The 141,038-nt window shown below is 38.8% G+C and overlaps 13 protein-coding genes and 1 pseudogene across 19 annotated transcripts in view; 10 read left to right on the top strand and 4 right to left on the bottom strand.

The window, feature by feature from the left end:
• The window catches only part of LOC111796813 (origin of replication complex subunit 1B-like), a 30,804-nt gene extending 15,042 nt beyond the window's left edge, over positions 1-15,762 (top strand). The window contains exons 13-17 of the mRNA XM_087124582.1: positions 6,611-6,681; positions 8,000-8,095; positions 13,339-13,415; positions 14,935-15,018; positions 15,433-15,762. Of these exons, the coding sequence (XP_086980708.1) occupies positions 6,611-6,681; positions 8,000-8,095; positions 13,339-13,415; positions 14,935-15,018; positions 15,433-15,496 (392 nt within the window). The 3' untranslated portion in view covers positions 15,497-15,762. The remainder of the gene's footprint in view (positions 1-6,610; positions 6,682-7,999; positions 8,096-13,338; positions 13,416-14,934; positions 15,019-15,432) is intronic.
• A 1,518-nt stretch (positions 15,763-17,280) lies between these two features.
• Positions 17,281-24,568, bottom strand: LOC111796812 (ATP-dependent protease La (LON) domain protein). 2 transcript variants are annotated; one of them, XM_023679577.2, is made up of 7 exons: positions 24,251-24,568; positions 23,730-23,798; positions 22,260-22,379; positions 22,101-22,175; positions 21,845-21,979; positions 17,708-17,849; positions 17,281-17,609 (listed from the first exon to the last, which is right to left on the bottom strand). In XM_023679577.2, exons 1-7 carry the CDS (start codon positions 24,521-24,523, stop codon positions 17,449-17,451), a joined length of 975 nt encoding a protein of 324 aa, XP_023535345.1. In that variant the 5' UTR covers positions 24,524-24,568; the 3' UTR covers positions 17,281-17,448. The 2 variants fall into 2 exon arrangements, with proteins under 2 accessions (XP_023535345.1, XP_086980957.1); XM_087124831.1 differs by lacking the exon at positions 22,101-22,175 and having other exon boundaries at positions 24,251-24,567.
• A 957-nt stretch (positions 24,569-25,525) lies between these two features.
• LOC111796677 (mitochondrial import inner membrane translocase subunit PAM16 like 2) lies at positions 25,526-28,398 on the bottom strand. 2 transcript variants are annotated; one of them, XM_087124832.1, is made up of 5 exons: positions 28,167-28,398; positions 28,018-28,072; positions 27,337-27,424; positions 25,918-26,051; positions 25,526-25,828 (listed from the first exon to the last, which is right to left on the bottom strand). In XM_087124832.1, the coding sequence occupies exons 2-5, from the start codon at positions 28,018-28,020 to the stop codon at positions 25,703-25,705; spliced, it is 351 nt and encodes a 116-aa protein (XP_086980958.1). In that variant the 5' UTR covers positions 28,021-28,072; positions 28,167-28,398; the 3' UTR covers positions 25,526-25,702. The 2 variants fall into 2 exon arrangements, with proteins under 2 accessions (XP_086980958.1, XP_023535168.1); XM_023679400.2 differs by having other exon boundaries at positions 28,171-28,398.
• A 1,203-nt stretch (positions 28,399-29,601) lies between these two features.
• LOC111797302 (alpha/beta-Hydrolases superfamily protein) lies at positions 29,602-31,228 on the top strand. The gene is made up of 2 exons (XM_023680281.2): positions 29,602-30,063; positions 30,550-31,228. Exons 1-2 carry the CDS (start codon positions 29,666-29,668, stop codon positions 31,043-31,045), a joined length of 894 nt encoding a protein of 297 aa, XP_023536049.2. The 5' UTR covers positions 29,602-29,665; the 3' UTR covers positions 31,046-31,228.
• A 579-nt stretch (positions 31,229-31,807) lies between these two features.
• Positions 31,808-36,384, bottom strand: LOC111797303 (MICOS complex subunit MIC10). The gene is made up of 3 exons (XM_023680282.2): positions 36,124-36,384; positions 35,348-35,490; positions 31,808-32,058 (listed from the first exon to the last, which is right to left on the bottom strand). Exons 1-3 carry the CDS (start codon positions 36,254-36,256, stop codon positions 32,044-32,046), a joined length of 291 nt encoding a protein of 96 aa, XP_023536050.1. The 5' UTR covers positions 36,257-36,384; the 3' UTR covers positions 31,808-32,043.
• Positions 36,385-40,737: 4,353 nt separating this feature from the next.
• Positions 40,738-43,344, bottom strand: LOC111796967 (patellin-3). The gene is made up of 4 exons (XM_023679797.2): positions 41,921-43,344; positions 41,714-41,838; positions 41,478-41,619; positions 40,738-41,385 (listed from the first exon to the last, which is right to left on the bottom strand). Exons 1-4 carry the CDS (start codon positions 43,208-43,210, stop codon positions 41,128-41,130), a joined length of 1,815 nt encoding a protein of 604 aa, XP_023535565.2. The 5' UTR covers positions 43,211-43,344; the 3' UTR covers positions 40,738-41,127.
• A 12,401-nt stretch (positions 43,345-55,745) lies between these two features.
• On the top strand, positions 55,746-59,433 carry LOC147792539 (protein NRT1/ PTR FAMILY 5.10-like). The gene is made up of 4 exons (XM_087124662.1): positions 55,746-55,933; positions 56,008-56,225; positions 56,993-57,540; positions 58,487-59,433. Exons 1-4 carry the CDS (start codon positions 55,825-55,827, stop codon positions 59,301-59,303), a joined length of 1,692 nt encoding a protein of 563 aa, XP_086980788.1. The 5' UTR covers positions 55,746-55,824; the 3' UTR covers positions 59,304-59,433.
• Positions 59,434-61,661: 2,228 nt separating this feature from the next.
• On the top strand, positions 61,662-68,068 carry LOC111797134 (protein NRT1/ PTR FAMILY 5.10). Of its 3 annotated transcripts, none has more exons than XM_023680045.2 (4): positions 61,662-61,881; positions 61,946-62,124; positions 65,995-66,542; positions 67,195-68,068. In XM_023680045.2, exons 1-4 carry the CDS (start codon positions 61,773-61,775, stop codon positions 68,009-68,011), a joined length of 1,653 nt encoding a protein of 550 aa, XP_023535813.2. In that variant the 5' UTR covers positions 61,662-61,772; the 3' UTR covers positions 68,012-68,068. The 3 variants fall into 3 exon arrangements, with proteins under 3 accessions (XP_023535813.2, XP_023535815.2, XP_023535811.2); XM_023680047.2 differs by lacking the exon at positions 61,946-62,124 and adding an exon at positions 64,166-64,383 and having other exon boundaries at positions 61,698-61,881; XM_023680043.2 differs by lacking the exons at positions 61,662-61,881; positions 61,946-62,124 and adding exons at positions 63,878-64,091; positions 64,166-64,383.
• A 1,798-nt stretch (positions 68,069-69,866) lies between these two features.
• On the top strand, positions 69,867-74,128 carry LOC111797360 (protein NRT1/ PTR FAMILY 5.10-like; annotated as a pseudogene). Its single transcript, XR_015421505.1, has 4 exons — positions 69,867-70,193; positions 70,258-70,475; positions 72,193-72,740; positions 73,185-74,128. The product of XR_015421505.1 is annotated as a protein NRT1/ PTR FAMILY 5.10-like (transcript).
• Positions 74,129-74,702: 574 nt separating this feature from the next.
• Positions 74,703-78,952, top strand: LOC111797137 (protein NRT1/ PTR FAMILY 5.10). Of its 2 annotated transcripts, none has more exons than XM_087124943.1 (4): positions 74,703-74,992; positions 75,132-75,283; positions 76,697-77,208; positions 78,012-78,952. In XM_087124943.1, exons 1-4 carry the CDS (start codon positions 74,878-74,880, stop codon positions 78,814-78,816), a joined length of 1,584 nt encoding a protein of 527 aa, XP_086981069.1. In that variant the 5' UTR covers positions 74,703-74,877; the 3' UTR covers positions 78,817-78,952. The 2 variants fall into 2 exon arrangements, with proteins under 2 accessions (XP_086981069.1, XP_023535819.2); XM_023680051.2 differs by having other exon boundaries at positions 75,066-75,283.
• Positions 78,953-83,882: 4,930 nt separating this feature from the next.
• FBH1 (basic helix-loop-helix (bHLH) DNA-binding superfamily protein) lies at positions 83,883-91,135 on the top strand. The gene is made up of 5 exons (XM_023679464.2): positions 83,883-84,635; positions 84,779-84,907; positions 85,690-85,755; positions 89,546-89,614; positions 90,707-91,135. Exons 1-5 carry the CDS (start codon positions 84,228-84,230, stop codon positions 90,752-90,754), a joined length of 720 nt encoding a protein of 239 aa, XP_023535232.2. The 5' UTR covers positions 83,883-84,227; the 3' UTR covers positions 90,755-91,135.
• A 7,485-nt stretch (positions 91,136-98,620) lies between these two features.
• On the top strand, positions 98,621-102,031 carry LOC111797020 (multiple C2 domain and transmembrane region protein 6-like). The gene has a single exon (XM_023679869.2). The coding sequence runs from the start codon at positions 98,946-98,948 to the stop codon at positions 101,934-101,936; it is 2,991 nt and encodes a 996-aa protein (XP_023535637.2). The 5' UTR covers positions 98,621-98,945; the 3' UTR covers positions 101,937-102,031.
• A 3,060-nt stretch (positions 102,032-105,091) lies between these two features.
• RANBPM (SPla/RYanodine receptor (SPRY) domain-containing protein) lies at positions 105,092-116,354 on the top strand. Its single transcript, XM_023679590.2, has 10 exons — positions 105,092-105,634; positions 107,083-107,229; positions 107,321-107,407; positions 108,806-108,851; positions 112,103-112,179; positions 112,810-112,972; positions 113,861-113,929; positions 114,990-115,049; positions 115,149-115,235; positions 115,727-116,354. Exons 1-10 carry the CDS (start codon positions 105,261-105,263, stop codon positions 115,997-115,999), a joined length of 1,383 nt encoding a protein of 460 aa, XP_023535358.2. The 5' UTR covers positions 105,092-105,260; the 3' UTR covers positions 116,000-116,354.
• A 3,287-nt stretch (positions 116,355-119,641) lies between these two features.
• Positions 119,642-132,532, top strand: LOC111796822 (O-fucosyltransferase family protein). Its single transcript, XM_087124544.1, has 10 exons — positions 119,642-120,461; positions 120,937-121,006; positions 122,918-122,985; positions 125,174-125,262; positions 126,956-127,153; positions 127,231-127,435; positions 127,535-127,702; positions 130,778-130,945; positions 131,022-131,212; positions 132,116-132,532. The coding sequence occupies exons 1-10, from the start codon at positions 120,021-120,023 to the stop codon at positions 132,261-132,263; spliced, it is 1,746 nt and encodes a 581-aa protein (XP_086980670.1). The 5' UTR covers positions 119,642-120,020; the 3' UTR covers positions 132,264-132,532.
• Positions 132,533-141,038: the final 8,506 nt, after the last annotated feature.

The raw sequence follows: 141,038 nt of genomic DNA, 5'->3' as shown, positions 1-141,038 counted from the left end.
CAAAAATCGAAGTTAACCAGTCCAACTGAATTGATCTGGACTGGTCACCTTCTTCCCTAGGCTTCCTGACCCACGTGCGTGTCACAACTTCACGGCTGCCAACTCCTTCGTCTAGTTCTCGTCGTACAAGCACTATCCGCACCTGATTTCTTCACTAATCCTTTATATCCTCAAATGTAATGTATCGGGACAAGAATCATGTTATTTGGTTGAGTTTTGAGAGAACACACTAGCTTCGAAAGTTTCGTTGAGACTCACAAACTCTTACCTCAACAATGTATTCGATCTCCTCCCACCAAGGCTCTTGGTTTTCCTCTCCTTCATTAATCACTTTCTTGAGTCTCCTTTGACAAGACCCCTACGCAACATGCTTGATTTCTTGATTAATCGTCATGGATTTGAACTCGAGCACTCCCTGGCGACTGGATTTTCTCCTTCGGTTTAGAGCTGGGTTCACTCTTCTTGCGATTTTCATCCTTTAGTCAACTCTGAAGGGAATGAAATCCCAACAAACCCTCCATCAGATTTATCCAACCCTCAGCCATCCAACCATGTGTTTTTCGGCTGATTTCGAGGTCCTTCACCCTTGATGCACGCCACCACCTCTTTTGTCCTCTCCCTCTGCCATCCCTGTGGACGCTGCTGGCCCAACAGGTCCGCACACAAATCTTCTCTCTTTTTTTATTGCCATTATTATTGTCCGCTGGATATTACACCATATGATAGAGAAACCAACCATAGTTTTACTAACAGGAAGTAGGAGCTACCCTTATAACTTTATCTAGTGTAGGGTCTCATTGTTGCATCTTCAACAATACCATCATGGAAGCTAGTCTTTGCTCCATTGCCGGAACGGAACTTTTCCGCTTGCCTAGATGGTTCTGAAATTGAATTAAAAAGAACTCTCAAAGGAAAAAGGAGAAAAAGAGGGGAAGAAAAGAGAGAGAAGTAAAAAGGATTCCTAGAAAATTTTCGTTCTGGGCCATTTTAGTTGACGACTAGCATATATAACCTTGGGTAGGGAGAAGTTGACGACTAGTCATATCCCCCTATAGTACATTCTGGGCCATTTTAGTTCTGGCAGGCCTAGACATGATTTTCTTGAGGTGTCATACGCTCTAGAATTACAAAAGGAAAAACACTAGAATGAAAAGACATGACAAGGGTTTGGCTTGTCATGGGCATGCGGCCATGGGCAACATGCCCTGGACAGGCATGACCGTGACATCCTCCCCCACCTAATTGGTTGATGTCCCTGTCAACCGACTACTTTCATACCTTGCGATGTGGGTGGCGGCGGAGTTCAGATCTTCGGCGCGTTCCCAACTTGTTTCCTTTGTAGGGAGATTCTTCCATTTGACAAGGAATTCACGAATCGTCCGTACAGGTCTTCCTATCTTCCTAACCCTGTCGGCTAGGATCTCTTCCACTTCCTTTGTTTCTTTTTGTTTCAGATCGATGTTCGGTCTTGTGGTTGCATTTCGATGGTCGTCGTCTGGATCAGGGTGATAGGGCTTCAAGTTGCTCACATGAATGACGGGGTGGATTTTCATCCATGCAGGTAGTGCAACTCGGTAGGAGGTAGCCCCAATCTTTTTAAGGACTTCAACCGGGCCTTCGTATTTACGAACTAGTCTCTGGTCCTTTCGGCTACGAAATCTGATCTGTTCTGGTCTCAGCTTGATAAGGACTTGATCTCCTGCACGGAAATGAAGGGGGCGACGCTTCTTGTCCGCCCATTTCTTCATATGCTTGGAAGCCTTCTCTAAATATGCCCGGGCTATATCTGTTGTCTGCTTCCATTCTCTTGTAAAGTTGTGAGCTTGAGGGTTTTTTCCTGCATAAGGATGATCAATAATGTGGGGTAAGGCCGGTTGTCGTCCACTTACAATTTCGAAGGGACTCTTCCCTGTAGACGAGCTTGTTTGACAATTGAAGCAAAATTGGGCGACATCTAACAATTGTATCCAGTTCTTTTGGCGAGCGTCGACGAAGTGACGTAAGTATTCTTCGAGCAAGCAGTTGAACCGTTCTGTCTGTCCATCGGTTTGAGGGTGATAACTCGAGGAGATGTTTAAGGTTGTTCCCAAGAAAGCGAATAACTCAGTCCAGAATGTCCCAATGAATCTGCCATCCCTATCACTGATGATGCTCGACGGAATGCCCCATAACTTTACAACGTGTTTGAAAAACAGTTGGGCTGTGAGTTCCGCCGAGCATAATTTGGGAGTGGGGATGAACGTCGCATATTTTGAGAACCGGTCCACAATAACCAAGATGGCGTCATATTCCCCGACTTTTGGGAGGTGTGTTATGAAGTCCAGAGATACACTTTCCCAGGGTCTTGTTGGTACAGGTAGAGGTTCCAAGAGTCCAGAGACTTTGGCTTTCTCGACCTTATCCTGTTGGCAGATGAGGCACGTCTTGGTGTATTGCATGATGTCGTCTCGCATGTTTGGCCAGAAGTACCCCTTCTTTATTAGGGCGTATGTTCTTTGCCACTCCGGGTGTCCGGCCCATAAGGTATCATGACATTCCTGAATGAGCTTCTTCCTCAGTTCCCCCGTTCTTGGGACGTACAATCTGTTTCCTTTGGTTATCAGGAGGTCCCCCTCAACCCAAAACTGTCGTGTCTTTCCAGCCTTAGCTAGTTCGACAACAGCTTTGGCCGATGGGTCTTTGTGTAAATGTTCCTTGATGATGTCGCGCATCGATCCATCGATCTTACTTGAATGAATATGGGCTAACATGCACAGGGCCGCATGTTCGCCCTTCCGACTCAGCGCGTCGGCTGCTTGATTACTCTTTCCCGCTTTGTGTTCGAACTTGAAGTCGAATTCAGCCAACGACTCCTGCCACCGGGCTTGTTTTGCTGTTAATTTTGGTTGATCAAAGAAGTGGCAAGTGGCGCTGTTATCCGTCTTCACTACGAACTGCGATCCTAAGAGATACTGTCTCCAGACTCGAAGGCAATGGACTACAGCCAGCATTTCTTTCTCGGAGACAGTGTATCTTCGTTCGGCATCGTTGAGCTTTCGACTTTCGTAAGCGATGGGGTGGCCTTCTTGAATAAGGACCCCACCGAGAGCAAAGTCAGAAGCATCGGTTTCTACTTCAAATGGCTTTGTGACGTCAACCAACCCGAGGACAGGACCCCTCGTCATGGTTGTTTTCAGATTTTCAAAGGCCATTTGACAATCATTCGACCACGACCAAGGGTGGTCTTTCTTCAACAGCTCTGTCAATGGGGCGGCTCGTCGTGAAAACCCTTCGACGAACCGCCTATAGTAGTTGGCTAGTCCTAAGAAGGACCTCAACTCAGATACGGAAGTAGGAACCTTCCATTCTTGGATAGCTTTTATCTTGTCGCTATCCATACTGATTTGTCCACATCTGACGACATGTCCAAGGAAGTTGATGCATGTTTGTGCGAATGCACATTTCTCCTTCACATACAGCTGGTTCTGCCGGAGCTTGTCAAACACTAACTTCAAGTGCACTTTGTGTTCCTCGAGGGTTGTGCTGTAAACAACAATGTCGTCGAGGTATACTATGACGAACTGATCCAGGTATTCGTAGAAAACCTGGTTCATCAACGTGCAGAACGTAGCTGGGGCGTTTGTCAAGCCAAAGGGCATTACTAGGAATTCGAAGGCCCCATATCTTGTTACGCACGTCGTCTTGGGTTCGTCCCCTTCGGCAATACGTACTTGATAATATCCTGATCATAAGTCCAACTTCGTGAAGTACTTGGCCCCGTGAAGTTGGTCGAACAAGTCGGATATTATCGGCAGAGGATATTTGTTGCGTACTGTCACCTTGTTTAAGGCTCTATAGTCTATGCACAGACGCAACGTCCCATGCTTCTTCTTCTGGAACAGTACGGGGGCTCCATAAGGGGCTTTTGCCGGGCGAATGAATCCCGCCTTCAGCAACTCGTCTAGTTGTTTCCTCAATTCGGCTAGCTCGGGCGGAGCCATCCGGTATGCGTTCTTCTCTGGCGGCTTAACCCCGGGGAGGAGTTCGATTTCGTGGTCAATGCCTCGACGAGGTGGTAGTGTTTGTGGTAGACTCTCTGGCATTATGTCGGTATAGCTGTCTAGTACTTCCTTGATTTCCTCTGGGACAGTCTCTTCGGTGGTTGCCTCTTCTATCAGTGGTATGGCCATAAATGTAGGTTCCTCTCGTGCGAGTCCCCTTTTTAGCTGCATGGCCGAGATCATTCGAAGATTACCTGGTTGCTTGATGCTTGCAGGTATTACTGTGGGGTTACGGTCGATGATCACCAAGCATTTTGCCAATGGCATTGGGATGACCTTGTGTTCTAGGAGGAACTCCATCCCAAGTACCACGTCGAAGTCGTCCATGCGAACCACGACAAGGTCTAGTTCTCCAGTCCAATCCCCTATTTTGAAGGGGACTCCTTTGGAAACTCCCACAATAGGCAAGGCCTCGGAGTTGACAACTTTCATTTTCCCCGGGTCTTTACCTATGGTGAGTCCCAATCTTCTGGCTTCTTGATCAGCAATGAAGTTGTGGGTTGCTCCAGAGTCTATCAGAGTGCTCTTGCTCAGTCGAGAGTTTATTGTGGCATCTACGAACATGAGCCCTTTCTCTATTATCTCCTTCGGTTCGACTTTCCGTTGGAGGGCTGACAAGAATTTGAGTGCGCCCATTCGGGGGTTGTCGTGATCTTCCTTCTTGTCTAGCAAGGTCTCGACCCTTGCTTCATTGCTCTCTTGAATGGACACTTGGAGTGTAGTGAGAGAGGCCCGATGAGGACAGTAGGATACCTTGTGGGGCCCTTTACACAGTATGCATTGCAAAGGCGTCGTCGGGTGGTTCTTTTGGTGGTAAGGCCCTCGAGATGTCCCCGCTTGATTGTTCTGAGGAGGTCTATCCGTCCATCCATTCGATCTGTTGGGGCTTCCATTTCGATGGCCTGGTGGTCTGTATGGTTTGCCCCCGTTGTTTGGGGCTGGTGTCGCTCTTCTTTGGGATCCTGCTTCGTTCCCACAGTCCACGAGTCTCTCGGCGCAGGCCATTGCGGCAGCTAGGGTTTGGACCCTATTATCATGTATCTTTGTTTTGGCCCACGGCTGTAGGCCATTTATAAAGAAGAACACCTTGTCCTTCTCTGTTGTGCCCCTGATATCCAGCATCAGGGTTGAGAACTGTCTGACGTAGTCCCGTATGTTTCCAGTGTGTTTCAGGGCTACTATTTTCTCCATTGCTATGTGTCCCGCGTTTTCGGGGAGGAATTGTTCCCTCAACTCTCTCTTGAGGTCCTCCCATGAGTCGATGGTGCACAATCCATCCTCGATGTCCTGCACCTTCGTACGCCACCACAGTTTGGCGTCGTCTACGAGATACATCGCGGCTACAGTCACCTTCTTGTCGTCGGTACAAGCCGTTGTGGCTTTGAAGTACTGTTCGACGTCAAAGATGAAGTTCTCCAACTCTTTGGCGTCCCGATTCCCTTTGAAGGCTCTAGGGTCTGGGAACCTTAGTTTGTTGGATTCTGCATTAGTTTGTCCAGCCGTGACACCTTCCACGGCTTTCATGGTAACTTCAATTCGAGTGCTCATGGCGGTCATCCTTTCTTGGAGGTCGTCGACTGTTGTTCTGAATTCATCAGCCAATCCATTGAACAAACTCATCATTGTGTTTTGTAGTACGTCGAACTCTTCGCCACGTCCCTCTTTGTGTGCGACAGAGCTATCCGGACTATCAGACGGTTTTGGGCTGCTCGTAGGAGCAACTCTTTCTTCGAGCGAGGTCACTCGAAACAACAGTTCTGCGATTGGCAACCCGTCCAGGCGGTTGCCCATTGCGTCGACTTGGACGACTTTCTCACTCAGTTCGGTCACCCGCGTTTCCAGGAAACGAAGGGTGTCAGGGACTTCTTTGAGGAACAGCATTTCCTCCTCTATTAGCATAAGCCGGTCGGCTTGTGCTTTGGGTGTCGACTTTGTCGTCGACATGATCTCAGTCTGTATGACGTTACGGAGCTAACAAAGCTCTGATACCACTTGACACAATCGCACTTTCGAAGGCAGCGGACTAGCGATTGTGCGGCACTCACTTTCCAGCGACAAGTGAGTTAAGCCAATTTGTTCTTGCGTCGCCTACGGCCAAGCGACGTACGGTCGAGCCTCTAGCCTCGGTTTTAAAAGAAGGTTTTAGAAAACGAGGAGAGAGAGAGATTTTGGAAAGAGAGATTTTTAGAAAGAGACGTTATATAAGCAAGCAAGAGAAAGATAACAACGGCTTAGCATATATAACCTTGGGTAGGGAGAAGTTGACGACTAGTCATATCCCCCTATAGTACATTCTGGGCCATTTTAGTTCTGGCAGGCCTAGACATGATTTTCTTGAGGTGTCATACGCTCTAGAATTACAAAAGGAAAAACACTAGAATGAAAAGACATGACAAGGGTTTGGCTTGTCATGGGCATGTGGCCATGGGCAACATGCCCTGGACAGGCATGACCGTGACACTAAGCTGCTTCAGTTTATTATTTATTTATTTTTTTTCAAAGAAATGTATTTGTGAAAGTTATTTAGGAGTTGGTTTTTGTGTATTTAAACTCATATTTCTACTTTTCAGCGAAAACACATGTAGGAATAGCTGAGGTGGAAGCAGCGATTCATGAAATGTTTCAAGCACCTCATATTCAAGTAAGTTAATGTACTTTCTCAAGTCTAGTTTATCAAAGCAGTATGCTAGAGTATGAATTTTTGGTGCATGGTTAAATAATAAGCGAAAAATTATGTAGAAATGGCAGCGTTGTTTATTTGCACTATGTATGGTGAGAATTGTATGGATTTTCTGCGAGGTGGGAGTTATGCAGAAATACTCAAATTTTTTGCTAATCTAAACATTGAAATTTGAGCACTATTTCCCTGAAAATTCAACATTTTAAAACCCAGATTTGGAAACAAAGTCTAGTTTCCCACCATGTAAAACAAGTCCCTAACTTTAGTTTCAAACGTTATTGAGCTACATTTGAGTTTACTGTTAAATAATAAAAATATTAAAAAGTTTACTTTTTAAATATATAAAATATAATGTATGAAAAATTACATATATTTTTGGATTGATCTAACAAATAGTTCATTGAACCGACCTGACGGGTTGGTCCAAATATGACCTAACTGATTGGCCCATAGCCCAACCTGATATTCTTCGTTCATTTGATTGCATGTCCCTTACATGTTGCATATATTTCTAAGTCCTTTAAGAACTATCAAAAGATAAAAAAGAATGGACTCTAAGTTGGGTATGAAATGCATGTCTGACCTAAACTAAAAAAAAATCATTTAAGGCAGTGAGAATCGATGTTGGTTTGGATTGAAACCAGTTTGGTTTGTAGATAAGAAAAACCAAATACTTTTGGTCGGTTTCAATTTTTTTCAAAAAGTAAACCGAATTTAGCTGAGCATAGTGTGTGCAGTTGTCCTTAGATCCTGACTAGTAAACTTGGGGGTGTGGGTTTGATCTAGAGTATTTCATTTTCTTGTATATATCTTTTGAATAATTTTGTCTAACACATTCAATGCTAACCTCAGTAGGTCCATATGTAACTTGCAGGCCTTAGGTCAACATATGTGTATGATTTACCTAAAACAGTGAACTGCCAGACAAAACTGACCAAACGGTCGACGAATTGATTCCGATCATTTTTCTATTTTACTAAATATAATGGCGGTTAGGCTGCGGTTCGACACCTAAACCAAGCCAAACCAAACCAATTACACCCCTACTAAAGTTTCCTCAAAATAGTGTCTATGCTTGCTTGATAATTATTTGTCTTAGCCAACATATTACTGCATAGATGAGGAGCTAGTCATTGACTTATTGTCTCAACAAAAGTGTTTTCAGTTTTAATTTGTAAGGAAGCTTCAATTCAATAAATATGATGAATTTGTACTAGCACGCCACTTGATTTGCACTTTTAAGTTGTCGGCTACAATTCACTTGCTCTCTCCTGTGTAGGTGATGAAGAGTTGTTCTAAGCAGAGTAAGATCTTTTTGACAGCTATGGTGCACGAACTTTATAAAACTGGAATGGGTGAAGCAACCTTTGAAAAGGTCCATAACTCAAGTTTTCAATTTTGCTTACTTGATTCTCTTCATCTGGTGAAAATCTAGGACAAAATATACGGTTGGTTCTTGAGGTTTGGGGTTAATGTCTAATTTGTTCTTTGAGATTTCCAAAGGGAGACAAGATACTTTTTAGTCCATGAGGTTTGAAAAATAATTTTAAACAGTCTCTAAGGTTAGTTGACCGATAGTTGACTTAATAGAAAGAAAACGTGATAGTTAAGTTGATGATTAGACTTTGCTAAAGTGACATTTTTCCATAAGTTGGTAAAACTATTAATTTTAAATGATTTTTAACACATTCTTTCTCCCCCTTCTCTCTATCTTTTTTTGTTTCATGATCTTCTCTCGTTTTTGTTTCTCATCCCTCTTTCATGGACCACTCTCCTCCCCATCTTCCGCTCTTCTTTTCTCCCATTTCATCTTCCCATTCCATCTAATCTTTACTTTCTCTCTCTGAAAAGTAGCTCAAAAACTAAATAAATAAATAAAAAGAGAATGTTGCAGAAACCAAAAAACTACCTTTACCTCCTCTCTCTTTAGAAATCTGCAGAAAAAAAAGAGGTTGCCTAAATGATAAATATCAACTTGGCTACCATGTCATCCTTCTATTAGGTCAACGGTCAACTGACCTTTAGGATACATTATATTCATTTTCCAAACCGCAGAAACTAAAAATGTCCTTTTTGAAACTTCATGGACCAAATAGATACCGACCCTAAACCTCAAGTACCAAAAGTGTATTTTACTCAAATCTTTATTAGCTAAAGCTTCGAATTCTGTATCTTTAATTAAGCATGCTATTGCATACAATTGGTGTACTATAAGGAATCTCTCGTACAATCAGTATATTAATATCACAAATGTTAGTTCAAAGCAACGTCACTCAGTCTTTTGATAGGATTGTACTTTCTTTCCTAAAACAAAAATGTTCGCAAGATAAAACTTAACTCCCACGCAAGAACAAACTAAACATATATTATCTGATATTATCAGCATAGTTTAATTAGAAAATTTCACGTAAAACCAAATAAAAGAAAGTCTAACAAACAATCCAGGGTGCAATTCCCTTACCCCTCCCAGCATACCTATTAATTGTAGGAGGTCTAACATTACCCCTTGATTAAGAGGAACCTTGTCCTCAAGGTTAAAATTTGGAAACGGTTGGCATATTTCTTCATGCAGTTCCCACGTGGTTTCATGTTTGGGTAAATCCTTCCCTTGGACAAGTAATTCCATAGCCCCATAATCAAAGTTAGGGTGACCGCCAAAAATGTCTTAATGGCTTAGTTATCCATTTGAATTTCAGTCTACATGAGTGGGTTCATATGGACCTCTTGGGTTGGGGCAAGGGCCTTTAGTTGGGACACGGGAAAAATGGGTTGAATGGTTGCTTTCTCTGGAAATTCTCACTTGTACGCTACTTGTCCAATAGGTTCAGTGACCCAATATGGCCCATAGTATTTGGGTCATAGTTTTTTCGTTTTGTCATTTTGCCATTTAGTTTTGACGGTAGGATCTCAAAACTGAGCTCAGTTTCGATCAACAAACTTTTTCATCCATTCTTAGGTTGAGTTCAAGTGAGCTTTTAGTCATAAGTGGGCCTTGTCTTGACCGGAAAACTGCTGGTCTAATGTAGCATTATCCATTTTCTAGGAACCATATAATAGCATGGGAATGAGGTGGTCGACCATAAAAGGCTTGGGAGGGTGTGATTCTGATGGAGGCATGATTTGTCGTGTTGTACCAATACCCTGCGCATGGCAACCATCCCACCCACTTTGGGTTTTTCGCTACATAAACAACGCAAATATGTTTCTAGGCATTTATTGAAAGTATTCGTTTTCCTGTTAAATCGTGGGTGGTAGGTTGTGCTAATGAAGTTGGGTGTCCTGTAATAAAAAATTATTCTGTCCAAAAGTGATTGAGGAAAATTTGATCCTTATTTGAGACAATATGCTAGGGAAAACCATGGAGGTGAACCACTTCACAAACGCATTCGCCATGACTTGACATTTGATGGGTGAGATGGGAACAAAAAGGGCATACTTGCTCAGTTGATCGACCACCCCAAAGATAACCTCCTGCCCATTCGACTTTAGGCAATCCTTCCACATCCATGCTGATGTCCTCCTAAATTTGATCAGGTGAGGGTAGAGGCCGAAGAAACTGGATCGGCAACGTTGTGGTGTTTTATTCCATTAGCCAATGCGACAACATTCCACATATTCCTTCACGTTTCCCTTCATTCTACCTCGGAAGCCACTTGTAAGTTTGCAAGAATCTTGAGTGGCCCCCCAAAATAGAGTCAATGGTATGTGTAGGGCCATCCTTAAAATCTTTGAATATTTTGATCGGACCAATCTTTCCTCATAGAGTAGTCTCTTTTAAGTCATTGGATAACCTTGACCAAGTATGAATCTCTGGATACCTCTTCCTTAACTGCCTTGTTGGGTCTGACATTTGTAACATTCGTGATGATAATTTCCCTCGTATGACATTCGTGATAAAGCAACAGCTGCCTTGTTGTTGGCTCTGGGCTGCTGCTGACTTTGATAGGCCTGAAATGATTACGTTTTTTTTACTCAAGTAAGCTATGGGTTCTTGTTGTTCAAAAGGATTGTCCCTAACTCTGTTTTGAACACGTCAGCTTCCACAACAAAAGGCAGTTCGAGATCAGGCGAAGCCGAAATTTGCATGATAACTAAGGCATGCCTCATCCGTTCAAAAACCTTGGTGGCTTTTTCTGTCCAAATATTCTTCTTGAGTAAATCAGATAGTGTAGTGATGATGACTTCATAATTTGCTATGAACGTTCTATAGTAACTAGTTAGTCCTAAGAACCCACACAACTCTATTAGATTTGTGGGCATAGACCACTTGAGCATTGCTAGTACTCTATGTTTTCTTTAATGCCCTATTTCAGCATCATTGATCGAGCTATTTTGTTTGCTCCTTGGGAAAATAACATTTCTTCATGTTGGTGTCAAAATAGTTCTCTCAAAACATTAAACACTATTGTCCGACGAGTCAAGTGAGTATCTAAATGAGGGCTATAGATCAAGATGCTGTCGAAGAATACCAATATGAACTTTTGTAGGACGGGCTAAAATATCAAATTCATGAGAGCTTGGAATGTGGCCGATGCATTTGTGAGCCCAAAAGGCGTCACTAGAAATTCATAATGGTTGTCGTGCGTGAGGAATGTTGTTTTGGGATATCTTCACAAACTTATATTTGGTTGGTACCTCGACTTCATGTCAATCTTCGGAGTACATGTGAGACTTGTAGAGTTTGTCGAGGAGTTCTTCCACCATGGAAATGGTGAACTTATTCAATACTGTGACCTGGTTAAATGCCCCAACTTCGATCTTTTTTTCTTTGAAGTAACACAAGGCTGACATAAGGATCCACTTGGGCAAATAATACCCGTGGCTAACATTTCAATTATCAAATGCTTTATCTTTGTTTTCTACGGGGCCTTGCCCCTTTAATAGTTGGATTTGATGATTGATGACTCTTTGGTGGGAGTCCCTGCGACATGTGAAAAACAGAATGATATTTATTAAGCAATTGATCTACTAACCTGGGATTGGGGCTCGGAAAGGTTGCCACTATTTGGATGATCTGAAATTGCGGATATAGCCTCATTTTCACCATATTGCCCCAATGTTGATTGTCCCATGATCAAGATAGGCTTTTGAGCGTAAGTGTTAAGGCCACTTTAGATGCTAAAGTCACTGTTTGTACACATTATCTCGATGGAGTGGTTAAGACTCTGGTTTTTGTTCTCTAGTGAGCTCCTTTGGTGGGCCATAACCCTAGGGCTGCATCTTTGAAGAGTTGAGCCGTGGACATCGTTTTTCTAAGCCCTCTGGTTCCAAGCACAGTACCTTCGCCCTAATGGTGGGGTTTAAACCATTTAGGAAAGTACTTTCAAGCACATATTTATTTAGGTTAGGTAACAGTGCTATTAATTCTTCAAACCGCCTTCTGTAATCAGCTACAGAGTCCTCCTAGGCTAGACATCGCAAGCTCAAAATCCCTTTTCACGAAGGACAAAATTCAATGATAACAAATCCATGGTCATTCCAATCCGTGCACTTCTGGCGATTGGTAAGCCAGCCAAACCAGGAGAGGGCCTCCCCTTTGAAACTTACCACGGATATGATGAACTTTTTTGATTCTACCAATCTACGAATCTCAAAGTATCTCCTGCGTGGAATAATCATGCGTCTAGCCCTTCACCTGAGAAGGCCAAATTTCCACTTTTTTGAACTTGGCTTTGTTGCTCGTGGCTAGTTCTTGGGAGCTTTGGGAGGAGTCTCTCCCTTTGTCTTCTGTTTTCTCTCTTTAAAGACAATGTTCCCTTGTCGTTTCTTCTACATTCTTCACCCAACTTTTTGCATTTTCTGACACTAAAATGTCTAACACCTTTCGAGAATATTTGCAGAAAAGACACAGACCTACACAACTTTTCGACAATGTTGTTTACCAAGCTATATCTTGGTGTAAATTGTTTAATATTTTTACTTCCTATAGTTATACCTCCCTTATTGCAAATTGGGAAGGTCTTTTGTAAACACCATGGATTATACCTCCGTTTTGTAAATTTCAATCATCAATGAAATTGTCTCTTATAAAAAAAAAAAAAAAAAAAAAAAAAAAAAAAAGTCTAAAGCCTTTTGCATTTCCCCCATTTGTTCTGCTATCTTTCCTAGACTTTCTTTGATACCCACTAGCTTGTGTTCGGTGTGCTCACAACGTTCCTTGATTTTATCCTGCATCATTCCCTGCATCTGCCTCAGATTCAAACAACTCTAATTCCTATTTGTAAGGAATCTCCCTTAGAATGAGTAAACTAATATCACAAAAGACAGCCCAAAAAAAAGCGATACAATGTCAGTCATCCTTTTGAGAGGGCTGTACTCTCCTTCCTATGACAAAAGTCTTCACTGGATAATTCTAACTCCCACAAAAAAAAAAACAGACTAAACATATAAAATCAGCAGCAGATTACATGGAAAACCGAACAAGAGAGAGTCTAACAAGCAACCTAGGGTGCAATTCCCATCCTGCCCCTCCTAGCATACATATTAATAGTAGGAGGTCTAATATGTAGATGAGAAGGTTTTTTGTCACAATTTTTTCTCGTTAATTAACTCATCATTTTAGAGAGCGAAATTTCATACTGTAAATATATTCATTACTGTTTTCTGTTTGTGCTACAGCTTGCCATGACTGTCTCGTATCTTTGTACAAGCAATGGAGAGGAATTTCCTGGATATGATGCTCTCTTGAAAGTTGGGTAAGTGATGCCATTGTATTCTATATTGTTATACGCTTCATAATTATTTTTGAACAAGAATTAGGCATTATTTTTTCTATAAGAAAGCAGCTTTTATTAAATAAAATGAATGAGAGATATGGGGCAAACAAATATTACAAAGAACCACAACAAGGTTGGTTACACGATTTGGAGGGCAGGGGAAGCGTGAAATTGTTTTCATTTGGCATAATTTCCAGCTTTCAATTTTCATCTGTTTGCTTGCCAAATTTACTAATACTTGCATGTCACGTATGTGTTTCATTTCCTATTTCATTACATTTGGCAAAGTAATTTATTTATTATTTTAGATAAATTACTCTTTTGGTTTCTGATGTTTAAATTAGTCCCTAGATTTCAAAACTAAACAATCAAATTCCAATGTTTATAAAATGTTTGATTTTGTTCCGTGAACTAATGAAATCTGTTAAGTTTTTCTTTCCTCCCACCCTTCCCTTTCCTTCTCCTTCCTTCAATAAATTCACCGTGGTTGATTCTGGTGCTGCAGTAGCTTTCTTCCTCTCTCATCTCTCTCTTTTTCTTTTCTTCTTTTCTTCTTTTCTTCTTTTTCATCTTTTCTTCATCAGTTTTTTTTTTTTTTTAATTGTTTTTCAAATCTAATATTTAAACCCAGATCTGAAAAAAAAATATCACCTTTGTAACGAATGTGGGGGTAACGGGGATGTGTGGTGGAATCATGTTCTGCCGCTGCCGAGATGTGGGGAGCTGTCTCAAATATGTGGATTCTTGGGTTCGCTGATTCATGGGTAGTTATCAAAAGAAATAATCCAAGCATTGATTGTTATTGTGACGTTTGTAAGCTCAGTTTTTCATAATTTATTTTACTAATTGTGTTTGGTATAATTTTCCTTGAAATCATTCTATTCTATACAGTTCCTTGTTATATGTTTGTGTACGTATGCTACCATGGTGTATCATTGGAGGTGGTCCGAAAATTTTTGGAGTCTTGTGCTAGAATTTTAGCCATACAGTGGCCAGTTTAGAAGACTACAGAATAACTCTTTATGAAATGAGGAAAGATTTACTGGCCATCATACTCTTTGGAGTATTAGTCACATTGATTGATATTACTTATTCAGGTTTACTTTAAGCATAACCAATGATATTCTTCGATCGATGGATTGATTCATATTTGACCGATTGAAGCAAGAAAGTTCTTTTAATGTTGTGGAAATCTAATAATTTCTTGCTATAGTCTGGATGCCTGAAGGCACAGGTAAGCTTCAAGTCTTTTGCCTGTCAGGCTGAGAATACTGGAAACGTTAAATAGTTGCTCATTTCTCAGGAGTTTTAGGCCTCATACTTATCTTGTCACGCCGTAGAAATAAATAGTTATTGTATGTTTTTGTTGTGTGAAGCTCTTGACCAGACTTCACATATGCCCCAGTGGTCTTACATTTTAGTATATGACATTTGCATTTGCTTTGTCATTCTATATTAGCTAACTATGTTTTTTTTTTCCTGATTCTTAACTTTGCAGCTGCAGGCTTGGTGAATGCAGAATTATTTTATGTGAATCAGGATCAAAACACCGATTGCAAAAGTTACAGCTTAATTTTCCAAAGTTAGTCTAGCTATATACTACCGTTAGCCAAACATAGCTGACCTTGTTGAGTATCTTAATCGCTAATAATAGATTTGATCTTTTAAAACAAATTCATTTTATGTACAGAGTTTTGAAGTAACTTAGATAGCAATATATATTTGTTAAGTTTACATCATCATTGACTAGGAAAACAAATAAATGCTATGAACCATGTCCATGCAATAATAGTCTTTTTTAAAGTACTAGAGATATCATTCATAATGGTATCAGCCGTTACCCTGATAATAGATTTGATCTTCTAAAACGAATTGTTTTTATATACATCCTTATTGGATAGGAAAGCTTTTCTTTTCTCACCAATATGTATGATTCTAGTTAATAGCTTGCTGTAGTAGTGTGATTTAACGTAATTTTGTTTTCACTCTGATGCAGTGATGACGTCTCCTTTGCATTGAAAGACAGTAAGGATCTACCTTGGTTGGCTAAGTATCTATGAGTCTATGTTAGTTGCTAATATCTGTAAGAAACAATTTTGATGTTATAGTATATCAGTTTCAATTTCTCCCATAAGAAACATTTGAACCCTCCTTTGGAAATGTGGGAAACGTGTCAGGTTTAAGCTACGTTTTTTCATCTCTTAATTTGTTCTCATGGGAGGCTTGTTTTTTATTCAAGTAAAGTTGTCTACTGAGAATCATGTTGTTACGAACAATGGTTTCCATTGTATACTATGAGTACTGTCTAACATGACGCTTTTTGAAAGCTCTTAGTCGACAGTGGCCAACTTCGAAAGCAATATGCCAATGACGATATTATTTACGTTCAATTCTCCTGGCAAACGAACTTTAGTTTACTCAATAAGTTATTGATGACTTGTCGTTGTATGCTGCCTCATGTTGAGTTTCATTTCTGGTAATTGAAGTAGGTAGCTAGACAGTCAAAGAACAAACTAGGAAGGTGTTAGAACAAGAATCTTGTTATTTAGAGCTAAGTCACACATGAAGTAAATATCAAGTTCCACATGTTTGGTTTTCTAATAAAGATGGGGTTTGCACTTAAGTGAACTGCATTAAATTATCACACCACAAAACTTAAGGCTTAGGTTAATGAATACTCAAATAATAAAACATGGGTCAAAGCCATCAATTCAACAGCGACCATAGCAAGACAATGATGTTTAGACTTTGTTCTTGAGGGCCTTGGTCCTTGATTTTGATTTCTTAAGCATGATTTATTTAACAACTTGGTTAGTTCTTAGTTTTGAAAACTTGAATCTTGATCTTGATCTTATTTGTGTTTCTTATCCATGTTTCTGGTTCTTGTCCTTTGTCCTTGATCCTTGTTCATGTTCTTATTATTGTCCTTAATTCTTGTCTTTGTCCCTAAGACACCCCCTAAAATTTACGGTACAAAACATGAACCTGACAACTTGTGTCCAAGGCTTCATGTGTTCTAGACGACAGTCTGAATACCTACGTCAAAGGCTTCATCCATTTCAAGAGACAGTTTAAACGTGCATCCATCATGTGTTCTCTATAATATAGTTTGGAACCTACATTTAGGGTACAATGTAGTTTGAAACCAGATTTCATTTGTTCCAAGTAATGCAGTCTAAATACCTATACTAGGACTTCATGCATTCCTTGCAACATAGTCTAAATTGCTATGCCCAAGGCTTCATGGGTTCCTAACAACATAGTTTGAAGCTGGCGCTTCATTCGTTCCCTGTGATACAGTTTGAGAACTTACATCCAAGACTTTTTACGTTTAAAGCGATATAGGCTTGTGTTGTGCATTTCTTTTGGTTCCTTTTTCTTAATCTCATAGATTCTTGGGTTCTTGCTCCAAAAATTATTATGAAGTCACAACCATGACATAAGTCTTAACATAAAATCTTAAGATCTAATTCAAGCTCATAAGTCACGAACATGTAAACATTTCATAATAACTTTGGTAATTGATTCAATAAGTCTACCAATTGAGAACATAAGTTTTACAAGTTGAAAATTTTCAATAAGCTTACCAATTGAGAACATAAGTTTTACCAGTTGAAATTCACTCATTTTCATTTAGGAAAAATAGATCTCTGGTTCCTTAAGCACTTATCTCAATATCTGAAAAATAGGATCATGCCGTTTATGATAGATCATAAATAAATTCTTTCGTTAAAGGATCAATAATACTTAAGTGGTTATATCTATAGACACAACTTATCTTACCATGCATATAAAAGTATCTAATGATATTTATAAACATGTTTCGTGATGAAATTATCTCACGTATTCCAATGTTTAGCCCGTATATATCACTTCTTTTTCATTAATTAAAATAGCATAACGTTTTATGGTAGCATGTACATGGCTGACATAATCAATGTACACGTTAACTTTACAACCTTTCATTATTGGGATGGTCATCAGAATGCCCAATTCATAGTTTTCACATCCCCTATTGAATTTCAACTGATTGTATAGCAAGTTTGGCGGCCACTGTAGAAATATTTGCTTTACTTAATTCCAGAGATCTATCCAGCCTTTCAAAAGTATTCTTGATATCCATTGCTTCGAGTTTTTTTAGCTGCAAACTTTGTAACTCAGATTTAGTTGATCCTGAAAAGTATATAAATTAATTTATTAAATAAATAAACTCTATTGATTTTTGGTCCTATCCGATACCCAAAGCCTAGTTTAGTTCAAAGAGAATTTACCTGAAATTGGTTGGAAGGCTGCGAAGGAAACTCTTTCAGCTAAGGATGGTACAAAATGTTCATCAATGTCCACATATATACCCTTTTCAGCCCAAGTAAGTGAGTTCAGAATATGAGTCTGCAATAATGCCTCCTTGGGAGCCTGGTGATAAAGAACATATATTTTGAACATTATCTAATATTATTAACAGTGAGTTTAGTATGATTTTTCAAAAAACAAAAACATGAAAAACCATATTTTTTATAGAGAAAATGAAATGATATACAAAGGGCATACAAAATAATAATAATAATAATAATAATAATAAATAATAAATCATAAATAAAACAGCCCAAAATAGGAGCCAAAAAAGAACCAAGTACAAGAAAATGCTCCTAAGTACTAAGAATAAGCCGCACAAGATAACTATCTGTTGAATGGTCACTTGTAGATACATGTATGAATAGATATCATGTGTTGAAGGGTCACTTGTAGATACATGTATGAATAGATACATGTGTTGAACGGTCACTTGTACATGTATAGATACATGTAGGTTCATTAGTTCCTAATTAAATAGGTGCATGACTTTTGGACAATGAATGGTAATGGGGAATGTCCCAATATATATGTATGTAGGTTCATTGATTTTCTACTTCTTCCACCAATGCCAATATAGTATCTTGACGTGCTACTGGTGCAAATACCTTCTTATAATCAACTCCATACTTCTGCTTGTATCAGTCGTGACTTGTACTTATCCACCTCACCATGTTCATTCAACTTGGTTTTGAAAACCCATTTTACTCCAATTGTTTTCTGCCCTTTAGGAAGATCAGTCAGCTCCTAAGTCTTATTCTTATCTATGGATTTGATTTCACAGTCCATGACTTCTCTCCATTTTTTCTCTTTTACAGCTTCTTCATAGACAATTGGATCACTATCCATAAAGAATGCAAAATAAGCACTATCACTCGAGCCATAGTCCATCTCATAATCAATTATCCAAGTTGGTCTCCTTCTGGTTCTTGGATTTCTTTGACCGTGATCATGATCTTCTTCTTCTACTGGATCTTCTGGTTGCGCTTGTGATGAGGGCTTCAGCTTGTTCTTCTTCAAGATCTACAGGAATCTACTGATTCATAGTGATCTTTTCTTCCCATGTCCAAGTCTTCTTTTCGTCAAAGATTACATCACGACTTACCACCACTTTTTTTGTCAAAGGATCATAGAGCTTGTACGCCTTAAAAGTCTCGCTTACTCCAAGGAACACACATTTCAAACTCTTGTCCTCAAGTTTCTTCCTTTTCTTGTCAGGAACGTGTGCATATGCTATGCACCCAAAGATTCTAAAGTGGTCTACCGTAGACTTCCTTCCGCTCCATGCTTCTTGTGGAGTTATATATCTAAAAGAGAAAGTATGGCTCCGGTTGAGAATGTGAACGGACCACACAACAGCTTCTAGCCAGAATTCCTTCAAAACTCCTTTATTTAGCGAACTTCGAACCATGTTGAGAATGGTCCTGTTCTTCCTTTCGGCCACACCATTTTGTTGTATATGCTGCTGTCAACTGCCTCCTTATACCTTTCTCTTCACAAAACTTAATAAACTCGTTCAAGTAGAATTCTCCACCTCTGTTAGTTCTTAAAGCCTTAACTCTTCTTCCAGTTTCCGTTTTCATCATAGCACAAAAATTCTTGAAGCAATCAAAGGCTTTTGATTTGGCGTGCAAGAAATAAGTCCATGTTTTTCTACTAAAATCATCCATGAGGGTCATAAAATATTTCTTGTTACCATTTGATACTAGAGAGATTGGACCACATATGTCTGAATGAATCAACTCCAAAATTGCTCGAGCTCTTCTTGATTTTTCGGATAGAAAAGAATTTCTTTCATGCTTTGCTACTACACAGCTCTCGCAAATTTCTGTTGGAGGAGTGATGTCTGGCAACCCAGTCACCATCTTCTTTGAAGACAACGTCTTTAACCCTTAAGTGTAGATGACCATACCTAAAGTGCCAAAGCCAATTGATATTTTGTTTCTTTACCATCAAACTTTTGGCAACGATATTTAACGTCAATAGATATAAGCGGTTGGTGGTCATCTGCATCTTAGCATTTGATCCTCTTCTGGAGTCATAAATCTCACATTCATTATTTTGGAATGTAATCACAGACCCCTTTTCTTGCAATTGACTGATACTAAACAAGTTGGCCTTCAAATCGGGAATGTAAAACACATTAGAAATCGACTCTACGGAGCGATTTCTAGTCTTAATATCTACTGTTCCTTTCCCCATCTCTTGGACTGTTGCATTGTTGCCAAGACAAACAGTAGTACGAAAATTTTCATCCCGGGTTGAGAAGAATTTCTTATAACTTGTCATATGGTTGCTGCATCCAGAGTCTACGACCCATACACCTTGATCTGCAACCTTTCTAGCATGGAATGACATTAACAATGTTTCTTCTTCTCTTTTCTCTGTTGAATTGATCTCTTTTCTCCTTTTGGAGCCGGGTATAACATTCATTCTTGTAATGTCCAAGGCATTCGCATCTGTAGCATTCTACCTTAAGACTTGTCAACATGCATCTTGCCTTTATTGTCATAATCGTCTCTGACAAGATCTGCTGACCTGCCAACATCTCCACTTCTTTCTCGACCGCTTCTCCCACGACCTCGGCCTCTTCTTTGCCCTCTACCTCTGGAGCTTGAAGTTTCACCTGGTGTGGATATCTTTAAGGCTGTCTTCTCCTCTATTGCACTTGTACGATTGAGCTTCTGCTCATGTACTAGCAAGGAGCTTTGGAGTTCATCTATTTGCATCTCTTCCACATTGTTTGCTTCTTCAATAGAACATACAATGTAATCGAACTTTGGAGTTAGAGATCACAAAATCTTTTTTACAACCGCAACATTCGTGATTGAATCACCATGCATCCTCTGATACTAGTTATTGGTGACAACAGAGAAATTTGGTAGACTTATTTGGGAGAAGAGAACTTTGTATAACTACGAAGGAATGCTGGATTGATTTTCTACTTCTTCCACCAATGCCAACATACATATATATAGGTAATTTGGGATATTCCCCATTACCATTCATTGTCCAGTCCAAAAGTTATGCACCTATTTAATTAGGAACTAATGAACCTACATGTATCTATTCATACATGTACTTATACATGTATCTATACATGTATCTACAAGTGACCCTTCAACACATGTATCTATTCATACATGTATCTACAAGTGACGCTTCAACACATGTATCTATTCATACATGTATCTACAAGCGATCCTTCAACACATGTATCTATTCATACATGTATCTACAAGCGACCCTTCAACACATGTATCTATTCATACATGTATCTACAAGCGACCCTTCAACACATGTATCTATTCATACATGTATCTACAAGCGACCCTTCAACACATGTATCTATTCATACATGTATCTACAAGTGATCCTTCAACACATGTATCAATTCATACATGTATCTACAAGTGACCCTTCAACACATGTATCTATTCATACATGTATCTACTAGTGACTCTTCAACACTATTAAACTCTTTCGTGACCGAAGAAGTCCTCTATGGCAAACGAAAAGTGTTAATCTTGTCATGCGTGATCTACCAGGCAAAGAAACTAACCCTTTTTGGGCCCTCACCTTCCACAACCAATAAAATAAAGAAGGAACAGGGTGAGGGAAGCACATAAAATATAAAAGAATGAACTAAAAGAAAACTTTTAAGACTGGGATTTCAAAGAGAATATTCTTTGAAGATGAAAGGTAAATCCCAATAACCCAAAAAAAAAAAAAAAAAGAAGGATAGTAAACATCAAAGCATTTCTAAAGACGTCAAATCCATTAAGAATGACCTAGGCTATAGGAATAAATTTCAAAGACACAAAATTGAAGGCATGTGAAACAAAGACAAAGGGGTGACGGTATTCGTGATTATGCTACCAAATATCACGAAGTTGAAATATCCAGACTTTTTTGAAAATTACTTTTAAATAGTTGAAAGCAAAAAATTTTAGCCTTCCAATACTATGAAAATCACCCAAAATATACTGCCTTACAAGTGGCTCTTCCAGTTCAGTTTCTTGGATATTACTGCTCTTTTGAGAGAGGGAAAACCGTACCTTCAATTTGATCTCCAAACTATTCAAATTACGAAGAACATCTTTGACGTCCATCACTTTTGTACTTAAACCGCTATCATTTTGAACAATATCGTCCCTCACGGGTGAAATTGTACCTCGCAAATAAGGATCAGTCTGGAAAAATGGCAGATCATACAATGGTTAAAATGACCACAAAATTAGCATTCTCGACTTAATGTATTCACTGGTAAGTAAAATGACTTGTTGAGTGTGAATCAATTCACTTATCACTTGCTTGCAGAAGCTCAATAATTTTGACGCGTCCGATTCCTCTGATGGTGACTAATGCCCCCACCTCTAGCCTCTCGACCTGCAATTTGCTGAAACTGCTCGTAGGACAAAGTATTTTCATGTGTTTACATTAACTAACAGTATTCTAAGTTTTGAAACTTACATTCTCAATTAAGATCAAACAAGCATGTCTGGCTGCAAATGATATTTCCCTTGATGAGTCACTGACAGCGACAGGATCCAACACAAAATGCACAAAAAGTTTATTCTTCCTAAATAAAGACTGCAACCAGAATATTGAAGTCAGGGCTGATTTGATAGATAGAGCAAACAAAAGAAAAATATTGATGTCATAACATACACCGACTAACTTTTTTGAACAAGAAATAAACTTTTCCTTGATATATGAAAATGAAGAAAATGCTCAAAGATATAACCTCCCTGAAATGATGAAAAAGAAAAAGAAGAACTAATGGCAGAGGAACCAAAGAGAAAAATACAAGAGCCAAAAATGCCGATGGGCAAAACCGAAATACAAAGGCTAAAGACCAACAAACCAATCAACCACAGTGAAAATTACAAGTACTGAAGCAAGCACCATCCACAAACTTAACTGATGAATATGATAACATGAATCAAGGAAAAGCAGGAGGTAGGAAGACCATCGGTGAAGGAAAGGATTAGCATGCATAGAAGAAGTTCCCTCCCTTCCAAACAAGGAGAAATCTTTTCTCTATCGCCCTATTTGCACAAACTCATTCCTTAGGTTTTCTTCGAAGAAAGCAAAAAAAAGATGTAATATATTACACGGTGAGGAATGCTAGTCCAGACTCAAAATCGTCCCATAGAACAAGGACAAAATTGGTTCCAGCAACAGAACATCTCAAGGAGTTCAGAATATGTGATTTCATGGAATTTGAAAGCAAATAGACCTATATACAGAATTTAAGGCACTGTTGAGTAGAAGACAAAATTATGTTGTTTCCATCTCACTTGACTAGAAACAGAACTTGAGTCATCAGATATATTGAAAATTATAATATGACAGAACATTCTCCTCTTATCTCTTTACCACTTAATTTTTTCTTTAGATAATCAGAAAACTGTCCAAAATAAAATCTGACTTCTGGTGAAAACAGATCGTCTATATCAATTGTAAAAATTGGGAATTAAGTTAGAATATGTTAACATCGTAGCATGGAACAAAATTACAAAAATAGTTGAAATAAGAAGGGATAAAGTGCTCTAAGATTATGAACTAACTAGCACAATAAGATTATGAATAAAAAACATTCTATTGCATAACCAAATGGCCTTACCATAATAAGTGACAAAAATTGGTATCTTTCTGTTTTAAATAGCTTTCATGGAGTAGCATCCACCGGGATGTTAGTGCATAAGAAAAGATTCAACAAGCAGTTGATTGACAACTTCACAAAACAAAATACGAAACGATACAATTAACCAATCTGAAAATGAAATGCAATAATCTTAAGCTTTCTTCAAAAAAACACAGTAATTTTAAAGCATATCCATAGGGAACAAAGCTGCACAATGTCTACATAAGATCAACCAGTCTTAATTCCACAAATATGACATTATATAAAATAAATTGTATACAAAAAGTAAGTACCTCGTCCAACAGAGTTAGGTACCTTGCTTCATACAGATGCAATGTTTTAGTCTCCGACGGAACAAGAACCTGAAAAAAGAAATGTAACTGAAGTTGAGAAGGAGAAATTGGAATACATTTTTTTCAATGGTGCGCCATACTGGATATGGACCTGATCAAAATTTATCACGAACAAGAAAGATAGTAAGTAATGAAACCTAGTGAAGATTTGATGGATGAAAAGATGATAGAAGAAAAATAGAAACAGAATCCACCATGAACGGAAAATAGAAAGCAAAAAATGTAAATAACTTGTTCTACATTATGCATTATTCAATTGGACCATCATTCCAATTGAATAGGGTAAAACAGCAAGATGGATAGATAGCATCGCGGATTGGTGGAAAAGAAGAGATATAATCTGTATGTTTATCACGTTGATTTTCGTTCCTCCTTCGAGGGTTGCGGATTGGTGCAAAGCTAATGTAGCAAAGAACAGGACTAATAAAAATTGAACTAAATGTAGAGAAGGAGTGGTTTACGTCATTGACGCCGAAGGGAAGCAGCGGGAGCTCCAGAGAGGCGGCATACGCAGAGAAATCCCGTTTTCTGTCGGCAGAAAGTAAAGGAGGCTGAGATTGCGAATCAAACATTGTGTTCCTGGCAACATGGAATCCATGGAAATGGTGTTGAGGAGAGAGGGAGAATGTAGTTCTACTTCTGGGAAGAAATGAAGAAACTCTCCGGGAATTGCAGACAAAAGTGGAAGAACCAGGGAGATGGAGAGAGATCCGTGTTTGGACGTTGCACGTCATGGCTTATCCTCATCCTGCTTACCAGTTTTCTCTTTATATATATATATAGACGGTGAGCCAATATCAGTTTCAGAGGTAAAAGTTCTGCGCCCCAAACAAAATGATTACATTTGCCTATATTCGTCTTTTTTTTTTTCTTTTTTTTCTTTTTTTTCTTTTTTTTTTCCTCAATATTAAATATAATTGAATCAACAAATTATTTTGTATTAAATTAACAAATTAACTTCTTCCATTAATCTTTAATAATAAATAATAATTGACAAATGTTAAATTTTTCATGGGCATATTTAAACATTTTATGTTATTTTCCCCCTACTAAATTACTTATATTTTTATAGTATATTATTCACATCATCATTATTATTATTATTATTATTTTATTTTATTTTTTGTGAAGAGGGTCAATTTTGATTATAAGTACAAATGTTATTTTCCCCTTACTAACTTACTTATATTTTTATAGTATATTATTCACCATCATTATTATTATTATTTATTTATTTATTTATTTATTTATTTTTGTGAAGAGGGTCAATTTTGATTATAAGTACTTGAGACTGAATCCTGGTAAGATTTGGAGAAGATATCTTACAAACCGCTCACATGTATTGGTTTGGAGAAGATATCTTACAAACCGCTCACATTTATTCTAAAACAAATTTCAGGATGTCATCAAATATAAAATTACTCTAAATTAAGCATGCTAAAATTTTTAATGATCCTAATATCATATCACTCTCATTTAAACATAATCTCGGTTCCTTTATATATACACTTTTTTACTAAGAATTAATTAGAGAAAGAAAATGACATGATAAGCTCGAAGATTGAATTAAAATCCTAAATCAGTAATATGAGAGGAAGGCTTTTGAAGTAATCGTTCTAAGTCTAGGTTTCTAACCCGAGCCTCGTATTAGCAATATTTCATCCGACAATATGACCGTGGTCTACTTCAGGCCTGTGCGTAACAAATAATTGTTTACAAATTATTAGAAGTAAACAAATTAAATTTAGGTGCTCTCAAGGCATCCTCATCTAAAATACTATTTTAAACGTCACTTTTTCCCACAAGAGGAAGAAAAGATTATACATCAATTTCATCAATCATGCCATGCTGCCGGCCATCACAAAATTAAGAATTATACAAGAACACTAAATGGGCAAAACACAACACATTCCTCAGCTAGGGGCATCCTCACCTTTGCTCTGATACAGAGTTTCTAATCGTTCCTTGGCTCTGTGAACTTTTGACTGAAGATAAAAGCTTCCAGTCTGAGCATTCTTTTCGAACAAAGCGTCATATTTCTGAAAAGATAAGGATTGTCAAACGCCTATTCATAATAATATATACCAGGTAAGGAACTTATTTTAGTGAAAAGCAATAGATATTTGACCTTCACAATTTCCTCCCAAGGCGTTTCCGGGGAGACGCCAAGAATCTGCCTGGCTTCTTGCTCTGTCATCACTTTGCTTGCTCTGCGAACGGTGTTTTGAATTGTTTCTTGAGCAACACCGGACTTCGAAGCATCTACACCGCACGAAAAAAGATTTGTTATTCAGCATAATCATCTTCAACTACAATATCAAACTCTCCCTCATTAAAAAGTACAAACTTTGTATAAACAACTACATTTATCCAAGTACATGTTCAATAGATTACAACACAACTACACCGAAACATCTCTAACCAAATTGTGGTCCGTAAATCACTTCTCACACCACATGCTCGAGAAATAAAAACATTTTTTCAAAAGATCGAGGAAGATAATATTTAGTCTTTCAAGCTTGACCATAAAGGTAAAGGATGGATGTAAGATCCCATGTTGGTTAGAGAGGAGAACGAAACATTCTTTGCAAGGGTGTGAAAACCTCTCCCTAGCATACACGTTTTAAAAACCTTGAGGAGAAGCCCGAAAGGGAAAGCCCAAAGAGGACAATATATGCTAGTGGTAGGCTTGGGCACTTACAAATGGTATCAGAGCCAAACATTGGGCGATGTGCCAGCGAGGAGGCTGAGCCCTAATGGGGGTAGACATGAGGCAGTGTGCCAACGAGAAGGCTGAGCCCTGAAGGGGGTAGACATGAGGGGCCCGAAGGGGGTGGATTGGGGGGGTCCCACATTGATTAGAGAATGGAACGAGTGTCAGCGTCCACTGGACCCCGAAGGAGGGTGGTTGTAAGATCCCACATCGTTTAGAGAGGAGAGCGAAACATTCTTTATAAGGGTGTAGAAACCTCTCCAACAAACATGTTTTAAAGTTTTAAAAACGTTGTGGGGAAGAACGAAAGGGAGCCCAAAGAAGACAATATTTGTAGGCTTAGGCTTAGGCTGTTACAATGTTACAATGGAACTACAAGATGCTATAATGCAGGCCATTAACACTCAACCCTTATACATATCACAGGCTAAAAAATAACAAATTCTCTTGACCAATTATAGAAAATCTAAGAAGGCATTATTCTCGCTTACAAAGACGGGAAGGATGTAAAAGATAGAACTTCAGGATGTTAACATCCCCCAAGCACATTTAAAGAAAAATGATGTCTATTCCAATATCACCTGAAGCAAAATTAACCTACGTGCACACAGAGCTTTGTTCTCATTGGCAAAATGCTTGTCCCCAAACTTACCCCATTTACATTAAAGCTTCTAATAGTTCAAAGACAAGGTGCAAGTTTCTTTTGTTCTACATGTCAAGTTTCAATCAAGCCATCCAAAAAAATTTACACCAATAACCATAATATTGAGGACAAATTGGCCAACTTCCAATAGAGATAAAAACCCAAGGGTGGAATAAAAAGAGTGTACTTACTCGTAAGGGCTTGACGGTAGGCTTGAACAAAGGCCCTAGCAAGTATCCCAGAGCCCATCACAATTAAATTGGCAAGAATTTTTGCAGCCTGTCCAAATACATACAAGCAAAGAGGCTCTCTTATAGGAAGTTGTCAAACTGAATAAGACGATTTTAAAATTATGCAATACAATATCTACTCCTCTCCTCTGTAAAAAATTGAAGTTATCGACAAAGCAGGAGTAAATACATGAGTTCTAATTAGAATAGCACTGATTTGATTGGTAAAAAGATCAATGTACACTCAAGAGAGAGATAATATGACACAAGATATACAAACACACTTCGAATATGCTTGATTTCAAATGGCTTTAAAAAGCGCAGAGGGCAAGAAACAAGCATCAAGAACCCAATATGTTCAGAATAAATATGAAGGAGACGGATACATAATATTCCCCTAGACGAAACTTCGGCCAGAGAAAATTTGGGAACGAAATGAAACTTTGAATTAAACCCATAATCCATAATCAATCTGGAATCAAATAACCAAACGGAGGAGACGGAAACATAATATTTCAGATAAAACTAGCAACATAAACTATGTTTATACATCCGCTCCTGATTCAATATTCATTTTCTCATTATCTTAGAAATCGATCCACCGTCAAATGAGAGGAGAAGAGAAAGAAAGTAGAGAGATACCATGATTAATTGGCTGGCCTCGATAACGGGTCCGAAATCGTTAAAGCCGCTAGAACTGCAAAATCAATTAGAAAGTGGTGGATGGTTTTATTTAGGGTTTGAAGGCTCAAATAAAATATTTGGATTAGAAACAAAAATATCATACAGACTTGCCTTGTGATATGGAGGTTGCCAAAACTGGAAACCGACCCAACGTTCACCCTACTAGCGTCCGGGTGTGAGCGGAGGAGGTTGATACGGAGAGGGTGGCGCCGATGCGGCAAATCGTTGAACAATAGGGAGTGAAGAGAGGGAGGGGCGGCGGCGGCAAAGAGAAATTGGAGACGACAAAGAGAAAGGGAGAAGAAAGGGAAGGGCGCCCTCTGCTTGCAGGGAAAGTTTTGATGAATGTATTGTTTTTATATAAAAGAAATACTAATTTACTTAAATATTTACTAATCCATTATTTTATATTGTTTAGTTATTCTTAAATAATAATAATAATAATAATAATAAAATAATAATAAAATAAAATAAATAATAATAATAATAATAAAATAAAATAAATATTTACTAATCCATTATTTTATATTGTATGCCTGTGTGGGCCTTGTGTAGTGAAGTATACACATCCAATCTTGTGGAAAGTTGTCTAAGGTCATACCCATGATATTTTTATAAGTACAGGTCCCATCATTTTGTATGCATTTGCATTTCTCGATCCCAACCGTGAGATTACTTAATGAATATTTCTTAAAATACTCAAGTCACGTGCTACTTTTATTTTTCATATAAAGACGAGATATCCATGTACGAATGACACCCAGGTCACGATAAAAGTTATGGAACTAGAATTAGGGTAGTCGCATTTATGTATATTTAGTAGTCTTTATGGTAGATTAGAGCCTTGTTTATTTTATTTAAATTATGATATTTACTTTCCGATTTGCTAGTTAAGACTACATTGGTTTAAGATATTTATTGTAGTTCATGACACTTTATTGAAAAAATTTTAATGCATGTTTTCTTCATGCATGTAGTGGCGATCCTATTTTTAATAGAAAAATAGGGTCGTTACAGATTTTAAAACGAATTCTTACCTATTCTCCTACATAGGTTTTAAGATGGATTCTCTGTGATTGAAATTCATTAATATAAACTCCTAGTCGTTATAGAATTTACCATTTTGGTGTTACCAACTCATCGAATACGACTTTCCATAGAATTCTATACATATCTATGAGATCGAATATGGAATTCCGTATATTTGTCCTTGCGTTTTCTCTTTATTTGTTCTTTATGTTCTTTCATCTAGATTGAATATATGAGTTGTGTGACCCTTGTTAGATTGAACATGACTCTCCGCAATGGTATGATATTGTCCACTTTGAGCATAAGCTCTCGTGACTTTACTTTGGGATTCTCCAAAAGGCTTCGGGATTCTCCAAAAGGCTTCATACTAATTGAGCCTTATTGGAGGAGGGAAGAAGATAAGCATGAAGATAAGAAATTGGTGGATTTGCATCCAAACTAATAGGCTGTGTTTGTGGGTTTTGGGTCCCAATGGGATATTTGTACTTTGTAGGGGCCGAAATGAAAGATATTTGTTTTGCACTGCAAATCTTCTCTTGGCTAGAGAGAGAGAGAGAGAGAGAGAGAGAGAGAGAGAATGGGATCGGCCACCGCCGGAGCTCAGTGGATTTCCGCCCCACCGACCGGGAGAAGTGGCCGACGAATGGGGATCCCATTTCAACCTTCCTTCCGATTTGCTTTTCCGATTAGCAATAATATTGGGCAATTGAAGGGCAAACGAGAGAAAAAGGGAGGCAAGGTGTGTTACAGCGCAGAGGGAGTGAAGGATGAGATAGACGAGGAGGAGGCTTGTGAGCTTGTGAATGGAATGGAGCTTTCCATTGGAGAAGAAGCTCACCATTCAATCACTGCATATCTCTTCAAGGCAGTCAAGAACAATAATGGAACAGCTATTCTGCTCTTGACAGATCTCTTTGCCTTTCAACACTCTTCTATTCGAGACTTCGCCTATCGTCTCGCTTGCAATGGCTTCAAGTATGATGTCTAACTTTATCTCCAGCTTTTTCATTATGATCCATATCTTTCTTAGGAATCACGAATCTCCACAATGATATGATATTGTCCATCTTTCTTAGGAATCACGAATCTCCACAATGATATGATATTGTCCATTGTGAGTATTGTTAGATGAACACGACTCTCCAAAATGGTATGATATTGTCCACTTTGAGCATAACCTCTCATGGCTTTGCTTTGGGCTTCCCAAAAGGCCTTATCCCAATGATAGTATTCTTTGATTATAAACCTATGATCATTCCCTAAATTAGCCGATGTGGGACTTTCATCCAACAAGTCTAAGCTCTCATGGTTTTGCTTTGAGCAAGCCATGAGAGCTTCCTAAAAGGACTTGTGCCAATGGAGATATATTTGTTGCTTATGAACCTATGATCAATCCCTAAATTAGCCAACAATCCTTTCCTCTTAATCAGGCTTCTAATGTTTACTCAACTTGAACTACAGTGTCTTGCTTCCAGATATATTTCACGGAGATTCAAGTGAGGAACAAAAGATTGTGGAAGACATAGGAGCAGCAACAAAATGGTTGGTTGATGAGTTTTCAGCAGCAGGGATCTCGAGGAAGCTTGGGATCGTGGGGTTTGGGTACGGGGGAGGCCGGGTAATCGACGTTCTAGCTCGAGACCAGGGTTCCTATTTTTCCATTGGCGCCTCGTTATATGGTACTGAGGTAGATCCATCTCTGGCTACCAAAGTCGAGGTTCCTGTATTGCTCATCTCAGGGGACAATGACACACTTTGTCCAGTGAGTGTCATGAAGGATTTGGAGAAAGGGATAGGAGACGGTTCTAAGTTAGTGATATTTGGGGGAAGAGGGCATGGCTTTGTTCACAAACCTGGATCTCCAGAAGAAGATGAAGATGCTGAGCAGGCTTTTCTTATGCTAAGAAATTGGCTGCATGATGGATTGGTTGCAACTAATATTGAGCCAAGTGCATAGGTAATTAGGTAATGAATGAAGTAGCTAATCTGGTGCTATTTGGTTCCCAAATGCCTAAACGGGGGTGGCTCACTTTCATGCATTTCAGCAATGGTGTAGCTAATCCTATGTACGTATTTTTCAGGCTAAAAATGGCTTTGCTCAGATTTTAATATTTATATCAGACAAACAACTGTTTAGGGACTGACAAGGTCTTTTCTACAAAATCCTTGATGGACATGAAAGAAAAAGTAGAAGCAATAAATCTCACGCTAGCAAAGACAAGTAGGGAAAGGACATCAACCTAAAGAAGTGAAGTTGTTCCTTTGGGAAATAGCACATAAAGCCCATTAGCACAAGTGAAAATCTTAAAAAAGAATATCTTACATAAAAGAATATCTTACATCACTCTTTCTCCCAATTGGTGTCCATTATGCAAGAAAGAAAAAGAATCTCAAAGCTACTCTGTACAACGATTCTCAATATATTCGGATGAAATTTCACATTTCCTAGGGAGGTAAAGACTTTTAGATATGGTCTTAACGTACCACCATTTCAAGAAGGCAAAAGCTCTACTATGAAAAAATCTCACCATGACTTACTTTTAGAATCTGTGGAAAGAATGAAATAAGAGAATATTCGCAAAAAGGACACAGACCTACACAAAACTTTTCGACAATGTTGATATATATCTCGGTGTAAATGGGATCAAATGGATCAAACTACCAAGAGTATGATAGAAAAGACGGTTGTCAAAGCATTAGTTAATAAACAACATGAGGGTTGCAAGAAGAGTACTTATTGATTTCCTTTTTTCCTCTCCTGCTTACGTAACTCGATATTAGCAACAGGAAAATCTGTAGCGTGCATGGAGATGAAATATAATGTCTACAACCAAAAACGTTTGTACTACACAATGAAATCCAAACATGAGAAACAGAAGTTTAAACAATCTCACGTAAAATTACGGTTTCACATCCATTCAACCTCAACACAGCTTGCTTCTCCATCAGTTGTAATTAATCTTGCCCCTCCTGGAGAAAACCAAGTGTCGGAACTTCAGAAAACGGCAAATGATTTATCCTTTCATAACAAAGATATGAAATACATGCAAGGCAAAACCATACGGAGATTAATTTGCTCATGGAAAGCAACCAAACTACATGTTAAAACAAACAAAACAAAGGTATCAGCTAAAAGACTTGCATATTCCTGCAAAGCATAGTTCATAAAATGTGGTGATTATCAGGTGCATAGCCACGACAAGCAACTTGATGTTTCAACTTTTCTTTCATAGTTGGTGGTTCTTTTTCTTTGATCATTACAATTCTAGTTAAGTCAGCTGGGTTTGGGTTTGTTTCTTCCTTCAACAAGTTTCTTTCGTTAAACATGTCCAGAAAGTATCTCTTTGTGTCCAAAACTAAAAAAGTTGAACACTCAATTTCAGTGTTTTAGACATGTTCATAAGAAATAAGGCTAAAATTATAACTATAACATATTAAAAAAGAAAAGAGATTGGCTAATATGGCCTTTTGAGAGGGCTATCTCTCTCACACAACACTAGCCCCAAAACCCCGCTTCCCTTCCAACCCCTGAACTCCTATTTATAACCCTCAACTCTTAAAAACTCGAGTATAAATATGCCTTGGCAATATCCTAATAATATTCTCAATATTACCCTACTAACACCTAACAAGGACATTTTTGGACTCCTATCACCACGTATAGTGCGAGTGATCAGTACTGCTAAAAAAATGTTATTTTGTTATGAAGACACCAAGAAAAGATCAAATCCACTGAAAAAGTAGTACCAAAACTTCTTGATGAACTAGCAAATAAAAGAAGTGTATCAGTTTTACCATGCTTTTTCACAAAGGCTGCATAAACAAGGGTAAAGATAAACATCGGATGTATTTTTTTAGACAACTAAACAATATAATAAGACCTAAGAAGAACGGACATGGGACACGGATATGACACAGATACAAACATGACAACATGTCCATTTCTGAAAAATGTAGGCCACGGACAGATTGGAGATGTGTTTTTTTTATTAAGAAAATGTGTGGACATACCAGCAGATTTGTTACTTCAAAATAGATAAGCTACATAAATTTAACATGAAAATTTTAAATGTGCTTATATCAATTAGTACCTTGGATCTACCCCATTCTTTCAAATGAGTTTTTAATGTTGGGTTATATTTTATGGCTGATCATAATAAGTAATGGGTAAGGCAATGGGCATGTAGCTAGGAAGCACAGACACAGACAACATGAACACGGCGACACAAATTTCAGACAATGTAGGACATGGACACGTTAGGATATGTTGTTTTCTTTTACTTTTTTTAGTTAATATTAAAACATCAAATCCAAAATACTTCATCTAAATGGTACAAAAATCCCAACAAATCATATGAGCCCACTAAAACCCAAAACTCCTACCTCCAATCAACATTGCTGCCACTTTGACCAACACCGCTGTTTTGTCGCCGATCCCCTCTCACTAACACTGTTACTGACTGCTTGAAAGGCTTGGGTTTTTTATGTACCATTTAAATGTTAATATGGCGTGTCAGACACATGTCCATTTTTTTTTTAAAGGGACACGACAAGCCTGACACAAACACTGTAAAAAACAAATTCATGAAAAACTTACAATTCTCAACTAAAACCTAGATGTGATAGGTTATCTAACAAATATTAGTGTTGCTGCATACTACAAATTGTCTCTGCATCCTGGGCATGCAGTAAGGAGCAGGGTTAAATGTCTTTTTCTAATGCAATTATCTGTTAATGTTTTTAGGTTGATGTGTCAGCATGACCCCTAAGTATTCGAACATGTCATTGACATGTCCAAATTTAAAAGAAATAAAAATAAAATAGGAAACCTTTTTTTTTTTTTTTTTTTTTTTTTTGCATGTCAAACACTGTCGAACAAAAAAGTTAACCAAAAAAGTTGGCATCTATAGAAATTTTGAACCTCCAATATATGAGTTGAGTATAGAATCTTAGTTACTAGGTAATGATGTAGAAGAAAGATTTGGTTGAAAATTCTCCTAACAGCTCTCCTTTTGAAATTACCAAATCTCCTTGGACAATGGATGAAATTAGCTCCACTACCAAATCTCCTTTTGTACCAATCTTTTCTCCAAGGATTTTTCTAACTTCACAGGGGTGCTCAAAAGAGATGGGCAATAAGTTTCCATTAATAGTTTACCTCCCTGGAAGATATAAGCATACGTTCTTCCATTTATCCAGTTTCCTCTCCAAATTTTCAATAATGGAAACCCAAGAGATTTTAGAAGAGAAATTACCCCCCAAAGGCATCCCTTGTAATAAATGACGGGAGGATTTCTTGCTATGCAACTAAATTTGACAGTTTCTCCAACCTCTACCCAACAGCCGAAATATTTATTCCTAGTATAATAGAATTGCAAATGCTGACCTTAGGACAACATTTGCTTGAAAAAGAAAAAGAAAAAAAAATGGAGTTAATTGAATCAAGCACATGCCTTCGACCATGGGAAAGGCGACGCCAAGCAACCAAAGGCAAAGTGGGGCAAACACCTGATTGAATTCACTCTCCCCAACTGTTGACCTCACCTCTTGCCATAGGCGAGCGTCTAGGTCGCATTAACAACACTATACGATCCAAAGTATTAACTCTATCATGAAGAATCTGCCACATAAAAAACTTGAAGGGAATATAACCTTCCAAATAAAGGAGAAGATTGGTGCGCTAGACTAAGAAGGGGACCACCAAACAACAAAAGAAGAAACAACAAGAAAACCCTTCCAAATGATTCATTAGGGCAAAGTCCCCTACAACCAGTGTTGTTGAGGCGACCCCAAGTGCACACCTAAGGTGAGGCGTGGCAACCTAGGGTCAACGTGCTTCTTATGATGCCTAAGTAAGCATCTTCAAGAAGTCACTCACCCAGTAGTGTCTTGCAGCGCCTTCGTTATTGACAAATGCGTGCACTTAACGAATATAAAATTTTGTTATTTTTTTTAACTAACATCATCTTACAAGATACTAATTTCAAGGCCACACAACTCCTAATAAGTATGATCTACTGTCTTGATTTTGATCATTTATAATAGAACAAGGTTAATACTTCTAGCCTATACAACACAATAAATTAATTCATTGTCCTTAAGATGGTCTATATCAACAAAAAAGAAATGAATATGAACACCTCAGAGAAAATCTCTCCTGAAAATTTAGTTCAGAATCTAAAGGTGATCGAACAATATCATATTAAACAGAAAAATTCAAGGTGATAATTTTATAATGAAAGAAAATGTGAAATTTCACCTGCGAAGGCTGAGGCCCTGTGATTTTTGGAGATGCGAATTTTGCGGTGGAACCTTCAAATAAAGAATTACAATCTGTGTACGCTGATCCAATGCCCAATCCAGCGCCAAAAGCAATAGATGCCCAACGAGTCACCGGACTCCCTAGTTGTTAATCAAGATACAGTGCTCATTAGTAAGTTTGTTAAAATCATACAACTGAAGTTCCAGAAAAATGATAAAACATCGGTATATCAACAACTGGAGAGGCCATTTATTTTGCAAAAACCTTGGATGTCCATGAAGTGGCTTCAAATTCACGAGTTTGTTTTACACGAATCTAGGAAATCCTGATATTCTAGGATGCAATGACCCTTATAAATGATACAAACTGAAAGTACACTCCGATATTTCTGCTAGCATCCATGCTATCTGTTCCCAATACTGAGAAATGGTTACACGAGTAGTGTAGAAAGACAAAAGTTCAAGACATTTGTGATTACCCATTTCACGCGAACCCCAATTTCTCAAGTCTACAGATTCGTCGCAGAATATAATCGTTACATCTCTTTCTTTTGCAGATATCAGACAGTCCAAATCGATGACGGAAAAATCTTAACATATGGTCGATCCAAAGAAATGACATGCAATTCCAGTTTTTAGTAAAGAACGGGCAGAGAAAATATACTTCGATGGAATTAAAACTCCAATGTTTCCCATCCGCCATACGAAGATTAGAAAAACATAATAAGGCGGAAACAAGAACAGAGACAAAGGGAGAGGAGGAATTATTATTACTGAAGAAAAGGAGGCCGCCAAATGCACCAGCCAACGAAGAGTAAACGAATCGGCGCAGCGTCAAATCAAGACAAGCGTCCCACTTCGCATTCAAATCATGCGGTGGAGGCACGACCTCTTTGTTCTCAGCCATATCCAGAAAGGAACCGTCGGACGCTATGAAGCGATAAAGTTGATTGCTATCCTCCCCCTGTTCTTCTTCTTCTTCTTCTTCCTCGTCTAGTTTTCCTGCAATTCCTCTGGCTGTGTGGAAATGGCCGTATTATGAGGGTTTCCTTCGATTCCTTGTTGTGCTTCGCTTCGATTCCTAGGCTCAGCAGGCTCAGCCCGGCCCCCTTTCAATTTGGGCCATTGATATTAGAATCACTATAAAATGGACTTCTCACTCCTCTCTCGCCCTGCCCCTATCACATTCATTCTCATCATCCAATATTTTTTCTTAAATCATCATATTTTCTCACACATAAATATACCCCATCATCAAATTAATACCCATTAACCAAGAATCAAAGTTCATAACAATGGATTCAAGTGATTGAAACCTTGATTTATGACATTTCATTAGGGTATTTTTCATTTCGGGGAGAACCAGCTAGCTTTGGATTTGAATGAGGACCCATGAGACAGAACACTGTTGGATGCATTCCTTCGATAGCAAGGCTTCCGCCCCATCTCAATTGATCAGTCTTCGGTCAGTAATCTCATACTCTCGACTGGCTCGAACGATGTTCCGACTCATTCGTATGCTCATCCTATTCATGTCATCAGAACCTGTAATAAACTATCATTTCAAATCATCCTGTGTTACAGGGAATCTTTGGATATCAGTTCGAATGGAGCGGAGCGTCGAACACTGAAATCCTCATACCCAAAAACCTTTCTTTTCCTATTGGGCTTTGTGCCACGCCACTTCGGAGAGTGAAACGAAGGAAAAATCTGACCTGACCTTATTGTTAGGTTATCTTATTTCGGTGCATGGTCAGGTTCTTAAGGTATGTGGCAGAACAGTCGTGGGTCTACCTTTTTCAAGAATTAGATGATCGTGGGTGAAATAGCGTATAGGTCTGGGTGGGATGATACCCCTAACCACAACTCATCCGCTGATTCTTCAACATCAGTCGGTTAGGACCTCCACTTAGTTTCCACCTGAATGAAGTCAGCAACTCATGTGCCATATTCGAACCCACCAATAAGTAGTGGGAGAGCACCACCACCGCTTAATCCACGAAACAGATAGGAATGAAGTATCAGATCAAAATCCAGTCGTTTAACCAAATAACAATTAGGTTTTAAGATTTTACATAATCGTTAATTATGATCATAAATTATGAACGTTACAACTCTTGGAATGCATCAGAGAACGTTAAGAGTTTCATTTTGAGGCTATATAAAGCCTTGTATATTATTTTTGTAAAATAGACTCTAAAAATGTCGTAAAAAACATGTTTGTGTTTTCTTTTAGACTAGAGGTAAAGTTTTTTTACAATTCTAGGTAGTTTAGGCGGTATGTTTTCTTGGCATAAGATATTTAATCAATAAGTTAATCCAAATCTTACTTTCTTTGGTTTGATTTCTTATCGTTCAGGTTCTTAAATATTTTAGATCTAAAAGTCTTGTTCTTCAATAAAGCTGTTAGATTAAATTCTCGAGAGTTCCATATCATTTAGAATGAAATCATCTTGATTTTGTGAATTTAAGCATTTGGGATCTAGGGGTTTGCATACCCATAAGAGTCCTTCGATCCAATTAAATAACGTTTTCATATCAGCATCTATGATTAGTTTACATTACTATGTCCCAATTGATGATGTGAACCATACATGATATATGAAAGGCACGAGAACGATTAAAGGTTCGCCAACTAGCTTCAAATCGTGAACGTGGCTCAATTGTTGAGGGTCTATTAGTATTTTCAGTAGCTCGCTATGATGACTTGTACTCCGTGGGGACTATTAGGGAGCTTGCGAGTTAACTTCTAGTAGTGAACCTATTCCAAATAGAAAAAGTCTGCATTAGTACCTATATGAGAATGTATTAATAGGGTCGGGCCTCGAAATGAATGAACTTTCAAGGCCATACGAGTATTGTGTGTGGTCAACTAGGAAATCTCCAACTATTCCGAAATCGAGATCTTGTTCAGATGAGAGAAAGTGACCAGATGAGTGTTGGCAGGCATGAGGGTCGTCCTCTCCTTGATGATAGAGGCGTTATGGGGGGGGGGGGGGGGGCCTATTAGGGAGACGCCAACTAAACCCTCCTGGAAAAGTTTTCTCGATCGACAATGTCCATGGCAGTACAATGAGAATCATGAGTTGGAACAATGACAAGGTTGCATCTCGAGCACCTATGATACTTAGGTTGATGATGAAACAGACTAATTCCTAATCAAGATACTTTAAAACTTTAAGATAAGTCTTATAAGATAATAAGCTCTGAGAGTCAATGAATCGGGGAGTGCCTTGACAATGCTAAAGGATGAAAATTTTGAAGATTTTTGCACTCAGATTAAGTTAAGTTCAAATGATTCTAACTGACCTAGGAGATAGCCTATGAGAGTCTATGACCTAGAAATAAAGCATCTAGGTACGAATAAGATATATATAAACTGATGTTGCAGGTGAGTCACCACTTCAACAGGAGATCGAACAGGGTTTTATTTCAGTAGCTGAGGGTCGTTTTGTGCCTGACTCCACTCTACCTTTTAGCGTGAATGGATAAAGAAAGGCCCTCAAAGAGCTCGGTACCAAACAGGCACAACATTCCTTCTCGAGCGGGGAGCGAGTTCAAGACGAAAGAAAGCCAGAGCATCTCTTCCTCTTCACCTGGGCATGAACCGTAACCAAACAAAGAAAAGTCAGCCAACCACAAATTCTTGAACCATAAAGGGAACCACCCTGTAAAGTCAAGAGCCTCACCTAAAGGACCAAACTCGGAGCTGAGAACAAGATCGAAAGCACAACTTCTCATTCGAAACATAAAAGTGGTCAGGTCACAACAAGCCGGAAGAGAGAAGAGTGGCCTTCTCAAAGGATGGGGGTTGCTCGTAATCTGTCAAAGAAAGAGTATTACTATTTATTTTTGTCATCTCTTTTGATAGTGATGCTATACATATCTTCAGATAAATTCAACCATTTTTATGTCATAATCGGGAGGTCCACTTCGTGTGGGTCATTTTTAAGTTTCAAATTTAAATTTTAAGAGATTGATACGTTTCTTAATATATATTATATGAAGCAATGATGAAAGCAAAAGAATGGTGGCCTAAATGATTGCATACCAAACATGGAACATGGATTCATTCTTCCTTCTCATCCAATTCATTATCTAATTACCCTTTTAAACACAACTCAATAGTTAAATCATTCTTAAAGTCGATGGTCCTTTCTTTGGATCCTATAGGCCTCTTTAGAGTATCTCGACTTATATGGGGTATTACAAAATCTCCTCTTATTAAGAACTTGTGTCCCTAAAAGCTCGTTGTTCTTGATTTCTTATATCCTTATTCTTGGGGGTCTTTTAGTTACTTACAGGGTCCCTCTATAGATTTGTCCTTCTTATGTTTCGCGTAATTGTCATACTCTTGTCTTGAGTTATGCTACTTAGTATTGTCAAGGTTCCCGCTTGTCTTAAGTTTTGAAGAGACTTTCTTGTCTTGGGTCTTAAGGCAATGGCGAGGTGGAACATATAACGAAGAAGTTAAGGTTAGAGAAGTACCTGTGTTGACCTAGTCGAGGTTATCAACGTCCCTCGGTCCCACTGATTCTGCCCTTGGTTTGAGTCTGTCCTTGTGTTTTCGTACTTGTCTTCATAAAAGATTGCAATGCCTCTAGAGAAAACGTGATGGTGGGGTGTTTAGGGGGCGTGGTTTCACTTGGGTTAGGTCCTTATTGAGTTTTTGACGCGTACTTACCTGGTCACAGTGAGGGCGTCCCTTGAGCGGGGCAATAGACCACGACTTCTTATGTCCTTAGGCCACAACTTCTTCATGAAGATCATCCAAATTAGACCTCTGAAACTTAAAGAATCATCAATTTGAGACGAGAGGGGTTGTAGAAATGAATTTTAAACTTACCCTAATTTCATACCCAATAACATGTTTCTTCAATTTGACAAGATCTTGAGCTCCAATGACTTCGAGGTCTTCTGCAAAAATGATCCTTAAAGAATACAGAAACCGAATGGGATAGGCCTCACACGACATACTGCAATCATCTTTCATTGATGTCAGACCAAACTGGAGAACTGTGTTTGGGGCACTTTCAACACTCGTAATGACATAAATTTAACGTCTTAATTATAAATAAATGATAACCAAATAATGGTAAAGTTTGAACATCAATTGAAAATAAATAAAGTCCCAAGTCTATCAAAATTAAAAGAAAAACCTTTTTAGATTATGATTTGTTGTTTGGGCATTTCTTTCTCTTTCCACAATTATTTTGGGTCATTATCCTATAATAAAAATAGAGTCATTATCCCAAAACAACAAAATGACCCATTTTTCCATAATAAAAAAAGGGTCATTTTCCCAAATTTCAAATCTCCATTATCAAAAGGAAGACAGCCTGGAGTTGTTTGAAACTTGTCACTCAAGTCATTACAGCCAGAAAAGCAAATGCAAAAATAAACAAATTTCTTAAATTGAAGCAAAGACAATAATAGCAATAAATAATACAAACAAATTTACACAAATTTTACAGACTACTAACAACAGAACCAACAAACCGGTCTCTCTGTCCTGTTCCTCGGCGTCCAGACAATTTCAGACAGCTCCCACTGCCAATTTAGCAGCATCCTTAAAGAACACAACGTCCCAAGAAACACAAGGAAAGAAAAAACGGCATACCAAACAAATATCCAACTCCCACCCACCAATCCTGTTTATGACACTATCCAAATTGGAGAAATTAAGATTTTAAAATGTTCATCAAATGGAACCACAAAAAGAACATCATCCATAAATCAAAGAGCCCTGCTTATTATGTCGGATCTTTTGGTCTTTGATCAATCAGAGATGGGTTTGGTCTTTGATCTGTACAACAGGATCTTCTTCTTTTTTGAGCTTAAATTGTCGATGGTCAGCACGATCTTTCCAGCTTCACCCACTCTGTAGCTGTTGGAGATCACTGGTTCATCAGCTGGTCCGAGCTTGGCTGTCTTTTGAACAATCACAGTGTAGCCGCCTTCAGCACTGGGCAAGAACTCTGCTCCATAGCTCACATCCCATCCTACCACTCTCAATTCCCAAACCAGAAGGCTTGGCTACAAGAACAGATGGATCGGACATCTTTTAGCATCAAATCAGACAAGACAAGAACAAACTCAGAGAAACATAATTCAAGTCATCCTCGTACCTCAGAAATTGGGAATTCAACAGTGTGTTTGGTTGCTGCCTTTATGGAAACCTCAGTAACAGGGTCATCAATGGAGAATTCTTGCTCCCCTTCCCTGCTTAATCCACCATACTGAACTGGTACTTGTTCAGGAGTAACATATCTGAGATTGAGACATTTTTTGCAGTGGAAAATAAGCTTGAATGGGTCATTAATGGCGGAAAATTGAAAAGGAAGAAGAGAAAACAAAAACCCACTTGAATAGAGTCTCTGCAGTCTTGGATGGTCCGGCGAACACAAACTTGCTCTTTGTTCTCTGAGTGAAAAAGGGGCTGATCATTCTGTTCACGGCCAAGTACCACCATGGCACGTTGATGAACACCTTCAGAGGAATTAAATTCAATTTCATAAGATCAAACAATTTCTCAATATGTTTTGTAATTGATTGAAGACGATGATGATACCTGTTTGGCAGCGAATTCAGGATAATTGTCTTGGAATAGTTGCAGAGCTCGCTTGGTGGCGTTTCTGAGCTCCCACTTGGTGAGTCCAGGCGAGTTTTTGAGGTCGTTGACTTGAACAATGGTGGAGATGCCATTGGGGCTGAAATCGAGCTTTCTGATACTCTTCTCCAGAAATTGAACCCTCCATCGGAGAAATTTGAGGCTCTTTTCGTCGTCGGAGAAGGTGATTTGATATAAATCCTTGTTTTCGAATTCACCAAACACGTTGTAGCAGACTGGATGGCCTTCCCTGTCGACGCCATGGGAGAACACCACTTTGTCCCATTGGTTCCCCAAATCCTCGTCCAGAAGAGCCTCGATATCGAATTGCTTTCGCCAACGAACAGTGTTCTTGATCATCGTGAAAGCATCTTTCACCTTGAAGTCTCTGGCTCGGAGGAATTTCAACAGGATAACATCGCTCCGTTCATCGCCGAGCAGAGGAATTCCCCAGATGAACACCTCCTCTGGTGGAGGTGGCGGCACAGCCTCCGCCGCTTCCACTTCCACCTCTGCCTCTTCCTTCGACGGGGCTGATTCCTCCGGCGGTGGGGTCGAAACAGCAACTACAGATTCCTCGATCGCTTCCACCGTCTTAGCGCCATCCTCGTCGATAACAGCCACTTTCTCCACCACCGTCGATGGCTCTGCCGCTTTCTCGTCGGCTTCTGGAGCAAGAGAAGTCTCCGGCGCAGGATGCGGAGTGATTGTTTCTTCAACCTTCACCGTCACGGTCTCCGTTACTAGTTCCGGTTCCGCCTCTGTTTTGGGAGGCTCTTCGATCACAGGTTCCTTTGCAGGTTCATCGATTTGAGGCTGTTCAGCAGGTTTCTCAGTGTCTTCCTTCTTCTCCTCGGCCGGCTTCTCCTCTTCCTTAGGCGGCAGGGGCGCCGGAGGAGCAGTAAACTCGTGCTTATTGAGAGCCTCCTGAATAAGAACCTTAAGATCAGCCAGCGCCTTCCTTTGCGACTCCGGAAGCTCACCAACAACGTTGCTCTCCTCCTTGAAAGAAACCGACTGAGAGATCTTTTCAAACCCCTCGGACGCCTTCGGCTTCTCGTCCTCCGCAACTTCCGCCACCGAATCCGGCTTCGCAGGAGAAGCCTCCGGCTGAGGCGGAGCAGGTGCAGAATCTGGTAGTTGTATCTCAGCCGCAGGAACAGGAGGCGGCACAACAGCTGGCTCCTCCGGTACAGGCTGAGTAGAAGTCGGCGCTTCAGCAGCAGCAGGCTTCTGAGTTTCCTCGGCCATGGACGAAACTAGGGAAGAGAGAGAGAGAGAGAGGGCGGAGAGAAAGAGAGAGAGAGGGCGGAGAGAAAGAGAGAGAGAGGGCGGAGTATAGGGAGCAGAGAGAAGAGAGCGGGGCTTAATAGGAGAGAAAACTGGCGAGAAGGGTTAGAAGAAGAAGAAAAAGCAGGCGAGAGGTATGTGTGTAGTTTGTCGTTGGAGTGATAAGAAAGAACAGACTGTCAGAGCCGTTCGCCAGCTGTCAAACCACTTTGTTTGTGGGCCCCACACTTCCCTTCTCTCTCCCCCTTCTTTTCACAACGTTATTCTCCATTCCTCCAACTTCAATCATAAATTCCTTTCTAAATTTTAATTTCTATTTAATTTTTTAATTAAATTACATGTTTATCACAAAAATTAAATTTTTTCAATACATAATTAATTTTTTATTTTTTAAAATACTCAAGTCACGTATTATCAAGTTAAACATGAATATTTATTTACGTTATTAATCGATTAATAGTCAAAATTATTTATTTTTTTTTTAAAATGAGGCGAAGTTTCAATCATTGTTTGAATAATAAATAATTTATTTAAATTAAAATTTACACGCCAAACACATTAAATAAACAGACATCATGATGATGAGAGGAAAGCTTATTATTCAAGAATAGGTTTCATGGAATAAGTCCCACTACTTGTATTAAATAATTAAATAATCATAATTAAATAATCAAATAATCAATTTTATTTGTATTATTACTCTTACCTTTTGAAGTCATCCAATAGTCTTTTCCTTACACATACTTATTTAAAAAGTCAAGAAAAATTGAATTTCCTCCATTTTAGAAAATTATATATTAAGATCATTTTTATTAAATGGTAATATATGGTATCTCGTATTATATTTAGTCTTCCATTACTGTCTACATCATATTTGACCATTTATTGAAGGTAAATATCTAGATATTTTCTTTTTAGTACGGCTTAGATATCATATGTGTCATTTTATTATAGACAAATATCTGTATTCATATATTGCTCTTTTCATATCCTTTGTAATTTATTTGATTCGGTAAATGATTATAAATAGAGAACTTTCACCACCATTTAGGTGTGGTGGTTTAACAAATATTATCATAGTATCATAGCCTCGTTCTTTATGGCTTCTGAATCTTCTCCTCGTCTTCTTCCTTTCAACCCTCTAATCCATATGATCACCATCAAACTTTCTTCCTCCAATTATCTTTTATGGAAAAGTTAACTTCTCTCTCCCCTAGATGGTGTTGGATATGTTGATGGAACTATGGCTTCACCACCTTGTTTTAAACTAGAAACCTCCTCAACACTCAGCACCAAATACTTGGCCTGGAAAGTAGTCGATCAATGACTTCTCTGTCTCTTACTCTACTCTCTCATTGAGGAAGTCATTGTCTTCGTCGTTGGTCTCTCCATTACACATGAGTTTAGCTCGCTGTGGAGACTACGTTCAACCATCATTTGAAAGCTCGTGAACTAAGACTGAAGGATGACTTGCAGCTAATAAAACACGGCACCAAACTTGTTGCTGAGTATGCGGGTACCTTCAAAACAATCTGTAACCAACTTCATGCCATTGGCAGAGCCGTCGAGGACATTGATAAAGTGCATTGGTTCCTTTGTGAAATTGGCACCGATTTTTCAACTTTTTCTACTGCTTAGATGGCTCTCACCTCTCTTCTTTGTTTGCAAATTTAGTCTCTAAAACTAAAAGTTTTGAGTTGTTCTAGTGCTCCCTTGAGCCTTCTAACTCTACTTCTACGACATTTCACAACCACTAATTGTGGTCGCACGCATGAAAGTCACCCTGCTTCCTTTTGCAACCAAAAAGGTCATTCTCATTCCCACAACAAATCTTCCAACCGAGGAAGAAGCCACTCGGATGAGGGTCGTCGACCACCTCGCTGCCAAATATGCCGCATTGAGGGCCATTATGTTGACCGCTGCAACCAACGGTACGTTCGGCCTGATTCTACTCATGCTCACCTTGTTGAAGCCTTTGACACGTCTTGTTCTATTGTTGGACCAAACGCTACTGATTGGTTTTTGGACACTGGGCTTCGACCCATATGACCGCCGACTCATCTATTTTGGAATAATCTAAAAATGGTAAGACCTCTATGATTACAAGAAACGGTGTATCCCCACCCATTACCCACAATGGTACTCTCACTCCTCTTCCAAATATTCATTTATTTGATGTCTTTGTTGTTGCTCATCTCACTACAAATCTTCTTTCGATAAGAAATTAACGTCTGATTTTCCTCTCTCTGTTACATTTACTAATAATCTTCTTCCTATCTAGAATCGTCAAATAGAAAGGTTGATGACAACTAGTAAAAGAGATGGAGGGCTATATGTGCTGGAGCGCGACAACTCTATCTTTATTTTTGTCCTTAGAAACAAATATCTATGTGCTTCATATGATTTATGGCATGCTCGCTTGGGTCATTGAATCATTCTGTTATTTCTTTTTTAAATAAAAAATGTCATCATTCTCTTACGTCTTTATTACCTTCTCCATCACTATGTAGTACCTGTCAGCTTGCAAAAAGTCATCGATTGCCTTATTCTCGTAGTGAACGTAGGTCGTCTCATGTGTTAGATCTTATTCATTGTGATTTTTGGGGTTCTTCCCCCATCAAATATAATTCGGGTTTTCTTTACTATGTTATTGTTATTGATGATTATTCCCGATTCACTTGGCTTTACCCTTTAAAATATAAATATGATTTATTTGATATTTTTCTTCAATTTCAAAATTTTGTGAAAAATCAACATTCCGCTCGTATCAAGGTTTTTCAAAGCGATGGAGGTGCCGAATTTACTAGCACTTATTTTAAAACTCACTTACGTACTTTTGGCATCCACCATCAACTATCTTTATCCATATACACCCGCTCAAAAGAAAACATGGTCATGTGACTGTTGGCTTAACCCTCTCTTTCACTCTCATCTTTCTCCTCATTTTTGGGTTGACGCCTTCAACACTGCCGCTTTTATTATCAATTAGTTGCCTACTCCACTTCTTGGAGGCAAGTCACCCTTGGTTTTTCTTCTACCTAGTTACATGTAACTAGCAAGCTCCTCGTGTTTGGTTCAGAGTTTTAGTTCATTTCTTCTCACACTTGGTTTTTCTTGCAATCGCTCTGACACATCTCTTTCTGTCTTTCATCAACAATCTAACCTTATCTATCTGCTTGTCACGACCCAATATTTTACTATGAGCTGATATGAACCAAGAGACATCACTCATACAATATACTTCAATGAATATGTGAAGAAAATGTTGTTGAAATTATCAGAAGACATTTCAATTCATGCCACATTGAAGAAGAATGAAGTTTCATTGTTATAAGTTTTGGGTGGATTACCATTTAAAGTAATTTAGAGTTATTGTATTTCATTAATATATTTTAAGATTTTTTATTTACTTTAGGTTACATTTACATAATGGTTAATTAAGGCCATAAAGTATGAATGTTACCAAGGAATGCCTTTAATAGTTTCATTTTCAAGCTATATAAAGCTATGCATGTTGTATTTGTAAGAACTCGGAAAATGTAGTAAAAAAAGCATTTATGTTTTCCTTTAACCAATGGGTAACTTTCTTTACAATTCTATGTAGTTTAGGTTGCATGTAGAATCATTCAAGCTCGACATGATCAATCTTGCTTGTGGAGTGGTTCGAATCTCAAACAAGTGTTCTTGCCTTGAGATATTTGTTCAACAAGAATCATTCAAGCTAGACATGATCGATCTTGCTTGTGGAGTAGTTCGAATCTCAAACAAGTGTTCTTGGCTTGAGATATTCGGTCAACAAGGTAATCTGAATCTTACTTCTCTTGTCGTGATTTCATATCAAACAAGAATCAACACGTGTGTTCCCTCGTAAATGTAGTTCACTCATGTTTAGCACTCAACACTCAAATCAATGTATCACTCCCTTACAAACTCTAAACCCTAAACCTCTTTAAAACACCACAGCGTGACAAATCTAAGGATATATGTTAAAACATAACCAAACCTCTTTAAAGCACAAGCGCAATATTCTGTTAGGATCACTCGATCTAGATGAACACAAAGAACATGATAGAGAAAATGCAAGGATAATATTGGCTAAAAGATTTGTATTGACGACTTCAAATATGTACGATAAGAGAGAATATAAATACTATAGACGGTACATTTTTAAAGCTATATATAGTTCAACTTACTATATATAACTTCACCAGATATAACCTTATACTATATATATAACTATCTCTTTTTACTGTACATACTTATTTATAGCTTACTATATAACGTTTTAACCGATATAACCATCTATCATACATAACTATCTAACATTTTAACCGATGCCTTTTACTATACATAGTTATTTACTATTTATAACGATTTACGGTATGTATCAGTTAAAGACATGTTGTTGTGAGTTTGATTCCTATTACGCAAATGTTTGAAAATAAGGGAATTGAAGTTAATATACGAAAAATCTTATCCCATTTTAGACGGCAAACAAATCTGTTTGACGAAAAAAAAACAATTAAAAAAAAAACATGCAATCTTAGACATCCAATAAGGATTTGTCGTGTGTTGTGTTGTGTAATGTAATCCTGTTTTTGCATTTTTTTTAATAATAAAATAAATATAAATATAACGTGGATACGATATTTCCAGCCCCTGGTTTTGATAAATGCTGCGTACAGTTGGGAGGGAAGGAGATCATTCCAAAGCTGTCGTAGGCAATAAAATCTCGGATGCCATTCGTGGTGGGACCCACTCCCAATGCTGCCACGTTTCTCCACCTCATCTTCCGACACGTGTCCGCTTCTCTCATTCCCCCACAGCCTGTCACTCTGCCACGCTTTATCATCATTATTTGCCCGCCGGCAGTATATATATATATAAAATCCCTTTTTTTTAAAAAAAAATTAATGTCAATATTCTTTAACCAATTAAAATAAACTCGTATCAAATTTCTAATCATTAATTTCCTTGCAAACTTATATTATATTCTAAATAAAATTTATAAATTGTTTTTATTAATCATTAGAAAAAAAAATAGCATTAGAATTTTCCTCTATCATCGAGAAAATAACTTCGTTTATGATGTCATGTCGACTTTAAATAATATATATAATAATCGAATTTTTGGATTTTATTAGTATTAAAAAAGTGTATTCGTATTGGTTCAACAGATATGCAGTTTCAAGACGCGTATCATTTTGGGATGTTCAAGTTTTCCACAAGGATGGGTCTCGTGGCTCGTAGTGGGTTCCGGATTAAGTGGAAATGGTAGACCTTATTTTCCTTCTCAATCCCAATAAAAAAATCACTCTACAAATAAGACAGATCATGTCAAGCTTTGAATGATTCTAAATATATAACCCAGACTACATAGAATTGCAAAAAAAACTCTCTAAATTAGGCCTTCCCTTTAATCGAGGCTCGACTCCTTTTCTTTTGGAGTCTTAGTCATTTTTGCCTTCGAGGAGCCTCGACTCATTTTCTTTTTGGAGTCCTTTGTTCAACATTTGAGGATCCTATTGACATGACTAAGTTTAGGGCATGACTATGATACCATGGCCTTCGAGGAGCCTCGACTCCTTTTTCTTTTTGGAGTCCTTTGTTCGACATTTGAGAATCCTATTGACATGACTAGGTTTAGGGCATGACTCTGATACCATGTTAGATGTTCGACATTTGAGGATCTTATTGACATGACTAAGTTTAGGGCATGACTCTGATACCATGTTAGGTGAACACGACCCTCCACAATGGTATGATATTGTCCACTTTAAGCATAAGCTCTCGTGACTTTGCTTTGGGCTTCTCAAAAGACCTCATACCAACGGAGACAGTATTACTGGATTATAAATCCAGGATCGTTCCCTAAATTAGTTGACGTGAGACTTTCATCCAACATTTATAACCTCAAATTTGGATAGGACGAGAATTTGAAGAAAATTATATTTTGGGGGGAAAGAAATAATTGGATTTAATAAAAAAAAAATAGTTGATATGTTTGTGGGGTTCCAAAATTAAAGGGAAGCGTAGAGTGTAGAAATGTATATGCCACTGGCCACCCCAAGCTGTACTTTGTTGTTTCTCTGCTGTCCCTCTCTTTATTTTTAATTTCCCAAATAATATTTTAAAACTCAGATTACGTGCTGGAATGAGTTTGAAGGGCTGAGAAGAACAAATTCTTATGATACCAAATTTTTAAAATGCATTTGGTATTGTTTAATCATTCATCGACTTTACCCGTCTTTTTAAATCATTCATTCGGGTTTGATTCGAGATTTCAAATTCAATAATTTTGTTTTTAAAATTGCATTGGATAGTCATACAAGTCATTTTGCTCGTTCTTCTTAAACTTGTATACCATACTTCACAATTTTCGATAAATTAATCTTTGTTGGATGATGAAAGTCACACATCGGCTAATTTAGGGAATGATCATGAGTTTATAATCAAGGAATACTCCCTCCATTGGTATGAGGCTTTTTAGGGAAGCCCAAAGCAGAGCTATCAGAGCTTATGCTCAAAGTGGACAAATATCATAGAGTCGTGTTCGTCTAATGCGGTTCGGAAAATGACCATTTTGCCCCTATGTTTCACTTGACCATTTTTGTTTCCTTGTTTACTGACTCGAGTCTCAATCTCCTTCACCTCCTAAGCTCGGGTGTTACACCATTACATAATAAATATTGTATTGAAGCTTTAGGTATTTAGTGGGTCAACCAAGAAAGAAATGAAACCTATCAAGAATGTTTTTTCCCCCTCTCTAACGAATACGGATAGGCTCTTGAATGACAATATGTGAAAAAGCTTATTCTACTGTAGACTCTTTAGGTTATTACTTAAGCATGATTCTCTCGTCAATCACATGCTATTCTAATAACATTAAATTTTTTTAAATTATAAATAAAATAATCAAATTATTATTAAATTTTCATTTGGGCCTAAATTGAAATAAGTGAAAAAAAAAAAAAAAAAAAAGCTCATTAAGCGATCATTTAGCCCAAATCCAAAGGGCGGAGCCCAAGACCAATTTGTTATTTAATGTCGTCGTCTGTACATAGGTGTCTTATCTTTATTCAAAAACATGTAAAACGTGCTTTCAGTATTTAAAAATACTCGTATGTATCCTACTATTAGAGTCGAAAAATACAATCAAACACAATCATAGTTTATGATGGGACATATTTTTCATGACTACTCCTTAATCTTTACTTTCTTTTTTGGATAGGTTTGGATGCATAATACTTCTCTACACACGGTTCGCACATGTGCGCATAACCCACTAGGCGGGCTTGTATATGTACTTCTTTGGTTTGACTACGGGCTAACACATGCTCATGCTTGTCAGATACCAATGGAAAGAAAGGAGTGCGTATTATATCATTGTTATGCAACTATATACGTAACATATTAGGGAATCAACCTGTATTTGTGACATACAACATGCATGAGGGTTGCATATCTTAAGTTGTGATGTACATCATACTTCCATACTTTTCAGGGCATGAATTCCCTTATGAGACATACATAAAAATGTGTTAGATGTCACAATCGCACTCTTGATGGCAGCGGATTTGCGATTGTGCGGCACTCACTTTCCAACGACAAGTGTGCTAAGCCAATTTGTTCTTACGTCGCCTACGGCCAAGTGCGTATGCTCAAGCCTCTGGCCTCGGTTTAAGAAGAAGGTTTTAGAAAACGAGGGCAGAGAGAGATTTTCGAAAGAGAAATTTTGAAAGAGACGTTATATAAGCAAGCAAGAGAGTAACAACAACGGCTCACAGTATATAACCTTTGGTAGGGAGAAGTTGACAACTAGTCATATCCCCCTATAGTACATTCTGAGGTATTTCATGTCTGGCGGACCTAGACATGATTTTTTCAAAACGCCATACTTCCTAGAAATACAAAAGTAAAACATTAGAACATGGAAAGACATAAAGGGTTTGACTTGTCATGGGCATGCGGCCATGGGCAACACGCCTTGGGTGAGCATGACCATGACACCGGACATATCATTCATATTTATCATACATGGTTCATCAAGTGTCTCATAGGACATAACCTGATCATAGTATCATAACATATATGAATCAATACACTGGTAGTACACGGGTGGTATATGCATCACAACATATCATTAGCATATCATATGACAAGTAATAACACAAAAAGAAACCATAAATTGAGTGTTTGTCATACATCATACAATTAGTTCAACCTAGCCGGAATGAATTATATTTTTATTATATCTTAGAAAAATTTAAAAAAATTAAACAAAGTATCATCTAAATACTACTAATCTATTATTTTAATTTAAATATGATTTTTACGCGTAAATACTTTAATAAATATTTATGAACATGAACATAAACCTTCCCATTTTAAAACCTTACTTATTACACAAAAGTGTATTGTCAGCTAAAATGACAATTTAACCCATAAAATTGGATGATATTGGTGTTAGGTTATGGAGTCTGCGGCTTATTTATAGCTTAGTGTTATACTATTAAAACTATATTTAGTAAATGACATCAAGTAAAATGTCATAAATAGTAAATAGCTATGCATAATAAAAAACTATATCTGGTAAAACTATAGTAGATAGTTATATATAGTAGATGGTTATATCCGGTAAAGGTTATATATAATAAGCTAAACTATATATATCCCTTGCATAGTTTTGAAAATGTACTTTCCATATTATCTGCATTCTCTCTTACTGTACATATTTGTAATCATCAATACAAATCGTTTAGCCAATATTCTCCTTGCATTTTCTCTATCTTGTTCTTTGTGTTCATGTAGATCGATTGTGTGCGTTGTTGTGCGATCCTAACAACTGGTATCAGAGCTAGGCGGAAGTCACCACGATCTGTGAAGATGGAAAGTTCAAAGATTGGAATTGAGAAGTTCGATGGATCTGATTTCGGTTTCTGGAAGATGCAGATTGAATATTATTTGTATCAGAAAGGTCTTCACGAACCACTGTTAGGGGTGAAGCTGGGTACCATGACCACGGAGCAGTGGAAGCTCAAGGATCGACAAGCCTTAAGGCTGATCCGGTTGACGCTATCCAGAAACTTGACGTTCAACATCATCAAGGGGAAAACAACGTCAGATCTGTTGAAGGCGCTATCAAATATGTACGAAAAACCGTCTGCTATGAACAAGGTGTATTTGATGCGGAGATTGTTCAATCTAGAGATGTTTGAAGGTGGATATGTTGCTGATCATATAAATGAATTCAATATGATCATGAGTCAACTAAGTTCAGTGGAAATTAATTTCGAGGATGGAATTAAAGTGTTGATTTTGATGTCATTTTTACTCGAGTCATGGGATACTGTTGTTGCCGCAATTAGTAGTTCCCGAGAATCTGATAAACTGAAGTTTGATGAAATTCGAGATGTAGTTCTCAACGAAAGTATTCGCAAACGAGAAACTGGAAATTCATCTGGTAGTGCTCTCAGTGTTGACCAACGGAGAAGAAGTAAATTGAAGGGCCCAAACAAAGGGCGATCAAAATCAAAGAACCGAGAAAAAATTCCAAATAGACCAAACGTATTGTGTTGGAATTGTGGAGAAAAATGTCACTTTTGGACAGGATGTACAAGACCAAAGAGGAAGCAGAATCACAAATTTGGAGATGATAATGATTCTATAAATTCAGTAGAAGACATTGGGGATGCGTTAATCCTCAGTGTGGACAGTTCTATTGAATTCTGGATTTTGGATTCAGGTGCATCTTTAAATTCGTCTCCAAATAATGAGTTGTTCCGAAATTTCAAGTCTGGAAATTTCGAGAAGGTGTATCTTGCCGACAACAAAGATTTGGAGATTAAAGGAAAAGGGGATGTCTGCATAAAAAGTCCGGCAGGAAATTAGTGAGCACTAAAGGATGTCAGATATATTCCTAGTCTCAAGAAGAACCTGATCTTTGTTGGTCAGTTGGACAGCAGATGTTATGCAACAAAGTTAGGGAAGAGTTCGTGGAAGATTATGAAGGGTGCTATGGTGGTAGCACGTGACATAAAATCTGGAACTTTATACACCACTGCAGGGTGTATGAACATAGCTACTGTTGCTGAGAGTGCTTCAAATTCAAGTCTATGGCACAATAGACTTGACATATTGATAAGATAAGAAAATCAACTACAAGGGGGGTAAGATTCGGATTACCTTGTTGATCGAATATCTCAAGCCAAGAACACTTTGTTTGAGATTCGAATCACTCTAGAAGCAAGATCGATCATGTCTAGCTTCAATGATTCTTGTTGATCAAATATCTCAAGACAAGAACACTTGATTGAGATTCGAATCACTCCACAAGCAAGAATGATCATGTCGAGCTTGAATGATTCTACATGCAACCTAAACTACATAGAGTTGCAAAGAAACTTAGCCGTGGCTAAAGAAAAGCACAAATGCTTCTTTTACTATATTTTTCAAGTCTACCTTACAAATACAACATACATGGCTTTATATAGCCTCAAAATGAAACTATTGTTAGGATCGCACAACAACGCACACGCTCGATCTAGATGATCACAAAGAGAAGGATAGAGAGAATTGCAAGGAGAACTCTGGCTAAAAGGATTTTTTATTGATGACTTCAGGCATGTACAACAAGAGAGTACAGAAAATAGAAAAGTACATTTCAAAGTTTTACTGGATATATATATGGTTCAGTCTACTAAATATAGCTTTACCAGATTTAACCATCTACTATATATAGCTATGTACCATATATAGCTTTACCGGATATAGCTTCACCATATATGGCTTTACCAAATATAGCTTTACCGGATATAGCCATTGACCAAGCTATAAATACAGGGAGCAGACTCCATAACTCAACAACTATTAAAGGCATTCCAAAAGTTGTAACATTCATACTTAATGGTCATAATTAGCCATTATGTAAATGTAACCTAAAGTAAATAAAATGTCTTAAAATACAATAACTCTAAATTACTCTAAATTGTAACCCACCCAAAATTTATAACCATCAAACTTCATTCCTCTTCAATGTGACATGAATTGCAACCTCTTTTGATAATTTTGACAACATTTTCTTCACATCTTCATTGAAGTATATTGTATGAATGATGTCTCTTGGTTCATATCACATATGAGCGTGAAAGGAATGAAGATGCTGGCTGCGTAAGGAGTTTTAGAAGGTCTGAAATCTGTTGATGTGGTTCGTTGTGAGAACTACGTTATGAGTAAGCAAAAACGAGTTAGCTTCACAAGGACTGCCAGATAATTGAAGAAAGTCGGAGTTGAGCTTGATTTGCGGGGAAACTCACCTAGTGATGTTGTAGCAGATACTCATGAAACTCCTGAGACTACTGTTGAGGAACCAAATGTGGAGCAAGGTTCCAAGACCACGAAGCAAGTGGGAATTGAGCTTGAGTTGCAAGGAAATTCACCTAGTTATGTTGTAGCAGATACTCATGAAACTCCTAAGACTACTACTAAGGAACCAGATGTGGAACAAGGTTCCAAGACCACGAAGCTAGTGGGAGTTGAGCTTGAGTTGCAGGAAAACTCACCTAGTGATGTTGTAGCAGATACTTATGAAACTCCTGAGACTACTGCTAAGGAACTAGATATGGATCAAGGTTCCAAGACAATGAAGCAAGTGGGAGTTGAGGTTGAGTTGCGGAAAAAATCACCTAGTGATGTTGTAGCAGATACTCAAGAAACTCTTGAAATTGTTGCAAAGGAACCAGCGGTAGAGCAAGTGACACCTGAACCAGTGTCAAGAAGATCATCCAGTACTATCAGAGTACCAGATATGTATGTACCTTCATTACACTATCTGTTGCTGATGAAAGGGAACCAGAGCCCTTTGATGAGGCCCTACAGTTGGAGGATACAACCAAGTGGAAGCAAGCCATGGATGATGGAATCTCTAGGTTTCAAAAATGCGTTGTATTGAGGCTGAGTACGTGACGATGTGGATGATTGACTATCTGGAAGAATTGGGCATGAAGTAGCACGAAAATATTCTTTATAGAGATAGTCAGAGTGTCATATAGTTGGTGAGGAACCCGGTCTATCATTTAAAGACAAAACACAGCAGGCAATACCATTTCACTTGCAGGTTAAGTGGAAGATGGTGATGTGTTTGGAGAAGATAGAGGGTGCAAAATATCGAGCAAACATGTTGACAAAATGTGTTGATGTTGGAATATTGAGGTTGTGCAAAGCCTCAATTGGTATAGTGCAGTGAAGATGCTCATATGATCGTTTGAGAATGAAATTATTGGTTGACTAGATCAGTCTCCAAGGAAGAGAATTGTTAGATTATGGAACATGCTGCTGATTATTTATAGCTATATTTGGTAGATGACATATACAATAAATATCATTTACATAACGATGTAAAGTTATATATGGTTATATTATACTTTTTATATTCTCTCCATTATCTCATTGTACATATATGTAGTCATTAATCCCATTAAGATCAGGTCTGAGTTGTAGAATCCTAATAATTGGAAAGTGGAATCCGGAGTGAGTGATTGGGATTAGAGGCGGCTCCCCCCGCACGAAACGCTAAGATGGAGGCTCCTCTCTTGGAAGACACGGTGGAGGGTGCGGTTGATTACAATGGCCGCCCAGTCCGGAGATCCGATTCCGGCGGCTGGAGATCCGCCGCCCTCATTATAGGTAAATCATCGTTCGCCTCTTCTTTTTCTTCTCTTTTCCGATCCAATTTCTGTATCCTCTCCAATTCTTGTTAGGAGTGGAGGTTGCCGAGAGATTCGCCTACTACGGAGTTTCCTCCAACTTAATTAGCTTCTTGACCGACCAGCTTGGCCAGTCGACGGCCACAGCGGCGGAGAATGTCAATGCTTGGTCGGGTGCCGCCTCCTTGCTGCCTCTACTTGGCGCCTTTCTGGCTGATTCCTTCCTCGGACTATACCGTACCATTGCTCTTTCCACTGTCCTTTACATCCTGGTTCCTCCTCTGCTTTATTCTCTTCTTTTACTGCCTTTTCTTTTTCCTATAAAGTTTAGAAGACTATGCAAGTTACTGGCTAGGGCTCTGGTAGTTTGGATTGTTTACTTCCTGTAAAGCCATTGATCTTTCAAGTAATATTTTATAGCCCAAACAAACTCTAAATTCATGTGCTTCAAGACCACGCAGTTCGTTAGGAATCACAAATCTTGATATTGAGCTTTGCTTTTGGTTTCTCCGAAAGGCCTCATATCAACGATCATTTCCTTAATTAGCCAATGTGAGACTCCCTCCCAACCATCCTCAACAATCCTCCCCTCGAACAAAGTACACCATGAAGCCTCCCCTGAGGCTATGGAGTCCTCGAATAGCCTCCCCTTAATTGAGGCACGACTCCTTCCTCTGGAGCCCTCGAACAAAGTACATACTTTGTTCGACACTTTCTTCGACACTCGAGTCACTTTTAACTACACTTTTGAGGGTCCCAACTTCTTTGTTCGACATTTGAGGATTCTATTGGCATGATTAAGTTAAGGGTATGACTCATCATGTTAGAATCACGAATCTCTACAATTGTACGATATTGTCCACTTTGAGCATAAGCTCTCATGGTTTTGCTTTTGGCTTCCCCACGAATCTCGACAATCGTACCAATCAATATGTATTCCTTGATCATTCCCTTAATTAGCTAACGTGGGACTCCCTCCCAACAAGGATTAACTTTTTTCGTTTTGTTCGTTTTTTCTTTTGTTGATTCTGGAACTCAGGGACTTGGATTGTTGACTGTGTCTGCAACGCTTCATTCTCCAAGCATTTCTGGCTGCCAACAGACCGAAAAATCCCTACCATGTTCCCCCGGCCTTTTCCAAGTAATTCTATTTTTCTCCTCCTTATATGTTGTGGCATTTGCTCAAGGTGGACACAAGCCTTGCGTCCAGGCTTTCGGAGCTGACCAATTTGATGGACAACATCCAGAAGAGAGCAAAGCTAAAAGCTCTTTCTTCAATTGGTGGTATTTCTGTATCTCTTTGGCCACTTTTGCAACTGTTAATATCTTGAACTATGTGCAAGATAACCTCAGCTGGAGTCTTGGGTTTGGAATTCCTTGTATTTCAATGGTTTTGGCACTCGTAGTCTTCTTGCTTGGAACTAGGACGTACAGGTTCATTAACAGAGGAGATGAGGAAAACCCATTTGTAAGAATTGGACGAGTGTTTATCACAGCAGTAAGAAATTGGCGAGTAAATTCTTCTGAAATAGCTCATGAAGAGGAAACCCGTGGCCTGTTACCACACCATAGCTCTCAACAGTTCAGGTAAATATGGAGACTAAAAGAAGGGTAAAATGTACTAGATTATTTCTGTTCTCGTCAGAAATTTAGTCCTTATGTAACAGCCTAAGCCCAAGTCCAAGTCCACCGCTAGCAGATATTGTCTTCTTTGGACTTTTCATTCCGGGCTTCCCTTCAAAGTTTTAAAACGCGTCTTCTTGGGAGAGGTTTTCACACCCTTATGAAGAATGCATCGTTCTCCACTCCAACCAAGCATCCTTGCTGGCACTCGTTCCCTTCTTCAATTGATGTGAGACCCCAATCCACCCCTCTTCGAGGCCCAACGTCCTTGCTGGCACACCACCTCGTGTCCACCCCCTTCAGGGCTTAGCCTCCTTGCTGACACATCACCGAGTGTATGGCTCTGATACCATCTGTAATGGCCCAAGCCCACCACTAGCAGATATTGTCTTATTTGGTCTTTCCTCAAGGTTTTAAAATGTTTTTTCTAGGGAGAGGTTTTCACACCCTTGTAAAGTATGCTTTGTTCTCCTCTCCAACCGATATGGGATCTCACCTCCACCTCCCTTTAGGGCCAACGTCCTCGTTGGCACTCGTTCCCTTCTTCAATCGATGAGGGACTCCCCACCCCAATCCGCCCCCCTTCGAGGCTCAGCGTCCTTGTTGGCACACTGCCTCGTGTCCACCCCCTTTGGGACTCAGCTTCCTCACTAGCACATCGCCCGATGTCTAAGTTTGATACCATTTGTAACCATCCAAGCCCACCGCTAGCAAATATTGTCATGTTTGGGTTTTTCGTTCCAGACTTTCCTTCAAGGTTTTAAAAGGCCTCTTTTAGGGAGAGGTTTTCACACACTTGTAAAGAATGCTCGTTCTCCTCCCCAATAGACGTGGGATCATAATGGATTAACAAACCATTTTAGTTTATATGTATTATTGTAACCCTTTTCTGGATTCTATACTTTGGTAGGTTCCTCAACAAAGTATTGATTGTACCTAATAGTTCGAAGGGAGGCGGTCATACATGTACCATCAGTGAAGTTGAGGAAGCAAAAGCAGTACTTAGGCTTGTTCCCATCTGGGTTACATGCTTAGCATATGCTATTGTATTCTCCCAGTCATCAACTTTCTTTACTAAACAAGGAGTCACGATGAACAGATCAATAGTTCCTGGATTCGACGTTCCTGCTGCTTCACTTCAATCCTTTATCAGTCTGTCCATTGTCGTTTCCCTCCCGATATATGATCGCATACTCATTCCGATCGCCAGAAATTTCACTGGGAAACCTTCTGGAATTACAATGCTACAGAGAATTGGATTTGGGATGCTATTATCTGCTCTTTCCATGGTCATTGCTGCATTAGTTGAGATAAAAAGGCTCGAAACAGCTCAAGAATATGGTTTGGTTGATCTGCCAAAGGCGACTGTTCCTTTGAGTATATGGTGGCTGGTTCCTCAATATGTACTATTTGGAGTTGCCGATGCTTTCACCATGGTTGGGTTGCAGGAGTTTTTCTATGACCAGGCTCCGAGCGGATTAAGAAGCATCGGTCTGTCGCTGTACCTGAGTATTTTTGGCGTTGGCAACTTTTTAAGCAGCTTTCTCATCTCTGCCATTGAAAAACTAAGCAGTGGGGATGGCAAAGAAAGCTGGTTCAATAATAATCTGAACAAAGCTCATCTTGATTACTTCTACTGGTTGCTTGCTGGGCTTAGTGCTATTGGGTTGGCTGCTTTCCTATGTTTTGCAAGAACTTACATCTATAGTAAGAAGAATACCACATGAACAAGACTATTTTGGAGCATTGTAATTTAAAAGCTATGTATTGAAACTGAGTGATTGGAATATGCTTCCATTGTTTAGAATGGTCTTCTTCAGATTTTCAGGACTTTTACGTGTTTATAAGTCTTTCCTATGGTTTGTGTCTCAATCTCCCTTCTATGGTTTGTGTCTCAATCTCTCTTTTCTTGACAGCGAATTTGGCGATTGTGCAGCACTTACTCTCAGCACTGAGTGAGTCAAGCCAACTTCGGATCACGTTGCCTACGATCGGACAACGTATGCTTAAGCTTCTAGCCTGAATGTGAGAAGAAGGTTTTAGAAAGCGGAGACAGAGAGATTTCGAAAAGGAGTTTGAAAACAAGGTTGAGAGATTGAAATGGAGTTATATGACATACAAGCAAAAGATAACAATGGCTGAAACAGCATATAACTTTTCGGGTAGGGAGAATTTGTCGACTAGTTGTATCCCCTATAGTACATTTGTTGACTAGTTGTATCTCCTATAGTACATTTGTCGACTAGTTGTATCCCCTATAGTACATTTGTTGACTAGTTGTATCTCCTATAGTACATTTGTCGACTAGTTGTATCCCCTATAGTACATTTGTCGACTAGTTGTATCCCCTATAGTACATTCTGCGGCATTTCATGTCTACCATGCGTATACATGATTTTGTCGAAATGTTATACTCTTAGCAAAAGCAAGAAAGAAATTACACAACATGAAAGCGGTAAAGGAAAGTGATAAAGTGATATAACGTAAGGATTTCAACATGTAATGGGTGTCACAATCGCACTTTTAACGGCAGCACATTTGCGATTGTGTGACACTCACTTCCCAGCAACAAGTGAGTTATGCTAATTCGTTTTGCGTCGCCTACGACCATGCAACGTATGCTCGAGCCTCTGACCCCGGTTCAAGAAGAAAGTTTTAGAAAACAGGGGCAGAGAGATTTCAAAAGAGAGTTTTAAAACAAGATTGAGTGAGAGATTGAAATTGGTGTTATATAGTATGCAAGCAAAAAGGCAACAACAACGGGTTACTGTGTATAACTATTCGGGTAGAGAGTAGGGAGAAGTTGACAACTAGTTATATCCCCTAAAGTACATTTTGAGGCGATAGTCATATCCCCTATAGAAGTTGACAACTAGTCATATCCCCTAAAGTACATTTTGAGGCGATAACTATTCGGGTAGGAGGAAGTTGACAACTAGTCATATCCCCTATAGTACATTTTGAGGCGATTCAGGTCTGGTAGACATAGACATGATTTCGCCGAAACGTCATACTCCCTAGAAATACAAAAACAAAGAATTACAACATGGAGAAACATAAAGGGTTTGGCTTGACATGGGCATGCAGCCATGGACACGCCCTAGACGAGTCTGATCGTGACAACAGGTATGCGCAAGCACGAAAACTTGCATCCACAATAAGAGGAACTCACAGGCTGAAAACTTGCATCCACAATAAGAGGAACACAACATGTAAATCATTAACAACTCTTTAGTAAACTAAAATTACACTGTCAACGTATTTAAACTATATAAAAGTCTCTTGCCTCCCCTATAAAATTTAGCTCTCCATACAAAATGAATTAAATAGACGAACCCACATCTCAATAATATAGAATTGATAGAATAAGAAAATAGAGTAAGGAATTGGAGAGTTATCAAGTTTGGTTCCCTTTCTTTGAACTCTCACATCCACCTCTTTGCCCTAATCAATCATTCTTAGTCTTCGTTTTCTTCTGTTGTCATAGTTGTTGGATTAAGGTTATTCTTCTTCTCTGGTTTCACATCAATTCATAGCAGTTGAGACCGCTGCTGTCTATCCGATTTTTTAGCCATTTAGGGGTGGACAAAATTAATAAATTGTCCACTTAGATGTTCCTAATTGGGTAGTCATTGACCCACTTGGATTGCTGATATGGATTAAAATTTCCATGTTATCCCCAAAAATCTGTATTCCAAATTGTTTCAGCATCATCAGAGTCAACAATTTGTTCTAGATTTGTGAGTAGTATTGGTTCCTAGATTTTGTTACAATATCATGGCTAAACATAAATGTTCTAAAATTTTGCTAAATAACTCAATTAAAAATATAATTAGGCTCTATTCATGCAAATTGATATTTTTTTTTGACGGTGAACCACAATTAACTATTTTATTAGTTTATGCTTACTAATTAGAACAAACGGAGCAAATAATGAGAAAATGGTTTGTGAGAGTGAAGAAGGTATTATGTTATTGGTCAGGTTTGGCATAAAAAAAGTAGCAAGCAACCTCGTTTAATTTGTTTAATCCGGCTACTCACATTAATTAATCACACGCTAACATCGTGGCCGATACAATAATTTCATACGGATCATGATGCAGTGAAATAGTAATACAACTTCTTCATACGGATTCAGAAATGGAGTGATCAGTCCAATTTCTCGATCGGCTCTGCCTCCACACTCCGACGCCAAAATGGAGGCTCCTTTGTTGGATGAGACGGTGGAGGGTGCTGTCGATTACAATGGCCGCCCAGTCCTCAGATCCCAATTCGGCGGCTGGAGATCCGCCTCCTTCATCATAGGTTCGCCTCTTCTCTTTCTTTTCTTTTCCGATCCAATTTCTTTATCCTCTCCCGTTCTGATTAGGAGTGGAGGTTGCCGAGAGATTCGCCTATTACGGAATCGCCTCCAACCTGATTAACTTCTTAACGGAGGAGCTCCGCCTGTCCACGGCCGCAGTAGCGCAGAATGTTAATGTCTGGTCCGGAGTCGCCATGATGCTACCTCTACTCAGAGCTTTTTTTGGCCGATTCCTTCCTCGGACGGTACCGCACTATCGCTCCTCTGCTCTCTACACTCTGGTTCCTCCACTACTTTATTCTCTCTTCTTCTTTTACTTTACTTTACCTTTTTTACTAAATTATGCAAGTTATTGGCTACAGCTCTAGTAATTTAGAATTGTTTTCTTACATGAACACGACTCTCTACAATAATATGATATTATACACTTTATCCAAGACCTCTCCTCAAACAAAGTACGTCTCTCCTTAATCGAGGCTCGACTCCTTTTCTTTTAGAGTCGTAGTCATTTTTTTAGTATGCCTTCTAGGAGCTTTGACTCCTTTTTCTTTTGGAGTCGTTTGTTCGCCGTTTGAGGATTCTATTGACATGACTAAGTTTAGAGCATGACTCTGATACTCTACTAGATGAACACGACTCTCTATAATGGTACGATATTGTCTAGTTTGAGCATAAGCTTTCATGACTTTCCTTTGGGTTTCCCCAAAAGGCCTCGTACCAATGGAAATAGTATTATTTGATTATAAACTCATGGTCATTCCCTAAATTATCCGATATGAGACTTTCGTTCAACATTCTACTTATCCTGCCTCTTGACGGAAGGGCCAACCCACCTCACACTCCCCCCTTCTCTAATGCGCATATTGAGACTGAGCTTGCTTGCATCTGATCTAAGCCTATCGCTCGCCTGCCTCCAACTTTCTATTGCGCCTGCCGTTAACTCCTGTTTACCTTCCTTAAGTCTTGTGCCTGACTCTGAAGTAATATTAGATTCAAAAAGTACGATTAAAGGGAGGAGATATCTGCCCTAAGAAGCAAGTCCCACTCCGTCCAAAGCTTCAACTAGCTCTTTGGTACCGTGGAGGGAAGTTGTTCGAAATAGAAAAGAAGAACGAGGTCATGATCGTAAGCGAATGTGGTCCCCACTTTTTGAATAGTGTCCTGTGGAAGGTCTTCCCAATCCGAGTCGATTAGGAAAAGATCCAGTCTGCATCATCTTCTCTTTGTTTCTCGAGCCTATAGTGACAAAACCATGCCTGTCTCTTAGAGCGAATAGGATGATCGGGCCGAGGGCAGCCCCCTCTTCCCCTTTAAATTCTTCATTTCTTGAAAATTCGATTGCTTTTTTAGTTTCTTGGTTGTCATGGAAACTACTAAGAACCACGAATCTCACAATGGTATGATATTGTCCACTTTAAGTACAAGCACTCTGCTTTACTTTTGGTTTCACCAAAAGACCTATACCAATGAAGATAGTGTTCCTTATTATAAACTCATGATCGTCCTCTTAATTAGCCAATGAGCCAATATAGGACTACTTTAATCCTCAACAGAAACCATCATGGACCTAACTCAATCTAGGTCGGATTCCTTTGCGATTAAGGCACAACTGAATCCCTTTATGGTACATCATTCCGTCGACCCAACTACATTATATCTAGGCCGTCTTTACTTAGAGCTATCAACTATATCTTTTCTACTCGCTGGACTAAATTTGATCCAAGGGCTCCACCATGTGTATTTGTTTGGATATCCTCCCGGCATTAAACGCTACAATTCATGCTCAGGTTAACGTCAACTTAATATCAACTAAATACTAAATATCAAGTAAATACTAGTAATATATTAATTTAATTTAAATATGATTTTTTATACGTAAATATTATAATAAATATGCATGAACATGAAGATTGAACATTTGGATTAAATTGGAACCTTCCCATTTGAACGGAGGAGGATATTTAAAACCTTATTTATTACATAAATGTGTATTTTCAGCCTAAAATGACAATTTAACCCATAAAATTGGATTATATTGGAAACTGGAATCCGGAGTGAATGATTGGGATTTGAGGCGGCTCTCCCTCCGCACTAAACGCTAAAATGGAGGCTCCTCTCTTGGAAGACACGGTGGAGGGTGCGGTTGATTACAATGGCCGCCCAGTCCGGAGATCCGGTTCCGGCGGCTGGAGATCCGCCGCGCTCATCATAGGTAAATCATCATTCGCCTCTTCTTTTTCTTCTCTTTCCCGATCCAATTTCTGTATCCTCTCTAATTCTGGTTAGGAGTGGAGGTTGCCGAGAGATTCGCCTACTACGGAGTTTCCTCCAACTTAATTAACTTCTTGACCGACCAGCTTGGCCAGTCGACGGCCACAGCGGCGGAGAATGTCAATGTCTGGTCGGGTGTCGCCTCCTTGCTGCCTCTACTCGGCGCCTTTCTGGCTGATTCCTTCATCGGACGATACCGTACCATCGCTCTTTCCTCTGTCCTTTACATCCTGGTTCCTCCTCTGCTTTATTCTCTTCTTTTACTGCCTTTTCTTTTTCCTATCAAGTTTAGAAGGCTATGCAAGTTATTGGCTAGGGCTCTGGTAGTTTGGATTGTTTTGTTCCTGTAAAGCGATTGATCTTTCACGTAATATTTTGTTGCCGAAACAAACTCTAAATTCATGTGCTCCAAGATCAGGCATAAGGTTTGCTAGGAATCATGAATTTCACAATGATTGAGCTTTGCTTTTGGTTTCTCCGAAAGGCCTCATAAGATTATTCGTTACTTATCACTCCCTTAATTTGCTAATGTAGGGCTCCCTCCCAACAATCCTTAACAATCCTTCCTTCGGACAAAGTACACCATAGATCCTCTCTTGAGGCCTATGGAGCCTTCGAATAGCCTCCCCTGAATTGAGGCTCGACTCCCTTCTCTAGAGCCCTCGAACAAAGTATACCATTTGTTCAACACTTGAGTCACTTTTAACTACACTTTCGAGGGTCCCAACTTCGACATTTGAGGATTCTATTGACATGGCTAAGTTAAGGGCATGACTCTGATACCATGTTAGGAACCACGAATCTTCACAATTGTACGATATTGTCCACTTTGAGCATAAGCTCTCATGGTTTTGCTTTTGGTTTCCCCAGAAGGCCTCATACCAATGAAAATGTATTCCTTACTTATATACATCATTCCCTTAATTAGCCAACGTGGGACTCCCTCCCAACAATTCTCAACAATCCTCCCCTCGAACAAAGTACACCATAGAGCCTTTTCTGAGGCCTATGGAGCTCTCGAATAGCCTCCTCTTAATTGAGGCTCAACTCCTTTCTCTGGAGCCCTTGAACAAAGTACACTCTTTGTTCGACACTTGAGTCACTTTTGACTACACTTTCGAGGGTTCCAACTTCTTTGTTCGACATTTGAGGATTCTATTGACATGACTAAGTTAAGGGCATGACTTTGATACCATGTTAGAAACCACAAATCTCTACAATGGGATGATATTGTTCACTTTGAGCATAAGCTCTCATGACTTTGCATTTGTTTCCCCAAAAGGCCTCATACCAATAAAGATATATTCCTTACTTATAAACCCATGATCATTTCCTTAATTAGCCAACATGGGACTCCCTCCCAACAATCCTCAACAATCCTCCCCTCGAACAAAGTACACCATAGAGCCTCTCCTGAGGCCTATGGAGCCCTTGAATAGCCTCCCCTTAATTGAGGCTCGACTCCTTTCTCTGGAGCCCTCAAACAAATTACACCCTTTGTTCGCACGTGAGTCACTTTTGACTTCACTTTCGAGGGTCCCAACTTTTTTGCTCGATATTTGAGGATTTTGTTGACATAGCTAAGTTAAGGGCATGACTCTGATACCATGTTAGGAATCACGAATCTCCACAATGGTATGATATTGTTCACTTTGAGAATAAGCTCTCATGACTTTGTTTTTGGTTTCTCCAAAAGGCCTCACGCCAATAAAGATGTATTTTTTACTTATAAACCCATGATCATTCCCTTAATTAGCCAACGTGGGACTACAATCTCAACAAGGTTACCGTGTTTAACCTTTTTCGTTTTGTTCATTTTTTATTTTGTTGATTCTGGAATTCAGGGACTTGGATTGTTGACTGTGTCTGCAACGCTTCATTCTCCCAGTATTTCTGGCTGTCAACAGACCGAAAAATCCCTACCATGTTCCCCCGGCCTTTTCCAAGTAATTCTATTTTTCTCCTCCTTATATGTTGTGGCATTTGCTCAAGGTGGACACAAGCCTTGCGTCCAAGCTTTTGGAGCTGACCAATTTGATGGACAACATCCAGAAGAGAGCAAAGCTAAAAGCTCTTTCTTCAATTGGTGGTATTTCTGTATCTCTTTGGCCACTTTTGCAACTGTTAATATCTTAAACTATGTGCAAGATAACCTCAGCTGGAGTCTTGGGTTTGGAATTCCTTGTATTTCAATGGTTTTGGCACTCGTAGTCTTCTTGCTTGGAACTAGGACGTACAGGTTCATTAACAGAGGAGATGAGGAAAACCCATTTGTAAGAATTGGACGAGTGTTTATCACAGCAGTAAGAAATTGGCGAGTAAATTCTTCTGAAATAGCTCATGAAGAGGAAACCCGTGGCCTTTTACCACACCATAGCTCTCAACAGTTCAGGTAAATAAGGGGACTAAAAGAAGGGTAAAATGTACAAGATTATTTCTGTTCTCGTCTAAATTGTGGATATATTATGTGTAACAGCCCAAGCCAAGCCCAAGCCCAAGCCCAAGCCCAAGTCCACCACTAGCAGATAGTGTCCTTTTCGGGCTTTTCATTCCGGGCTTCCCTTCAAAGTTTTAAAACGCGTCTTCTAGGTTGAGGTTTCCACACCCTTATGAAGAATGCATTGTTCTCCACCCCAACCGATGTGGGATCTCACAATCCACCCCCTTCTTGACCCAGCATCCTCGCTGGCACTCGTTCCCTTCTTCAATCATTGTGGGACCCCCAATCCACCCCCTTCGAGGCCCAGCATCCTTGCTGGCACACCATCTCGTGTCCACCCCCTTCGGAGCTCAGCCTCCTCGCTGGCACATCGCCCGGTGTCTGGCTCTAATATCATCTGTAACGGTCCAAGCCCACCACCAGCAGATATTGTCCTCTTTGGGCTTTCCCTTTTGGGCTTCCCCTCAAGCTTTTGAGAGGTTTCCACATCCTTGTAAAGAATGTTCGTTCTCCTCCCCAACTGACGTGGGATCGTAATTGATTTACATGCCAGTTTATATGCATTATTGTAACCCTTTTCTTTCTGGATTCTATACTTTGGTAGGTTCCTCAACAAAGCATTGATTGTACCCAATAGTTCGAAGGAAGGCGGTCATACATGTACCATCAGTGAAGTTGAGGAAGCAAAAGCAGTACTTAGGCTTGTTCCCATCTGGGTTACATGCTTAGCATATGCTGTTGTATTCTCCCAGTCATCAACTTTCTTTACTAAACAAGGAGTCACGATGAACAGATCAATTGTTCCTGGATTCGAAGTACCCGCTGCTTCACTTCAATCCGTTATCGGTCTGTCCATTGTCGTTTCCCTCCCGATATATGATCGCATACTCATTCCGATTGCAAGAAATTTCACTGGGAAACCTTCTGGAATTACAATGCTACAGAGAATTGGATTTGGGATGCTATTATCTGCTCTTTCCATGGTCATTGCTGCATTAGTCGAGATAAAAAGGCTCGAAACAGCTCAAGAATATGGTTTGGTTGATCTGCCAAAGGCGACTGTTCCTTTGAGTATATGGTGGCTGGTTCCTCAGTATGTACTGTTTGGAGTTGCCGATGTCTTCACCATGGTTGGGTTGCAGGAGTTTTTCTATGACCAGGCTCCGAGCGGATTAAGAAGCATCGGTTTGTCGCTGTACCTGAGTATTTTTGGCGTTGGCAACTTTTTAAGCAGCTTTCTCATCTCTGCCATTGAAAAACTAAGCAGTGGGGATGGCAAAGAAAGCTGGTTCAATAATAATCTGAACAAAGCTCATCTTGATTACTTCTACTGGTTGCTTGCTGGGCTTAGTGCTATTGGGTTGGCTGCTTTCCTATGTTTTGCAAGAACTTACATCTACAGTAAGGGGAATACCACGTGAACAAGACTCTCTATGTATTGAAACTGAGCGATTGGAATATGATTCCATAGTTTAGTATGGTGTTTAGATTTTCGGGACTTGTACCTGTTTACAAGTCTTTCCTATGGTTTGTGTCACAATGGCCCTTTTCTTGACAACGGATTTGGCGATTGTGCGACACTTACTCTCTGCACTGAGTGAGTCAAGTCAACTTCAGATCACGTTGCCTACGACCAGACAACATATACTCAAGCCTCTGACCCGAATTTGAGAAGAAGGTTTTAGAAAGCGAGGCAGAAAGATTTCGAACGAGAGTTTGAAAACAAGGTTGAGAGAGATTGAAATGGTGTTATATGACATACAAGTAAAAAATAACAACGGCTTAAATAGCATATAACTTTTCGGGTAGGGAGAGTTTGACAACTAGTTGCATCTCCACGACAACGAGTTTGAAATGTCGTACTCTTAGAAAAAGCAAGAAATAAATTATATAACATGAAAGCAGCAAAGGAAAGCAAAAAAGTGATATAAGGTAAAGATTTCCAAGCATGAGAACTTGCATCCACAATAAGAGGAACACCACATGAAGTCCATTGTGTAGTGTTTTTGTGAATATGACTGATTTGAGCAAATATGAACGGAAGAGTTTTTACAATCTCCTGAAGACATTTATATAGTCGAAAGTATACCAAAGAAATTTTAGAAAAGTTTAGGATGGAGAAGAGTATTAGTGTTAAGAATCTTATTGTTCCAGGATTAGACTGATAGAGGAGGAAGAAGGCAGGTACAAACAAATGATGTAAAACACTATAAGGTTCAATTTTATGATTTTTGTTGCTAGAAATTAAGTGAGTTTTTGTTTTTGGGTATCATTCAAACGAGTGTTGATGATTTTAAATTAATTAGACAAAATTATGCAGAGTGTCATTGCTATCGAAAAATAGAGAGGAATGAGAAAATCAATAATAATGAGAAAAGTTCGACTAAAAAAGATTAAACAGATAAGTTGTTGAGTTTTGTGGTGGATTTTAGCTCCATAATCCTAAGCCCACACAGTGATTACTTATATAATCGTTTTTGTAATTTTTATTAACAAAGCTCCCAGACAAGAATTCTCTTCTATTACCTTCAACTATCTTTGCAATGAAACTAGAGTATTAAAGAGAATTTCATTGCTCCCTCCTTCTTCCAAATAAGAGAACAACTATGTAGGTAAAGTGGCTAAATCATTAACAATTCTTTAATAAACTAAAATCACTCCGTCAACATACTTAAACTACATAAAACTCTCTCGCCTCCCATACAAAATTTAGCTCTCCATACAAACTGAATTAAACAGAGGAATCCACATCTCAACCGTATAGAATTGATAAAATAAGAAAATAGAACACGGAATTAGAGAGTTATCAACCGTATAGCAATTTATTCCAGATTTGCGAGCAGTTTGTTCCTAGGTATCATGGTTCAACATAAATGGTATGTACAATTAGAAATAAGTATAACATTTCTCTCTATTATCTCTTGCTTCCCATTCTTAATATTTGCTCACGGCTCTTATTCTCAAGTATCAATCTTGATCCTTGCTCTCGGTACTCACTCTCTACTTTTGCTCAACCATCTGACTCATGCTATGAACACTCACTTCTGCTATTGGCTTGCACTCCATGAATAATTACTCTCGATCTTGACTCTGTTTAAGTTGTTGAAAATTATTGAGAGGAGTAGTCCACGTTCACTGATTAAGAGGAGAATCATGAGGTTATAAATAAGGAACATCATCATTATTTGTACGAGATCGTTTGAGAAAATAAGATGAGACCTCTAAAACTATCTTAAAATTAAATTGGTTTAAAAGATTGGCGGGAGATTGTGTTATTGGTCAGTTTTGGCATAAAAAACGTAGCAAGCAACCTCCTTCAATTTGTTTAATCCTGCTACTCACATTAACTAATCACACGCTAACATCGTGGCCGATACAATAATTTCATACGGATCATGATGCAATGAACTGGTAATAAAACTTCTTCCGGATTCAGAAATGGAGTCATCAGTCCAATTTTGCGATCGGTTCTGCCTCCACACTCCGACGCCAAAATGGAGGCTCCTTTGTTGGATGAGACGGTGGAGGGTGCTGTCGATTACAATGGCTGCCCAGTCCGCAGATCCCAATTCGGCGGCTGGAGATCCGCCTCCTTCATCATAGGTTCGCCTCTTCTCTTTCCTCTCTTTTCCGATCCAATTTCTTTATCCTCTCCCGTTCTGATTAGGAGTGGAGGTTGCCGAGAGATTCGCCTATTACGGAATCGCCTCCAACCTGATTAACTTCTTAACGGACGAGCTCCGCCTGTCCACGGCCGCAGCAGCGCAGAATGTCAATGTCTGGTCCGGAGTCGCCATGATGCTACCTCTACTCGGAGCTTTTCTGGCCGATTCCTTCCTCGGACGATACCGCACTATCGCTCTTTCCTCGGCCCTTTACATTCTGGTTCCTCCACTACTTTATTCTCCCTTCTTCTTTTACTTTACTTTACCATTTTTACTAAATTATGCAAGTTATTGGCTAGAGCTCTGGTAATTCAGGATTGTTTTAGTTCCTGCAAGGCAAGGCGATTTTGATTTCACACAAAATTGTATAGCCGAAACAAACTTGAAATTGACGAATAGTTTTCCTTCACTCCATATTCTTCAGAAATTCTTCTTAACTGTGTGCATGTGGTTGGTCTTGAGTGAATCATTCCCTCCAAGGGTCCAATCCATTCCAGTCGAGTTGAAATTTTGATACATCTTTCACGGCTTTGGTGTTGTCTGCGGATAATTTCTGATATAGCTTTAGAAAAGGCTGAATTCTGAGATCTGTTAGTTTGTATATCTATATATTTATATATATATACACACATACGGCTGAGGGATTAGCACTTTTAATGTTTTTGTCTTGTTTCCACATAATAAAACCCTATTTCCTCATATTATCTAGTCTTTTACGCGTATTCTGGTATAAGGGCACCTTCTCTATATCCGACTCATATTCAGTTGAGGTTTTCAGTTTCTTACTAAAACTTTTTTTTTTCTCCTTTCTATCTAGAACTAAGTTTTGTTGAATAGAGTGATTTTTCTTGGAGATTCTTACTTTTCTTTAGTTCAAGATCACCCAGTTCCTTCTACTTTCCTTCCTTTCTTGGAAATTCGATTGCTTTTTTGGTTTCTTTGTTGTCATGGAAACTATTTGGAACCACGAATCTCACAATGGTACGATGTTGTCCACTTTGAGGATAGGCTCTCATGGCTTTGCTTTTTGGTTTCCCAAAAGACTTCATACGAATGAAGATAGCGTTACTTACTTATAAACCCATGGTCGTCCTTATAAACCCATGGTCGTCCTTATAAACCCATGGTCGTCCTTATAAACCCATGGTCGTCCTTATAAACCCATGGTCGTCCTTATAAACCCATGGTCGTCCTTATAAACCCATGGTCGTCCTTATAAACCCATGGTCGTCCTTATAAACCCATGGTCGTCCTTATAAACCCATGGTCGTCCTTATAAACCCATGGTCGTCCTTATAAACCCATGGTCGTCCTTATAAACCCATGGTCGTCCTTATAAACCCATGGTCGTCCTTATAAACCCATGGTCGTCCTTATAAACCCATGGTCGTCCTTATAAACCCATGGTCGTCCTTATAAACCCATGGTCGTCCTTATAAACCCATGGTCGTCCTTATAAACCCATGGTCGTCCTTATAAACCCATGGTCGTCCTTATAAACCCATGGTCGTCCTTATAAACCCATGGTCGTCCTTATAAACCCATGGTCGTCCTTATAAACCCATGATCGTCCTCTTAATTAGTTAGTGTAGGACTACTTTTCTCAATAATGCTCAACTGAATCTGGTATGACATAGTTAAGGTACCTTGAAGATCATCTAGATCACGGTTTCCACCGAATTACCCAAGTGACTCTCACTGTAATCTGTTGGCTCAATCCCTTATGAATTCATCCTCTGAACCATTTTACTTGAGCAAATACATTTCCTTTGCTGCATATTCGCCTTTCATAAGCATTGTTGTTGAATTTTCCTCTGAATATTAGCCATAAAATTGAATTTCACATTTGGTTTAAGCTGGTAGAGCACTTATTCATGTAGACCAGGCTTAAAAGTAATGTGATGTCTGTTTCTTTTATTTTTTTGCGTGGAATTCAGGGACTTGGATTGTTGACTGTGTCTGCAACATTACCTTATTCCAGCACTTCTGCCTGCCAACAGACAGAAAACCGTGTACCATGTTCCCCCAGTCTCGTCCACGTAGTTTTATTTTTCTTCTCCTTATATATTGTGGCATTTGCTCAAGGGGGACATAAGCCTTGCGTCCAAGCTTTCGGAGCCGATCAATTTGATGGACAACATCCAGAAGAGAGCAAAGCTAAAAGCTCTTTCTTTAATTGGTGGTACTTTGGTATCGCTGTGGCCACTTTTGCAACATTTATTACAGTGAGCTATGTGCAAGATAACCTTAGCTGGAGTCTTGGGTTTGGAATTCCTTGTATTGCTATGGTTTTTGCACTGCTAGTCTTCTTGCTTGGAACTAAGACATACAGGTACAGTAGCGAAGGAGATGTGGAAAACCCATTTGTGAGGATTGGACGTGTGTTTGTCATGGCAGTACGAAATTGGCGAGTAATATCTTCAGAAATAGCTCATGAAGAGGAAATCCTTGGCCTTTTACCGCACCATAGCTCTCAACAGTTCAGGTAAATCAGAGGACTAAAAGAAGGGTAAACACTATTCATAGTAAAAAGCTAGTTGAGGAATATAGGGTAGGTATTTATAGTAAGTGGTTATATGTTAAAGCTATATATATTTATTTAGTGAATGTTTTCTCTCTGGTTTTTCGTATTTTCTGTACATATATATACCCCTTAGTAAGTGGTTTGAAGATCTACTTTTGTTTATCTAGACATTTTCTCTCTATACTAAACATTTTCTCTCTATCCCTTAGTAAGTGGTTTGAAGATGTAATTTTGTTCATCTAGGCATTTTCTCTCTGTTCTTTGTGTTCATCTAGATTGAGCGTGTGCATTGTTGTTCTTTGTGTTAATCTAGATCGAGTGTGTGTTATTGTGCAGTCCTAACATCATTTTATATTGTATGCATTATCGTAACCCTTTTCTTTACTGGATTCTATAATTTGGTAGGTTCCTAGACAAAGCTTTGATTGTACCTAATAGTTTGAAGGAAGACGGTCATGCTTGTACTATCAGTGAAGTTGAGGAAGCAAAATCATTAGTAGGGCTTGCCCCCATATGGGTTACATGCTTAGCATATGGTATTGTATTCTCTCAGTCATCAACTTTCTTCACAAAACAAGGAGTCACAATGGACAGATCAATAGTTCCTGGATTTGAAGTACCTGCTGCTTCACTTCAATCCTTTATCAGTCTGTCCATTGGCATTTCCATCCTAATATACGATCGCATAATCATTCCGATTGCGAGACGTTTCACCGGGAAACCTTCTGGAATTACAATGCTACAGAGAATCGGATTTGGGATGATATTATCTGCTCTTTCCATGGTCATTGCTGCATTAGTCGAGGTGAAAAGGCTCAAAACAGCTCAAGAATATGGTTTAGTTGATATGCCAAAGGCGACTATTCCTCTGAGTATATGGTGGCTGGTTCCTCAATATCTACTTTTTGGAATTTCTGATGCTTTCACAATGGTTGGGTTGCAAGAGTTTTTCTATGACCAGGTTCCAAGTGGATTGAGAAGCATCGGTCTTTCTATTAAGCAGTGGGGATGGCAAAGAAAGCTGGTTTGATAATAATCTGAACAAAGCTCATCTTGATTACTTCTACTGGTTGCTTGTTGGGCTTAGTGCTATTGGGTTTTCTGCTTTCTCATGTTTTGCAAGAACATACATCTACACTAAGGGGAATACCACTTGAACACAACTGTTTCGCTAGAATTGTAATTTAAAAGCTGTTTATTGAAATCGTCTATCGAGTAAGATAACCTGGCTTAGGTTGCCTGTTTATACGTGTTTTCCATCCTTTGCAAGAACAGGAGGAATACTGTTTATACCTGGCTTAGCTTACATTTAGAATAGGAGGAATACTGTTTTTACGTGTTGGAGCATTGTAATTTAAAGCATTGTAATTTAAAGCTCGGAGATTGGATAGGCATTATTGTAATATAGCTAACTAGATCAATCATGAACTTTCACAACTCACTCAAGCTGATATGATATCGTCTATGTTGAGCATATGAAGTTTATTGTCTATCTTGAGCATATGAACTTTCACACTGATATGATATTGTTTACTTTCACACTGATATGATATGGTCTATCTTGAGCATAAGCTCTAGTGACTTTGATTTTGGTTACCCAAATGATCTCGTACTAATGAAGATTATTTCTCCTTTATAATCAAAAGGGCTTGGTACCAAAAGGCCTTATACCAATGGAGATTATCCGTCTCGTACCAATGAAGATTATTCGTCCTTTATAATCGATGTATTCCTTACTTATAAACACATGTTCTTCCTCTTAATTAGTCAACGTGGAACTCCCTCTCAATAATCCAACACCCTCTCCCATACTTCTCTCCCCGACCTCTTACAAAAAGTAAATCTTGAAATGTCAGTTGTAATCTCATTTTATCTTGAGATCTCTTTTCCACCTGTGAGCATGAGCCTAATATCTTCTTAGAAATCCCACCCCCAACACTTTTGTGGTGAATCAAAGTCTTAGTCGTTCAATTCCAACACAAATGGAGGGTTTGGAGAAGGCGACAATACAAATAGTTGGTAACCCTTTTCAAGTCCGACGGCTCTCCAATCGAATTCATACTGTTACTGTGGCTGCTGTTCTTCTGTTCTTCCAACCATGGACCACACAGCTCCGCTGCTCAGCCACACCGTCGACGGCGCCGTCGATTATAAAGGTCGCCCACTTCTCAGATCCTCCTCCGGCACATGGAGCTCCGCCTCTTTCATTATAGGTAAACCAAATCCCTAATTATCTCATCTCCTCCACCTCCTTCATCGATTCATTCTCCTTGTTGACCATTTCAGGGATGGAGGTTGCCGAGAGATTTGCTTTCTATGGAATCGGCGCCAACCTCATAACTTACTTGACAGGACCGCTCCACATTTCCATGGTGGCGGCGGCCGAGATTGTCAATGTCTGGTCTGGTACCTCCATGCTCCTCACTCTCTTTGGAGCCTTTATTGCTGATTCCTTCTTTGGACGATACCGTACCATTGTTTTTGCATCTGCTTCTTACCTTTTGGTATCTCTCTTTTTCTCTGATCATCCGTTCTCTTTTTGATTTGCTAATGTTTGTGAAATTGAAATTGAGTAGCTGAGGGCAATGTTTTCTTTGTTCTTGGTTGGCTTCTGATTGGATGTTCTGTTCTGATCCAATTGTTGTTTGGATATGCCACTCGTGGTTTGGGTATGGAGGTGCTGCTTATTTATAGGTTATTCGATTGTTATAGATAGTAAAACTATAGATGAAAAATGGTCATATCCGGTAGATATTTATATATATTAGATGGTTATATATGGTAAAGTTATACGTAGTAAACTGAAACCATATATATATATTCCATGAGACAGTTCATGTTCTTTTTGCATTCTCTTTATTCTTTGTAGTTGGAGAGGAAACGAAACACTTTTATAAGGGCGTGGAAACCTCTCCCTAATAGACGCATTGAAAACCCAAAAGGGAAAACCCAAATAGGACAATATCTACTGACGGTGAACCTCTCTCTAATAGACGCATTGAAAACTCAAAAGGGAAAACCCAAATAGGACAATATCTACTGACGGTGGACTTAGGCTGTTACAAATGGTACCAGAGCTAGTCACCAAACAGTGCTAGACACTAGTTGGAGTAGGGCTAGACCCTCTCCATAGTAAACGGTGGGCTTGGGCTAGACCCTCTCCATAGTAAACGGTGGGCTTGGGCTGTTACAAATGGTATCAGAGCCAGTCACCAAACGGTGCGAGGCATTGGTATCAGAGCCAGTCACCAAACGGTGCGAGTCATTGGTATCAGAGCCAGTCACCAAACGGTGCGAGTCATTGGTATCAGAGCCAGTCACCAAACGGTGCGAGTCATTGGTATCAGAGCCAGTCACCAAACGGTGCGAGTCATTGGTATCAGAGCCAGTCACCAAACGGTGCGAGTCATTGGTATCAGAGCCAGTCACCAAATGGTGCGAGTCATTGGTATCAGAGCCAGTCACCAAATGGTGCGAGTCATTGGTATCAGAGCCAGTCACCAAATGGTGCGAGGCATTGGTATCAAAGCTAGTCACCAAACGATGTGAGGCATTAGTATCAGAGCTAGTCACGAAATGGTGCGAGGCACTTATTGGAGTAGTGAACGGTGGGCTTGAGCTGTTACAAATAGTATTTGTAATAGTATTTTTATACGTACCTGAAGTCATCAATATAAATTTTAGTCAATATTCCAACTTACATTTTCTCTCCTGTTCTTTGTATGCATCTAGGTTGAGTGTGTGTGTTGTTATGCGATCCTAACACTTGTTCCCTTAAACTTGGAAGAGTGTGTTCGTTGTTGTGCGATCCTAACACTTGTTTTGCATTTTCTCTCTCCTGTTCTTTATGTTCATCTAGATTGAGTGTGTGCGTTGTTGTGCGAACTTAACACTTGTTCCGTGGAAATTTTGAACAGGGACTGGGGTTGTTGGTTCTGTCTACGGCAAACTCCTCGATCTGCGCTGTCCCTGACAAATCCACGACCTGTTCAGCTCCCAAGCTTCAGCTCGTTTTATTCTTCGCATCTCTGTGTCTAATTGGGATAGCACAGGGTGGGCACAGGCCCTGCGTGCAGGCTTTTGGGGCCGATCAGTTCGATGACCAAAATCCTCAAGAGGCCAAATTCAAGAGCTCCTTCTTTAATTGGTGGTATTTTGGTGCCTGCTCAGGAATCGTAGTAGCCATTCCAACTATAGCATATGCACAAGAGAATCTTAGTTGGAGTGTTGGATTTGGAATTCCTTCTGCTGCAATGCTCACTGGTTTCATTGTTTTCCTTCTTGGTACCAAGACGTATCGGTTTACCGTCAAGCAATCAGATAAGAGCCCGTTTATGAGAGTTGTTCGAGTGTTCGTGGCTTCTATTAGGAATTGGAGAGCTTCTCCCTCAACGATCGGCAAAGATTTGTCACATTCTCAACAATTCAAGTAAGAATGCTGCAATATCCATTGTTTTCTCCTTCTTATTGACACTTATAAGTTCCGGTTGAGGATTGTTGGGAGGGAGTCCCACGTTGGTGAGGGGAAGATCATGAGTTTATAAGTAAGGAATACTATCTCCATTGGTGTGAAGGGGGAAACCGAGAGCTTATGCTCAAAGTGGACAATATGATACCATTGTGGAGGTTTGTGATTCTTAACATGGTATCAGAGTTATACCCTTAACTTAGTCATGTCAATAGAATCCTCAAATGTCGAACAAAGAAGTTGTGAGCCTCAAAGGTGTAGTCAAAAGTGACTCAAGTATCGAACAAATGGTGTACTTTGTTTGAGGGCTCTAGAGGAGTCGAGCCTCGATTAAGGGGAGGATGTTCGAGGGCTCAATAGACCTTAGGGGAGGCTCTATGTTGTACTTTGTTTGAGAGAAGACTCTAGAGAAGGAGTCGAGCCTCAATTAAGGAGAGGATGTTTGAGGGCTTCATAGGCCTCAGGGGAGGCTCTATGGTGTACTTTGTTTGGGAGAAGACCCCAAAGAAGGAGTCGAGCCTTAATTAAGGAGAGGATGTTCGAGGGCTTCATAGACCTCAGGGGAGGCTATATCGTGTACTTTGTTCGACGGGAGGATTGTTGAGGATTGTTGGGAGGGAGTCTCACATTGGTTAATTAAGGGAGAAATCATGGGTTTATAAATAAGGAATACTATCTCTATTGCTACGAGGCTTTTTGGGAAACCAAAGCAAAGCCATTGTGGAGGTTTGTGATTCCTAACCGTTCCTTCTTTGGTGTGACAGATATCTCAACAAAGCTTGCATCGTTCCCATCGATTCAAACCAAAATGCAACGGCGTGTAGCATAAGCGAGGTTGAAGAAGCAAAGGCAATTCTCCGAATTCTTCTAATATGGCCTACACTTATCATGTTCACCATTGTGTTCTCACAAGATGCCACCTTCTTCACCAAACAAGCAGCAACATTAGACCGAACAATTTCATCAGGTTTCACCGTTCCCGCCGCGTCACTCGAGGCGATCATTTCCTTTACAATCGTCATCTTCATCGTGGTCTATGATCTCGTCTTCGTTCCCATTGCCAAAACAGTAACAGGAAACTCATCTGGCATAACAACATTACAAAGAATCGGATCCGGGATGATCATATCAACTATCTCTATGGTGGTTGCATCCCTGGTCGAGAAAAAACGTTTGAAAACCACCCTCGAACACGGTCTGATCGATAGACCGGACATGACAATTCCAATGAAGTTCTGGTGGTTGGTTCCTCAATATGTGTTGAATGGTTTGGCTGATGTGTTTACAGTGGTCGGGCTTCAAGAGTTTTGCTATGATCAAGTGGCTAGGGATTTGAAAAGTGTTGGACCTGCCATTTTCATCAGTATCCTTGGAATGGGTAGCATTTTAAGTAGCCTTTTGATATCAATTATTGATTCAGCTACTAAAGGCAATGGGCATCTGAGCTGGTTTCCCGACAACCTTAATAAGGCTCATCTTGATTACTTTTACCTGCTACTGGCTGCCCTTAGTGTTCTTAGCTTCATTGCCTTCCTTTTTGTTGCCAAATCCCACGTTTATAACAGGTGACCCTGACTTCCCATCTTTTTGGAGCTAAATTATTCCAAATTTTAAGGTTGTAAATATGAAAAGTTTGTACTTGAAAAGCAACATATAGATGATATACTTTAGGCTAGGTCGGTCGGTTGAATGATTGTTGGATGTCGGTTGAATGATTGTTGGATATAAATTGTGTTCTTTTTTAAAAAATTAGCCGTGCATATTATTCTTATACATCTTAACAAAACCTAAGAATGTTTTTCTCTTCAATTAATGTGGTATCTCACAATTCACCTGCCTTCGATGCTCAGTGTCACGGTCATGCTCGTTCAAGGCGTGTTGCTCATGGCCGCATGCCCATGACAAGCCAACCCCTTTTATGTCTTTCCGTTCTAGTGTTTTCCTTTTGTATTTCTAGGGAGTATGACGTTTCAAAAAAATCATGTCTAGGCCTGCCAGACATAAAATGCTTCAGAATGTACTAGGGGATGTGACTAGTTGTCAACTTCTCCCTGCTCAAGGTTACATACTGTGAGCCATTGTTGTTACTCTTTTGCTTGCTTATATAACGTCTCTTTCAAAAATCTCTCTGCCCTTGTTTTCTAAAACTTTCTTTTAAACCGAGTCCAGAGGCTTGAGCGTACGTCGCTTGACCGTAGGCAACGTAAGAACCAATTGGCTTAGCTCACTTTTCGTTGGAAAGTGAGTGTCGCACAATCGTAAGTCCGCTGCCATCAAGAGTGCGAGTGTGACACTCAACGTCCTTGCTGACTCACTGCCTAGTGTTTAGCTCTGATACCATTTGTAATAGTCCACAGATGTCCTCCTCTTCGGGCTTTCCCTTTCGGGCTTTCCCCCAAGATTTTTTAAACGCATTTTCTAGGGATTTTAGACCCATCTTCTTTATAAAGAATGTTTTATTCTCCTCTTCAACAGATATGAGATCTCACAAGGAGACTCTCACAAGCCTTGGTTTGTGTTCGAGTCATAGCTAGGAAGATTTTGTGAAAAAATAGGAGATTCAATCGAAGTAAATGAAACGTTCATCCCCAACGTATGAAATTGATGCTTGCCTAGTGAGTTCTATGTGCACAAAAGTGATGCACATCCCAAGCATTAGAAGTCAGGTCGTCCCATTTTCGTAGAACAAAGATTTCTTAAACACAAAATTAATAAAATTTATAGTTGAATTAACTTTATAATATAAAAAAAATTAATTTTTAAAATGGATTACCATATACTTTTGTTACTTCAACTAATTTGAAAATAATTTCATTTTTTATTTTAATATGCTAACTTAAACTTAAAATAAACTAGCATTCAAACTTAAGGTGGGCGGGTTATAGACTAAGTTGAGAACGCTTAAAGATAATCTGGCGTAAGCTGCACTATTTGGACTAGTTTTCTGTGTTCTCGACTCTCTTGAAACTGTTTTTGACCTTATTGGAGGAATTTAAGGTCAGTGTGATCCCTAATTGCTCAACTTAAATTAGGAAGTAGTTGATAATTTAGGTAAACTAAATTCGTTAATATGTTCGGATACGGTATCGTGGGTTATATAGGTTGAATTGTTTTATAAGGAGTGTCTCAAACCAACTTGGGATTATTAAGTAACTCTAGCTCATGCCAACCAAGTAAGTGGCTCCATTATTGGCTTGGTTGGATGAACTGTATTATGTATGATGACATGTGTCCTGTGGCCCTTGCACGTGTCATATGTATGATTGATATGTTATGCAATTGTATGTTATGCTATGTTATGCCATGTAAACATAATTCATAGACTTGTTATGTTATAGATAAATAGAGGTTTGTCTTACATCATACATTATGTCATGATTATAAGTTATGGAAATCTCATGCATATTTGTGTGTCATGTGTATCAAGATACTTCCCCAATATGATGAGTACGGACACATACGTTACGATTTATGATTTTCGACATTTATATTTGCCATAACGTTATGCAGGCCCTTTACCTTTGTGATGTTCGACAAGAATCCATTAGCAAATCTCGAACGCCTAGGCCATGTACAAAAAAGTACTACACATTCAACATCGCTCGGACCGGAAAGCTCCCTAAGTCCATGATATGATATGGTAAAAGGATAGGTTCATCCATCTTGCATGTGTGTGCATTTTTTGACTCTAATAGTGAGGTTACTTACTGAATATTTTAAGCGTAGGCCATGCATAGAGAAGTACTACACATTCAGCATCCCTCGGATCGGAAAGCTCCCTAAGTCCGTGATATGATATGTTAAAAGGATAGATCCATCCATGTTGCATGCGTGTGCATTTTTTTACTCTAATAGTGGGGTTCCTTACTGAGTATTTTAAGTGTACCATGTATAGAGAAGTACTACACATTCAACATCGCTCGGACTGGAAAGCTCCTTAAGTCCATGATATGATATGTTAAAAGAATAGGTCCATCCATGTTGCATGTGTGTGCATTTTTTAACTCTAATAGTGGGGTTACTTACTGAGTATTTCTTAAAATACTCAAGTCACGTGTTACTCTTACCGTTCAAATAAAGGTAAGACACCCTTATACGAATGACAACGACATCACGATGAATGCCATGGAACCAGTGTTAGGCTAATGAATATTTTATTTATTTGTAGCCTTTAAGTTACGGGCATTATTTTTATTCTTCAAATGATGGTAAAACCATCACATCATTTATTTTACTTCGAACGTTTAAGTCATGACATCGTTTATAAACTATTTTAAATAAATGTTTCCGAACTTAACAGTCATGTCATGCATGTAGTAGCAACTTTATTGCAGTAGAAAAACAGGGTCGGGAATGAAAAAGAATAGACTTAGATGGGGGAAGGGATAGGAGGCACTAAAAGGGAATGAAAGTGGAGACCCAAATTAAAAGCAAAAGGTTGTTGTGAACATGAATGTTAATGCTTTACTTCTTTCTTTCTTTGTTTCCTTAATTTTACCCTAAATAATACAAACATTTCTATGTTCTTTACAAATACTATAAAGCTTACTCAATCTTAACCCTCTTAACTTCTCCACGCGCCCTTCTTCGCGACTGTACTACACCCCCATTTTCCTCATTAATTATTTTATTCAATTTTAAAAAGCTCATTTTTAATATTTTTACTTTTATATTTAGGTTTAATAAATCATGATCATTATTATTATTTCATTCTTTTTTATTTTAATTTGAAATTTTCCACGTGGAAACTATGTATTTTTTATTTTTGGAGAAAATTAATTTATAAGAGAAGAAAATGGAAATTTTAATGTGACTGATTTGAAGGGAAATTATCTGAAATTTTTAAATATTAATTTGACGGTTAAATATGAATTTAATTTATATTTTTATAAACTTTTTATTGTTTTTTTTTGTAGACCTATTAATTTTAAAAATTAAATTATTAGGACTAAAATTTGTAATTTAATATTTTAAAAAATTATTGAATGGGTAAAAACAAACGTGTTAGATACAAAATTAAAAATTTAGGTATATATTAACGTAAAATTGACATCTGAGACTTATCACAGTCAATCGCACTTTTGATGGTAGTGGACTTGCAATTATGCAACACTCACTTTCCAGCAACAAGTGAGTTAATTCGTTCTTGCGTCACCTACGGCCAAGCGACGTATTGTAACGACCCAGATCCACCGCTAGCAGATATTGTCCTCTTTGGGCTTTCCCTTTCGGGCTTCCCCTCAAGGCTTTAAAACGAGTCTCGGAGCCCAAAAAGAAATCGAACGATGTGTCAGCCTTCTCGCTGTTCCCCGAAGGGGGGTAGACACGAGACGGTGTGCCAGTAAGGACGCTGGGCCACAAAGGGTGGTGGATTTTGGGGCGGCCCCACATCGATTGGAGGAAGAAAAGAGTGGCAGCGAGGACGCTGGGCCCCGAAGGGGGGGTGGATTGTGATGTCCCACATTGATTGGGGAGGAGAACTAATCACCATTTATAATGGTGTGGAAACCTTCCCCTAGCAGACGCGTTTTAAAGCCTTGAGGGGAAGCCCGAAAGGGAAAGCCCAAAGAGAACAATATCTGCTAGTGGTAGATCTGGGGCGCTACACGTATGCTTGAGTCTCGGGCTCGGCTTTTCTCGTATTTGAAAGATTGAAATTGGTATTATAGGTGATGCAAGCAAAAGGACAACAACGACGCCTTACGGCATATAACTATCGAGTAGACATAATTTAAACCTAATTTATAATTTAGATAAAAATATTAATTATAGTCATGAATAAAATTAATAGTTAACTAAATAAATTGTAAATTGAACCTATAAGCTATCATTGTTTATGAATCTAGTGAGCCTATAACCTAATAAGCTACATTTAAATAAATAATAATGGAAATGGTTAAAATTACATATAAATGCACTCTTAATATTTCAGTTTAGTCAACCATCTCCCCTAATTTTACATAAAAGTTTAAACCATTAAACTTTTTAATCATCGGTTGTTATTTTTTTAGTCGGGTCAACTCAGCTAACTCGAAAATAGGGTTACAAACCAATCCAACTTTATATTATATATATATATATGTATATATGTGTGTGTATATATATATATATATGTGTGTGTCTATATATGTATATATAACTGATGTTAGTGATGCGTTGTGACTTGTAAATTTTTTATATTTGAACTCTATAAAATTTTAATCATTAATGTAAACATGTACGGTGGATAAGGATGATTTTAAAAAATATCGAAAAAAACAGAACAACTCAACCCTGAGTCGGAAATTCTATTTAAGTCGATCAAGTCACCCATCTAACAAGTTCGGAATGGACCATTTCTGGCTTAGGATTTGAAATTCAATTTTAATAGTGGGAGCCGTGCATTTCTTAGGTCTCGAGCAACTTAACCACGTTATTTATTTGGAGCTATTATGAGAGTTAATAATTTTTAAAAAAATTGAAAAAATAAAATTTGTTAATATAAATAATAGAAAATAAGGGAATAAGTTTGCTGAGAATGGAGAGTCACGCGCTAAGAATCGCGTGGGAGAAGCGTTTATTGAATCAAGGCAGTTTGATCAAATCCAGAAAAATTAATGACGTAACACTTTAACACTTAACCCTTAACCTTTCCATTTTATTTTCTTGTTACACGGAATTCCCGTGAACACGTCATCCACAACTGCAACATCACCGTTGATCGCGGGTAGTGAGGAACGGATGAGATGATGGCAGTGTGATCGAACGGTGGAGAATGGGGGTTATCGTACACCTGAGGAGCAGAGGATGAGGGATTGGCTTCCACTGTCGAAAAGAGCCGAGAGGAGGAACAATCTGGTCCCTGTGAGTGAGTGACCCTTTCCAAAGATAGAATTTCTCCACCAAAAGCAGCGGCGGAGTTTTCCTTTTCTTCTCTTCCAGAAATAACGAAAAACAACAAAATTCAGCAGAAATCTCCTGAGCCAGTCACTGTGAAGCAGATGCAATCCACAACTGGTGGTGCTACTGGCAGTCGTAGCGGCGGCGGCGGTAGCGGCGGCGGACTTGCTCGCTTCCGCTCTGCTCCGGCTGCCTGGTTGGAAGCGCTTTTGGAGGACGAGGAGGAGGACCTACTCAGGCCTAATCAGTGCTTGACTCAGCTTCTCGCTGGCAACTCCTCCGACCTAGACTCCCCCGCGGATCAGGCCTTGTTCGAGACCAATCCCTCCGCTGGTTTCCAGAGGCAAAATAGCTCTTCGGCTGAGTTTCTCGGCGCCTCCGGAATCGGGGAAGGATTTTACTCTTCCTATGCTATCAATTCCTCGGCCGCTCTCGAGATCTCTCCCACTTCCAAGCGGGGGAGAGAAGTCGACGCGCAGAACTTCCCGCCTAAATTTTCACCGCAGCTGGTAATCATTTTATTTCGAACCTCTGTTTTGCGATTCCCTGTTTTGAGGATTTGAAACGATTTGATTTCGGATTACTTTTCTCTTGATTGTGGTCTCCCGATTAGAAGTCGTTTTTGAAATTGATGAAGTGAAATTTTTGGCAGAAAAGGGAAGGAAGTGGAGTTTCGAGTTTGATAGACATGGAAATGGAGAAGTTATTGGAGGACTCTGTGCCCTGCCGTGTGAGGGCCAAGCGTGGCTGTGCAACGCATCCTCGGAGCATTGCTGAGAGGGTTAGTTCCTTTTCGCCTAAATCTTCGTTGACTCATTGCTTCTTTCAACTTCCACTTTTCAATGCCCAATCTCACCTGTTCATAGCTTCTGTGACATTCTTTACTGTAATAATTCGACATGGATTCCTTGCCTCTTCTGATCATTCATCATCTCATCTCTGCCTTTGTGTCTATTTGACATTCTTCACTGTAATAATTCGAGATGGATTCCTTGGCTCTTCTGATCATTCATCATCTCAGCTCTGCCTTTGTGTTTTCTGTCTTCCTACGATACCCACAGCTAGGAGATATTGTCCTCTTTGGGCTTTCTCTCAATGTTTTCAAAACGCATTTCCTAGAGAGAGGTTTTCTTTGGGCCTAGCATCATCGCTGACACTCGTTTCCTCTGTGGGACCCCCCAATCCCCACTCCCTTCGTGGTCAACGTCCTTGTTGGCACATAGTCTCGTATAGTCTTGTGTCCACTCCCCCTCGAGGCTCAGCCTCCTTGCTAGCACATCACCCGGTGTCTGGCTCTGATACAATTTGTAATGATCCAAGCCCACCACAAGTAGATATTGTCCTTTTCCTTTCAGGCTTCCCCGGAAGGTTGTTAAAACGTGTCTGCTAGTGAGAGGTTTCCACACCCTTATAAAGAATGTTTCGTTCTCCTCTCCAACGGGATCTTGTTGGCCTTTCTTTGTGTTAAACTATTACTCATTAGACTAAGCAGTATGTCTTGTGAACAAAACACACACAACAAAAGGTATTTCGATTACTTATTGTTTGTTTTCTTGATGGTAGGTTCGTAGGACTAGAATTAGTGACAGAATAAGGAAGCTTCAGGAGGTTGTCCCCAACATGGATAAGGTAAATTATATCATGATTGATCATTAGGGATGAATTTAGATTTATCTTATGTGATATATATTGATAAATGACTGTATTTTGGACTGCCATGTGTTTCTTCTTGAAGTTTCTGCCCTGAATTCCATTCTTAGCTTCTGTTTTGACTAGAACTTTACTTTATGCTAATTAAGTCTAACATGTATACAATTAGTCAGAGTAATGGGGACAATATTGTGTGGGTTGAACTGTAGGTCATCTCTTTCATTCATATTAATTTTAAAGTTTACCAAATTTGTAACGGCCCAACCCCCAGATATTGTCCTCTTTGGGTCCATACCCTTATAGGATGTTTCGTTCTCCTCCCCCATCAATGTGGGATCTCACAATCCATCCCCTTCGGGCCCAGCGTCTTCGCTAGCACTCGTTCCCTTCTCCAATTGATGAGGGACCCCCAATCCACCTCCCTTTGGGGCCAGCGTCCTTGTTGGCACACTGCCTCGTGTCCACCTCCTTCGAGGCTCAGCCTCTTCACTAGCACACCGCCTCGTGTCCACTTCCTTCGGGGCTCAACGTCCTCCTCACTGGCACACCGCCTCATGTCCACTTCCTTCGGGGCTCAGCCTCCTCCTCACTGGCATACCGCCTCGTGTCCACTTCCTTCGGGGCTCAGCCTCCTCCTCACTGACACACCGCCTCGTGTCCACTTCCTTCGGGGCTCAGCCTCCTCGCTGGCACACGTCTGGTGTCTGGGTCTGATACCATCTGTAAGGGCCAGAACCCACTTCTAGTAGATCCTGTCCTTTTTGGGTTTTCCTTTTCAGGCTTCCCTTCAAGGTTTTTAAAATGGATCTTTTAGGGAGAGGTTTCTACACCCTTAATAAGGGTATTTCATTCTACTCTTCAACGGACGTGGGATCTCACAAAATTTTATTGGAATTAGTTTTAAGTGGAGTGGCATGTATGTTAGCTTAAGATTGGACGTGTGAGGGCGAGGCTGGGCTTATTTACATTGAATTTATGCATCTGTTTGTCTATACGTACACACACATGCATACATATGAGTATGAATGGAAGTAAGCATTTATATGAGGCCGTCATGGCATGCTAATGTGATTTTGAAAGCCTACCATCCATAACTTAGATCAAGGATGGAATCCTGGAAGAACTGATTTTGAGTTGAGAGCTTTTGAATATTTATAGGCCAAAATACACCTTTGGCTTCTAAGGTTCGAGTTTGATCTTGTAACAACCCAAATTCACTACTAGCAGATGTTGTCCTTTTTGGATTTTCTCTTTCGAGTTTTCTCTCAAGGATTTTAAAACGCGTCTGCCAAGGAGAAGTTTTCACACCCTTAAAGAACTTCGTTCCCTCTATAACCAATATAGGATCTCGCATATCTTTCATTTGTTCGATGGAAAATGGTTTGAGTGGTTCATGAGTTCATTTGACCATTAGTTGACTAATGAAAAAATTGTGTGATTGTGTTTTACTAACTTGGTGAGGGACTTATGTGGCTAGAGATAGTCCATTTAATTTACCTCAAACCGGATGGGGAATCCTTGTTTAAATGGGAGGGAATGAGGAGGAAGTAGGAAAAGATTTTTTTCTCGTTAGCTAAAAGGGTGGGGTATAGGGATTATATTCCCCATCCTTGCCAAATCCCCGCCCCGCTCAATATGGAATAATATGTGTAATATTAAAATTTGTGTTTTTAAAAATTATGTTGGAACTAGGTATTTTTGCTTACGAAATTTTATTAGAATATTTTGATATATATATATCAAAACTAAGGCTGAAAACTAACTTAATATATATGGAATATTAAATGTAATATTGAATTTTGAATTTTTAGAAATGAGGTTGAACATTATATTATATTATATTTATTATATTATATCTTTTTGCTTATGAAGTTTTGTTGGGATGTTTTACATATTTTTAACATAAATTGTATTGGAAAATGAAAATTATCAATTAAAAAAATTATTGTAATTAATATATATATATATATTTTATAAAAATGTATAAAAAGATGGGGGAAATTCCAATCCTCGAAAATAACTTATGGGGAACTCCTAACCCGATTTCTTCAAAAATAAATAAAGAATTTCGTATGAATGAGAATTGAAATAGGAGGATGGGCCGCCCATAGATAAACCCTAAACACTTCTCCATAGGGATGGGGGAGGCTTCTTCATCTCTATCTTCGCCACCTATTTCAATCTCGATCTCCATGAAATTCTCTCATTTATTTTTGTAGGTTCTTTTTTTTATATATTTTCTATAAAAAAAAATCATTTTACATGACGTGTTTAATAGATATTTCGCATTTTTCAATATAATTTCTATTAAAAAATGCAAAATATCCTAATAATTTCATTAAAAAAAAATCTTCAACATGTATATATATATATATGCATATAGATATATATTATGTATACGTGTATGTATGTATGTATATATATATATATGTATGTATCTATGAATGTATACATGTATCTATATATACATGTATATGTATGTATATGTATGTATGTATCTATATCTATCTATATATATAGAGGTTAGTTTTGTGCTTCAGTTTATATATATATAAATTGGGGCAAGAAATTTAGATATTCCTCATCCCGACCCAATTTTGCTTATAAGGATAAATCTCTCACCGCTTCCTCTTTATTCTTTGTTTAAATGGGTATTCTTTACGGAATACTCTTCACGTAGTTCGTGGCTCGGATGGGTTAAATGGACATCTCTACTTTTCCATTCTCCTCTCTCCTTTTCTCCTTTCTCTCTTTGGATTTTCAACGCTCACTATCTTCAACCACCTTCCTCATCTGTGGACCTTTGTTACCGTCTCTCCCTTGCTGTCTTGTTGGTCCCTAATTAACGATCTCCTTTGTGCTTCCCTTCCCACATACCTAAAACAGAAGATTGGTCTTAGCGATGAACTTCACATTCCCAAGTTGAGAAAGAAACCGTGGAGTTTATTGCTGAGGGAAATCCATGTGTGTTACTCGAAGGGTGTCATGAGTTAATGCATATAATAAGCCTTTTGTAACCGCTCAAGTCCACCGCCAAGAGATATTGTCCTCTTTGGACTTTCACTCAAGGTTTTTAAAACGTTGTTAGGTAAAAGTTTCCACACCCTTATAAAAAATGATTCGTTCTCCCCCTCAACGATGTGAGATCTCACAATTCACCCCTAGCCCAGCGTGTTCTCTGGCACTCGTTCCTCTCTCCAATTAATGTGGGACTCTCCCAATCCACCCCCTTCGTGGCCTAGCGTCCTTGTTGGCACACTGCCTCGTGTCCACTCCCTTTGAGGCACAGCCTTCTTGCCGGCACATCGCCTATTGTCTAGCTCTGATACTATTTGTTACAACCCAAGTCCACCGCTAGCCGATATTATTCTCTTTGGCCTTTCCCTTTCGAGCTTCCTCTCAAGGTTTTTTAAAACGCTTATGCTAGGGAGTGGTTTCCACATCCTTATAAATAATGTTTCGTTCTCCTCCCCAACCGACATGGGATCTCACAATTATTGTCTATTTTGAACCCACTTGATTTTAGTATTGAATACTATTGAAAAGGCCTTTTATTAAGATAGATATATTATCCTTATATAAGAACCTTCTTGAGACTATATCTGCATTCTGTTGATATTGAAAAAGAAATTATTATGTCAATTAACTTATAAACCCGAAACCAAGATTTGCTTTATCGAATATGTGAAACTTATATTTGACATCAGCTATATTTTCTAGCCGAAGCCGAAATATAATTATCGTTCTGTGGTTTCCGATCTTCTTGCAGCAAACAAACACTGCAGATATGTTGGAAGAAGCAGTAGAGTATGTCAAATTCCTTCAAAAGCAGATTCAGGTATTGAACTGAACTAGATTCTGTCCGAGATTGTTCAATAGGTTATACGAAAACTGCTAATACTTCAAATGTCATCGATTCAAACACCTAATTGTTGAGTATTGTTAGGAGGGAGTCTTGCATTGGCTAATTTAGAGAATGATCATGGGTTTATAAGTAAGAAATACATCTCACATTGGTATGAGACCTTTTGGGGAAGCCCAAAGTAAAGCCACGAGAGTTTATGCTCAAAGTGGACAATATCATACCATTGTGGAGAGACGTGATTCCTAATATGGTATTAGAGTCATGCCCTTAACTTAGCCATGTCAATAGAATCCTCAAATGTCGAACAAAGAAATTGTGAGCCTCAAAAGTGTAGTCAAAAGTGACTCAAGTGTTGAACAAATGATGTACTTTGTTCGAGGACTCCAGAGAAGGAGTTGAGTGTCGATTAAGAGGAGGTTGTTCAAGGGCTCCATAGGCCTCAGGGGAGGCTCTATCGTGTACTTTGGTAGGGAGTCCCACATTGGCTATTTAGGGAATGATCATGAGTTTATAAGTAAGGAATACATGACTATTGGTACGAGGCCTTTTGGGGAAGCCTTAAAGTGGACAATATCATACCATTGTGGAGAGTCGTGATTCCTAACATGGTATTAGAGTCATGCCCTTAATTTAGCCATATCAATAGAATCCTTAAGGGTCGAACAAAGAAATTGTGAGTCTCGAAAGTGTAGTCAAAAGTGACTCAAGTGTCGAACAAATGATGTACTTTGTTCGAGGACTTCAGAGATGGAGTCAAGCCTTGATTAATAGGAGGCTGTTCGAGGGCTCCATAGGCCTCAAGAGAGGCTCTATAGTGTACGAAGGAGTCCCACATTGGCTAATTTAGGAATACAGTTTCATTGGTATGAGGTCTTTTGGGGAAGCCCAAAGCAAAGTCACGAGAGCTTATACTCAAAGTGGACAATATCATACCATTGTACAGAGTCGTGACTCCTAATACTAATCTGTAGCGGAATTATATCACTTTGCCTCGATTAGAGCTATAAAGTTACAACTCAAATACCTCGAAATTTCAACTAACTGAAATCCCCTGAAACCCGACAGGAACTCACTGAGCATCAGCGCAGGTGCACGTGCACGGTTAAGGAATAATGGCACGAAGGAAAACGCTACAACAGCCTGCAGAAATCGCCTTTCCACGATTAGTGTAAATTAGTAGATTTCTGAGGACTTGAAAAGTAGTATAAAGTAAATTAAAGTGTTCTAGCTATAATATTGTATTCTCTTTGGTCCTAAAGAAAATATCAACCTTGTAATGCATGCATTCAAATATATTGCATTCGTACGCAATAAGCAGGTGTAACAAAATATTGGGTAGTCTGCTTTTTTTACCCCTTTTTTTTGGGTATTTTTTGTTTTGTTTCAAAAAGTTATTGAATAGAACATTAGATCATTAGGCCTCTAATTATTGTATTTTCAACATCCATCCAATATTATCAGGAGAAAGCAATGGAATCGAAATTGCAGGATCAATATTTTTTTTCGTTCTCTCTTTTTCTAACGAATTCATTACATTTTTGTTTTCATTTCGTGGTTACGAACGATTATTATGTTAAGAGTGCATACCATATCAACAGGCACACAGAGGTACTATAAAATGTAATGACCCAGAATTTATACATATTCAGAGTCCTACTAACGTCTCATGCTTATTTCTAACGTGGAAATATAACTCTTATGAATCTTCGTTCTTGAGATCTCTTTTTTTATACACATTTATATTGAGTTGGGCTGTCTTCTCAACGAAAGCTTCTACTTCTTTCTATGCAGATAGATCAAGTTAATGTTTTATTTGAACGTGAAAAGCTAAAATCAGAAAAGAAATTTCTCTATCGTAAAATTGAATAAGAAGTTGAACTCAACCTGAAATCTAAACTTTTTTGTCTATATATATATATATAGACTGTCTGTAGCATCATTTAGTTCATAGTATATAAAAACGCTCTCTATGTCTTTCTCATCTTTAGTCTCGGTAAAAAGACGAAGCATTAGACGAATATGTTATATTTGGTAGTATGGAAAGCCCTTGTAAGTGGCTATTGGAGACAAACTAGTTCAATGTTGTGATCTTGAGTTTGAAGACTACCTAGATCTTCTTGGGGTTAGCCGTTACATTCTTTTAATGTACCATGAAGTCGAGGTCACCAAAGGCCTCGTTTGTGATAATCGATGAACTGAACTAAATTAGAAGTAACGACCTAGGCTCAGGATTCAAATCAGAACTTAGAATCGAGATTCAGTACATGATGGCTCCGATATTTTCTTACGTCCCCTGTGACATTATCATGTTGTTCTGAGAGTGAAGACTATCCCAACAAACCAATAAGAGTCTTTTCAGCATGTTTTGTCCTCACTCACATGCATATTAGGAAAATTTTGAAAATGTCACCCAATATAGAATTGATTCAAGAAAAACAGACTTAAATATGGAGTTCCTTGAGCAATTGAAAAGGAAGGTGCATCTCGTTTGTATACGCAGTAACTTTTAATTCTTTTAAACTTTTCTTAGTTATTCTATCCCTAGGATCGCTCTCATTCGGATGAGGTCATGGTTCATTCATGTACCCCTCATTTACTCGGGTATCACATGGGTATGATATTGTCCACTTTGAGCATAAACTCTCATCGCTTTGCTTTTGGTTTCAAAATATTTCATAAACGATGTCATGAATTTAAACGTTCGCGATAAAATATTTAAAAACAATAATGTGAAAAAACATATAACTTGAAACTTTAAATAAAATAAGAAAAATAATAAATAATGTATTGATCTAACCCGAGGGTTATAAACAACATGACTGCATCTACCCTAATTTTAGTTCTATGACCGTCACCGCGACATCATCATCCGTACATAAGTGCCTTACCTTTACTTGAAAAATAAAAGTAGCATGTGACTTAATTACTTTAAGAAATACTTAGTGAGTAATCTCACTGTTGGGGTTAGAAAATGCAATCACATCCAATCATATTTGAGATTTATCATTTCATAAAAATATTTCACACCCTTGACTCTGCTTTTCAATCCGGACTAAAAGTGGATCTATAGTACTTCTCTACACATGGCTCATGTACGCGCACATAGACCCACCATGCAGGCACATACGTACTCCCGTGAGCCTGCTCTTTAGCTAACGCATGCTCATGCTGCTAGAGTCACTGAGGGAAAGAAGCCTACATAATATCATAGCGTACATAGATATCGTAATGCACGCGCTTGTACTCATCATAGCGGAGAAGTATCTCAATGCATGTGACATACAAAAATACATGAGATCTTTTGGAAAAACAAAAAACAAAGCCACGAGAGCTTATACTTAAAGTAGACAATATCATACCCATGTGATACTCGAGTAAATGAGGGATACATAGAGTGAACCATGACAAATTCGAATGAAAGTGAACCGGAAGATAGAATAGCTAAAAAATGCTTAAAATAATTGAATAGCTAAAAAATGCTTAAAATAATTGAAAGTTACTGCCTATACAAACAAGTGCACCTTCCTTTTTAGTGGTTTAATCATCGGAACTCCGCAGTTAAGTATGTATTGCTCGGAGTAATTCTATGATGGGTGACCTCAAAATTTTTCTAAGATGCATGTGAGCGAGGGACAAAACATGTTGGAAAAACGCACATAGGGACAATCTGCACTCCTAGAAGCAATGAATAAGTAACGTGACCATGTCATGGAAGATGCAGGGGAGTGTCGGAACCATCAGGTGTCGAATCTGGATTTCGAATCCTAGTTTAAATCATGGACATGAATTGTTACACTTCTATACTACATCTAATACGGTGGATGAAGAGCTTGTTCACTATACCGTGGTAGGCCACCCAACGTTCTTCAACTTGAATGACACGCCCCTATGATGTAGGAGGTGTGCTCCTAGCTTGGGGCGTGCATCTTGATTTATTTATTACAAGTAGGCATCCATGAAAGTGAGATGCTCGCGCCTAGTTTTCGTTGGCCTTATTCACTAGGATGACGCCTATTATGAAGTCATCTCGAAGGAGTTGATCCATCTCGACGACTATAGTCGCACTCGTCATAGGGTTGGTGTCCCTCTTTTTTTTCCCAGACTTGGATCGACATTGAGGCACGTACCATCACTTAGGGGTCGATTCCCAGTATGTCTTCATACAACCAAACAAAAACGTCAATATTTCTTCTGAGGTATCAAACAATAATGCAAAGATGTAAACAATATGAAATAACGATTCAACTATGTTTCTACCCTAAAGATGTTGTTAATGAATTGAGTTTATGTCCTATTCAACCTTCATTGTAAAGCGATCGAGCAATTTGATCTTATATTTCTCTAACGAATTTCTACTTCATCCTACAGACGTTCTCTATATATGTGTAGCGTTTATAACGAAGTTACATGTCGAGACTCTTCTTCCCTGTTTCTTCGATGGTTTGCCTCGGCACGGAAAGACCTCGGCGTCGTTTTTTCAAAAGAAAAAGGGGGAAATTGATGCCTTAAAATTTGTTTTTGGGGAATTGGGAATATTCAAAGAGAGAAACGAAAGAAAGGGGAAAAGATGCAAAAGAGAAGAATAATATTAAAGAAGAAAGAAGCAAAAGAAAGGATATGGATATGCTCTTCCAACTCTCTATAATCTAATTCATTCAATAAAAAATATGAATTTATAATTATAAAAATACTATTTTATTTAAAAAATATATTTATTTATTTTCAAAAGTTTTCAATAATACGTTTAAACTTTAAAAAATGTACCGTTAATTTTGGATGAAAACCGTGACTACTTTGTTTTAAAAATACCCTTCAAATTTTAAAACTGCATTACCACAAAATTCTTACTGTCAATATATAGACAAAAACCATCTACTACCACCTCGTAGATTATCTACGAATGTTTTAATGTTACTTTGGAAAGTTCATGAGTATTTTTGAAACATGGTACTGTGGATGAAAGTCCCACGTGGGTTAACTTAGGGAATGATCATGGGTTTATAATCAATGATACGGTTGGATGAAAGTCCCACGTGGGCTAATTTAGGGAATGATCATGGGTTTATAATCAATGGTACGGCTGGATGAAAGTCCCACGTGGGCTAATTTAGAGAATGATCATGGGTTTATAATCAATGGTACGGCTGGATGAAAGTCCCACGTGGGCTAATTTAGAGAATGATCATGGGTTTATAATCGATGGTACTGTTGGATGAAAGCCCCACGTGGGCTAATTTAGGGAATGATCATGGGTTTATAATCAATGATACGGTTGGATGAAAGTTTCACGTGGGCTAATTTAGGGAATGATCATAGGTTTATAATCATGGTACTGTTGGATGAAAGTCCCACGTGAGCTAATTTAGGGAATGATCATGGGTTTAAAATCAATACTGTCTCGATTGGATGAGGCTTTTGGGAAAGCCCAAAGCAAAGGCATGAGAGCTTATGGTCAAAGTGGACATCATACCATTGTGGAGATCCGTGATTCCTAACGTCGTTTAGAGTTATGCCCTTAACTTAGTCATGTCAATAGAATTCTCAAATGTCGAACAAAGTATTGTGAGACTCGAAGGCATAGTTAAAAGTGACTGGACAACAGCATACCATTATGGAGAGTCGTGACTAACTAACATGACGATCTGAATGAATCTGTTAAAAAGTTATTTTATAAATAGAGTGAAAAATGATATTTTTTAAATAAAATGTTAAATGATTTTTATTTAAAATTAATAAAATATTGAGAATAATTTGTGAGAGGGACGTGAGCTGAGTTTGCATATTCTCCACCAAATTACTCGAATAAAATATTCTCCAAATAAAAAAGGAATGGGACCCATGGGACCCACTGGAGGAACACGTGGACGTGAAATGAATCTTCTATTTCTATTCCAAATTGTGGGCCCCCCCTCTGCATCTCAGCCAATCAAATCTACTTTTTCTTTATTTACACATTTTCTCTATTAATTTTTTTCTATTTTTATTTATATTTAACACAATTTAAATCTTAAATTAAATTTATATTATTTATCCAATTTAGATGAGAAAAATTGATACGCTCCATATCTAACCGATTTAGGTCAAACTCGACAATATTGGGGTTCATCCATATCTAACCGATTTAGGTCAAACTCGACAATATTGGGGTTCACCATCTTGGTTCTAGTGACACCGTTCACACTAAGGTAGACTTGGTAAGCTATCTAGATGTTTTCTTGGGTGTCATGGAGGTTAACGAGGTTCTTAGGGCGACCAGACCGTTGTTATACATCTTAGAATCTCATTTTTGAGACTCTTTAGACTAGCTCTCGGGATTAATCTAGTTTTGGAAGCACTAAGGTTCAATTCTTTGATCACATTTTACAATTTTGGAGTGTTCAATCTACTAAAAGTGTCCTGAGTTAGGTCATTGTAAAATCATCCTATATATAGAGCCTACCCTTCGTGTTAGTTAAATTGAAAAATCGAATACCATACTCTTATGGTCTAAACATATTACCATAATGGTGCTCTCAACCAACGAACTCGTTTTGCTTCACCTCTATTTTTATCGTGACTCGAGTTACAATTATTAAAATTTCAAATTTTCTTTTATTTTTCAAAAGTGAGTATAACTCAGCGATAATTGACATATACTCTTTTTCTTATGCTCAAAGATTTAAATCTTCATGTATCATTTTCAATTCCTCGGCCTTTTTTGTTTGAGCATGGGGCTCCGAGTCTTGTGCCAATAGTCTAGGGGCTCTGAGTCTTGTGCCAATAGTCTCCTTTTTTGTCCCACCGAATAAAGATTGAATCCTTGTCTTCGTTTTTATCTAGGGAGGCAGCCGAAACTCTTTTTTCTTGAAACCAAAGGACGAGCAACAATGCTAGGGTGTAACAACCCAGATTCACCGCTAGCAGATATTGTCCTCTTTGGGCTTTCCTTTTTGGGCTTCCCCTCAAGGCTTTAAAACGTGTCTGCTAGGGGGAAGGTTTCCACACCCTTATAAAGGTGTTTTGTTCTCCTCCCCAACCAATGTGGGACATCATAATCCACCCCCCTTAGGGGCCCAACCAATGTGGGACATCACAATCCAACCCCCTTCGGGGCCCAGCGTCCTTGCTAGCACTCGTTCCTTTCTCCAATCGATGTGGGACTGCCACCAAATCCACCCACCTTTGGGGCCCAGCATCCTTACTTGCACAAGGCCTCGTGTCTACCCCCTTCGGGGAACAGCGAGAAGGCTGACACATCGTCCGGTGTCTGGCTCTGATACCATTTGTAACGACCCAGATCCTATTGTCCTCTTTGGACTTTCCCTTTCGAACTTTCCCTCTCGGGCTTCCCCTGAAGGCTTTAAAACGTGTCTGCTAGAGGAAGGTTTTCACACCCTTATAAAGGGTGTTTTGTTCTCCTCTCCAACTAATATGGAACATCGCACCGGATGATGAGCTTGAGGATCATGTATCTCACCGACAAAGGAGTCTGGTTGTATTAAAAAGAAAAAATTGGTCATAAAAATATATAGTAGAAGTTTGAATGAGATAGAATTTAAAGTAAGTAGATAAATGAAAGTTTGTAGCGCAATTAAATAAATTGAATAGCAAAATTATTGAGTCGATTGGGACATGTATATCATACTCAAGGAAATGAAAGGCCAATAATGTAACCTATAAAGTGTACATAAGATAGTGGGTCACGAAATAGAATCGCATGCAATCATAATTCATTGTGGAGCTTATCTTTTCGTAACTATTCTTTGGGCTTACTTTCTTTTTCGAGTAACATTGAATACATAGTACTTGTCTACATATCCTAAGTCTGACTACAAGCTAGCATACGATCACACTACCGAAAACCAATGGAAAAAAAGGACGGTGTGTATCATATCATGATGTATGCATCCATACAAAACATATGAAAAATTATCTCATGCTCGTGACATCAACATACACAAGGTCCCATAATTTCATATCACGGTACATGGTTATGATGCACATCATACTTCCATTCTTTTTATAACATAATTTTTATATGAGACGTGAGTACATATACATTACATATATTTTATTATTATCATATATGACTCAACGATGTCTCATAAACGCAACATGAACATAATATCATAACATACATGAGTTGACACACGGAAAGTACATGCATCACATACATTCATAATATGACATAATTATAACATATCATATTATAATATACAAATGTTCGTATCATTCACAACACTCGAGTCATCCAACCAAACTTGAAGTCCACTTACTTGTTGGCCCAGAATCGATAGGAAATGGTAGTTTCTAAATGCATAATATCATTTAGCTTTTACGAGTCTGGATTATAATTTTTAAAAATATTAAAATTTGTTGTTGGTTGCTTTATAAAAGGCAAAACCATATGCAAAAGGAATTGGATGCAAAGCAAACCAAAAAAAGAAAATACTCAAAGGATATTCTATTTTCTTTTTCTCTGTTCCTTTTCCTTTTGAGTAAAGGAATGAACCTTTAATGAATATTTCTTATCATAAATTTGCTAAATTAATAAAAATACCTTTAAAAAATATTTTAAAATTTTTAAATTTCAACATTATCTTTTTAATTAAAAAAAAAAAAAAAAAATCTAAAAACCATAAAAAAAAAAAAAATAACTCATACCTTCCTCACGAATGTATAAGACTAAATCCATTCCTCATGTGGATGTAAATGTGTAACGGCCAAGGCTCAGATTCACCACTGGCAGATATTTTCCTCTTTGGGCTTTTCCTTTCAGGCTTCCCCTCAAGTCTTTAAAACGCGACTCCTCTCCAACCAAGGTGGGACATCACAAAATGACGATCACAACTTAGGGTGATCTTTTTGTCGACGATGCTGCTCCTATTACACTCGTAGTCTCTAAAGGGTGATCCATCTAGTAGAAATATTAATTAGAAAAATACGTATAAAACCATTATTTTGATCTAACCCCACCATGAATTATTATCACTACGCACCTGTTCACATGGGGTATGTAGTAAGCCCCAGAAGAAGGCTTCTTCACAAACAGTATCAACGCACAAGAATCTGTCTCCATCGCACTCCACTTTGCCGCAACCAGACACACAAACGAACAAATTCTCTCCTCCCCTCTCCCTCTCCCTCTCCCTCTCCCTCTCTAAAACCATCTGGGTATCTCTCTTCATACTCCCACTCCCCCAGATGAGCTTCTCATTCTCATCGTCGCCGATTCCTTTTCCCGCCGCCGCCGCCGCCGTCGTTTCTCTCCTCCTCCTTACTACTCTCACTCTTCCTTCTTCATACTCCTCTGTTTCAGATTCCGATGACCAAGCTCGTTGTACAAATCCTCGACGCCGGCGACCTTATGCCCAAGGACGGCGACTCTGCCAACCCCTTTGTCGAGGTCGACTTTGGCAACCAGAAACAGAGGACTCGTACCATACACACCGATCTCAATCCTTCCTGGAATGAGAATCTCGTTTTCAACATCACCGACCCTCGACAATTCCCCAACACCACCATCGATGTCGTGGTTTATAACGACAGGAAATCCGGCCACCGCCGGGATTTTCTCGGCCGTGTCAGAATCTCCGGCATGTCGGTGCCCCGTTCTGAACAGGACGCTAACATCCAGAGATACCCACTTGATAAACGTGGTCTTTTCTCTCATATCAAAGGCGATATTGGGTTTCGAATGTATCTGACTCACGATGATGATTCGACGCCGCCGCCGCCGCCGCCACAAACTGCCGACTTCGAAACTCCCCTGCAAGAAATCAACCCCAACATATTCGATCAGGAGGAATTACAAGTGCCCAAGAAGAAGGAAAAGGACGTCAAGACCTTCCACTCCATAGGGGCAGCCCCGACTGCGACTGCGGCGTCGGTGGCTCCTCCACCGACAGAATTCAAGTGGCCACAGCCAATGGCGACGCGGATGGACTTCGCTCAAGCAGGCCCATCTCCAGCAACAGTAATGCATTTACCAGCTCCAAAGCAAAATCCAGAGTACGCATTGGTGGAGACCAGCCCGCCATTAGCAGCAAGATTGCGGTACGGCTACAGAGGAAAAGACAAGATCATCAGCACCTACGACATGGTGGAGCAAATGCATTTTCTATATGTAAACGTGGTTAAAGCTAAAGACCTCCCTGTAATGGATGTTTCCGGGAGTTTAGACCCATATGTGGAAGTTAAAGTAGGGAACTACAAAGGAGTCACAAAGCACTTGGAGAAGAATCAAAACCCAGTTTGGAAGCATATTTTCGCGTTTGCAAAAGAGACATTACAAGCAAGCTTACTGGAAGTAACGGTGAAAGACAAGGATTTGGGGAAGGATGATTTTGTGGGGAGGGTTTTCTTTGATATCCCCGAGGCTCCATTGAGAGTACCTCCAGATAGTCCATTGGCTCCTCAATGGTACAAATTAGTGGACAAGAAAGGCATCAAAGCAAAGGGGGAAGTGATGCTTGCGGTTTGGATGGGTACTCAGGCTGATGAGTTTTTCTCTGATGCTTGGCATTCTGATGCTCATAGGGTCAGCCATGGCAACCTTGCTAACACAAGATCAAAGGTCTATTTCTCTCCTAAACTATACTATCTAAGAGCCCAAGTGATCGAAGCTCAAGATCTCATCCCATCAGACAAGTCCAAACCACCAGATACATACGTAAGAGTACAATTTTGCAATCAGGGGAAAGTAACCAAACCTTCACAGATGCGAGTGATCAACCCAGTTTGGAACGAGGAGCTGATGTTTGTAGCGCCCGAGCCATTTGAAGATTTCATCATCATCACTGTTGAAGACAGAGGAACGGGGGAGATTCTTGGGAGAGTGATCGTCCCATCACGAGAAGTTCCACAGAGAATCGAGTCCACGAAGCTCCCTGACGCCCGCTGGTACAATCTCCATCGCCCATTCATCGCTCAATTAGAAGAAACAGAGAAAAAAAAGGAGAAATTCTCCAGCAAGATCCATGTCCGTCTCTGGATCGACGCAGGCTACCATGTTCTTGACGAATCAACTCATTTCAGCAGCGACCTTCAACCATCCTCCAAAATCCTGAGAAAAGACAGCATCGGAGTACTCGAGTTGGGGATTTTGAGCGCTCGAAATCTACTTCCAATGAAGAGCAAAGAAGGAAAAACCACAGATGCTTACTGTGTGGCCAAATACGGCAACAAATGGGTACGAACCAGAACTCTTCTGGAAACCCTCGCCCCTCGCTGGAACGAACAGTACACCTGGGAAGTCTACGATCCCTGCACTGTAATCACAATCGGAGTATTCGACAACGCTCACACAAATGGAAGCAAAGAAGACGCAAAAGACCAGAGAATCGGTAAAGTAAGGATTCGGTTATCCACATTAGAGATAGACAAAGTGTATACGCATTATTACCCCTTGTTGGTTCTTCAGCCCTCTGGCTTGAAAAAGCACGGCGAGCTTCAATTGGCTCTGAGATTCACCTGCACGGCCTGGGCCAACATGCTGACACAGTACGGGAAGCCATTACTGCCTAAAATGCACTACCTACAGCCAATCCCTGTCCGACACATGGATCTACTCCGCTTCCACGCGATGAACATTGTAGCGACTAGGCTGTCCCGTGCTGAACCACCACTGCGGCGAGAGGCAGTGGAGTACATGCTCGATGTCGATTACCACATGTTTAGCCTTAGAAGAAGCAAAGCGAATTTCAATCGGATAATGTTGCTTCTCTCGGGAATCACCGCGATTTACCGATGGTTCAACGATGTATGCATTTGGAAAAACCCTATCACAACCTGCCTCGTCCATGTGCTGTTCTTCATTCTCGTTTGCTACCCCGAATTAATCCTCCCGACGGTCTTCCTTTACCTGTTCGTGATTGGAATTTGGAATTACCGATTCCGGCCGATGAATCCGCCGCACATGGACGCGAGATTGTCGCAGGCTGAGCACGCTCTCCCAGACGAGCTAGAGGAAGAGTTCGACAACTTCCCGACGACAAAGCATATCGACACGGTGAGGATGAGGTACGACCGATTAAGGAGCGTAGCCGGAAAAGTGCAGACAGTGGTAGGAGATTTGGCGACGCAAGGGGAAAGGGCTCAAGCGATTCTCGGGTGGAGGGATCCGAGGGCTACGGCATTGTTCATCATCTTCTCGTTGATGTGGGCGGTTTTCATCTACGTCACGCCGTTTCAAGTGGTGGCGATTCTGATCGGACTGTATTTGCTCCGGCACCCGAGATTGAGGAGGAAGTTGCCGTCCGTTCCGGTCAATTTCTTCAAGCGACTGCCATCAAAGGCGGATATGATGTTATTATGATGAGAATAGAGTTTTATTTATTTTCTTTCCTATTTTAATTATTTAATTATTATGAACCAAATATATTTCAATAATTGGAGTGTTCCAACCAAGTACACTCTTTTTGTTCGATACTTTAGCCACTTTTGACTATGCTTTCGAGGCTCATAATGTTTGTTCGACATTTGAGAATTTTATTGACAGTCTATGAGACTTTCCTCGAAGGACCTTTTTATGCACATCCTTTTAGTAGTTCCCTCCAAACTCCGGTCTTCTGCCGAGTCCTTCCGCCCAAAAAAAAGATGGTTCCTTGTCGGTACGAGCTTTTCTTGTTCTCGTCTACCGTGGGATTGAATTGTTTTCCTAATGTTGTAAGGGACTCCCGAGCATATTCATTCTCTACCCTGTCTACTAAGAAAGAGAAGTTAGTGAGAGACGTGGCTTGGATCTAACAGAGTGATCGAAAGCTTGGTACGTCACAGGACATATGGTCGGATAGGACGACTTTTCTTAAGACTGGAATGCTACCCAATCTTTACACACATGATAGTAAAGCCAATGCTTCGATTTTAAAGGACTATAACCTAAGTGCCGAAAATTAATTAATTGGACTTGATTTCATGGCTTTCTTGGCTAATGCCATCATCTGTACTTAGGGCCCTTGCCTTACTTAGAAAAATGTTAGACGTAAGACGAGTGATTAAAAATATTAAGTGACTCTACTGTTGGAGTCGAGAAATGCAATCACATGCAACGTGGTTTGTTTTTATGACTATTCCTTAGGCTCTACTTTCGTTTTTAGGTATGGTTGGATGCATAGTACTTCTCTATGCACGTTCGTATACGTACTGTTATGATAAGATAAGGAATCAATACAAGGGGAATAAGATTCGGATTACCTTGTTGATCGAATATCTCAAGGCAAGAACATTGTTTGAGATTCGAATCACTCCACAAGCAAGATCGATCATGTCTAGCTTGAATGATTCTTGTTGATCAAACATCTCAACGCAAGAACACTTGTTTGAGATTCGAATCACTCCACAAACAAGATTGATCATGTTGAGCTTGAATGATTCTACATGCAACCTAAACTACATAGAATTGCAAAGAAACTTAGTCATTGGCTAAGGAAGCACAAATGCTCCTTTTACTACATTTTTCAAGTCTCTCACAAATACAACATACATGGCTTTATATAGCCTCAAAATGGAACTGTTAAATGCATTCTAAGAGTTGTAACATTCATACTTAATGACCATAACCATAATTAACCTAGGTAATCCACCCAAAATTTATAACATGAAACTTCATTCTTCTTCGATGTGGCATGAATTGAAATATCTTTTGATAATTTCAACAAAATTTTCTTCACATCTTCATTGAAGCATATTGTATGATTGATGTCTCTTGGTTCATATCATGTTAGGTTATGGAGCCTGATGCTTATTTATAGTTTAGTCAACGGTTATACATAGTAAAACTATACGTACTGTTAGGTTATGGAGAGCCTGATGCTTATTTATAGCTTAGTCAACGTTATAAGTATTAAAGTGGTAAATGACCTATAAAGTAAATTGTCGACCAATTGTCATAAATAGTAAATAACTATGTACAGTAAAATAGAGGTTATACCGTGTAGAGATTTATATCTGGTAAAGCTATATATATAGTAACTTGAAACTCCCAATCGAGACGTACTTACATGGTGCAATCTATTAGTAAGTAGATGATCACATAAAAACACTAACAAATTGTAATATAGAATTATATCATGTAAAAGGGTTGTTCACAGCTTAGAGTAGCTCGCACACATGCTACATCTAAGGCGAGTCGAGTGTGCACCAAGGGCTTGGTTTGCAAGGTTTGGATTGCGCCTGCTGGTGATGGCTCGTAGTGCCGTCCGGTTCTTCGATAGGCTTGGTTGCGCTCAAAGATTAGCTGGGCCGCGCTTTCTGGTGGGTCGAGGATGCGTGGGCTCAGGCTTAGCTGGAGGTGGGCCATACTGTGGATGGACTCGTACGCAGCTTCGGCTTCGAAGTTAAGGTCCAGCCGGTTGGGCTTAATTAAGAGTTATTTGATATAATTTACGTGCCTGAACATAAGGATCAACATATTGAGCACAAACTCTCATGGACTCTCATGGACTCTCATGGTTTTGATCATTCCCTAAATTAGGGACATATGACTCAATAACCTGATCAACTCAGACTACCTAACCCATATTGAGCAGTGGTGACTCAATCCTAACCCATATTGTCCACTTTGAGCTAAGCTCTCATGGTTTCCCATATTGTCCACTTTGAGCTAAACTCTCATGGTTTTGATCATTCCCTAAATTAGCCAGATCAACTCAAACTACCTAACCCAAGATTTTTTTCGTTTTAGGTTAGGTTGAATTTTTCATAAATCGAAAATTTCAAGTAAGTTCACGGATTGACATTTTTTATAGGGATAACCAGCCCAACTCGAAAATAGGGTTACAATTCAACCAAACTAAAAAATAGGCTTGCTTTGGGCTTCCCCTAAACGGAATTGATTGATTATAAACCCATGATCATTCTCTAAATTAGTCGATGTGGGACCTTCATCATCCAACACCTCCCCTCAAATAAAGTACACGTCCCCCTTAATCGAGGCTCAACTCCTCAACTCTCCACAATGGTATGATATTGTCAACTTTGAGCATAAGCTCTCATGGCTTTACTTTGGACTTTCCAAAAGGCCTCGTACCAATGGAGATAGTATTAATTGATTATAAATACATGATCATTCCCTAAATTAGTCGATATGAGACTTTAATCATCCAACAATAATATTTTACGCTTGTAATTGATATGAATGATATCAATTATTTAATATTTAATTATTAATGTAATATATATATATATATTATACAGATAAGTAATTTTTTTTAATTATATATACATAAGTAAAAAATTTTAAAATAATAAAAAAATACAACATCAAACTAGAAGGTTTTCTCAACTCAACTGGTGTATATTCTATTAATTTCATTGTATTTGTTCGTATCCACGTGGCAGGTCCACGTGGCAGAATGTTTGACTTTCTGACTCTAGGATGGTTGTACGGAACTAAACTCTGATTTATGTGAGAAGAGAGAAAAAAAAAAAAAAAAAAAAAAAAACAGAAAAAAGAAAACAGAAAAACAGAAAATATTAAAGATTCTTTTCTTTGTTGCTCCATTGCGGTTTCTCTTCCTTCTTCAATTTCCCGAAAGCCTCCATTGCCGTATCTTGAAATTTCAAGTATTCGACTTCGCCTCCAATCAATCGATTTCCGAAATGGTTACTGAATTCTAGGGGGAAGGAATTTTCCTTGAAGATGAACGATCGCATCAACAGTAGCAACAACGTGATTAACACCACTAATTCTACTACTCCTCAAGATCTCGGATTGCACTTCTTGGAAATGGTTCGATTTGGGCTATGCGACACGGACGACGACGAGTCTCCCACTGAGCTCAATACCATCAACAGTTCCGGAGGTTTCTTGTTCGTTGCCATCGATAAGCTTTCTATTAAGTATACGAATGTGAATCTTCACGGCCACGATGTTGGTGTCATCCAAGCTAATAAGCCAGCTCCTGTTAAACGATTTGTCTACTACTTCGAGATTCATGTAAAAGACGCTGGGGCTAAAGGCCAGATTGCCATCGGCTTCACCACCGATAGGTTCAAGGTGCGGAGGCAGCCCGGGTAGGACGTACTTCCTCTATTTCTCTTTCTTTCTTGATTTGCTTTTCGGTTTTGCTGTGATTGCATTTATTATGTGGATTCTTTCTTTGTCACTCGGAAATGTTACGAATGTTTCTTTTTATTGGAATTGAATATAGTATCTGCAATTATCGAGTTAGAGCTTGTCTTTATGATTCTTGAGTGGATTTTATTAGATGAACACAACTCTCCACAATGGTATGATATTGTCTACTTTGAGCATAAGCTCTCGTGACTTTGCTTTGGGCTTCCCCAAAAGGCCTCTCGTACCAATGGAGATAGTATTGTTTGATTATAAACCCAGGATCATTCCCTAAATTAGCCGATGTGAGACTTTCATCCAACACCTACCCTCGAACAAAGTACGCCTCCCCTTAATCGAGGTTCGACTCCTTTTCTTTTGGAGTCTTAGTCATTTTTGACTATGCCTTCGAGGGCGGGAGGCTCGACTCCTTTTCTTTTCGGAGTCTTAGTCATTTTTTGACTATGCCTTCGAGGCTCACAATACTTTGTTCGACATTTGAGGATTCTATTAACATGGCTAAGTTTAGGACATGACTCTGATATCATTTTTTGACTATGCCTTCGAGGCTCACAATACTTTGTTCGACATTTGAGGATTCTATTAACACGGCTAAGTTTAGGACATGACTCTGATATCATTTTTTGACTATGCCTTCGAGGCTCACAATACTTTGTTCGACATTTGAGGATTCTATTAACATGGCTAAGTTTAGGACATGACTCTGATACCATGTTAGATGAACACAACTCTCTACAATGGTATGATGTTGTCCACTTTGAACCTAAGCTCTCATGGCTTTGCTTTGGGCTTCCCCAAAAGGTCTCTCATACCAATGGAGATAGTATTATTTGATTATAAACCCATGATCATTTCCTAAATTAGCCGATGTGAGACTTTCATCCAACACCTACCCTCGATCAAAGTACGCCTCCCCTTAATCGAGGCTCGTCTCCTTTTCTTTTGGAGTCTTAGTCATTTTTGACTATGCCTTCGAGGGCGGGAGGCTCGGCTCCTTTTCTTTTCGGAGTCTTAGTCATTTTTTGACTATGCCTTCGAGGCTCACAATACTTTGTTCGACATTTGAGGATTCTATTAACATGGCTAAGTTTAGGACATGACTCTGATACCATGTTAGATGAACACAACTCTCTACAATGGTATGATGTTGTCCACTTTGAACATAAGCTCTCATGGCTTTGCTTTGGGCTTCCCCAAAAGGCCTCTCATACCAATGGAGATAGTATTCTTTGATTATAAACCCATGATCATTCCCTAAATTAGCCGATGTGGGACTTTCATCCAACAAAATTAACTTCGTTTAGCTCTTCTGCATTTTCCGGAGATATCCCCTCCCCTTCTCATTGTAAGCTCTCAAATGCCCTGTGTTGTTAATTTGGACGAGTAGGTGGGAACCTAATAGCTGTGGATATCATGGAGATGACGGACTACTTTATCGTGGAGTAAGTAAGAAAGAACCTTTTGGTCCAACATATACATCTGGTGATACAGTTGGTGCTGGAATTAATTACGCCTCACGGGAACTCTTTTTCACGTAAGACATTCTTGCACTGTAATTGTTTAGTTGTAAGGTTTTTGTTAAAGGTTATCATCATGATACTTTGGTTCTTCTGTCGATGTACCAGAAAAAATGGGGTAGTTGTTGGAGCAGTAGAAAAGGACATAAAGGGTCCCTTGTTTCCTACGGTTGCTGTTCACAGCCAAAACGAAGAGTATGCTCCTCATCAAACTTCTATTCCCTTGATACTTTGTTTGCATATACGTTGGTTACTCTGATAATTTAGTTAGGATTATATGTGTTAAGGTTTTATAGCAACCCAATGGATTTCTACTTGTGATGTAGTTAGTCCGGTCTTAAACTATATAAATGTAGTTGGAACCAGCTCGTGACGTATCTGATGTTGCTTTAGCGTAAAAGAAGGCTTTCATTGCTTTTGTAATTCCTTCAAAGTAATCCTTTAATAATGTTTCTGGTGTGAAGTATTTGATACTTTTACAGCAATCTTTCCTGGTTTTCGGGTGGTAGTGTGCCCAAATTTTGAGGTCCATTCTCTTGGATGGAAATCTTAACATGTGAAGGCCCTTTATTTAAATTTTGTGGAGTGTTGACTGGTGCCAAATACCGTGGTTAGAAAAAAAAATTCACTTAGCTTAGTTGTTTATCTTTTACATTCTTTTGTAGATAAATGACGAGGAAGTTATAATTTATTGCTTATATCATGGGTACTACTGATTTGAGCATGGTTTGATCTCCTCCCTCTAATTTTATGTCATCAATGAAATTGTTTGTCATAAAAAAACATGATGGGTGCTACCAACTTGAGCATAGTTTAACGGTTAAGGTATTCACAGCCTTCTTTAGAAGTCGAGGTTCATTGTAGGTGCAATCCACTTGTAAGAAACAAGTCAAGCAAACGTCTTCACCTCCTTTGAAATGCAAACTTTCCATAGTTTTGTGAAGAAAGGAGGGAAAAGAGCATTTTTGAAATCATATTTGTTATTGGGATTGGTGGGATTTTGTTTCTTCTCTCCCCTGCTTATAGCGTTCTTTGGTTTGTGAGTGTTGTTTCTTGTTTTAAAAAGTTTTTTTTTGGTCAGAGGAACTGTTTATTTATTTACTTATTTTGATAAGTAATGATAACTTCTTGTTGAGTGTATGAAAAGTACAAAGTGGTGATACAAAAAGCACTACCCAAAATTAGGAGCTCACAAAAACTGCTCTAAGAGGAATTAATTTCAAAAGGTATAGCCGCTTGGGCAAAGTACTCCAAGAGGACTCTGAATCAGCTCTTTGATGTTGACTCCATGGAGGGTTGAGGTCCTCAAAACTTCATTGGCCCTTTGCTTCTCTCTTTTGTAGGCCTCTAAAAAGTTTTTCAAGTTTTATCTTGTGATAAATAGTGATTGAAGTTTTAAGCATTTCCTCTTATATTGGCTTCTTTATTACGTTGTAAAGCCTTACTATATACAACTAGGTGATTATTGTGTTACTAGTATGTTTAGGATCCTTGTGCCATTGAACTGAATTTGTTCTGGTTTTTATGAAAGTTTTGTTTCATGATTTTTATGGATATCTTGATTAAGAGATACATTTTATTACAATTTGGCAGGGTGCAAGTCAACTTTGGACAGAAACCGTTTGTGTTTGATCTCAAGGTCAGTTTCTGGACTTCTGCCCCCTTAATTATCAGTTTCCCTCTGCAATAGTCTGAGGATCTTTTTACTCATTCTTGAGAAGCAGACAATTTGTCTATTTTTTTTTTTCTCCCGATCATGGGTATTTGGGTTGATCTTTGTAGGAGGAAACACTAATGGTCTATTATACTTCACCGGTTCAATTTTAGGTGCCAGAATGTGTATTTTCTGTCTAGGACCTGTTTTCACCTGCTAGTACAGAAAATAGTTAACCTTTTCTAGGAAAGAAAATCCTTTCTTCTTGCTGAGTTAAAAACCTTGCTATTTGTTAAATTTAAGTTTCTTGAGACTGAAGATGTTCTTGCATTTTTAAGCTTTTCCTACAATAATTTAAAGTTTGCCCTAGGGAGAATGACTAGGTGTATGTGCTGCTTTAACGGTTTTATTGAGGATGGCCCTTTATTTGATGCACCCATAGTTAATGGGAGATTTACTTTGTCCAATAGTAGGACCTGAAGTTGGATTGACAGGTTCTTATCGTAAACGGTGGATGGAAGTGTTTCTTAATCTGAGGCAATCTTTGGGGCCTAGAGTCACTTTGGACCATTGGCCAATGTGTCTGGATTCAAGATCTGTAAGCTGTGGTTCTTGTTCTTTTAGGTACAAAAATTTGTGGTTGTCTTACCCTTCCCTTAATGCCTCCTTCCATTGTGGTAGCAAGTTGAAGTTTTGGGTAGAAGTCTGCCAGCTAAAAAAGCCCCTTGGGTGTTTGAAATCGTTGTGGGGGTGCACCTTCTAAGTCTATTTGTCAATGCCTTGGCAGTTATCTTATACACACGTCACAAGATTGATAGGTCTAAACTCTTTAACCTTCGTGGCCTTTTTCTTTATTGGAATAACGAAAACAATAGTTTCATTCAAAGAGCTATCTAGGAGGTCTCTCTCATAAAATTCATTGGAGACTCTCCAAAGATCCTCCTTGATATGCACCCAGTTATCTTGGAAAAAACCATCGGAAACCCATCAGGGCCTAAAGCTTTGTTTCCGTCAAACCCAAACACCACTCTTCTAATTTCCTCGAGGGAGAAAGCAGAGTCTAACAAACCTTTGTCAGTGAAAGAGATAGGACTCCTGTGCACCCCATCCCAGAATGGTCTAGGAACCACCACTGCATCATACAGAGACAGAAAAAAAAAAAAAAGAAGAAGAAAGAACTTCCTCCTCAAACTCCCTGTTCCCTTTCAGCACCAAGTCAGCCTCATTCTCAGGAGAGCTAATAAAATATTTATTCATTCTACCAATAGAAATTCCGAAAATAAGTCATATTACAATCTCATTCACTCACCCATTTAACCTTCGTTTTCTATCCCTGATTCACACTTTCCTTTCTAACAATTTCCACAAACATGGCCTTTATGTCCAAACGCTCCTCCTTACAAGGCTCATTAAGCCTCCCCTCAAAATGGTGCAAGAATTAATCCTCTTACCTTACTTTGTATGGAAGCTTAGTCTGCCTCACTTGCTTTCTTTATTGCATAATGAGCATAAATGAAGTCAGTGAACTTCCTTCTAACTAGTTGTTGAAAGTAAACAAGCCACCTTTATTTCACAAATTTGTGGTCGAGTCAATAACATGCTCTAAGTCAGGAATCTTTGCCCTTCTCTATTGCATTTCCGCTGCTTGTGTTATTTTTGTGTCCATTCGTATCACAAAGCTGGTCAATGCTAGCCGTATGAGGAGAAACTTCTTTTACAGTTTTGGTGGTATTATTAATTTACATCTATCCCAATATGTCATTTTTAAAATCATCGCAATTGATGTATGATCTTGAAGAGAAGGAATAAATCTTCATAAATTGGGGTTTTATTATCCAATTAAGAATCGAACCTATTTATTGTTCTCCTTCAGCCAATCTAGTGCTTGAGCTTCCCGAATGCTTGTTGCTTAATTCTTAAGTTCCAAAAAAAAAAAAAAAAACTTTTGATTCCAAAATTTTAACACCCCTTTGAGAGCTCACAACTTAATAAAGCAACAACCATCCTGTTATTGTCAGCCAACATGGCAGCATCATTTAGAATGTATTATTTGTCATAAAGGCACTTCCAAAGTCTCGTGGAAAAATATTTTAGTTGAACTTCCTTTCTTACCCCAGTTGGTTTTTAGTGTAATAGGAGATGAGAGAGATGCTTACTTTTGGGAAGCATATGTGATTGGGGGATAGACCCCTCTACTCATTATATCCTCGGTTACATCAGTTGTCTTTGAAGAATCATTCAGTGACTTCAATTCTTTCTCAGTACGAGGTCCAACCTTCTCTTTCCTTGGGTTTTTTTGTTGTCCGTTGACCAATAGGAAAGCAAAAAAGTTTTGGCTTTGTTGGGTGACTTTCACCCTAGCCCTAATAGGAGAGATGCTCGACTTTGGAGTACTTGTTCGTCCAAAGGCTTTTCTTATAGTTCATTCTTAAAGTGTTTGGTCCATTCCTCCCTATCAAGCAGTTCAATTTTTTCCTTTGTGTGGAAGGTGAGGATTCCCAAGAAGATTAAGTTCTTTGTATGACATGTTTTGTATGGAAGATTTAAGACCTTTGATTGGGTCTCGGAAAGAGGGTTCATGTTGGTTGGGATCATCTTCTATGGAGATGTGATTATGCTAGTGCCGTTTGGAGTTGTTTCTTTGAGTGTTTGGTTTTTGCTTTACCAACTTTTAGGGCTGTAGAGATGATTGAGGATCTCCTTCTCCATTCTTCTTTTTGCGAGAAAGGTTCTTTTTTATTATTATTTATTTATTTTTTATTGTGCTATTTTGTGGGGTCTTTGAGGCGAGAAAAATAATTGAATCTTTAGGGTTGGGGAAAGTTTTTGAATGATGTTTGACCTTTGTTAGATTCTATGTTTCACAGGGGGTTTCGGTGTCAAAGACCTTTTTGTATAATTTGTCTTATTTTACTTGATTGGAGCCCTTTTGTATAATTTGATTCCTTTTAGTGGACTTCTTTTGTATGTTCTTGTATTCTTTTATTTTTTTTTTTCCCAATAAAAGTACGGTTATTCATAAAAATATGAATAATTTGATGTATATTGTTTCTTCAATAGTGTACTCAGTAATGTGCCGGATTTTAGAAGTTACAGAAACAGGAATCATGCTCCCAAAAAATTCTTATGAGTTTAAATTGTTTGTTGCATAATACTTGTGATAGTAGTATCTAAACATTGAGATGGGAACCAAAATGCATATTGATATTTTTCCTGTGTTGCATTGTTGTTCGTAGGCATGGGAAGCCCAAGAGAGGATGAAGCAACAAGCCACCATTGAGAAATTATCTTTGCCATCAAATGTCAGTTATAGGTAAAGAAAATTGCTTTTGAATATCCTTAAATCCTCTGATTGTCAGGTTTGACATTGTAGACTAACCATTTGACTATACAACATTTGGTTGAGGATTAGTTTTAGGAAACTCTTGAGTAGTTGACTGAAGGTCTATTAATAAATTGTAGCTAGTATCATGGTACCTTATAGTCTTTCTTTGAGCTTTCAACAATTGGCCAACTCTTGAGCACCGCTAAGAAAGAGAATCAGATTTCTCTGACAGTCGTATTTTACAAATTTTTAAGATGATTTGTTATTTGATAAAATAACAGACGTTACAGAATTGGTGTTACATTGATAAAATCTATGAGATTGATTAAATATAATGATAACCTTCCATCATCCAAAAGCCACGTTTATTTATTTATTCATATACTCTCAGAAACCAACTGGCTAGCAAATACTGTTGATACTTGATATATATGTGTGTGTGTATGCATGGATGAATGTTGGAATAGACATTGACAGTACAGAAAGCAGCAGGATAGAGCTTGAATGAGGGACAAACTTGTAATTGTGCATATTCGTAGATTACTTATGTACATACTTTGTTTCATGTCAGAACAGTGTACATGATCTGATTGCTGACACTTTGTTCTTTGTTATCAGAATAGTGCGCTCATACTTGGAACATTATGGTTATGAGGATACGCTCCGTGCATTTGATATGGCCTGCGAAAGCACTGTTCCTCCTATATATATAACTCGGGAAACTGGCTCTGATGACCAAGATAACACGTATGCTCTGAACCAGAGAAAGACTTTAAGGCAGGTATGAATTATTTCACCATAGATTCCTGTGGATTAGGATTTGTGAATTTGCATTTGTTCATGTGGGGAGCTTTCCCTTGATTTATCTGCTTTTTTTTTTTTTTTTTTTTTTTTTTTTTTTTTTTTTTGTAGATTTGTGTAAAACTGTTCAGAAATGTGACTTTATCACTTTATCACAATGTTTTCTTGCCCTCCTTTTTGAAGCACTGATGAATATTTTATTCGAAATAGAAAAGAATATTCTTTGATGCAAAAAGACAACTTACGGTCAATGGTAGATGATTTGTTGGGGATTTCAAAACCGAACCAAATTTACTTACATGCTTGTAACAAAGGACAAATTATCTCTTAAACTGGAACGAAAGAAATTCTTGTTAATTGAAAATAGAAAATATCTCTTTGCCTTTGCCTACAATGCGTGGCCTTGTTTTTACAATGAGTCAGATTCCTTTTTTCCCATAATGGATGCGCATTGTAAATTTTATAATTGTTGAAATTAATGCTTTTGTAATTGCCCATTGAATGCCAATTTGTCAGCCCCTTTTATCTCGCTAGGTATAGGGTTTAGGTAGGTGCATTTCTTATCTTCGTTTTTCCCTTCTTTTGAATTCTTTCCTTTCTAATGAAATATTTTATCTAAATAAAAAGTTAATGCGTGGCCTTTAACTGTTTATATGACAATCAGATTCAATTTAACTGTATAATACTTCTCAGCATAGTCCCTTTCTTCCACCCGTCACAGCACTTAATTTTGTGTTACAAGAAAACAAATGTAATAATTGTTACCTTTTGGAGAGAGGGTGGGAGCTGCTTGTAATTTAACGAGTTATGTCAATCTATCAGTTGGTATAGAACCTTGCTTTTGATCAGTTTCTTTCTGTTGATGAAGCTTATCAGGAAGGGGGAAATTGATGCTGCACTTGGAAAGCTCAATGAGTGGTATCCGCAGATTGTACAGGTGAGCCAACTGTGTTTAATTCAATTTTTCACGTTTGTTTTATCGTCTGAAAAACACATAATACACGAATATGTATAATTTCTAATGTAACACTAATCTTGGAAGTTTCTTGGAATGATTCTTTATTCAATAATATCTCAGTAGGGACCCCTAGTTAAAATGCTTCATTCCTGCCTTTGGCAACAGCTTAAGCCACGGTTAAACAATACACAATAACACAGTGACTTGACAAAACAAAAGTAAAACCTCCACAGTAAACTAGAGGCAGAGAGCGAGAGCCATAGTACCAAAACGAAGTGCGAGAGGCTAGACCGTGCTGCATCAATTCCCTCTGCCTAAAAACAACTCGTTCTTGAGTTAGGGAGTGAGAATATAGAGGAAGCACACAAACTTCCGCAGTTGATATTGGATTTAGGTGGGAGATTTGCGGGTGTTTCCACTTTACTAGGGTGTCTTTGTGTAATGCTTTTAATTGTGTGTTCTTTTACAAGTGCCCTTTATTTCTCCAAGTGTAAGCTGACAAAGGAGGAGTCCTTAGTGCAGCACAAAGAGAAAATAATTCAGAGTTCGGATTGTAGCTATGTGATACCAAGATTAATTTTTGTTTCAGACACATGAAATAAATCTCTTAACTAAGAGTCCTATTGCTACAGTGGTTAAATGATGTACCAGTATGAAAAATGTATAACTTCAGTTCCATTTTTATCCATAATTTTCTTTTATCTGGAATTCGAACTTCAGGTTAGGTTCCCATGAACAACCGTGATGTTGTTATTTACCCCACGTTTACCATAATGGATTCGTGTGATTTTTAGGTGACAGTTTATATTTTCTTTTAATGTATTGATCTGTCTTATCTTTAATTTATATTCACTTGATAATGGTTTTTTCTTGTTTTTTCTGTTCTTTATTCTCTTCCATATTGCCAAATATATATCCAAGACTTTACTCTTTTTATCTAGTTTTTCAATTCCTTGTATCCTAGTTTGATCAAGTCTAGTACAATCTTCTTGCGAAGATATATTATTTATTGTCTTGATAACAAGTTTGCTTCGTGCAGGATGAAAAATCAGCTACTTCCTTGCTCCTTCATTGTCAAAAATTCATTCAATTAGTCAGGGTACTTTTTCGTTCTAAAAATATGTAAATGTCACACGTTTTCCAATCAAAATCCAATCTCTGGATTGTTTATGAGTTTCCTGCTGTTATTATACGATAGGTTGGAGCGCTAAAGGAAGCTGTTAATTTTGGAAGGAATCATTTAGCAAAGTTTTATGGTCTGCCTGGGTTTCAGGATCTTATTCAGGTACTGAGCTTTTTCTTCCATGTAGGAAATGTGGAATCATTTAGTACAAGTCGCAATACCTCATGTCCAAGTGTCGTTTACATGCTTGTTTATGCAAATATTTTTTAGGATCAAAGTGTTAATAGATCCTCCAAAGTGTTAAAATTAGAGGATCTATTTGACAGAAAATTGAAAGTTTTGGGATGTAATAGATACTTTTAAAGTTTAGGGATATACTAGACTAAACATGTAATTTTAGGGACCGAAACTTGTAACCTAACCTAATTACATTTATCAACGAAATTGTTTCCTTGTACATCTTAGAAAAAGAAGAGAACATTTAGGAATAATTTCAGGTCTCCTTATCATTGATGTTTTGGAAAGTTATCTACATGAGTTGTGTAAAATAACTTTGTTTAGTTTCCCATTTGCAACACAGATTTGTAGTGCATGTATTTCTGGCTATTCTCTCCATATGGATTAATTAGATCAGTTGAACTCCCTTTATCCAGGACACTGTTGCTTTACTGGCATATGAACGACCTCAAGAGTCCCCTGTTGGTTATCTTCTCGAGGATAAACAGCGTGAAATTTTAGCCGACGCGGTGAACGCCATGGTCTTATCAACTAATCCCAATGTGAAAGATTTACAATGTTGCTTGCATCCATATCTCGAACGGCTACTCAGACAACTAACTGCTTGCTGCTTGGTAAGAAGGTCCTTGAATGGGGATCAAGGTGAAGCTTTTCAACTGCACAGAGTGTTTGACAGCATAGAAAGGTAAGTGCTAATGCCTCCTAGAACAACACATTAACCTTTCCCCCATTGTGTCTGTGCCTGCAAATACTCCATATCTAATAAGGGCATCCAGTGGTGTATCATTTCTTTAGGAAATTGGGGTTCTCTCTGTGCATACCTTGTAAATTCGGGACTCTGCTTCGCATGAAATTTGTATCATCTACAAGCTTTGATTAGGTTTTAATGAAATTCTTATAATGCACATTTACCGCACCTTGTTACAAATCAAACAATTGCGAAGAGATTAGTGGGAAAAGTAGACAATGATGCTGTCATCTCTTATTAGAGCATAAAGCCCTCGAATTATTCACAATGAATCAAAGAACAGTGATATTTTTACAGGGCTGTGGAGTTTGGTTTGTTTTTCTTTTCTATATGAGATATAGCTTTTGCTTTTGAATCTGGTTTATCATATCTATCATATTTGATCATTTATTATAGGTAAATATTGTGTATGATTAAGGATATCTAGCATTTCATTACGGTTTACCATAAGTGGATATTTAACCTTCCATTACGGTTTACCATAGGTAGATATTTAGCATTTCATTACGGTTTACCATAGGTAGATATTTAGCATTTCATTACGGTTTACCATAGATATCATATTCGACCATTTATTATAGACAAATATCACATATGATATTTAGCCTTCCATTACGGTTTACCATATATATCACATCCGACCCTTTATTATAGGCAAATATCTCATATGATATTTAGCTTTCCATTACGGTTTACATAGGTTTACTATAGGTGGATATTTAACATTCTATTATGGTTTACCGTATGTATCCTATTCGACCCTTTAGTATAGGCAAATATGTTATATGATATTTAGCCTTCTATTACGGTTTACTATAGGTATCATTTTGCTATTTTATTATAGGCAAATATCTTATATTTGCTCTTTCCATTTTCTCTATAATTTATTTGATTTTGTAAATAATTATAAATTGAGAATTTTCACCACCATTTAGGCGGTATAGTTTTAGCCAATATTGAATGAAACTTATTTCATTGATACTCTTCGGACCTTTCCGTGATCAGGTGGTTTGCTCTTGGTTTTGTTTGAATCTTTTGGTTTCTTTTTCTTAGATTTGTGTGGCTTGGTCTTTTGATTTTTGCTTCTTTTTTTTTTTTTTTTTTTTTTTGGTTTGTTTATATTTATCCTTTTTATGAAATATATATATATATATATATATTTATTTATTTATATTGATCACGGGCTACAACTCAAAAGGTTGAATTTCCACTTTTTGAACTACTTTTTTCTCCATCAGAAAGTAACACTAGCTTAACAATTTATTTCAAACTGCCAATAAACCTTATAATAATAATAATAATAAATCAAAGACTCGTTTTCGCAAGTCACGAGCACCACAACATAGCCTACTCTTTTAATTTGTTAAAGGAAGTGAGATTGAACTATCGACTATTGAAATGATAATTAGTGGATTATCGATTCATTATGATTGGATTAGTGGATTTGATAAGTTAGAATTATATTCTTCCCGAACATCATGATTAAAATATTATTTTAGCTCATATAGTTTTTAATTTATTAGATTCATAATTTAATTTTCCATTTATATTAAATTACAAAGAAAAATATAAACTAATTAGAAAAAATTCAGTTTCCAATAAATACCTAATTCAAAATTTCAATTAATATAACATTTCTATTCAAATATATGGAAATGGAAAGTATAAATTAATTATGAAATAGCCTAACTAATTTTTTTTTTCAAATATAACAATTTTGAATGGAAAGGAAAATATTTAAATTCTATTCGAAAATGCCCTAATTAAATTTTCCCAATATAACAATTATCTTGAAAAGGAAATATAATGGAATTTTAATCTAAATGACATACTTTATAAAACAAACAAAATTGTTCGACATATTTGGCATGTATGTACCGACCTTCCTTTCAAGATGATTGAGCAACCGACTGTCATATAGATAGGAAATTTTAAAACCATTTATTTATTATAATATACTTACAAAAACGCCATCAAAATATTTTCGAGAAACAAGCAAAAGTCAACATATTGTAAAATGGTGTCATAAAACGTCAACTATATACCACGTAATTTAAATTATACCCAGATTTATCCATACACCTTTAAAGTTTCAGAGCTCGAGTTCACCATCGTCATAATCACGCAGCTTCATTACCATCTGAAAAGTAAAAATAGCAAGAATGAGTATAAACATACTCAATGATTAGCATGCTTGTAGGTTCTTTAACGTGTCTTTGTCTGTTACTCGTCCCTCCTTTGTTAGAGTTGGTTTCTTTCCTACTATATATACAACCTATTATTGGGTACACGTCTATCATAAAAATTATTGACCAACTTCAGCATTACTTAACTAGTTAAAGTTTATATCATCTATTAAGATGTTCGATATTTAAACATAGTAAATTAAAAAAAATGCAATCATATATATATATATATATATATATATCTGAGAGTTAGATTGCGAAAATTTTATGGACCAACCTAAAATTTTGAGATTGGTTGAGTTTGTAACGTGAGCAACCCGGAAGAAAGTTCACCATCCAACCCAATTTGAAAGTTTTGGTTGGCTTGAGTTGTCAGATTATTTATTATTATTTTTAATTATTTTAAAAAATTATATTTATCCACAGTACATAATACATTAATAATTAAAATCTCATGAAACTCAAATATCAAACATTCGTAAGTCATCACTAACACCGGTAAAAAAAACGTCAAATATTCTTGATCTTCCTAATAATCTTAAAAGTAGGGTAAAGTTTAATTGGATTGTAAATTTATTTTTAGGTTGATGAGGTTGACCATGCTGGATGAAAGTCCCACATCCGCTAATTTAGGGAATGATCATGGGTTTATAATCAAGAAATACTATCTCCATTGGTATGAGGCCTTTTTGGGAAGCGCAAAGCAAAGCCATGAACGCTTATGCTCAAAGTGGACAATATCATACCATCGTGGAGAGTTGTGTTCAACTAATATAGTATTAGAGCCATGCCCTAAACTTAGCCATGCCAATTCGACAAGACTCCAAAAGAAAATTAAGGAGAGGCGTACTTTGTTTGAGGGGAGGAAAGTTCCACCGTTTATAATCAAAGAATACTATTGGAGAGTCGTGTATCAGAGTCCTACCTTGTGTGGATAATATCATACTATTGTGGAGAGTCGTGTATCAGAGCTATACCCTAAACTTAGCCTTTTGTGGATAATATCATACGATTGTGGAGAGTCGTGTTTATTTAACAGACCTGACTAAAAAAATATCAAACCGTGAATCAACAAACAAATGGATAATATCATACGATTGTGGAGAGTCGTGTTCATTTAACAGACCTGACTAAAAAAATATCAAACCGTGAATCAACAAACGAGAACGAAACCATTCCGATAGCCATCGCTAAATAATAATAGCTTAATCCAATCAATCAATTTCATAATGTAGGTTAAATGATTGCATTGGACAAAGAAGAGACACCAACTTTATATATTAAATTTTTCAACCCATTTTCAAATATTTGTAATTGAAAATATTTCCAATAAAAAAAAAAAAAAAAAAAAAAGTTTGAATTTTAATTCAAAAAAGTTTTTCTTCAACAAAATACGGAAAAGGCATCTCATCGTCTTTGCATTTAACTGTTAACAGTCCCAACAATCCCCAGCTCTCTGTATGAACGTCCTGCTCTTTCCACTCCCATTTATGAATCCTGTCCCCTGTTTCTTCCCATTATAGGATACCCATTGCGCCATTCTACGCCCCAAATCTCTGAATCTTCATCTCCAACCCTTCATTTCTCACGGAATCCAATACCCATCTTATCCCAATTGCAAATTCAAGAACTCGAACCGCTAAATTGAGACGGGGAAACCAAAAACTATGATGAAGATTCGATTCCATGAGGCGAGTAAGCGGAAATTTCCTCAGATCTTTTGTTTCTTCCAGAATTAAGAGGTTTGTGTAATCCCTAGCACAGCCCATTTCCGCAATGCATGGCTATAGCCGCTTGAGCACTTCGCGTTCCAGTCTCTCGCCGTCGCCACCGTCATCGCCTCGGTATCGGCAACTAAGGAGTCTGAGTGGCAGTGATAGTGGTAGAGGTAGCGTTGGTTTTAGTGTTCGTGACCCGAAGCAGAGCAGCAGCAGCAGCAGCAGCAGCAGCAGCATTATGGAGAAATTGGTTTTTCTGATTTTGTCGGCGGTGTTCAGAAGGAAAGGGCTACTTCTGTTTGCTCCTTTGTTGTATATTTCGATGATGTTATTGTATATGGGGTCTGTGAATTTCGACGTTTCCATTTCCAATCTCAAAACCAGGGTTGTTTCAGTTAATAAACGCCCTCCGTCGGGGTCTGTGTATAGGAGTCCTCAGGTTTTTGAGAAGCTCTGGCCGTTCATGGAAGCTGAGACACGAAATAGCTCCACACATGCGGTATTTTGTGCCTTCTCTTATGTTTCTACTCTTTTTCACCTGATTTTGTTGTGGGAATGATAGTTTCTAAGTTGACTGAAAATGCACTTTCTAGTTTCAAATTGTCTTGTTTCTATGAGAAGTAATGAAATGAGTGTTAGATGAACATGACTGGTATGATATTGTCCACTTTGAGCTAAGCTCTCGTGGCTTTGCTTTGGGCTTCCCCAAAAGGCCTCATACCAATGGAGATGGTATTCTTTGATTATAAACGGTGGGACTTTCATCTAACACCTCCCCTCGAACAAAGTACGCCTCCCCTTAATCGAGGCTCAACTCCTTTTTCTTTTGGAGTCTTGGTCATTTTTTACTATGCCTTCAAGACGGTCCTTTGGAGATTGCCGTTTTTTTCTATGAATTTGTCTTTTTGTCGAGATTTTCTGTTTAGAATTTCTATAGAGGTTGACCAAATGAACATTGATTGGTGGTTTTGCAGTTGTCAACTGCATGGAACTCGAGAGTGCACCATGTTTGGAAACCATGTATCAATAGAAGCACTTCGACAGGTTTGACGCTTCTTATTCTGTTGTACTAAGTTTAGTACCGATTTCTAAAGTTACTTAGTTCAATTCAGCCTTATTCGTGAAACTCACTTCTCAATGTTTCTCGTGTTATTTTTTTTTTCATGTAATATAATGTGATACACGCAGTTCATGTAGGTCAAATTTTATTGCTTGCAGTGCATGCTGTCTAATTCGATTTTTGAAAGTTGTAATTACTCGTACAATTTGTATGCGGTGCTGAAGTACTTTCCATTTATGCATGAATTCATTTTAACAAAAAGGCGCGCTTAATGGAAAAGCTTACATCTAAGATATTTAGATCAAATATCAATATGTTCATGATGCTTGTAGCTAGATATGAACTCTGATATTGTAGTTGTAGTAAGAAACCAAGTTCTCATTGAAAAAAATGAAAGAATGTACAAGGGCATGCTAAAAACAAGCTCACAAAACGAAACTATAAAAAGGGCTTCCAATCCAAAAGAACAAGACCAAGTAGATAAGTGGCCATGTAAGATGTTGGTGTTTTAAAATGCATGTTTAGTCATGCTCAAGAGAAAAGCTTGTCAAACAATGAGGTCCAAGAGCTTTTTGATCTCTTGAATCTTCTAATCATTAAATATATATATATATATATATATATATATATATATATATATATATATATTTTCCTATTATTTACAATGCTATTGTAACGACCCAGATCCCCCGCTAGCAGATATTGTCTTCTTTGGGCTTTCCCTTTCAGGCTTCTTCTCAAGGCTTTAAAACGTGTCTGCTAGGGGAAGGTTTCCACTCCCTTATAAAGGGTGTTTTGTTCTCCTCCCCAACCAATGTGAGACATCACAATCCACCCCCCTTCGGGGCCAGCGTCCTCGCTGGCACTTGTTCCTTTCTCCAATTCGATGTGGGACCCCCACCAAATCCACCCCTCTTTGGGGCCCAGCGTCCTTACTAGCACACCGCCTCGTGTCTACTCCCCTTCGGGGAACAACGAGAAGGCTAACACATCGTCCGGTGTCTGGCTCTGATACCATTTGTAACGACCCAGATCCACCGCTAGCAGATATTGTCCTCTTTGGGCTTTCCTTTTCGGGCTTCCCCTTAAGGCTTTAAAACGCGTCTGCTGGGGGAAGGTTTCCACTTCCTTATAAAGGGTGTTTTGTTCTCCTCCCCAACCAATGTGGACATCACAGCTATATTCTTGTAGGTCTAAAAACTTCAGTTTTATATTTCTACTCAATGCTCGACAAAGGAAAACCCCCACCTTTGTTTTTTGCTTCACACTTCTAGTCTCAGAGAACTATTGCATTTTAGTACACCACAAGCTTCAGAAAACACAGTAAGACATACAGATATTAAGAGCAACCTTGTCTCCCATTCCTCTGAGTTTGTCAGCTTTAATTATATATGAACTATCATCAAATAGCATACCTTTTGCATTTTTCAGCGATAATATTCACAGATTTTTATCATCACTTCCTATATTTATGCTTATGAATTTCTCCCCCGAGCTCGTAAGGAGGGCTGAACAACAGTTTAATTTGAGTAACTGATTGGATGATGTTGAGGTTACTATAAGTTCATAATTTGATATCATGTGATTTTGGAAGAAATATCAACTTCAGCTTTTCTTAAAAGCAGGACACAAGAAAACTTTTTAAGAAAAGTTCCTAATATATTTATATTAGTTTCTTGGTTGATCTTTTCTCTGAATTCAACATCCAAACAATCTCTATCTCCCCTTCTTGTTAGACACCTATTTATTAATTAATTTCGTATTTTCACATTTACGTTAGTTTTCGTTGTTGATCTTTTTTCTTAATTCAACTTCCAAGCAATCTCTATCTCCCTTCCTTATAGTTACCTATTTATTAATTAATTTCAAACTTCTTTTCCTTTAATGATTTGCAGCGTTGCCAAACTCGAACGGTTTTCTTATCATTGAAGCAAATGGCGGGTTAAATCAGCAAAGGTTGTCGGTGAGTTTTAGTTCATGATCAAGAATAAAGCATTTATGTATTGTCGGTGTGCAAAGTCTATGAGGGAAAAAAAATGATGGTACCATGAAGTGTAGATTCAAGAGTGGATGTGATATAGTGCTCACAATTTTACCAGTTTATTAGTTCTTTTATTGCTCACATGTTGACTGCATGGACACGTTTTATATTCTCCCATTTCGCGAAGTGCTAAGATCATTCAGATTCACGATTTCTTGACTTGAAAATTGATATGTTCTTTAACTGTCTATCGGTTTACCTGTAGTTCTGCTATGTTATACTGTCAACAGTTTGTCAATAGGAAGATAGTTGATCTGTTGCAATCGGACTATCAAAGGGTGGTGTATATTCTTCCTTTTTCGTTTGGTCGTTTTTTTTTTTTTTATGATAATGACCCTTTTCCCTTTTTAGGTAAGAAAATGCAAAACTGAAAAGCGGGAAAGTCTAGAAGGGAATATACGAGCGCTGAAAGTGTGATGTCCCACATTGATTGGGGAGGAGAACAAACCACCATTTATAAGGGTGTGGAAACCTTCCCCTAGCAGACACGTTTTAAAGCCTTGGGGGGAAGCCCGAAAGGGAAAGCCCAAAGAGGACAATATCTACTAGCGGTGGATCTGGGCCATTAGAAATGGTATCAGAGCCAGACATTGGACGATGTGTCAGCCTTCTCGCTGTTCCCCGAAAGGGGGTAGACACGAGGCGGTGTGCTAGTAAGGACGCTGGGCCCCAAAGGGGGTGGATTTGAGGGCGGTCCCACATCAATTGGAGGAAGGAAAGAGTGCTAGCGAGGACGCTGGGCCTTGAAGGGGGGTGGTGAAGGGGGGTGGATTGTGATGTCCCACATTGGTTGGGGAGGAGAACAAACCACCATTTATAAGGGTGTGGAAACCTTCCCCTAGCAGACACGTTTTAAAGCCTTGGGGGGAACCCCGAAAGGGAAAGCCCAAAGAGGACAATATCTGCTAGCGATGTGTCAGCCTTCTCGCTGTTCCCCGAAAGGGGTAGACACGAGGCAGTGTGCTAGTAAGGACGCTGGGCCCCAAAGGGGGTGGATTTGAGGGCGGTCCCAATCGATTGGAGGAAGGAAAGAGTGCTAGCGAGGACATTGGGCCTTGAAGGGGGGTGGATTGTGATGTCCCACATTGGTTGGGGAGGAGAACAAACCACCATTTATAAGGGTGTGAAGACCTTCCCCTAGTAGACGCGTTTTAAAGCCTTGAGGGGAAGCTCGAAAGGGAAAGCCCAAAGAGGACCTGCTAGCGGTAGATCTGGGCCGTTACAGAAAGGGTTGTAAAAAGGATTCCCAATTGGTTATCAAAATTAAAAGGGATGATTACAAAACTATTTGTATTAAAAATAACCTGGAAAGTAGCTGATCCTGGAAAAAGAGGGTGCTGCAAGCAAGAAAATAGATAAACTAACATACCACCCCCAAACCCAACCCCCCCCCCCCCCCCCCCCCCCCCCCCCCCCGAACCAATGGTCCTCTGAAACAAGAAGACTGGCATCCCCAATCTTAGGATGAATGAAATTGAGGAAACAGGCAGATAGTGGGAGATAGATTTTCTGAGTACCCCGAATTGCTATCCTAAGTCCCAATCATTAGATTTATGCCCATACTTAAAATGATTGATTGCAACAAAGAATCAGGCTCCAAGAGAACTGTGATGGCCACTTTGGACAAAAATGCAACGTTGTTGCTCGCCAAGTTCCTAATCTCAAGGCCTCTTGCCTCGCACACTTTTACCACACTTGTCCTAATCATAGTCCAAATGACCAATTATCATAACAGTTATACTAAAATTTTAATTGATCTGTGGAAAGTTTATGAACTGATTTAAGATCAGCGGTATAGTATTTTCAATAGGGGTGAAGTCTGAATATAATTATTGAAGTGCAGATTGAAAATTAGGAAGAAACCTGTTTTATTTTTTTTGCAATTAATTTCATCACTTAAATTGTAATTCTCAGTGATTATGAATGATAGCAGTCACTCTCAACGTCGACTCCCATGGACATGATGATTTTCCTTTATGTTCATAGACCGGTGGGCCGGGAAAGAGATGAGGGATATAGATTGCTATGGCCACCAGCAGAATATCTAATCAAATTATATATTTTTGGTTCTTAATAACTGATTTGCTAACTCCAACTATTCTACACACAGATATGTGATGCAGTTGCAGTGGCTGGACTACTGAATGCTTCTCTTGTCATTCCAATATTTCATTTGAATAGTGTTTGGCGAGATTCAAGGTTAAAATCGACTTTCCATTACTTAATTTATAATTTTATCGATTTCATTAACCGAAGGACAATTTGTTTTTTTTTTTTTTTTGGGTTAAAATATCAGTATAATTCTATCTCTGTTCTTGATTGTTCTTTAAATTGGTTCCCTTGGTTAGAAAATTATGAATTGAAAATATTATCTATGACCTTACCTGTATCCCTCTTCAATTCATTACTGGAGCATGATCACTCTTGTTCATCCAGTTATTACCGTTTTCCTTCTTTTTCTTGTTTATGTTTTCATTTATTCCCAGAAATCCATATCAGTGCAGTTAACATCGATTACTTTCGTCTGTATATATTTTTAAAAGAAAAGCAATCTGATTTTTCTTTCATAGGAAACAGAACACTATGATTTTCTTATATTACAAAAGAAACATTGTGATTGCTGCTTTTAACTCATCTCTGGGGCATAATTCATTGCCACTTTCTTCCCTTCTCATTTTTGTAATTCACCTTTTTGTTAGGAATCACGACTCTCCACAATGGTATGATATTGTCCACTTTGAGCATAAGCTCTCATAGCTTTGTTTTGGATTTCCCTAGAAGGCCTCATACCAATGGAGATAGTATTCCTTACTTATAAACCCATGATCATTCCCTAAATTAGCCAATGTGGGATTCACTCCCAATAATCCTCAACAATCCTCCCCTCGAACAAAGTACACTATAAGCCTCCCCTGAAGCTTATGGAGCTCTCGAATAGCCTCCCCTTAATCGAGACTCGACTCCTTTCTCTGGAGCCCTCGAACAGAGTACACCCTTTGTTCGACACTTTAGTCACTTTTGACTACACCTTCGAGGCTCACAATTCTTTGTTCGATATTTGAGGATTCTATTGACATGGCTAAGTTTAGGGCATGGCTCTGATACCATGTTAGGAATCACGACTCTCCACAATGGTATGATACTGTCCACTTTGAGCATAAGCTCTGACTTTGCTTTGGGCTTCACCAAAAGGCCTCATATCAATGGAGATAGTACTCCTCACTTATAAACCCATGATCATTCCCTAAATTAGCCAATGTGGGATTCACTCCCAATAATCCTCAACACTCTATGCATAATTTGAACAGATATCAAGAAAAGAATTGTACAGTATAAAAGGTTATAGTCAGTAGTAAGTGAAATACGTGTAAATTTTTGATGAGGTAAGTGTACACGTAAATGAGTTTATTGACATAAGAACTTGACATTTTCTAAAATTTAGGACATGGAGATCATAGGGACAGGTCGAATAAAGTATAATCTTGTTAATTACACATATTTTTCAAAAATGATATATTGATCTTATTAATTTATATCTTGGTTCTTTGATGTATTTATTCCCAGTCTTGACTGACAACTTTATTATTTTAATATTTTCTCTGCAAAATGTGTCCTTTATGTCCAAAACATGGGGATTATGTTAGCTGAAGATTAGTTTTACATCAAATTCCATGTCCAGCCAATTGGTAAAACCATATTATTAGAAAGCTTTCTTTAATGAGGCATCCCATTGGGCACAGGGCATTGTGTTTGCTCCTGGTGCCGGTGCCGACTGCCATTGACAACTAACTCTATGTCAAAATGGCAGAAGTAAATGCAATTTTTTTTTGTTTTAAATCCCAGAAGGACAGAAACCATTCATGCAGTTTCCTTCGTTTCCTACTTGTGACAGCAAATTCGGTGATATTTTCGATGAAGAGTTTTTCATACAAGCACTAAGCAAACATGTTAATATTGTGAGAGAGCTCCCAACTGATGTACTGCAGCAGTATGATAACAATATAAGCAGTATTGTGAACTTGAGAGTGAAAGCATGGTCAAGCCCAATGTACTATTTGCATAAAGTCCTTCCGAAGCTTTTGCAATTGAGGCATGTTTTCCTTGTCTTAAGATACCATTTTGATTTGAGAAATGGTGACAATAATCACTTCTCATTCTGTGGTGTAGGGCTGTGAGGATCGCCCCATTCTCCAATCGGTTGGCTCATGGAGTTCCTCCAGATGTTCAAGCACTTCGATGCTTAGCCAATTTTGAAGCTTTGAGGTTCGCAGAATCTATAAGAACGCTGGCCGACCTCATGGTTGGTCGAATGATAAAAAAAAGCTCTCAGAGTGGAGGAAAATATGTTTCTGTGCATCTTCGTTTCGAAGAGGTATTAGTCATGGTTTATTTCTTTTCTTTTAGTTCGTGATTACTAAATTGCTTGTTAAATGTAGTTTATGCCTAAAGGTAAATATTGTGCTTATAAAAGGATATGGTTGCATTTTCGTGCTGTGAATACGATGGCGGTGAAGAAGAGAAGCACGAGATGGACCTGGCTAGAGAACGGAGCTGGAGAGGAAAATTCAGACGAAGAGGGAGAGTAATAAGGCCTGGTGCTAATAGGGTGGATGGCAAATGTCCTTTAACCCCACTTGAGGTATACCTGGACTTCATCATCTTAATCAAGCATCTGTTCTATAGGATGAAATGTGTATATTGTACATACACCTATGAAGAATGAACCTATCACTTAAAGTACACATAATGAACACATTGATCACTGGTTCTTTAAAAAAATTATCGATGAAAATGGAACATAGTTCCAAAGATAATAAATCGAACTTTCATTAGGAACAAATGAGGGTATCTCGAAAAAAAGCCAAACCTTGAGGATAATTATAAAAAGTCTTTGTCGTTAACACTCGTAGAGAAAGTACACAACAAAGGACCAAACTTTAGTAGGGTTCCTTTCTATCCCTTTCCAAAGGTCCTATTATTTGTGATGTCCCACATTGGTTGGGGAGGAGAACAAAACACCCTTTATAAGGGTGTGGAAACTTTCCCTTAACAGATGCGTTTTAAAGCTTTGAGGGAAGCCCAAAAGGGAAAGCCCAAAGAGGACAATATCTGCTAGCGGTGGATCTGGGCCGTTACAAATGGTATTAGAGCCAGACACCGGATGATGTGTCAGCCTTCTTGCTGTTCCCCGAAGGGGGTTGACACAAGGCAGTGTGCCAGCGCCCGAAGGGGGGTGGATTGTGATGTCCCACATTGGTTGGGGAGGAGAACAAAACACCCTTTATAAGGGAGTGGAAACCTTCCCCTAGCAGACATGTTTTAAAGCCTTGAGGGGAAGCCCGAAAAGGAAAGCCCAAAGAGGACAATATCTGCTAGCGGTGGATCTGGGCTGTTACATTATTCCTCTCATCCCAAAACACAGTACAAACTTCCACATGCCATGAAAACTTTCCATTCTCTCAAAAAGGCGGATGGAGAAGGAGCTCCTCAATAATCTCCTTATAGCTTTTGCGCAACCTAAAAGCTAACCATGTAAAAGAAAAGTGACTTCGAACAGTCGGAGCGAAATCGTAACTCGAAAGAGTATGATCAAGACTTTTCTCTGCCAATATAGAAGCCAACAGAATGACTCAATAATGTAGACATCTTTTTTGAAAGCTGTTCTATAGTGTAAACTCCTCTATGGATGACATGCCAAACAAAGAACTGAACTTCCTTTGGAATTTTTATCTTCCACAAAGATGAAAAAGAAAACTCATTAGCTGAGGAGGGAATCGACAAATGCTGAAAGAAAGATATACAAGAAATACCCTAAACAAATATCCCTTCTTCCTAGCTTAAGCTCATTTCAATTGGAAATCCACGTCGAATCACGGCAAGCCGAAGTACGATATTCTTCAGGAATTGTATCCCCGTAGTTTAGTAAAGGGGAGTTTTGCTCTGAATCTGGGGTGATTTTGAATAACTTCTGTGTTAAAAACCGAAATGGGCTAACTACATCCTCCGCCCAATCATTCCGGATAATGCTTGCATCCTAAACCTCTGACCTCTCCTTCCAACTTAAGAATACAGTGTCTTGATGATTATCGATTGTCAAGTAGTTTCCTTGGGATGGGTTTCCTCTTCCAGTTCTAAGGCTGTCTTTTAAAATTTTTTTTTTTTAAACACATTATTTGTTTAAACTTAAAAATAAAAAGAGTTCTTATCCTTTCTTATAAAGGGCTTAGAAAGTTGACCTAGAGGTCAAGAAGGATCAATGTTGATAGTAAATAGCTTAGAAGGGATAGGTTCAAGCCAATGATGGTCATCTACTTAGGATTTAGTATTTCTTTGGCAACTAAATGAAAAAAGGTCGGGAAAGTTACCACGTGAGAATAGTTGAGGTGCATAGATGATGCGTGAGCATGCGCGCACACACACATATATTTGGAACCATGACATTGTTCGTTAAATGTTCGCTAAATTTCAAGCCATCTTGCTATCTTAGCGTCAATATTTCTGGATCGTTCTTCGTGATAGTGAAAAACTATCTGTTAGTGCTGATCAAGTTTGAATCAAAGTTCCCAGTATATTGTTGTAGAGTTTATTTGAGCCATCAATTATTGCCTATTTTATTTACATGTTTTTGTTGCTTGTACTATTGCAAAACTAGAGAGATCATTCATTCTTCTCCCTATCTCTGGTGATTTTGTTGATAACATGCTACAGGTTGGGGGCAAGATTTAGGCCATCTTGCTGCTTCATTTATGGTCCTTATGCATATAAGGTTATTAGGACACCCATCCTTTTTATCACTCTTTTCTTTGTCTTTTTTGTTGGTAATTTGAAAATTTACTTGTTAAGTGTAACGACCCAAGCCCACCACTAGCATATATTGTAACGACCCAGGCCCACCGCTAGTAGATATTGTCGTCTTTGGGCTTTCCCTTTCGGGCTTCCCCTCAAGGGTTTAAAACGCGTCTGCTAGGGGAAGGTTTCCACACCCTTATAAATGGTGGTTTGTTCTCCTCCCCAACCAATGTGGGACATCACAATCCACCCCCCTTCAGGGCCCAGCGTCCTCGTTGGCACTCTTTCCTTCCTCTAATCGATGTGGGACCGCCCCCAAATCCACCCCCTTTGGGGCCCAGTGTCCTTACTGGCACACCGCCTCGTGTCTACCCCCTTCGAGGAACAGCGAGAAGGCTGGCACATCGTCCGGTGTCTGGCTCTGATGCCATTTGTAATGACCCAGGCTCACCGCTAGCAGATATTGTCCTCTTTGGGCTTTCCCTTTCGGGCTTCCCCTCAAGGGTTTAAAACGCGTCTTCTAGAGGAAGGTTTCCACACCCTTATAAATGGTGGTTTGTTCTCCTCCCCAACCAATGTGGGACATCACAAATATTATCCTCTTTGGGCTTTCCCTTTCGGGTTTCCCCTCAAGGTTTTTAAAACGCGTCTGCTAGGGAGAGATTTCCACACCCTTATAAAGGGTGTTTCGTTCTCCTCCCCAACCGACGTGAGACGTCACATTAATATTTTGTATTATCGTTGGCTTTGTCTGCTTTCGGTCATTGTTGTTTCTTAATAACGTCTGGATTTTCATCGATCGCAATGAAAACTTTTGGTCCTGCAAGAGAGTTTATGCGGAGCCAATATGTGTAATGCTTCCATTTCCCTAAAACCTGTGTTTACAATCTGCTGATTCATAACTCACCTTTATATGATATTGTAGGTCGGAATGATGCTTAGAGGAATGGGTTTTGATAATACAACTGTCATATATGTTGCAGCAGGAAAGATTTATAAAGCAGAAAAGTATATGGCTCCACTTAGGCAGATGTTTCCACGTTTAGAAACGAAAGATACTATAGCTACTAAGGAAGAACTTGCTCCCTTCAAGGTATTTCATCGAATTATTCTAAGGTTTATCGTTTAAACGAGTTGATCGTTTAGCTCAAACCCGGTCTGTGATGCAGGGCCACTCTTCCAGATTGGCTGCTCTTGATTACACAGTATGTCTTCATAGTGAAGTCTTTGTCACAACTCAGGGTGGAAATTTCCCCCACTTTTTGATGGGTCATAGGCGCTATATTTATGCCGGACATGCAAAGACAGTCAAACCTGATAAGAGGAAACTAGCATTAACTTTTGATGATCCTAACATACGGTATGCAGAAGCCTTACACACCTATATTTTGGCTTTCATTTGGTTCAATTAAGTTCTGTACTCCCAATATCTGCATTTTGGATAACTTAAAACTTGTTGGTGAAGATCGAGGATTATTGGGAGTGAGTCCCACATTGGTTAATTTAGTGGAAGATCATGAGTTTATAAGTGAGAAATACTATCTCCATTGGTATGAGGCGTTTTGGGGGAAGCCCAAAGCAAAGCCATGAGAGCTTATGCTCAAAGTGGACAATATCATACCATTGTGGAGAGTCGTGATTTCTAACATGGAATCAGAGCCATGCCCTAAATTTAGCCATGTCAATAGAATCCTCAAATATCGAACAAAGAATTGTGAGTCTCGAAGGTGTAGTCAAAAGTGACTAAAATGTCAAACAAAGGGTGTACTTTGTTCGAGGGCTCCAGAGAAAGGAGTCGAGCCTCAATTAAGGGGAGGCGGTTCGAGGGCTCCATAAGCCTCAGGGGAGGCTTATAGTGTACTTTGTTCGAGGGGAGGATTGTTGAGGATTGAGGATTATTGAGAGTGAGTCCCACATTGGTTAACTTAGTGGAAGATCATGGGTTTATTAGTGAGGAATACTATCTCCATTGGTATGAGGCCTTTTAGGGAAGCCCAAAGCAAAGCCATGAGAGCTTATGCTCAAAGTGGACAATATCATACCATTGTGGAGAGTCGTGATTCCTAACACTTATTTACCTCCCGTAACACATTATCGGGTTATGTTAGGTCAGCTCGTTTGTTTTTTCTAAAATAAGAACTGACATTGTGCTGCATCTTTACCCAGAAATGTTCACCATAGTTTTGATTTGTTAGTTCATGAACTATCTTGCTGGTTATATTGACATGTTTTTGTTAATATTTGGTAACAAACTCACGTATAGATGGAAAAACTTCGCGCAACAAATGCAAGACATGCTTCGCCACAACGATCTAAAGGGAATGGAAATGAAAAAGTCGAGCGGATCGTTGTACACATTTCCCATGCCAGATTGCATGTGCAAAGTACCGAAGACGAAGAACAACGGGTAATCTTTTGGACATACAGACAGAATTTTTTTGGTCTCCAAAGGTACACAATTTACTTATACCTATAATTTTTGCATTGTATTATTATGCAATTGGAACGCATAAATATTCTTTGATGTAAGTGGAGAGGATAGTTTTGTAGGCAGGCTGTGATTTTGTGGGGTCACTTTAGCTGCTGGAATTGGTTCACTGACACAAACATTCATTGTATATGCAAAAAAAACATAACATTCTGATGTCAAATGATTTGAAGATATTGTTCTTTTTACTCATCCATAATGCTACTGTCCCTCATAGTAAGCAGGTTCTCTATGTGCAACCATTTTGTTGTCTTAGCTGTATCTTAGCTCAACCCACATGCTCAACAACCAATAAAGCATAACACATGCTGATGACTCTGTTTTCTTTTTATTCTTTCCTTTTTCTTTTGAGTTTGGCAAGAACCACAGATCACAAGCTTTACAAGTCATCACACGAGTCAAATTAGCAATTATTGGTGCTCTTTCATGCAAATGGTCTCCCACATGTCTCTAAAATTTAAAAAACTAGGTTGTTCTCGTTTCCTCATGGCTCACAAAAATGTAAGCCCTTGACAAGTGGTATGAATATTCCTGAGTTTGAGATCCCATGTCCGTTGGGGAGGAGAACGAAAATATCCTTTATAAGGGTGTGGAAACCTCTCCCTAGTAGACATGTTTTAAAAACCTTGTACGGAAGCCCGAAAGGGAAATCCCAAAACGGACAATATCTGCTAGCGGTGGGCTTGGGCTGTTACAAATGGTAATAGAGCCAGACATTGGGCAATATGCCAGCGTGGAGGCTGAACCCTGAAGGGGGATGGACATGAGACAATGTGTCTGCAAGGACGCTGGGCCCTAAAGGGGGTGGATTTGGTGGGGTTCCACATTGATTGGAGAAATGAACGAGTGCCAACGAGGACGTTGGGCCCTGAAGGGGGGTGGATTGTGAGATCGCACATTGGTTGGGGAGGAGAACGAAATGCCCTTATAAGGGTGTGGAAACCTCTCCCTAGTAGACATGTTTTAAAAACCTTGTACGGAAGCCCGAAAGGAAAATCCCAAAGAGGACAATATCTGCTAGTGGTGGGCTTGGGTTGATACAAATGGTATTAGAGCCAGACACCAGGCGATATGCTAGTGAAGAGGCTGAGCCCTGAAGAGGGATGGACATGAGACAATTGTGTCTGCAAGGACGCTGGGCCCTAAAGGAGGGGTGGATTTGGTGGGGTCCCACATCGATTGGAGAAATGAACGAGTGCCAACGAGGACGCTGGGCCCTGAAGGGGGTGGATTGTGAGATCCCACATTGGTTGGGGAGGAGAACGAAATGCCCTTTATAAGGGTGTGGAAACCTCTCCCTAGTAGACATGTTTTAAAAACCTTGTACGGAAGCCTGAAAGGGAAATCCCAAAGAGGACAATATCTGCTAATGGTAGGCCTGAGCCGTTACAAATGGTATCTAACGCCAGACACCGGGCGATGTGCCAGTGAGGAGACTGAGCCTTGAAGGAGGATGGACATGAGGCAATGTGTCAGCAAGGACGCTCGGCCCTAAAGGGGGTGGATCTAGTGGGGCCCCACATCAATTAGAGAAATGAATGAGTGCCAGCGAGGACGTTGGGCTCTAAAGGGAGGTGGATTGTGAGATCCCACATCGGTTGAAGAGGAGAACAAAATACCCTTTATATGGATGTGGAAACCTCTCCCTTACAGACACGATTTAAAAACCTTGAGCAGAAGCCCGAAAGGAAAAACCCAAAGAAGACAATATCTGCTAGCGTTGGACCTAGGGCGTTACATGAAGAGACTCAAGTCCAAACTCCTACATTTTTTGAGTTCAATGTATAGAGATTAATTTACATTCTTGTTCTATGAATCAAATAACTGATCTGATATTAGATTTGAAGGTAATTCGGTGTCATAACTCTAATGAATTCGTTTTTTGTTCTAAGTTCTTGGTCATAATGGCATCATAGAGGTTCTAAGTTTGAACCTTCAGGTAAGGTTAATACATTTGGTGAAGGGTTTTTGGGGGAATTAGTATGATTGTTTGTTTGTATGTGTTTGAAAGTTTGTGAGCCACAAGAAAGAAAGAGTTTGAAGTGGAAAAGCAACCAAAGAGAGCTCTCCAAAACCTAAAATTTATAGTATAAATAAACAAGTGGAGATAAGATTACTAGCTAACTTGTTGCTTTCATGTGTCTTCTCTAATGCTTTTTCAAATTGTGTTCTGATTGATCCTTCTTCTGGCAGTTTGTGTCACTTTTGGGTGTTTTTCTTCTTTGTTTTTGCCTTCATTTTCCTTATTCAAACTCTAAACCTTTTGAATCACTTTTCGTTCCCTACCCTTTATGTAATTTCACATCTCTCGTTCTCCTCTCCTGTTTTTTTTGTTTGAGTTTGAGGTCGTTATCTTGCGGGAGCTCCCCGTTTTCAATTTTAAAGAAATAGCTCGAGTGAAAAATCTGATCTTTAGTAATAGCAGTTGGTAAGGCGAAATGGGGCCATCCTAGCCCGAGTGCTCACTAAACACCAATGCATGCTCTTGTTCTCCTCTCCGGTTCTTTGTTTGAGTTTGAAGTCGTTATCTTGCGGAATCTCCCCGTTTTCAATTTTAAAAAAAATAGCTCGAGTGAAAATCTGACCTGTTGGTAAGGCGAAATGGGGCCATCCTAGCTTGAGTGCTCACTAAACACCAATACATGCTCTCGTTCTCCTCTTTTGTTCTTTGTTTGAGTTTGAGGTCGCTACCTTGCGGGAGCTCCCCGTTTTCAATTTTAAAGAAATAGCTCGAGTGAAAATCTGATATTTAGTAATAGCAGTTGATAAGGCGAAATGAGGCCATCCTAGCCCGAATGCTCACTAAACACCAACACATGCTCTTGTTCTCCTCTCTTGTTCTTTGTTTGAGTTTGAAGTTGTTACCTTGCGGGAGCTTCCCATTTTCAATTTTAAAGAAATAGCTCGAGTGAAAACTGACCTGTGGTAAGGCAAAATGGGGCCATCTTAGCCCGAGTGCTCACTAAACACCAATACATGCTCTCGTTCTCCTCTCCTGTTTTTTGTTTGAGTTTGAAGTCGTTACTTTGCGGGAGCTCCCTGTTTTCAATTTTAAAGAAATAGCTCGTGTGAAAATCTGACCTATAGCAATAGCAGTTGGTAAGGTGAAATGGGGTCATCCTAGCTTGAGTGCTCACTAAACACCAATGCATGCTCTCGTTCTCCTCTCCTGTTCTTTGTTTGAGTTTGAAGTTGTTACCTTGTGAGAGCTCCTCGTTTTCAATTTTAAAATAATAGCTCGAGTGAAAATCTGATTTGTTAGTAAGGCGAAATGGGGTCATCCTAGCCTGAGTGCTCACTAAACACCAACACATGCTCTCGTTCTTCTCTCCTGTTTTTTGTTTGAGTTTGAGGTCGTTACCTTGCGGGAGCTCCCCGTTTTCAATTTTAAAGAAATAGCTTGAGTGAAAATCTGATCTTTAGCAATAGTAGTTGGTAAGGCGAAATTGGGCCATCCTAGCTCGAGTGCTCACTAAATACCAACGCATTCTCTCGTTCTCCTCTCCTGTTTTTTGTTTGAGTTTGAAGTCGTTACCTTGCAGGAGCTTCCCGTTTTCAGTTTTAAAGAAATAGCTCGAGTGAAAATTTGACCTTTAGCAACAATAGTTGGTAATACGAAATAAGGCCATCCTAGCCCGAGTGCTCACTAAACCCCAACACATTGCTCACTGTTTCTCGAGAAACGTTCTCATTCCTTTTCGATTTCAAATTCGAATTTCCATTTCATTGTTTTGACCAATTCTTTCTATCATTTATGAAAATCTTTGATTAACTTTCATTCATTTCTTCTTTTAAGTTGATCTTCAAGTTATTAGTGGAATTAGTCCTCCATATCATGAACCAAATTGAGTATCCAAGCTATTAAAAATTGATATCAACAATTTAATTGGATTCATGTTGTTGGTACCATAAGTTGTTGAACTTTGAAGGAAGATGTTGTAAGCCTCTTTCTAAGGGCCACATAATAAATTTTGCAAAACTTCAAAATTTATAAATGTGAATGAGAGGAACAATAATCTCATACTGTTCAAATTTTTGCACATTAAATGCTGTTCATTCAAACTGGGTAACAAACGGCGAGCATACAACGATGCTACCCGTTTTCTTTTCTTCCTCATTCCGACATGATCAAAGAAGCTACTATGACTGAACTGATCGACAGTACCAATTACGGCTTCCAAGCCCACTTTCTGAGCTTGCGAGCACTCGGGTCAACGAATCCGCTTAAGAAAACAAATCAAACTAGTATCTCTCCCCTTTTCTTTTAGCGTGCACAGTTTGCTTTTTCCATATCGTATGAAATTATATTCATTCTTTATTATTTGAAAATGACCTCTAAATTATTAAGAAATGAAAATTATGAGAGGAAAAGTGTTCTTAGTGGGTCTACTCGGTATCTGACCAAAGTTAAATTACACGTTTAGTCTTTAAAATTTAGGTCAAGTTTCGACAAATTTAGATATTTAAATGTTAAAAACTTATTCAACACAAAAACGAAATACTTTGAAAAGTTTAGAGACTTATTAGACATAAACATAAAAATTTATAATTTAACCGTTTGATTATTTGCTTAATTACATCTATAAAATTAAATTTACGATAAAGGGTGTTTATTAATGATATTTCGAGGTTATCATATATAAACTAAATGTCCGTGTGGAGTATTTAAAAATATGATATCACTTAGCGACTATGATAGACAGATAATGTAAAATATGTGTTTAGTTTATGAATTTACAGTCAATAGGAACATAGGTTTGGAAGTAAAATCAATTTAATTATTAATTTAAATGATTATACATTTTTTATTTACAAAAAATATATGTTAATAATGATATTTATCGATATATCCGTGAAAATGAAATCGGGATATTGGATATTGTAATCCTAATTTTAAAAAGAAAAATGTCTCGACCAAATCTAACCATCGTCTCTCGACTCTCTCTCGAATTTACTAGATATTCTGTAGTTCCCATATAACTATACCCTCTAGCTCACTCATTGTAAGATCCTACGTCGGTTGGAGAGAGGAACTGAACGTTCCTTATAAGTTGTGAAGCCTAGCTCGCAACCCGCATTTCGTCTCGCCCACGCACATGTGCATAAAACCCTCCATTTTCCCAGACCCAAAGTTCCATCAGCACAATCGACAATCAGTAGTCCAACTTCCATAGCCATGACCAGACGCCCGACCCGTGCCTTGACCTGATCCAGCAACAGCTCCAAATGTCGACCCGCACCTCAACTCGATCCGTCAGCAGCCTCAAACATTGACCTACACCTTGACTCGACCCACATTCATTAGTCACTTCCCTTAACCGCAACTTGCAAGCGGCTCGCACCCAACTGTCCCCTTCGCTTGGTGGCCCTGATTCGGCTTGTGCAATTTTCTTAAGCTCGACTCGGCTTAAACAACGTTGTTAGGTATTTTGGACCTCTTCCACCTATTTCGGAGCCATTTTTATACTTCTGGAGATGTTTGAGGTAAGACTGCTATTGTTCTAAGTGTTAGACGAACACGACTCTCCACAATGGTATGATATTGTCCACTTTGAGCATAAGCTCTCATGGCTTTGCTTTGGGCTTCCCCAAAAGGCCTCATTCCAATGGAGTTAGCATTCCTCACTTATAAACCCATGATCATTCCCTAAATTAGTCGATGTGGGACTTCCATCATCCAACACCTCCCCTCGAACAAAGTGCGCCTCCCCTTAATCGAGGCTCGACTCCTTTGGAGTCTTAGTCATTTTTGACTGCCTTCGAGGAGGGGCTTGACTCCTTTTCTTTAGGAGTTCTTTGTTCGATATTTGAGGATTTGAGGATTTACCAATTTATTGGCACGACTAAGTTTAGGGCATGGCTCTGATACCATGTTAGACGAACACGACTCTCCACAATGGTATGATATTGTCCACTTTGAGCATAAGCTCTCATGGCTTTGCTTTGGGCTTCCCCAAAAGGCCTCATTCCAATGGAGTTAGCATTCCTCACTTATAAACCCATGATCATTCCCTAAATTAGTCGATGTGGGACTTCCATCATCCAACACTAAGTATAATATCATTGAATGCCATAGGTATACTCAGATCTCCAATCATGGGTTTATAAGTGAGGAATGCTAACTCCATTGGTATGAGGCCTTTTGGGAAGCCCAAAGCAAAGCCATGAGAGCTTATGCTCAAAGTGGACAATATCATACCATTGTGGAGAGTCGTGTTCGTCTAACATGGTATCAGAGCCATGCCCTAAACTTAGTCGTGCAATGGAGTTAGCATTCCTCACTTATAAACCCATGATCATTCCCTAAATTAGTCGATGTGGGACTTCCATCATCCAACACTAAGTATAATATCATTGAATGCCATAGGTATACTCAGATCTCCAATCATGGGTTTATAAGTGAGGAATGCTAACTCCATTGGTATGAGGCCTTTTGGGAAGCCCAAAGCAAAGCCATGAGAGCTTATGCTCAAAGTGGACAATATCATACCATTGTGGAGAGTCGTGTTCGTCTAACATGGTATCAGAGCCATGCCCTAAACTTAGTCGTGCCAATAAATTGGTAAATCCTCAAATCCTCAAATATCGAACAAAGAACTCCTAAAGAAAAGGAGTCAAGCCCCTCCTCGAAGGCAGTCAAAAATGACTAAGACTCCAAAGGAGTCGAGCCTCGATTAAGGGGAGGCGCACTTTGTTCGAGGGGAGGTGTTGGATGATGGAAGTCCCACATCGACTAATTTAGGGAATGATCATGGGTTTATAAGTGAGGAATGCTAACTCCATTGGTATGAGGCCTTTTGGGAAGCCCAAAGCAAAGCCATGAGAGCTTATGCTCAAAGTGGACAATATCATACCCATTTTTGCCCAATGGATTCATTTTTGCCCAATGGATTCAATCTGCTCATGGTAAAACTTCATATGGGTTCGATGTACTTTTATCTTCAACAAGCGGCCCGGCGTTCAATGCGGGTCGAAGCATATGGTTGCCAGGTTGGTATGATATTGTCCACTTTGAGCATAAGCTCTCATGGCTTTGCTTTGGGCTTCCCAAAAGGCCTCATACCAATGGAGTTAGCATTCCTCACTTATAAACCCATGATCATTCCCTAAATTAGTCGATGTGGGACTTCCATCATCCAACACTAAGTATAATATCATTGAATGCCATAGGTATACTCAGATCTCCACGAGCAGGATCCAATGAACATCAACGTAGAAAGTTAGTGACTTCAGCTTAGGGCTACAAGTGATCTTATTGTTGGAACGTCTTTCAGATAGGTTGGATGAACTTAATGTGGTATGAATAACACGTATTTTGTGGCTTATCTACGTGTTATTACTTGTATGATGTGATGCTTATGAGCATTCTGTGATGCATGTACTTCCAGTATGTCAATCCATGTATGCTCAGATACCATGTTTATGTCTCATACGAATGTTATGTCAAGAAAAGTATGAAAGTATGATGTGCATCATATTCATGTACCATGTTTTGGACCTTATGTATGTTGTATGTTACAAGCACAAGATGCTTCCATAATATATTTTGTATAGACACGTACACCATGATATGATACATGTTCCTTTCTTTCTATTGGCTTTTGACAGTGTATACGTGCACTAACCTATAGTCAGGCTTAGGGGGTACGTATACGAGCCCACCTAGCGGGTTCATGCGCTCGTACAAAAATTACGTATAGAGAAATACTATGCATCTAACCCTACCCCGAAAAAGAAAGTAGAGCTTGTTGGATGAAAGTTCCACATCGGCTAATTTAGGGAATGATCATGAGTTTATAATCAAGAAATACTATCTCCATTGGTGTGAGGCCTTTCGAGGATAAGCTCAAAGTGGACAATATCATACCACTGTGGAAAGTTGTGCTCATCTGACATGGTATCAGAGCCATGCCCTAAACTTAGCCATATCGAACAAAAGTATTGTGAGCTTCGAAGGCATAGTAAAAAATGACTAAGACTCCAAAAGAAAAGGAGTCGAGCCTCGATTAAGGGGAAGCCCAAAGCCAAGCCAAGCCATGAGAGCTTATGCTTAAAGTGGACAATATCTCTCATTAAAAACAAATTTCAAAAGCCCATTCCATAATATTATCCTCTCAATATCCCAAATATATGATGAGAACCCACATGAGCATTAGTGAAAACATGAACATTTCTTACAAAGGTATGGAAACCTCTCCCTAACAAATTCATGAGGCTGACGACGATACGTAACGGGCTAAAGCGGACAATATCTACTAACGGTGTGTTTGGGTTTAGGTTGTCACAAATGGTATTAGAGACAAGCATCGAACGGTATGCCAACGAGAACGCTGAGCATGCCTTGCATGAAAACCTCTCCTTAACATACGCGTTTTAAAACCATAAGGTTGACAACGATACATAACGAGCCAAAATACACACTATTTGCTAACGGTGGGCTTGCACTGTTACAAATGGTATTAGAGCCAAACATCAAACGGTGGACATTCCTTATAAAAGTGTGGAAACCTCTCCCTAATAGACACGTTTTAAAATCATGAAGCTCTGATAGCAATACATAACAGACCAAAGTGGACAATATTTGCTAGTGGTGGGTTTGAGTTGTTACAAATGATATTAGAGCCAAACATGGGGCGGTGTGCCAACGAAGACGCTCAACATTCCTTATAAAGATATGAAAACCTCTCCCTAACACACG

The sequence above is a fragment of the Cucurbita pepo genome, chromosome 6, assembly GCF_057944985.1.
Source record: "Cucurbita pepo subsp. pepo isolate OVF chromosome 6, ASM5794498v1, whole genome shotgun sequence".
NCBI classification, from domain to species: Eukaryota; Viridiplantae; Streptophyta; class Magnoliopsida; order Cucurbitales; family Cucurbitaceae; genus Cucurbita; species Cucurbita pepo.
Note: the sequence above shows the minus strand (reverse complement) of the source record. Positions and strands in the feature narration are given on the sequence as shown.

What these genes read in the sequence shown, in the direction of transcription:
- LOC111796812 (XM_023679577.2), bottom strand. Translation starts at nt 24,523, where the DNA reads ATGACGTGCAACGTCCAAACACGGATCTCTCTCCATCTCCCTGGTTCT. An exon ending in GTTTGATCTTAATTGAGAAT is followed by an intron (nt 22,176 to 22,259) that starts GTAAGTTTCAAA and finishes AGCAAATTGCAG; the next exon opens with GTCGAGAGGCTAGAGGTGGG. An exon ending in GTTTGGAGATCAAATTGAAG is followed by an intron (nt 17,850 to 21,844) that starts GTACGGTTTTCC and finishes CTTTATCACCAG; the next exon opens with GCTCCCAAGGAGGCATTATT.
- LOC111796677 (XM_087124832.1), bottom strand. An exon ending in CTACCGTCAAGCCCTTACGA is followed by an intron (nt 26,052 to 27,336) that starts GTAAGTACACTC and finishes CGTGCGGTGTAG; the next exon opens with ATGCTTCGAAGTCCGGTGTT. An exon ending in CTTGGGAGGAAATTGTGAAG is followed by an intron (nt 25,829 to 25,917) that starts GTCAAATATCTA and finishes TTATCTTTTCAG; the next exon opens with AAATATGACGCTTTGTTCGA.
- LOC111797302 (XM_023680281.2), top strand. Translation starts at nt 29,666, where the DNA reads ATGGGATCGGCCACCGCCGGAGCTCAGTGGATTTCCGCCCCACCGACC. An exon ending in CTCGCTTGCAATGGCTTCAA is followed by an intron (nt 30,064 to 30,549) that starts GTATGATGTCTA and finishes CTTGAACTACAG; the next exon opens with TGTCTTGCTTCCAGATATAT.
- LOC111797303 (XM_023680282.2), bottom strand. Translation starts at nt 36,256, where the DNA reads ATGGCTGAGAACAAAGAGGTCGTGCCTCCACCGCATGATTTGAATGCG. An exon ending in TGGCGGCCTCCTTTTCTTCA is followed by an intron (nt 35,491 to 36,123) that starts GTAATAATAATT and finishes ATTAACAACTAG; the next exon opens with GGAGTCCGGTGACTCGTTGG.
- LOC111796967 (XM_023679797.2), bottom strand. Translation starts at nt 43,210, where the DNA reads ATGGCCGAGGAAACTCAGAAGCCTGCTGCTGCTGAAGCGCCGACTTCT. An exon ending in ACTGCAGAGACTCTATTCAA is followed by an intron (nt 41,620 to 41,713) that starts GTGGGTTTTTGT and finishes TCTCAATCTCAG; the next exon opens with ATATGTTACTCCTGAACAAG. An exon ending in TTGAATTCCCAATTTCTGAG is followed by an intron (nt 41,386 to 41,477) that starts GTACGAGGATGA and finishes CTGTTCTTGTAG; the next exon opens with CCAAGCCTTCTGGTTTGGGA.
- LOC147792539 (XM_087124662.1), top strand. Translation starts at nt 55,825, where the DNA reads ATGGAGGCTCCTCTCTTGGAAGACACGGTGGAGGGTGCGGTTGATTAC. An exon ending in ATCCGCCGCCCTCATTATAG is followed by an intron (nt 55,934 to 56,007) that starts GTAAATCATCGT and finishes AATTCTTGTTAG; the next exon opens with GAGTGGAGGTTGCCGAGAGA. An exon ending in CATAGCTCTCAACAGTTCAG is followed by an intron (nt 57,541 to 58,486) that starts GTAAATATGGAG and finishes ATACTTTGGTAG; the next exon opens with GTTCCTCAACAAAGTATTGA.
- LOC111797134 (XM_023680047.2), top strand. Translation starts at nt 61,773, where the DNA reads ATGGAGGCTCCTTTGTTGGATGAGACGGTGGAGGGTGCTGTCGATTAC. An exon ending in ATCCGCCTCCTTCATCATAG is followed by an intron (nt 61,882 to 64,165) that starts GTTCGCCTCTTC and finishes AATTCTGGTTAG; the next exon opens with GAGTGGAGGTTGCCGAGAGA. An exon ending in CCTCTGTCCTTTACATCCTG is followed by an intron (nt 64,384 to 65,994) that starts GTTCCTCCTCTG and finishes TCTGGAATTCAG; the next exon opens with GGACTTGGATTGTTGACTGT.
- LOC111797137 (XM_023680051.2), top strand. Translation starts at nt 74,878, where the DNA reads ATGGACCACACAGCTCCGCTGCTCAGCCACACCGTCGACGGCGCCGTC. An exon ending in CTCCGCCTCTTTCATTATAG is followed by an intron (nt 74,993 to 75,065) that starts GTAAACCAAATC and finishes TGACCATTTCAG; the next exon opens with GGATGGAGGTTGCCGAGAGA. An exon ending in TCACATTCTCAACAATTCAA is followed by an intron (nt 77,209 to 78,011) that starts GTAAGAATGCTG and finishes TTGGTGTGACAG; the next exon opens with ATATCTCAACAAAGCTTGCA.
- FBH1 (XM_023679464.2), top strand. Translation starts at nt 84,228, where the DNA reads ATGCAATCCACAACTGGTGGTGCTACTGGCAGTCGTAGCGGCGGCGGC. An exon ending in TTGTCCCCAACATGGATAAG is followed by an intron (nt 85,756 to 89,545) that starts GTAAATTATATC and finishes ATCTTCTTGCAG; the next exon opens with CAAACAAACACTGCAGATAT. An exon ending in TCCTTCAAAAGCAGATTCAG is followed by an intron (nt 89,615 to 90,706) that starts GTATTGAACTGA and finishes GAAACCCGACAG; the next exon opens with GAACTCACTGAGCATCAGCG.
- LOC111797020 (XM_023679869.2), top strand. Translation starts at nt 98,946, where the DNA reads ATGACCAAGCTCGTTGTACAAATCCTCGACGCCGGCGACCTTATGCCC.
- RANBPM (XM_023679590.2), top strand. Translation starts at nt 105,261, where the DNA reads ATGAACGATCGCATCAACAGTAGCAACAACGTGATTAACACCACTAAT. An exon ending in AATTCATTCAATTAGTCAGG is followed by an intron (nt 115,050 to 115,148) that starts GTACTTTTTCGT and finishes ATTATACGATAG; the next exon opens with GTTGGAGCGCTAAAGGAAGC. An exon ending in GGTTTCAGGATCTTATTCAG is followed by an intron (nt 115,236 to 115,726) that starts GTACTGAGCTTT and finishes CCCTTTATCCAG; the next exon opens with GACACTGTTGCTTTACTGGC.
- LOC111796822 (XM_087124544.1), top strand. Translation starts at nt 120,021, where the DNA reads ATGCATGGCTATAGCCGCTTGAGCACTTCGCGTTCCAGTCTCTCGCCG. An exon ending in CAATAGAAGCACTTCGACAG is followed by an intron (nt 121,007 to 122,917) that starts GTTTGACGCTTC and finishes AATGATTTGCAG; the next exon opens with CGTTGCCAAACTCGAACGGT. An exon ending in GTCCTTTAACCCCACTTGAG is followed by an intron (nt 127,703 to 130,777) that starts GTATACCTGGAC and finishes ATGATATTGTAG; the next exon opens with GTCGGAATGATGCTTAGAGG.